Source organism: Phyllobates terribilis, unplaced genomic scaffold, assembly GCF_046119375.1.
Source record: "Phyllobates terribilis strain yellow unplaced genomic scaffold, ASM4611937v1 Scaffold_12__6_contigs__length_324123572, whole genome shotgun sequence".
NCBI lineage: Eukaryota > Metazoa > Chordata > Amphibia > Anura > Dendrobatidae > Phyllobates > Phyllobates terribilis.
In genome coordinates this window covers 162,585,534-162,729,712 of record NW_027362772.1, presented here as the reverse complement: position 1 = coordinate 162,729,712, position 144,179 = coordinate 162,585,534, and the positions used below count along the sequence as shown (strand labels likewise).

General features: G+C 43.5%; 1 protein-coding gene across 3 annotated transcripts; it reads right to left on the bottom strand.

Moving 5' to 3' along the window:
• Positions 1-40,416: 40,416 nt before the first annotated feature.
• On the bottom strand, positions 40,417-123,062 carry LOC141172355 (transcriptional enhancer factor TEF-1-like). Of its 3 annotated transcripts, none has more exons than XM_073656472.1 (12): positions 122,658-123,062; positions 87,750-88,018; positions 66,470-66,534; positions 63,470-63,532; positions 56,207-56,341; positions 51,323-51,381; positions 50,829-50,893; positions 47,654-47,781; positions 47,059-47,232; positions 45,017-45,157; positions 44,552-44,704; positions 40,417-41,750 (listed from the first exon to the last, which is right to left on the bottom strand). In XM_073656472.1, the coding sequence occupies exons 2-12, from the start codon at positions 87,949-87,951 to the stop codon at positions 41,637-41,639; spliced, it is 1,299 nt and encodes a 432-aa protein (XP_073512573.1). In that variant the 5' UTR covers positions 87,952-88,018; positions 122,658-123,062; the 3' UTR covers positions 40,417-41,636. The 3 variants fall into 3 exon arrangements, with proteins under 3 accessions (XP_073512573.1, XP_073512575.1, XP_073512574.1); XM_073656474.1 differs by lacking the exon at positions 122,658-123,062 and adding an exon at positions 122,289-122,519; XM_073656473.1 differs by lacking the exon at positions 122,658-123,062 and adding an exon at positions 122,166-122,287.
• Positions 123,063-144,179: the final 21,117 nt, after the last annotated feature.

Sequence of the window (144,179 nt, the reverse complement as noted above, 5' to 3'; positions counted from 1 at the left end):
GGCTCCTCCGGAAGCGGGGGTTGACAAATTCGGGGGGCCAGATGAAAGGCCGCCCATCCGGAGTGGTGTATTGGGCGAAGAGATCCGCGCCCAGTGGTGGTACTGCAGCAGCAGGGGGCGCAAGTGAGTTGGCGGCGCCCGGGGGCACGTGACCTTGCGACCAGGCCCGTGCTGATCGTTTCCTTGTTGCTCCCAAGGGTGGTACAGCAGGTGCGGGGGGTTCCGTCAGGGCAGCGGCGCCCGGGGGCGCAGAGCCTTGCGGCCGAGGCCTGCGATGGCGGTTGGCTGAGCACACCCGGGGTCAGAGGGTACGGCGTGGGGCGGGGCTCACTGGCAGCGTCTGCGGCCTGGGGGCCGGTTGATGGCGGTGGGGGCACGGTGTCGACGGCGGGTCCCGGTGCATTGGGCTCCGCGACGGGGTGCAGGGGCAGGTCGACGGCCTTAGGATTAGGTGCAGGGGCGTCTCCGTTACCTGCCTCTGCTGTCGCGGCCTCCTCCGCGGCGTCGTCCTTGGTCTCCGCTCTGCCTTCACTGCCCTCGGTGGCTGGTGTGCTGCTCGTCGATGGCGCCTTCGGCTGCAGGATCACAGCCCGCCGGGCCACTTCCTTCTTCCATCCGGCGATCACGTCCTGCTGCGCCCGGACCATCCTCCGGTCCAGCTCTTCCAACGCCGCCCGTGTATATTCGGGGTCCTCCTTGGGGAGATGGGCTAACAGCTCGGTGAGGCTGCATGGTGGTGTAGCTTGCAGCAGGCCCTTTGCCAGGGTACCGGAACTGATTTCCCCCTCCATCTCCGGGTGCGGCCTGGCCAGACTGATCCAGACCGCGCCCTGCCCCACAGTTTTCTTCTCTTTCCGCCCCCATGGGGGGTGGTCCTGGGGCATTCTGCTGACAATCACTTTCAGGGGCGGCCCCCCCATGTTGATGGACATCTCCACTGCTGCATTCATGGCTGGTGGGGGCGGGCTTCTTCTTTGGCGCCATTCTGGGACCTGGCCCACGATGGGAGGTGGCTTCCTGCTGTCTTTTGGCGCGCACATTATGGCGCTCGTTCTTCTGGGGCGGGCGCCATCTTTGGTACAATGAAACAGTCTCTTTTCAGGCGTGCAGTACCCGTTGTTAGCGGGCACGAAATCCTGCCGACTACGCCAAAGCTGACTCGCCCCCTGGGCCGTGGGGCACGCGGATCCGGGCGATAGGGGAACGATGGGGGTAGTAGTGGTGGCGGCCCGGTCCCGCGGCTCAGGGTGGTCAGGCCAATGGTAGACTGCTACGTGCTTCAGATAATGTCCGACTACGCCACCCGTGGATTGCGGTTATTAGGAACCGCCGCTGCATGCAGACCGCTGGGGCTGATGAAGTGTGCAGCTAGGGTAGTGTGACTCCCCACGGGAAGAGTGCTGCCCCAGGGCAGTGTAGTGGATGGTGGGAGTGATGGTGGTGAAGGTCCCAGTACCGATAGTGCCGGAGGAGTGAAGGAGCACACGGACAACAAGTTACAGTCCAGGGTCTTTACTCACAGTTCGTTTGTTCCGGGTCACTTCCGTCGGCAGTGACCGCCCGAGCCGTGCTGCGTCCACCAGGTGAGGGGCTCGGTCAGATGATCACGACGACCGGTCTTTGGCTGAGGGTTGTTTCTCCTCCACCAACTTGGGATCCGGTACCCTTAATCTGCCTGACCCTGCACCCTGGATTCTCGTGGGTTCTTAGGGTCCCTTCCACCTTCTTGTTCCTGAGCCCTTCTGTTTCTCTGTCTCTCCTTCTTTGCAGTTCCTTTCTGTTTCTTTCTGTTCCTTTCTCTTGGAGCTGAGATGAGCCAGAATCTCAGCTCCCCTTCACCTCCTCCTCGGCCTCTCACTAGGCCCTTCTGGAGTAGAGCTCCTACAGAGCCTCTACTCCCTGTCTTCTCCTCTCTGGACAGAACCTAGATCTAAGATGGTGCCCACCTTTTATACCTCCCTCTGACCATGAGCCCAGGTGACCAGCAACCAATGAGCTCCTTCCTACGCTCAGGAACCAACCCCTATCTGCCCCTACAGCACTGGGTGTTCCACCCCCCTCCCCACTCCAGGCAGGGACATAGTCGGTCGTGCCTGCACTTCTGTCTAGTGGGAGCACCGTTGAGCTGTCCCTCGGAAATGGGGTGTGTGTGCTGTATGCAGCTAACTGAGCCCTGGTCCATACTCCATCCTTACCTGGGAGTGGAATATCACACCTCTGGACTGAGGTGCAATACCCCTGTAGCGGCCGAACCCTCGGGGCGCTACACAAACACTGGAAAGGCACATTACCAAGGGTACATCACTAACCAAAGAACTTTTCTTGATCTGTATACTGCAGCCGTGTATTGAAGAATTGCACAGTAAAAGTGAGTTTGTTAACCCGGATCTACGATCTCCTGTCTTGCTTGAAGGCGGCGGCAGTTCCATGAGCGGTGTAACAGTGAGTACAGCAATTCCTCCATTGCAGCACACATTCCGGTCTCAGTCCTTAATAGTAGAGGGAGCATTGGAAGAAAAGAATATATTGTCGGCACACAGCGTGATGGTAACAGCCCTGGGTTCTCCCCTCCACACTAGGGCTATGGATATTAATAACAGCAGCAGACAGAACATGCAATGGACCCTCTTCTGTTCTATACACTGTCCACAAACTCTGTCTGCCTAACAGGATTGATATGCATCTGGATTAGTCCTTAGAAGTACTGTTAGTTGAGATGTACATTGCTGTGGAATACCTCACTAAATGAACCGCCAATTTGCTCCCTCACTCAGCTGCAGCTCTCCCTACTCAGCCTGTCTGAAGGGTAGATTGTGACGAGCATAGGGTCACCGGGTCTCATATAGACCCGATGACGCTATGCGGCCAGCCAATCATTGTAATGAGACAACCAACATGGCTGCGGCATTTCATTGAGTGGCAGGCAATCCCCACATGTTTATTCGCTGTCTAAACAGCGCCAAACATACGGGGCGGGGACTCGAGCTCCCATCCGAGCATCCCGGAAATACTTGCCGAGCATTTCGAACAGTGAGATGCTTGGGCGAGTACCAAGCAGTTGTGAGCACGGTCACTCATTACTATTTGTTACTAAATAGATATTTACATCGATCAAATTTAGGAAGTGCAACCAATCTTTTGTACATGTTTCCTCCTTTTATTTATTGGATTTGCCTTACACGTACTTTGTCTAGCACTCTATTAATATACAGAAGGTGCCTAATCCATTCATACTTTTTTCCTATCCCTAGGATAGGCCATCAATACCTGACTGGCGATAGTTCGATGACCAGCACACGACCGATCAGCTGTTACCGGCGGTTGATGAAGGTTCACAGATGCTGCCAGAACACAGCAGCTCCTTCAAAACTTTAGAGGCTGTAGCTGGGTACTACAGATCCACCCCACAACAGATCATTTAAATTGAGTATGGATCTGCAGTACCTGACCCCGATCACTATAGACATGATGGAGCTGCTGTATTCAGGCATCATCCGAGAACATTCAGCTGGCAGCAGTAACATCTGATCACAAGGGTGCCGGGTGTCGCACCCCCGCCAGTCAGATATTGATGGCCTATCCTAGGGATATGTGACACCCCAGGGGTCTGGTTGCCACAGTAACGTAATGTTATGTCTGAGAGCAGGTGGGAGGTCCTTTAGTCAGGGATCCTGTGCATGCCACACCTCCTGCCCAGTCTTGGGAGGGGAAGAACTTCCCCTATATAAACCTGGGCTGAGGCAGGGTGAGTGAGTAGAAGAAGAGAAGAAGTAGAGACAGCATAGGAAGAAACAGCAGTTACAAGGAGTCAGGGGCTGGCAGCTGCAGAGTTCGCCCTGACTAAGAAGACTTTTTTACCGGACCCGGAGTCCGAGGCTGTGGGGACTAATTCCTGCCCAGCAGCAGAATCCGTCAGGCAGGGGATTTCAGGTCCTCTGGCCCAGAAGCCCGAAGGCACGGTCACACGCGTGGGACCAGCACCGCCATCGTGGAGCGGAAGCCATTAGAAGGCCCCGAGTCACCGGCCATACGGGTGAGCACCACACGGTACACTCAGGGACGTGGGCTACTTACATCAGCTCCTAGCAAGGTAGCCAGAAGAGTACAGTCAGTTTGGGAGGCCTACAACTACGCCTGGCCAGGGGAGATCCCATCTGCTCAAGGACTGACCAGGCCCCATCCGCTAGCAAGTACTCCGGGAGGGTCTTTTGTTGTTACCAGTAAAGACCCTGAACTACACCGTACCGTCTCTGAGTGGTTCCTGCTACCCCCATCATCCACGTCGGCTGCCCTGAGGCCATACCCCTCCCGTTGGGGGTTATACTATCACGCTGCACAATCCCACCATCGGCCTCAGCGGTCTGCCCTGCAGCAGCAGCCCCCTGGCTGCACTCAACGGGTGGCGTAGTCATCAACCATTTACTACTAATGGACTGCCGTCTAGTTTGACTCCCTGGGCACGGACCGGGTCACCGCCACGAGACTACAACCCTCCACAGATCCGGCTCCGGGTAAGCTCCCGCATGCGCAGCGCAGCGCGACACAGGCCCAGGGGCGCGTCAGATAGACTATAAATAAAATACTAGTGGCCAACCCTTGTAATGTATTCTTGAACTACTTTTTCCACTAGACAGCGCTGTTGTACCATAGACCATGGTTATTTAAAAAGCTGCTAGCAGGAAATGAGTCAGTGTGTGGCTCAAGCCACGTGGCAGCCAGAGATACTTTGTCATAAGGAGGAGAAAAGGGTAAATCGGAGGGATAGAAAAAGGACTGTGTTCCAATCATTATGGCGGAAGCCAGCAGGCCAAGGAAAAGAAGCCAGTGATGTAATGCTTGGAAGAAGTGGTGCAGAGGAGAGGTCTGGAGAAAGCCACCATAAAAACAGCGATGCATGCACATCTCCAAGGTGTCACCGACAGAAAGACAATGGGCTGCTACAAAAATAAAAAATCTGAGAGAGACAATGAGAGTGTGGGAGCCAAGTCTAATATATTGTGGGCCAAGGATGTGCTGTCCCAGAGGAAGTAATGGCAGAATAGAGGCCTAATGAAAGGCCAGCCATGTTTAACCCAGGCAGAGTGTGTGTTCTGGTGTTAGAAGAACAAAAGGACACATCTTCATAGCGATTGTGGACACCAGGAAGGGTTCTGGTATGTGTGGTACCATAGCAGAACCGAAAAACTGGGCCAGCATACTTGTTGGTATAGGTGCACATTCACACTGCGGCCATTAACAGACAAAACATAGAAAAAAATATTAAATAGATAACCTACACAATATTGAAGTGCCTGTAAAGACCTGAACATACTGATTTTATACGTTTTTTTATGTGAATATTGCACTTAACTTCACATCTACTTATTATTGCTCATTGTATATCTGTCTGGATTGAGGTTTATTCCTTTTGGATTACTTTATACATACCCCGTTTGTTTGTACATCCTTGTACTTTTTAAATGTTTTTAAGTGCTTGTCAGTATCTTTTCTGTTTCAATAAAATGTCATATATTTATAAATAATTTTCATTATTTGATGTGCACTATGCAATTTTTTTTATATTATACTATTTTTAGAATAGGTCATCAATATTCAATTGGTGGGGGTCCAACACCCAGCACCACCACCAATTAGCTATCATTACCTCCGGCGATGGCAGAATGGAAATTTTATGTCTGGACAGCCCCTTTACTCTGTACATCAGGAGTGAGACAAGTTTTAGGGTAATCTTATGTTTTCCAATAAATGGCTACTAGTAGTGATTTCAGTCATTTGTGTGTATATACAGTTGTGCTCAAAAGTTTACCTACCCCGGCAGAATTTTAGCTTTCTTGGCCTTGTTTCAGAGAATATGAATGATAACAAAAAAACTTTTTCTCCACTCATGGTTATTGGTTGGGTGAAGCCATTTATTGTCAAACTACTGTGTTTTCTCTTTTTAAATCTTAATGACAACCAAAAACATCCAATCAATCCAAAACACAAGGCCAAGTCGACCTGTCATTGGCTACAGCAGAACAAAGTGAAGGTTCAGGAGTGGCCATCTCAGTCTCCTGACCTCAATATCATTGAGCCACTCTGGGGAGATCTCAAGCGCGCAGTTCATGCTAGACAGCCCAGGAATTTACTGGAACTGGAGGCTTTTTCACAAGAAGAATGGGCAGCTTTACCATCTGAGAAATTAAAGAACCTCATCCACAACTACCACAAAAGACTTCAAGCTGTCATTGATGTTAGAGGGGGCAATACACTGTATTAAGAACTGGGGTATGTGAACTTTTGATCAGGGTCATTTGGATGTTTTTGGTTGTCATTAAAATTGAAAAAGAGAAAACACAGTAGTTTGACAATGAATGGCTTCACTCAACCAATAACCATGAGTGGAGAAAAAGTTTTTTTGTTATCATTCATATTCTCTGAAACACGGCCAAGAAAGGAAAAATTCTGCTGGGGTATGTAAACTTTTGAGTACAACTGTAGGTAGATTGATAGCTCTAGATCTAGTTAGTTTAGTCTTTTATACATATAAATAGTTTTTATACATATATAAATAGTTTTTTATACATATAAAAAACTATTAGCTGCATACTGAGAACTCGCCACTAGATGTCACCATAACACAAGCTATGCGTTTCTTTACACCATAATGTTAGATCTAGATGTAATAAAGTTCTTATATTCTAACACTTTGAAATATGAGTTGTGTTTAATGTGAAGTATAACAGGGCAGATTTACCAATTAAAATACGTCAGAAATCTGTATCAAGCTGAGCCAGAATTCTTTTGAACATGACATATGCCACATATGCCACAATTACTGTTTTAGATATTTTTTGCTCCTCACTAGACACTTTTATAAATTCTATAAAAGGAGTGTGTGGCTATGGGGGTTTGTAATAAAAAAGTGCAATTTTTTTATGATACACCAATTTATTTATTTTTTGCCTTAAAGAGTGGTCTAAAAGAAAACCAAACACGAAGTGTCTAAAGATGCATGAGTGACTGTAAAACATTTGGACATTTTAAGACTTTTTTTAAACTGCTTTTTTTGGGAGGGTTGCATTATATATTGCCATTTTTGGTGCCAAATTGGCACGTGTGAGTTCATGAATTTTGTGCAAAATCAAAAAAACTTTCTATGTTCGACTTTTGCGTTTTGCTTTTTTTTTGTGCCTTTTTGGAGCTAAAAGTTGCATGCTCCATGAAAATGTTCCAACAAAGTTTCTGGTGTACAAAACAACCCGACAGCCACTGGAGTACATTTATGCAAAAAATTTTAAAAGTTTAGTGCAGAAACTTTTGGATTCCAGAAAACACGGCTCCACTAGCAAGCAGAGAAATCTGGTGCAAAACAAAAAAAAACAGCTTTAGAGCAAAAAGAAAAACAAAGAATGGGCACAAATGCAACGATTAAATGAGTGTATACACTGTTTATCTGTTACCCAAAATTAATAAATCTTCCCCAATATGTTAGTTCTAAAAAGAAATGATAAACCACAAAGCTTTGAAGATCTGTGTGCACTCCGTAAATTTTCTTACGGCGTAAGGCTGCATTCACACAACCCTTTTATTCATCTGTGTACTGTTTGTCTTTAAAGCTGACAGCACACTGATCTGTTGAGTTTAAAGGAACTATTCACACTTCTTTTTATAAATGGATCCATGTTGAACTCAGCGCATTTCTCTTTTTCAAGTGTTTTTGAAGATCAGACAAATCCATCAAAAACGGATGAAAAACGGAAGATGGTCTTGAATGGAGCGGAGGTGCACATGCTCTACATTTCCTCTGTTCATTGTCAATGGGACTGATGGAAAAAGCAAAGTGCAATGGTTGACTTTCGCCAGCAATCCTATAGTCAATGAATGGAGCTAAAGAACAGTTTCAATTCAGGAGCTCCATGTCTGGATCCCTGGGGGATCCCAGCAGCTTGACCCTCAGCAATCAAGATGTTATTCCCCATGTTATGGAATAGCTTTTTAATAAACTAATTTATTTTATAGTTTCAATTAAAAAATAGTAAATCCAGGGGATATTTCCTTTCGGTAACCACATTGTTGCTTTTTACTTTTTTCTTTTCTTTTTCCTAGTAAACATATTTAGGATTTCACCTCAGTGGTGACACCATGGTCTATGAGGAACCTGCTCTGCTTTCAGCGCCTCATCATTACTCTTTAATGACAGCCGGGAGTCAAGTTACAGGAAAAGTTTAGATTTCAAGAAGCTAATGGTATGCTATACGTCTGTGTGCCCCCAACCAAACAAAACTGGCATATATATTTACGTATATCTATATATATACAGTACTCCTCATGATTGAAATTTCAGCACTGAGGAGGAAAAGTCATGGAATTATGGAAATCACGGATGGATAGACATGTTAATGATCTGCAAATGATGAAAAAATGGAAACAAAATGTAAAAAAATATCTGGATTTCTTAAGTCTGGAGTATGAGCCCCACGTGCAGAAATCCTCGCACTTACATCCTTGGGGTTTTTAATGGTCGTCTGAGAAAGGAATTCACTTGGGCAAATCATCAAGATCCGCTGCTGGCAGCTCCTGTGTAATCACCGACCAATGATGTCGCAGAAATGCTGGATGGGAGACAAGTCGGGAGACTCTGCAGCCATGGGAATACGTTTAGGCTAAGCAGTAGTGTGAGTATATATAGAAGTTCATTGCACACTCCAGAAATGATGTAAAGTGATTTATTCAAATCAAAAGAACGGTGTGTCGTACAAACGTATCTCAAGGATCAGTCAGAAAAATACAGCCATTGTTGCAAGATAACTAGTGATTCTCAATGTTTTTTTCCTCCCAGGTCTTTCTCAAGATCTTGCAGCGCTAAATCGAAGAAATGAAAGGGTATGTATTAGAGATGAATAAATGAATTCAAGTGGAATTGTATCCTACTGAAATGTAGAACGAGCTAAAAAGCTTGTAACAGAACTTCAACATGACGTTTCAAGGATGGAGCGAGACTGCCATCTACTGGCCAGAGACAGTCAAGCGGAACCAAAATACACAAAGGAAGTTGCAGGCAGGGGAGATTCAGAGGCTGGACCCGATCAGGTGACTTCCAGGAAGGAGTTCAGAGAGATAAGAGGCCAGCGCGCCAAACCTGAGGGGTCTTTGGCGCCAAGCAGCAGAGAGGAGCAGACGTGCTCCCTGCGTCCTGAGAAACCACGTGTGACAGGCCAAATCCAGAGGCCTGAGAGGTGCTCCAGCCGGGCACCGGTAAAAGAGCTCCGGATCCCTCACAGTTGTGACTCGAGTGCTGTGCCTGCTGAGGATACTAGGAACCTGATCGCTGTGCTGAGTGAGTTCGCGGAACCCGACGTCGGCCGCCGACAGACGAGGCCTGGACCCCCCTATCCAAGGCTCGAGAGACTGCCCCCAACAGCCAAGCAGAGAGGAGCTGCATACGTGAGCAGGGCCGTCACTTCCACTGCTCACCCACGGTACCGGGGACAATTGGGTTTAAGTACTCAGGTTGGGAGGGGGACGGTTGGGGCTAAAGTAGCACAACGTGATTTAATTGAATTCATCCGGAAAGAGACTCACGGCCTAGCGGGAATAACCGGTGACCCCCGCTAGGGCCAAATTCACGGTTAAAGAACTTGTGTGGTGCTTCTCATGCTTGAGGGCATCACCTTACTTTAAGAGACTGCGCCTTATTTTAAGAGACTGCGCCTTACTTTAAGAGACTGCGCCTTATTTTAAGAGACTACGCCTTATTTTGAGAAATTTCATATTTTTCTGATATTTCAAACCACTGTTCATTACCCTTGTTGCTAATCCCTTGTTTCAGTATACCTGTTGTATAAAACTGTTTACAAACATTTCTGACTGTTCTCGCCTTGTGTCTCTGTGCGTTACATTCCGGCACCTGCATTACATTTGGCGTAGTTGGCAGGATGCAACATTCAGACGCAGAGATGGCGGATCAGTCTATGGCTGGGTCCGGCCGGAGCCATATACCCCTGGGGGCTATGCTCAGCCATCTTCCCAAGTTTACAGGGGATGGCATGTCACTTTGGGACTGGGCAGAAAGACTGAGAAGTATGCTACGTATGTATCCCCTTGACCCTCTAGCCCAGGCGGAGTTGGCCCTCCTAACCCTTGATGGAGAGGCCCGACAGACTGTGATGTACCGCCCACCTGGGGACCGTGACACCGTGGTTAAAGTGATAAAAATTCTAGAGGACATGCACGGTGACACTACAGATTTGGGACACTTGCGCTTACGGTTGTTTCAGCGGGTCCAAGGGGAAAATGAGACAGTAAATCAGTATGTTAATGCATTACAGGAAGTGACGGCCCATATCACTAAGAAAACTCGAGATGGGAACCGAGGACTGGGACCATTGGATGAGGTGTTGCGTGACCAACTGATTGCTGGCTTGAAAGACCCTTCCCTGAGGCAGATCCTGAAGGAGCGGCTGTGACTGAGCCCTGATATGGGCTTCCTGGAGGTAGGGGCTGAAGCTAGAGTCCTGGAGAGAGAAGTTCCTGTTCTCAAAGCCACAGTTAGAAGTCATGAGGCAATTGCTCCTGGATTCACCAACCAAGAGCCTGATTGGGTACGGGAAATACGTCAGGAAATTCGAGACATTCGGGGTGAGCTGAATTCTATTAGGAAGACTCCTACTGCCCCCTTGCCGACGGACCGTACTGCTCAACGCGGACGGAGACCAGAACGAGAAAGACGTTCCTATCCGGCCCCAGCACGACATGTACCCGACCTATCGGCAGAACGAGGACCGGAGTGCTGGACCTGCGGAGGTAGGGGGCATATCTCCAAAGACTGTCCCAACCGAGAAAGGAGGAGGAGGGGACAGCCGTTAAACTAAAATGCCCCACGGTTGTGGAGCATACCGTGGGGTCTCGAGCTTCAGAGAGTAGAAGAGGGAGCTCTGAAGACATTGTCTCCGAGAGGCCCATTATCTGGGCTGAATTCAATGGGCAGCGGATCCGTTGTTTGATGGACACCGGGTCTCAAGTGACCACTATGCCTGAGACGTACTTCCAAAGTCACTTTCCTGAAGTCGCTCGTTCCTGCCGGGAACCCACTGTCAAACTGGTGGCGGCTAATCAACTACCTATCCCAGTAGCGGGAGTAGTATGGATGTCTGTGCGGGCATGTGGAAAGGACCTCGGTCGAAAAGGGATTGTACTGACCACCGGGCCCGGAGGCGATGGGCCCATTGTAACCCTGGGCATGAATGTGCTGAAAGAAGTCGGACAGTTCCTGGCTGAGGGCTGTAGCAAAAACAACTGGACCCGCGCCACTCGAGACCCAGCTAACAAGAGAGTGTTCCAGCACCTCGTGCGGGTCAGTCAGATTCAAAAGTTGCCCACTACCTCCCAGTACCTTGGTAAGGTATCGATACCGCCCGAAGCCACAATAACACTGCCGGTGGGACAGACTGTACTCACTTTGCCGGTGCTGGCACATGTGTCCTTAGAGGGCGTGGACATTCAAGTTGAACCAATGGAGGGAGAAGAAGCGCCCTCTGGACTCCTGATTGCTCGAACTCTGGCCACCGTGCGGCACGGTCGAGTACCCGTGCGCTGCATCAATTTAAGTGGCACCAGTTTACAGTTGTTGCCCCGACAAGAGGTGGCGCGAGTGTGCGTAATGCCGGAGGCCCTTACTAGAGCTGACGCTATAGGGCTGGCACCTGTGGAAGGAAAACCATGGACCCTAGAGGTGTCCCTCAATAGCCAGGAACATGGAAGAGAACCGTTGGCTGGACGCCACCTCCTGGAAGAAATGGAAGCTAACCTGACTGAGTTTTCTGCTGGACAAGTGAGGCAGATCGAACAACTTCTACAGCGATATCAGGGAGTGTTTGCACAGCATGAAGATGATTTCGGGTGCACTCGGGACATTCAGCACGAAATACCCACCGGAAATACTGCTCCCATCCGAGAGAGATATCGGCAGATCCCGCCTCAAATGTACCAGGAGGTGAAAGAGCTATTGGCCCACATGTTGCGGAACGGTGTGATCCGTGAAAGCCAGAGCCCCTGGACGGCTCCGATCGTGCTGGTCCGAAAGAAGGACGGTACCCTGAGATTCTGCGTAGACTATCGGAAGCTGAATGCCTGTACAGTACGGGACTCCTATCCACTCCCCCGAATCGAAGAGTCTCTATCTGCACTAGGGAGCGCCAAATTCTTCTCCTCCCTCGACCTGGCCAGTGGCTATTGGCAGGTCCCAGTAGCTGAGAAGGATCGTCCGAAGACAGCTTTTGTTCTCCCTATGGGCCTGTTTGAGTTCAATCGAATGCCGTTCGGACTAACAAATGCGCCAGAAACCTTCCAACGGCTGATGGAGAGATGCTTGGGGGACCTCAACTTTGAAGCCACTTTAATATATCTGGACGATATAATTATCTATTCCGCAACGTTTGAGGATCATCTCCGCCGATTGGAACAAGTGTTAGAACGGCTACAAAGGCACGGCCTGAAAATTAAGCCTCGTAAGTGTCGTCTCTTCAAACGAGAAATTGAATATCTGGGGCACACTGTGTCCAGTGCAGGGGTGCACCCCACTGCGGAGAAAGTAGCTGCCGTGCAGAAGTGGCCCACGCCCGCCAATCTAAGGGAACTAAGGGCATTCCTGGGGCTCGCTGGATACTACCGCAGATTCATTAAAGACTTCGCTAAGATTGCGAACCCGCTCAATGAATTGCTGAGAGGAACAGCCGGGGGAGCCAAGCGGCAGCCCATTCAGTGGGGCCCACGACAAGAAGAGGCATTCCGAGCATTGAAAATGGCGCTAACAGATGCCCCGATTCTGGCCTACGCTGACTTTTCGCAGCCGTTCATGTTGTACACTGATGGAAGCTTGCATGGGCTGGGAGCAGTGCTGGCTCAAGTACAAGGAGGGAAAGAGCGAGTGATCGCGTATGCCAGCAGGTCACTCCGAGATACGGAGAAGAATCCGGACAACTACAGTTTGTTTAAGCTGGAGCTACTAGCACTGGTGTGGGCCATGACCGAGAAGTTTGCTGAGTACCTGTCAGGGTCAGAAGTGCAAGTGCGGACAGATAACAACCCTTTGGCCCACTTGGAGAACGCCAAACTGGGCGCGTTAGAACAGCGGTGGGTCGCAAGGATGTCCAAATTCCAGTATAAAATCGCCTATCGGTCCAAGGCCCTGAACACACATGCAGATGCCCTGTCCCGGGTCACTCAGGCGGGGCCGAAGAAGGACAGAGATGAGGAGCTCGAAGGCGACGAGATCCCGGATTTCAGCCAGTTCGCCGCTGCTGTGGTCGACGCCCAAGAGACCAGAGGGGAGCCGAGGCCCACTCAGATTCTGGGACGTTCAAGAGACGAATGGATACATCTGCAGCAATCCGACCCGGAGCTAGCAAAGTTGAGAGAATGGGTCGCCCTTAATCAGAGACCCGACCAGGAAACCAGAGCCGCTTCACTTCCAACTACCCTACAAATCCTAGGCCAGTGGGAGAGGCTCCTCCTGAAGGATGGCTTGCTATGCCAAAGAATCCAGCTGCCTCGAGAGTTTGATGTTACCTGGCAAGTGGTAGTTCCAGGAGCACTAGTAACACAGCTAGCCCAAGAAGCTCATAGAAGAGGTGCTCACTTCGGAGTAGAAAAGACCTTCTGGTGGTTGCAACGGCTGGTGTATTGGCCTCAACTGCGACAAGAAGTCGAGGGGGTCTGCCGAACATGTCTCCAGTGTGAGTTGAACAAGCCCCCGGAGCAAAGAGCTCCCATTCAGACCATCCGAACTTCTGCCCCCTTGGAAGTCTTGATGATTGACTACTTGATGGTAGGAACTTCATACAACGGTTATGGACACTGTTTAGTCATGACTGATCACTTCACCAAGTTTGCAGTAGTGACGCCCTCTAAAGATCAGACGGCAGAAGCCGCAGCCAAGGCCATCTGTCAAGATTTCATCCGGATTTATGGGTGCCCGAAGCGAATACATTCTGACCAGGGGGCCTGCTTCCAAGGACGAGTGATGGATGAGCTATACCGCATCTATGGGATCGACCGTTCCCGGACAACGCCCTACCACCCGCAAGGGAACGGGGCTTGCGAGCGCTTTAACCGAACCCTGTTGCAAATGTTGTGAACACTGGAAGCGGACAAAAAGATGAAGTGGCCCGAATTCGTGTCCGAGCTGGTGTGGGTGTATAATAATCGAGTTCATGCAACCACCGGCTACACCCCCTACATGTTGCTGTTTGGAAGAAGTGGCCGAGAAATCACCGAACTGGAGCTAGACTCAGAAGACCCCAGTCCGGGCAGTAGCCCAAGTACCTGGATTCGAGAACACCAGCGTCGACTCCATACCGTGAGAAGACTGGTTGCTCAGAAGTTTCAGGAAGTAGAGCATGCAGTTCGGCCCCCAACCACAGGTGGATCGCTTCAGCCAGGAGACCGAGTGCTGGTGAGGGCTAAACGATTTGGGAGTAAGCTGGACCATCGTTGGGAGGCAATACCATATCGGGTGGTGAAGAAGGTTCACCCAGACAACCCCGTCTACGAGGTTAGGCCCGAAGGGGATGACACCGCGACATCCAGGATGTTGCACCGTAATATGTTGCGACCTTGCTCCTCTGAAGCAGAAGTCTGTAACAGGGCTGGGCCCTCAGACGTGTTGGCTGAAGTGCCACATACAGGAACCTTGGGGGATGAAGAAGGGTGGGCCACAATGCAGTTGGGCCCGTCAGAACCGTTGGTGCCACTCCCGAGTGGAAGTCAGAATGAGTCAGGAAATGATTTGCAATCCCCAGTAGTTGATTCCTCGGATCTCCCGGAGTCTCCTCCGCAAGAAGAGCCCCGCAGAACTGAGCGGGCTAATGCCGGAATTCCTCCTAACCGGTATGCTCAGGAAGAGTTTATCTGGTCTCGAATCCAACAGAAAACGCAGGAGTGTGCCCAACTCCTGTCTGAGCTTGCACTGCCTGGAAGGAGACATCAATTCTGCGAGGAGTCCACTCGCCCGAGGACTGGCGAGCAAAAAGGAGGGAGGAATGTAGAACGAGCTAAAAAGCTTGTAACAGAACTTCAACATGACGCTTCAAGGATGGAGCGAGACTGCCATCTACTGGCCAGAGACAGTCAAGCGGAACCAAAATACACAAAGGAAGTTGCAGGCAGGGGAGATTCAGAGGCTGGACCCGATCAGGTGACTTCCAGGAAGGAGTTCAGAGAGATAAGAGGCCAGCGCGCCAAACCTGAGGGGTCTTTGGCGCCAAGCAGCAGAGAGGAGCAGACGTGCTCCCTGCGTCCTGAGAAACCCCGTGTGACAGGCCAAATCCAGAGGCCTGAGAGGTGCTCCAGCCGGGCACCGGTAAAAGAGCTCCGGATCCCTCACAGTTGTGACTCGAGTGCTGTGCCTGCTGAGGATACTAGGAACCTGATCGCTGTGCTGAGTGAGTTCGCGGAACCCGACGTCGGCCGCCGACAGACGAGGCCTGGACCCCCCTATCCAAGGCTCGAGAGACTGCCCCCAACAGCCAAGCAGAGAGGAGCTGCATACGTGAGCAGGGCCGTCACTTCCACTGCTCACCCACGGTACCGGGGACAATTGGGTTTAAGTACTCAGGTTGGGAGGGGGACGGTTGGGGCTAAAGTAGCACAACGTGATTTAATTGAATTCATCCGGAAAGAGACTCACGGCCTAGCGGGAATAACCGGTGACCCCCGCTAGGGCCAAATTCACGGTTAAAGAACTTGTGTGGTGCTTCTCATGCTTGAGGGCATCACCTTACTTTAAGAGACTGCGCCTTATTTTAAGAGACTGCGCCTTACTTTAAGAGACTGCGCCTTATTTTAAGAGACTACGCCTTATTTTGAGAAATTTCGTATTTTTCTGATATTTCAAACCACTGTTCATTACCCTTGTTGCTAATCCCTTGTTTCAGTATACCTGTTGTATAAAACTGTTTACAAACATTTCTGACTGTTCTCGCCTTGTGTCTCTGTGCGTTGCATTCCGGCACCTGCATTACAGAAATTCGGTGGTTAACATTTTTCTGAACAGCAAAAGGCAATCGAAATATAAAAAAAAAATCCTCACGCTCACCTCACCGCTCTCTTCTTCGGCCCATCCACTCCTCACCATCACCCGTCAAGTCTTTGTCGCATCTTAAGATCACCTCCATTCACGTTGACATCTCTTATGACGGGTTGGGACTTTTGACTTTGATAGGGCCTGGGAAGGTTATACGCATGTACGAGTGAGGTTACGGTGTCTTGACTTCACGCATGCACAGAGCCCTCCACTCTCCCCGTGCCAAATCAAAGCTGGAAGTCTTGTTCCATCTTGAGAGGCCCGGGGATTTCAACGGGAGTGGTGGCACTGGCAATCTGAAGATGCTATGAGGACTGGATTGGGGGTGGTGAGGAGCAGAAGGACCGGAGTGGTGAGTGGTGTGGTGATTACAAGGAGGTGAGCGGTAACATGAATGTAAGGACCTTACAACGCTCTTTTTCATGAAATTCCCCCACCAAGTCATGGCCAAAAGTCCCTGCCTACTGTGAAGATGCCCAGAGATTCAGCGCATGGTGTATGTAGGTAGAGGAACCGAGGATTATATGGGGGACAGCGAGCAGTGGAAGGCGCTGGAGAGGTGGGTGGTGAGGTATTAGTTGCTTTTTTTTCTCTACATCTTACGTTTATTCTTCTCTGGGGTCTACAGACCCCAAACTATAATAACAATTCGCAGAGAATAAATTCACTGATAAATTTACTGTAGATAATGCTGCCACATTGTAGACATAACTAATGCTATCATACAGTACAGTGCCCCACAGCCGGGACCCCCCAGTAACTAGCAATGAGAGTTATGTTTCCCTACAGCAATACCACAGAAGAAGTTGAAGGGGTTGTCCAGAATTAGAAAAACATGATTGCATTAATTTAGAAATAGCGCCACCCCTGACCCTGAGATGTGCTTGGGGTTGCAGCTCAGCTCCATTCACTTCAATGGTGCCGAGTTGCAATGCCAGACTCAACCTATGGTCAGGGGTGGCGCTATTTCTGTAACAAAGCAGATGTGCTTTTTTAATCCTAGACAACCCCTTTAAGCATTCAAATCAGAAAGTCTTCTATATAAAGCAAGACTTGAACAGGACCTCCAGAGACAGATGCACTTTGTTTCTGCTCTATGTTCTGGCCAAACGGAATGTATAAATAAATTGACATCTGGATGTTACCAATTGGGGAAGGGGGGAAAAGCTTTACAGTCTAAAGGCAGAGTCAGACAGCCGCATAAATTGGACCGAGATCGGAAAGCAGTGCTCGGAGTGGCTGGCAGCTCTCCCGAACCGAGCGTTGACAGCTTCAAATATTTCTATGAAACTGTCATGCTCGGGTCAGGAGAACTGCGGACCCATCTATTGGTGTCTAACTGCACTCAAATCAATGCACTGTCACACTGATTTAGGGGTACGCACCTCACTGATCAAGAATGGTAATATTTCTAAGGCCGTGTTCACACATCAGTATTTGGTCAGTATTTTAAATTATTGTTTTTCTGAATGGGTTGTCCCCTTTCAGAAAACATTTTCCGGCCAGCTGAGTTTGTTATTAGAAAAAAAAAGTCTCCCTAATGCCATCTACAGGTGAAAAGCTGTACAGCATCAAATTGTTACAGAAACAGGGGCACTTGAAAGTAACACTCTTTTATAGTATGATATAATACACTGCTCAAAAAAATAAAGGGAACACTTAAACAACAGAATATAACTCCCAAGTAAATCAAACTTCTGTGAAATCAAACTGTCCACTTAGGAAGCAACACTGATTGACAATCAATTTCAAATGCTGTTGTGCAAATGAAATAGACAATAGATAGAAATTATTGGCAATTATCAAGACACACTCAATAAAAGAGTGGTTCTGCAGGTGGGGACCACAGACCACATCTCAGTATCAATGCTTTCTGGCTGATATTTTGATCACTTTTGAGTGTTGGTTGTGCTTTCATACTCGTGGTAGCATGAGACAGACTCTACAACCCACAGAAGTTGCTCAGGTAGTGCAGCTCATCCAGGATGGCACATCAATGTGATATGTGGCAAGAAGGTTTGCTGTGTCTGTCAGCGTTGTGTCCAGAGGCTGGAGGCGCTACCAGGAGACAGGCCAGTACACCAGGAGACGTGGAGGGGGCTGTAGGAGGGCAACAACCCAGCAACAGGACCGCTACCTCTGCCTTTGTGCAAGGAGGAAAAGAGGAGAACTGCCAGAGCCCGGCAAAATGACCTCCAGCAGGCCACAAATGTGCATGTGTCTGCACAAACGGTTAGAAACCGACTCAATGAGGGTGGTATGAGGGCCCGACGTCCACAGATGGGGGTTGTGCTCACAGACCAACAACCGTGCAGGACGCTTGGCATTTGCCATAGAACACCAGGATTGACAAAGTCGCCACTGGCAGCCTGTGCTCTTCACAGATGAAAGCAGGTTCACACTGAGCACATGTGACAGACGTGACAGAGTCTGGAGACGCCGTGGAGAGCGATCTGCTGCCAGCAACATCCTTCAGCATGACCGGTTTGGCAGTGGGTCATTAATGGTGTGGGGTGGCATTTCTTTAGAGGGCCGCACAGCCCTCCATGTGCTCACCAGAGGTAGCCTGACTGCCATTAGGTACCGAGATGAGATCCTCAGACCCCTTGTGAGACCATATGCTGGTGCGTTGGCCCTGGGTTCCTCCTAATGCAGGACAATGCCAGACCTCATGTGGCTGGAGTATGTCAGCAGTTCCTGCAAGATGAAGGCATTGAAACTATGGACTGGCCCGCCCGTTCCCCAGACCTGAATCCGATTGAGCACATCTGGGACATCATGTCTCGCTCCATCCACCAACGTCACGTTGCACCACAGACTGTCCAGAAGTTGGCGGATGTTTTAGTCCAGATCTGGGAGGAGATCCCACAGGAGACCATCCACAACCTCATCAGGAGCATGCCCAGGCATTGTAGGGAGGTCATGCAGGCACGTGGAGGCCACACACAATACTGAGCCTCATTTTGACTTGTTTTAAGGACATTACATCAAAGTTGGATCAGCCTGTAGTGTGTTTTTCCACTTTAATTTTGGGGGTGACTCCAAATCCAGGCCTCCATTGGTTAATAAATTTGATTTCCATTGATGATTTTTGTGTGATTTTGTTGTCAGCACATTCAACTTTGTACAGGTCAAAGTATTCAATGAGAATATTTAATTCATTCAGATCTAGGATGTGTTATTTGAGTGTTCCCTTTATTTTTTTCAGCAGTGTATATTGTGGTAGGTCGACTCACTCGGCTTCTTAAAGAGGTAGACACAGGAATCGTTTCTATTAAAAGTCCGGTTGGTTTATTGCACTCCTCATAAACCACATCACCAGAAAGCTTAAATACAGCCTTTGTCTTGTACAAGGTAACATAAAGTAACAAGTCCATAAAATAGTGCTATTTAGCCCACCTGGCTTAGAGTCCAGCTTCCATGTCCTTTGGAAAAGGACATTCAATCCAGGAGACTTGCACTCTCCATACGTCCAGCAACTGTGAGACAAAACATCTCTCAAATTACCCAGTGAATCCCACCCAGGGGTGGTGATAAGGTGAGTAGCAGTCTCTCTCAACTCATCAGCTGCTCACAATCAAACAGTCATGGCTGATTAACCCCTCTCAGCACTTAGCTTGCTGGAGCATTTTCCTATATATACTGTACTAAAGCATTTCTTCAAGTTTATCTCCCAACCACTAGTTGTCTAACAGCCACCTTACATACCTTCCCCCTCTGCGTAAAGTCGTGGCTTGGCACCTTCTACCACTAGACAAGTGATTCTCGAGAGGGGATTGACATTACCATGTAACTCCCAGCTCTATGTTCTACATGGAGGCGGCCATCCTGCTGGGCTATGGTCTGACACTAATTTAAATTCTCGCCCTAAGAGATAGTATTGAAATGTGTCCACCACCCACTTTATGGCCAGGCATTCCTTTTTTACAATGGAATCATAGAATCATAGAATGGTAGAGTTGGAAGGGACCTCCTGGGTCATCTGGTCCAACCCCCTGCTCAAAGCAGGATTCACTAAATCATCTCAGACAGATGTCTGTCCAGCCTCTGTTTGAAGACGTCCATTGAAGGGGAACTCACCACCTCTCGTGGCAGCCTGTTCCACTCATTGATCACCCTAACTGTCAAATGTTTTTTCTAATATCTAATCTGTGTCTCCCCCCATTCAGTTTCATCCCGTTGCTTCTAGTCTTTCCTTGTGCAAATGAGAATAAAGATGATCCTTCTACAATGTGACAGCCCTTGAGATATTTGAAGACAGCTATTGAGTCTCCTCTCAGTCTTCTTTTTTGCAAGCTAAACATTCCCAAACCCGGAACCGTTCCTCATAGGACATGGTTTGCAGACCGGTCACCATTCTGGTCGCTCTTCTCTGAACTTGCTCCAATTTGTCGATGTCTTTTTTAAAATTTGGTGCCCAAAACTGGACACAGTATTCCAGATGAGGTCTGACCAAAGAGGATTAAAGTACGATAATGACTTCACGTGATCTAGACTGTATGCTTCTATTAATACATCCCAGAATTGTATTTGCCTTTTTTGCTGCTGCATCACACTGTTGACTCATATTCAGTCTATGATCTATTAGTATACCCAAGTCTTTTTCACATGTACTGTTGCTTAGCTCTATTCCTCCCATTCTGTATATGTTTTTTTTTATTTTTATTGCCCAGATGTAGTACTTTGCATTTTTCCCTGTTAAAAACCATTCTGTTAGTTACTGTCCACTGCTCCAGTTTATATATGTCTTTTTGAATCCTCTCTCTCTCTTCTATAGTGTTAGCTATCCCTCCTAGCTTTGTGTCATCAGCAAATTTAATCAGTTTACCCTCAATTCCTTCATCTAAATCATTGATAAAGATGTTGAACAATACAGGTCCCAGGACAGAGCCCTGTGGTACCCCACTTGAGACATTCATCCAACTAGATGTGAAGCCATTTACGACCACTCTATGAGTCCGAATAATTTTTCTCACATGCCAACAGTTTCCTACTCAGGTAGAGAACAGGATGCTCCTCTCTGTGTATCTCTTGAGAAAGGACGGCTCCTAATCCTACTTCTGAGGTGTTCGTTTGGAGTACAAATTCCTTCTTAAAGTTGGGGTTAATCAGGACTGGCTGCTTACACAGTGCCACTTTCAGTTCTTGAAAGGTCGTCTCTGCTTCCGACGTCCATTTAGCTATGACTGATTTTGTCCCCTTAAAGAGGTTGGTCAGGGGTGCGGCCACCATGACAAAGTTTGAAATGAACCGTCTGTAGTACCCCACGATTCCCAGAAAGGCCCTGGCTTGCTTCTTTGAGAGTGCTTTCGGCCAGTTCTGGATTGCGTCCACTTTATTGATCTGGGGTTTGATTTTGCCTCTACCTACTACATATCCAATGTATTTGGCCTCTTCTTTCCCCTTGGAACATTTTTTGGATTTAAAGAAAACCCCACCTTCCTGAGTGCATGATACAATGCCAGGACCTTTCCCAGATGACTTTCCCAATCAGGGCTGAAGATTATGATATCGTACAGGTATGCCGCAGCATAATTCCTGTGGGGTGCGATGACCCGGTCTATTGCCTTCTGAAAGGTGGCAGGAGCTCCCTGAAGTCCAAACGGCACCCGGACATATTGGAAGCAACTGGTGGGCATAGAGAAATCTGTCTTCTTCTTGGCTTCTTGTGACATGGGGGTTTGCCAATATCCCTTTTTTAGATCTAAGGTGGTTATGTACCTTGCTGGCCCAAGTCTCTCAATCAGCTTATTGACACGCTGCATTGGATATGTGCCGAACTTCATTCAGCTTTCAATAGTCAATAACGAATATCCATTCTCCAGTGGGTTTTGGAACACATGACAATTGGATTAGACCACCTGCTCTTAGATTCCTCAATGATCCCGAGATTCAGCATACGCTTCACTTCCTTGGAGATCTGTTCTCGGCGGGTCTCTGGAATTCGGTAGGGCTTTGAATTCACCCGCACATGGGGTTCCTTCAGAATGTCATGTTCTATGACATCAGTACACCCCAGAAAATCTGAGAACATGTCCCTGTTCTACTGCAGCAAATCCCAACATTACTGTTTTTGGGCCTTCAACAGTGTTTCGGCTACTGTGACATCTTCAATATTCCCTTCAGGTTCAACCAGCAAACATGGAGCTTTACTGGGGTCCCTGTCTTGCCATGCCTTGGTGGATAGCGGAACGAGGGGATTTCGGAAGTGAGAGGTGGGAGCGGTTAACTGGCAGGTGGGACAGGACTTGCAATACCTTAGGATTTCCCGGTGACACCTGGGCCAATAGAACCTTTACAGGACCTGTTCTTGAGTTTTGTCCACCCCCAGAGGGGCACCTAAGACATGTGAATGGGCCATGTCCAACACCCTCCATCTATAGGGTCCTGGTACCAACAATTGTCCCACTATATTCTCCCTCACCTTAGTAACCTGGTTCAATAATCCCCACTCAACATGAAATAGGGAAACCTGGAGTCAGCCCACGACTCATGTGCTATGCCATTTCTAACGGTTACCTTATTGAACGCTTCTTTTAGAGTTAGGTCCCTATGTTGGGAGAATCCAAAATTTTCTCTGGTCAGCCCTATCTCATAACTGTGTGCATCAGGGGATGCTACTTCCTCATCTTCCCCCATTACACAGAAGACTCTGGGGTTGGTGAGACTTCTTTAGGGCCAATCCGTTTCTTACCTGAGCAATCAAGGTCTCCGCCACCCCCAAGTCTCGAAAGAACACAAAGTCCCGGCCTGCCCATGATAATTGGGTGCAATTAATCCTGGACCACGCCAATGTAGCACCCCGAGGACTCGGCTGCTACAGGGGTATTACACCTCAATTCAGAGGTGTGGTATTCCACTCCCGGGTAAGGATGGAGTGTGGGACTGAGCTCAGAAAGCTGCATGCACTACATTCATCCCATTTCCGGGGGACAGAACAACGGTACTCCCACCAGATAGATGTGCAGGTACAACAGCGTCTGTCCCTGGCTGGAGTGGGGGGGGGGAGGAACATCCCAGTAGTGTAGGGGCAGATAGGGGAGGGGCTCTGGGCATAGAGGTAGGAGCCCATTGGGTGCTAGTCACCTGGGCTCACACATAGAGGGAGTATATAAGGTGGGCACCATCTAAGACAGGGTGAGTTCAGAGAGAGAGTTCAGCCAGGAGGGCTGACAGGGAGCTGTGGCTCCGGCTGGGCCCAGCTCCAGGGCCAGGCCTGTAGTGGAGAGGAGAAGGAAGAAAGGCCCAGAGACGCAGGACAAGAAGGAGCCCTGAGAACCCATGAGTGACCAAAAAGGGTGAAGGGTTGGCACAGTGCGGTACCGGATCCCAAGCTGGCAGAGGCAAGATATCCTTAACCAGGAACCGGAGGTCGTGGTCAAGATTTGGCACGACCCTCACCACACTCACCAGGAAGGCATACCAAGAATAGGGTCAGGAAAGCCAGAGAAGGTTTTGCCACCAAGAGGCCCGAGGGAGCCGGACAAAGGTGGGTCCCTGGTGGGAACGGCCGGTAGGAAGGAAGAGAGGGGAGCTCAGGACCACGCTCTGGACTTGCCTGGGGGTTGGCCGAGTCCCACACCTGGTGGACGCAGCGCGACTCGGGTGGTCACTCAAGGCCGGAGTGACCGGAGCAACACCTGTGAGTAAAAACCCTGAAACTGCATCACACGTCTCTGTGCCTCCTTACCGCACCATCACTACCACCATCATCTACACTATCTGCCCTGAGGCCGTACCCCTCCCGTTGGGGGTTATACCATCTACGCTGCACAACTATAACACCGGCCTCAGCGGACTGTCCTGCAGCAGCGGCTCTAAAGCTTCATTCAACGGGTGGCGTAGTCGTCCAACATCTACTGCTACTACTCAGCCACTCAGTTTGACTCCCTGGGCACGGACCGGGTCACCGCCACGAGACTACTACCCCCATCTGATCCGGATCCGGGTAAGCTCCCCCGTGCGCGCGATGCCGCGCGAAGCAGCAGGCCCAGGGGCGCGTCAACTTTGGCGTAGTCGGCAGGATTTCGTGCCCGCAACTACCGGGTACTGCGTGCCTGAAGAAAAGTTTACATGTACCGTAAGAAGTCTCCCGCCAATTCCAGAGGGTCCCCGCCATCGCACGCCATCTCGGGTCGTTTCCCGCCGTTTGCCCGCCATCTGCAGCCTTTTCCCGCCATCCACGGAGTTTCCCGCCATTGGGAGGCGATTCCCGCCATCTGAGACGATTTCCCGCCCTGGCAGAGCGGACGCCATTATGGGCGTGCCAGAGGGTGGCAAGAGACCACCTCCCATCGTGGGCCTGGTCCCAGAAGAGCGCCAAAAGCGGAGACCGCCCCCACCAGTAGAGACTGCAAGGATAGAGATGTCCATCAGAGCGAGGGATCTGCCCCTGGAACTGACGATTACCAAGTTGCCCCGGGACCACCCTCAGGATGGGCGGATCAAGAACAAAAGAGAGAGGATGGGTGCAGCCTGGGGGAGTCTGGAGAGATCGCACCCGGAGATGGAGGGAGAGTCAGGCAGCACCGACCCTGTGGTCAGGAGCCTGTTGCAGGCCGCCACCCCAGAAGGCCTGGTAGAGATCCTGGCACAGCTCCCCCGAGATCGGGAGCATGCACAGACCGCGCTGAAGGGCTTGGCTCGGAAGATGGCCCGAGTGCAGCAAGAAGTGCTGGCCGAGTGGAGCAGAGAAATGGCCCTGCAGGCTGGAACCCGCCAGCAAAGAACGCCACCCGGGACGAGGAGCCTGTCTGCCTCTGAGGATAGTGCAGGAGGGACGAAGGCCGGAGACGACGCCGTGGAAGGAGCTGAAGAGACGGAAACAGGTAAAGGGGACGTCACCACCCCAAGCCTAGTAGCCGTAAGCCTGCCCCAGCTCCCCGTCGCAGAGCCCGAAATCCCACCGACCGTGCCCGTTACTGCACCGCCACCGCTCCAAACTAGGCCTCAAGCGGCCGGAGCCGCGGCCGCGCCCCCTGTGACGTCACGCGCCTCAATCCAGAGCGCGGCCAAGCAGGAAACGCCACCGGCCTGGTCGCAAGGCCGAGTACCCCCGGGCGCCGCAGTTCCAACAGCGCCCTCTACCTCCACTAAGCCATCGGCCTGGTCGCAAGATCGAGTACCCCCGGGCGCCGCAGTCTCCACAGCGCCCTTCACCTTCAGGGTGCCGCCGGCCTGGTCGCAAGGCCTGGTGAATCCGGGCGCCGCTGCCACCACCGCGCCCTCGACCTCCAAAGTGCTACCCTTGGGTGAAGACTTGTTCGCCCAGCATACTTGCCCGGATGGGCAGCCCTTTGTGTGGCCTCCGGAGTACACCACTCCCCGACTCCAGAAGGAATGGCCTCTGTGTGAGCCCCTGATTCCGGCTCAGGCGCCCGCCAAGATCACCACACTCCCGTTGGAGGAGGCGCAGTTCGCATGGGACCCCACTGGAGAAAACCTCATCGGGTTCACCCAAGAGGACCCGGACGGGTCTGAAGACTACCCGCGAGAAGGAGCAGGAGGACGCCGTTACTGAATACGGTAAAGTGGAACTGTAAATAGTTACCCGTTAGGGTACAAGGGCTGCTGCTAATTAAAATATGGTCCCCGTTGGGACTAGTGAACTGTTACCCGTGTGTGTCCCCATCCCTAACCAGGCTGAGGACTGTGAGCAGCCATTCCCCTATTCCCCACTGGCCGGGGACTGAGAGCGGCCATACCCTGTAAATAGTTGCGCTTCTTAAAGCGCCCCCTTCTGGTTTTATAAAGAACTGTTTTCTTTTCTACCAGTGACTGTTGCACTTTACCCGGTCACAAGTTGCACCGTGGCCGGAGGAACAAGATGGAAAAGTTTTATATCAAAAGTTTATGCTGCTAAAATAATATATAAGAAGTTACCTGTAATGTTATATCTTTTGATAATGTTTTATATGTTAGTGTATATTTTAAAAAGTTTGTATGTTTTGGTATGTTTTATTCTTTTCCAGCCCGAGGACGTGCTGTGATTTACCAGGGGGGAATGTAGCACCCCGAGGACTAGGCTGCTACAGGGGTATTACACCTCAATCCAGAGGTGTGGTATTCCACTCCCGGGTAAGGATGGAGTGTGGGACTGAGCTCAGAAAGCTGCATGCACTACATTCATCCCATTTCCGGGGGACAGAACAACGGTACTCCCACCAGATAGATGTGCAGGTACAACAGCGTCTGTCCCTGGCTGGAGTGGGAGGGGGGGAGGAACATCCCAGTAGTGTAGGGGCAGATAGGGGAGGGGCTCTGGGCATAGAGGTAGGAGCCCATTGGGTGCTAGTCACCTGGGCTCACACATAGAGGGAGTATATAAGGTGAGCACCATCTAAGACAGGGTGAGTTCAGAGAGAGAGTTCAGCCAGGAGGGCTGACAGGGAGCTGTGGCTCCGGCTGGGCCCAGCTCCAGGGCCAGGCCTGTAGTGGAGAGGAGAAGGAAGAAAGGCCCAGAGACGCAGGACAAGAAGGAGCCCTGAGAACCCATGAGTGACCAAAAAGGGTGAAGGGTTGGCACAGTGCGGTACCGGATCCCAAGCTGGCAGAGGCAAGATATCCTTAACCAGGAACCGGAGGTCGTGGTCAAGATTTGGCACGACCCTCACCACACTCACCAGGAAGGCATACCAAGAATAGGGTCAGGAAAGCCAGAGAAGGTTTTGCCACCAAGAGGCCCGAGGGAGCCGGACAAAGGTGGGTCCCTGGTGGGAACGGCCGGTAGGAAGGAAGAGAGGGGAGCTCAGGACCACGCTCTGGACTTGCCTGGGGGTTGACCGAATCCCACACCTGGTGGACGCAGCGCGACTCGGGTGGTCACTCAAGGCCGGAGTGATCGGAGCAACACCTGTGAGTAAAAACCCTGAAACTGCATCACACGTCTCTGTGCCTCCTTACCGCACCATCACTACCACCATCATCTACACTATCTGCCCTGAGGCCGTACCCCTCCCGTTGGGGGTTATACCATCTACGCTGCACAACTATAACACCGGCCTCAGCGGACTGTCCTGCAGCAGCGTCTCTAAAGCTGCATTCAACGGGTGGCGTAGTCGTCCAACATCTACTGCTACTACTCAGCCACTCAGTTTGACTCCCTGGGCACGGACCGGGTCACCGCCACGAGACTACTACCCCCATCTGATCCGGATCCGGGTAAGCTCCCCCGTGCGCGCGATGCCGCGCGAAGCAGCAGGCCCAGGGGCGCGTCACCAACATCATAGGACTCAGTAACTCAGGCGGTCTCAATGACCACTCTGGCCACCGGATAGTCTTTAGCATCCCTGTGAAGGCAGCGGGCACCCATCTTCTTCCCAGGGATCAATTGGAGAGGGAGTGTGGCCCTCACGATGGTCACCAAACTCCCAGGGTCTAGTAGTCCAGTCATTTGCAGATCATTCACTTTTATAGAACAAGCTTGGGGCCCATTCGCTGGGTGGACAGTCCATACTGCAAGATGGATATGTGTAGAATGAACACGAGCAATTCATGCTACAGTCATTTCCTCAGTGGTCAGGGGATAATGGGCAGCTATATAACCTGGGCCGTGACATCTCCAACAAATTCCATCCCTCGATGAGGCCCTCGGCATGATCTTGGCCGCCCCCTCGGACTTTGGACACCCCACCCGTTTTTAACTTCCGCCCCCCAATTTGCAGTGGGTTGCATCCCCAAGGAACCGTTGACCCCCCTGATACCTTTCGACCAGTCTGACCAAGTCACCGGCGTTCCAGGGATCTACCTGAGCAACCCAAGTCTGCATCGGGCTCTGAAAGGGAGTGCACAAATCTGTCCATTACAACTTGCATTACCATCTGCGCTGGATTAGAGGACTCCGGCTGTAACCACCTTTGGATGCGGTGCAGCAGATCAAACATTTGTGAGCGAGGAGGTTTGTCACGTGATGTGCCCAGCGGTGGACCCGTGGTGCCCTGACAGAAATTCTCACCCCCAAGCATGCTAAAATTTCTGTTTTCAATTTTGTGTATTCTTTGGCGTCCTGTAAGGCTAAATCATAGTAGGCCTTTTGTTGCTCCCCTGTTAAGTATGGCGCTGGCGGGAGTTTCTTACTATCGGCGACCCTTTCAAAAACAGTTAAAAAGGCCTTTATATCGTTACTCGGGATAATTTTCTGCAAGGCTCTCCTCATCGCCTTTTGAATAGAAAAATCATCAGCTGACCTTGAAGTTAGAGCTAGCTCCGTGCCACTAACCGCCTCTGTGAGTGACTCAATCTGCTGCTGCTGTTGTCAGTGCTGTTGCTGGTGCTGCTGCTGTTGGTGCTGCTGGAGCTGCTGCTGCTGACGCTGTTGCATAAGTAGCTTACTTGTCTCCTATTGTGCCAGCTGTTGCTGCTTTTGCTGCAGCTGCTGCTGGCGCTGCTGCTGGACTTGCACCAGTTGTTTAATCAGGTCCTCCATGCTGTCTGATGTTGCTCCTGGCTTATATCTGCCTTCACCCTTGACATGCAATACTTTTGTAGCAGTTACCCATGTTCCCTGAGAAACCTGCCCGCATTCTCTACCAAATGTGGTAGGTCGACTCACTTGGCTTCTTAAAGAGGTAGACACAGGAACCGTTTCTATTTAAAGTCCGGTTGGTTTATTGTACTCCTCATAAACCACATCACCAGAAAACTTAAATGCAGCCTTTTTCCGACACAATGTAAGATAAGGTAACAAGTCCATACAATAGTGCTGTTTATCCCACTTGGCTTAAAAGTCCAGCTTCCATGTCCTTTAACATTCAATCCAGGAGACCTGCAATCTCCATACGTCCAGCATATGTGAGACAAAACAGCTCTCAATTTACCCAGTGAATCCCACCAAGGAGTGGACATAGGGTGAGTAGCAGTCTCTCATATCTCATCAGCTGCTCACAAGCAAACTGTCATGGCCAATTAACCCCTCTCAGCACTTAGTGTGCTGGAGCATTTTCCTATATGTACTAAAGCATTTCTTCAAGTTTATCTCCCAACCACTAGATGTCTAACAGCCACCTTCCAAAATATTTGTATATTGTAAAATAGCCACTGGACACATAATTTAAGGAATATATGTATCACAAAGGTGGTTATCCTTAGTGATCTAAGTCCAGAAGCAGGCTCCAGCATGTATAGTGCGGAGAGTGTTAATAGTGCCTGGCAAGGGTCGGGTTTACAAGCAGTCAGAGAGATAGGTGGGACTGGCTGCTCATATATCTCCACATCAGGGCGTGGTATGGTAGATATAAGTAAGTTCAGCTGTATCATTAGTACACAGTGTGTGGAGGTAAGAAGGCCTCCTGTGTGATGTTTCCAGACTGAGTTTGTGTACTGGATGCTATCCAACATGAGTGTACCAGACCTACAACAAATTGCCGTTATTTGGACAATTTACTTTGTGTGTTTGTTTGCTCTGAAAGGTTGTAAATTTCCTTTATTTGAGGCATGGTGCATGGGCGTACCCACCCTGGGGCAGGGGGGGACAGCTGCCCCCCCCCCTCCCTAGAAGCAGGGACGCGCACCGCACACCAGGACTGGCGTCAGCACCCGGCGCACCCAGGCAAATGTCAGGGCCCTGAGCAGGCGGGGGGCCCCTCACCGTTATCGCCCGCTCCCCACCCCGCTTGCTCAGGGCCCCGCCACAATACTTACCTCTCCCCGTGCCTCCGCAGCAGGTCCTGCATCCTCCGCGGCTGCTGCACTGTGACGTCTCAGGTCAGAGGGCGCGGTGACGTCTTTACACCGCGCTCTCTCCTGAGCAGTCACAGCGCAGAGCGGGATGAGGCCGGCGACGCTGAGGAGACCAGAGCAGCGGCAGCAGGTGAGGAGTGAGGCGAGTATTTGATTTCTTTTTTTGCCCCCCCCCCCCCTAGTTTTGATCCTGGGTACGCCCATGGCATGGTGTATGGAGTCTTAATCGACCAGCCTGGATGTTGTTACTTAAACCGCTTCCTGTGCCTACCTCAAACGTTATAGAGTAGAAAAGCGATAGATATATATATAGATAGATATATATATATAGATATATATATATATATATATATATATATATATATATATATATGTAGCGCCCCGTGGGTTCGGCCGCTACAGTGGTATTGCACCTCTGCCAGAGGTGTGATATTCCACTCCCAGGTAAGGATGGAGTATGGACCAGGGCTCAGTTAGCTGCATACAGCACACACACCCCATTTCCGAGGGACAGCTCAACGGTGCTCCCACTAGACAGAAGTGCAGGCACGACCGACTATGTCCCTGTCTGGAGTGGGGAGGGGGGTGGAACACCCAGTGCTGTAGGGGCAGATAGGGGTTGGTTCCTGAGCATAGGTAGGAGCCCATTGGTTGCTGGTCACCTGGGCTCATGGTCAGAGGGAGGTATAAAAGGTGGGCACCATCTTAGCTCTAGAGAGAGAAGTTCGTTCTGTCCAGTGAGGAGAAGACAGGGAGTAGAGGCTCTGTAGGAGCTCTGCTCCAGAAGGGCCTAGTGAGAGGCCGAGGAGGAGGTGAAAGGGAGCTGAGATTGTGGCTCATCCCAGCTCCAAGAGAAAGGAACAGAAAGGAACAGGAAGGAACAGAAAAGGAGAAGAAGAGACAGAGAAACAGAAGGGCTCAGGAACAAGAAGGTGGAAGGGACCCTAAGAACTCACGAGAATCCAGGATGAAGGGTCAGGCAGATTAAGGGTACCGGACCCCAAGTTGGTGGAGGAGAAACTACCCTCAGCCAAAGACCGGTCGTCATGATCATTTATTGGTGCGACACCTCATCAAACCTGCTAGGAAGGCACCATATAGGACAGCGGAAGATGGGGCCCACGTTTACCCGCATAAGTTCGCGGCAGCTGGACAAAAGTGGGTCACTGGTGAGGCAGGCCAGAGAAAGGACAAAAGGGGGTCCTGAGCCATACTTCTGAACTGCCTGGGAGTTGACCGAGCCCCATACCTGGTGGACGCAGCACGGCTCGGGCGGTCACTACCGGTGCCGAAGTGACCCGGAGCACATGCACTGTGAGTAAAGACCCTGGACTGTAACTTGTTGTCTGTGTGCTCCCTTTGCGCCTCCAGCACTACCGGTACTGGGACTCTCACCACCATCACTCCCACCATCCACTACACTGCCCTGGGGCCGCACTCTTCCCGTGGGGAGTCACACCACCTCAGCTGCACCCACCATCAGCCCTAGCGGTCTGCCCTGCAGCGGCGGTTCCTAATGACCGCAGATCCACGGGTGGCGTAGTCGGACATTATCTAAAACATCTGAAAGACTACCACTGGTCTGACCACCCTGAGCCGCGGGACCGGGCCGCCACTACTACTCCCAGCGTCTCCCTATTGCCCGGTGCCGCGTGCCCCACGGCCCAGGGGGCGAGTCAGCTTTGGCGTAGTCGGCAGGATTTCGTGCCCGCTAACCACGGGTACTGTGCGCCTGAAAAGAGACTGTTTCATTGTACTAAATATGGCGCCCGCCCCAGAAGAACGAGCGCCATAATGTGCGCGCCAAAAGACCACAGGAGGCCGCCTCCCATCGTGGGCCGGGTCCCAGAATGGCGCCAAAGAGGAAGTCCGTCCCCAACAACCATGAGCACGGCTGTAGAAATGTCCGTCAACGTGGGGGGGCTGCCCCTGAGAGTGATTGTCAGCAGAATGCCCCAGGACCACCCCCCATGGGGGCGGAAAGAGAAGAAAACTGCGGGGCAGGGGGTGGTCTGGATCAGTCCAGACAGACCGCACCCGGGGATGGACGCCCTCAGCAGCACCAGCCTCCTGGCCCGAAGCCTGCTGCAGGCCGAACCTCTCTGCAGCCTAGCAGAAGTCCTAGCACAGCTCCCCAGCACTACCGGTACTGGGACTCTCACCACCATCACTCCCACCATCCACTACACTGCCCAGGGGCCGCACTCTTCCCGTGGGGAGTCACACCACCTCAGCTGCACCCACCATCAGCCCCAGCGGTCTGCCTTGCAGCGGCGGTTCCTAATGACCGCAGATCCATGGGTGGCGTAGTCGGACATTATCTAAAACATCTGAAAGACTACCACTGGTCTGACCACCCTGAGCCGCGGGACCGGGCCGCCACTACTACTCCCAGCGTCTCCCTATTGCCCGGTTCCGCGTGCCCCACGGCACAGGGGGCGAGTCATATATATGCAGTCACTTTTGAAATTCTTCCAGGAAAGGAAGTATTTCTCCCAAAAAATTATTGCCATTCCACGTTTTGTCATACACACGTTTATTTCAATTGTGGGTATTGGAACAGCACAAAAAAAGGCAAATTGGACATAACTTCACACAAAACCCCAAACATGTGCCGGACAAAACTGTTGGCCCCCTCAACTTATTATTTGGTTGCACACCCTTTGGAATAAATAACTGCAATCAATAGCTTCCTATAACCATCAACTAGCTTCTTAAACCTATCATCTGGAATTTTGGACTCTCCTTTTGCAGACTGCTCCAGGTCTCTCATATTTCAAGGCTGCCTTCTCCCAACAGAAATTTTAAGATCTCTCCACAAGTGTTCAATGGGATTTAGATCTAGACTCATTGCTGGCCATTGCAGAACTCTCCAGCACTTTGTTTCCATCCATTTCTGGGTTCTTCTTGAAGTATGTTTGGGGTCATTGTCCTGCTGAAAGACCCATGACTTAGGACGCGAACCCAGCTTTCTGACACTGGGCACTACATTGCGACCCAAAATCCTTTGGTAATCTTCAGATTTTATGATGCCTTGCACACAGTCAAGGCACCCAGTGCCAGAGGCAGCAAAACAACCCCAAAACATCTGCGAACCTCCACCACATTTGACTGTATGTACTGTGTTCTTTTCTTTGTAGGCCTCATTCCATTTTCAGTAAACCATAGAATGATCTGCTTTAGCAAAAAGCTCTATCTTGGTCTCATGTGTGCACAAGACAGTTTCCCAGAAGGATTTTGTCTTACTCACATACATTTTGGCAAACTTCATTTTAGCTTTTTTATGTTTCTGTGTCAGCAGTGGGGTCCTCCTGGGTCTTCTGTCATAGCGTTTCATTTCATTCAAATGTTGACGGATAGTTTTGCTCTGACACTGATGCACCCTGAACTTGCAGGACAGCTTGAATTTCTTTGGAACTTAATTGGGGTTGCTTATCCACCATCCGGACTATCCTGCATTGCAACCTTCCATCAATTTTTCTCTGCCGTTCACGTTTAGAGAGATTAGCTACAGTGTCATGGGTTGTAAACTTCTTGATTATGTTGCGCACTTTGGACAAAAGAAAATCTCTGGAGATGGACTTGTAATCTTGAGATTGTTGATATTTTTCAACAATTTTTGTTCTCAAGTCCTCAGTCAGTTCTCTTCTCCTCTTTCTGTTCTCCAAGCTTAGTGTGGCACACACAGACCCACATATGCAAAGACTGAGTCAAGTTCTTCCCTTTTTATCTGGTTTCAGGTGTGATTTTCATATTGCCCACACCGGTTACTTTCCACAGGTGAGTTTGAACGAACATCGTATGCTTGAAACAAAGTTGTTTACCCACAATTTTGGAAAGGTACCAACAATTTTGTCCTGCCCATTTTTGGGGTTTTTGTTTGAAATTATGCCCAAATTGCATTTTTTTCGTGTGTTGTTCCAATACACACAAATCAAATAAACATGTGTACAACAAAACATGTGTAATTGCAATAATTTTCAGGGAGAAATACTTCAATTTCTGGAACAATTTCGGGTGTGATTGTATATATAATGTGTGTAATATACTGTATATGTGTATATATATATATGTGTGTGTGTGTGTGTATGCACTGCAGGCTTGTGTATGCCATTGCCCTGCAGGGGTTAATATCTTGTGCTCACCTTTGGATTAAAGTAAATGAAGCATTTACACAATCTGGGGCGGAAAGGTTTTCCCTCAGCCTTTGTGTTCAGTTATGGCCCATTATCCTGTTATCATCACTTCTAATGTGTGACACTTTGGAGGATTATCCAGTAATCAGAGCATTTGCTGTTTGCCAGTATGTGGCTCTGTTGTGTCTGGGGAGATTAGCAGCTGTGTGTAATCTCCACCCTGCTAATAGGTAAGAGCCGCTCACATCTGCCAAGAAAAATCACAAACGCTTTATATGAAGCAACTTATTAATGCAAGTTTGTATGAAATATTGAATTACCACCCTAAGGTCTGATTAGTTTTGGGAATCATGAATGCTGTGAACTGTACGGAGCTGTTATTACACAACCCATAGTGGGGGGCCAAAATGTAAAGCCACATGCCTACGATTTCCTACAGAAGTAAAACAACGGTTTTCTGTCTATTTAAATAGGAAAAAAATCGTAATATTCTCCATTTAATCACGTGTCTCAGTTTGTTTATCTGTTTTAATTACTTGTATCTGTTATACACATTACTAATAGCTCAATGGTATTTCAAATATTATTTAAAAATAAATAAAATTATAAAACAAAGAACAGGTGTAACATGACGCCTAAGTACTTTTCAACATAGGCTTTCTGTTACTTTCAGAACCCCCAAAAAGATTTTGCCAGATCTGATTGGAAGAATACCGCTGGTTGGGTACATGCACACAACGTCTTTTTCAGGCGGAGTCCGCCTGGAACCTTCCTGAAAAAGATGCAAGACTGCCGCAAAAAATTAACACTGTACAGCAATGTAAAAACAACATTGTTGTGCGCATGTTCCATCATATCTTGCTTATTTTAACTGCTTCAGGACCTGTGAACCAGCTAAAAGAAGTGGCATGTTCATTTTTTTACATGGGCTCACTAGATATACAGGGTGGGCCATTTATATGGATACACCTAAATTAAAAGGGAATGGTTGATGATATTAACTTCCTGTTTGTGGTACATTAGTATATGGGAGGGGGAAAACTTTTCCAGATGGGTGGTGACCATGGCGGCCATTTTGAAGTCAGCCATTTTGGATCCAACTTTATTTTTTTCAACGGCCAGTGCCATGATTATGTAATCGCAAGAATATGATTTGAACACTTCAAGCACATTCAGACTAGATGTGTCCGGCTGTGCATGTCTAGTCAGAACATGACGGCATATATGCAGATACTTTTGGTCACGTGCCCACGGCTCCAAGCGCCAGTGCAGGAAAATTCTTACAGTGGGCACTGTCCAAGATGCGAGGATTCGCAAATCTTCAGTCACATAGACAACCCCTTTAATCCACACAATAAAATGCTTCAAATCAGCTTGCAAGAGTTTTTTTCCACTCTCTGCGTGTAAATTGCAGGTGCAGTTTTTGGAAAGATTTTTGATGTGGATGTATAAAAAAACACACCTTATTGTTACACCCCATATTAAATATAAAAACTTTGTAGAAAAATGCGCCAAAAAGTCATGTCTTAATAAAACCAAATCACTTTTTCGAAGCATTTTTTAAGCATGTATTTTTCTGGCTGAAAAATCCCTAATTTTCATTTGTATCTGACCAAATAGGTGGAGACCAGCTGCTATGATGTCTCCTATGCACAGCATACACAGACACGAGATATTCCTGCTCCTCTTACTCTGTAACGCAAAGACGCAGGATCAGAATGAAAGACATTATACAGCTGTCAGAATATATAGGATGGGCTCACCTGACAGCAAAGTAATGTCTTTATAGCTGACACATTTTGACCGATATGGTCTTAGTTGTAGCTGCATGCAAAATTTTTTACCGCTCTACAAACTGACACCAAACGGAACCCAGATGTTCCTCATAATAATTATTGAGGTTCCTCTCCTTTCATTTGTGTCAATAATGCAAAGGATCAATTTTTCACATGAATTGCACTTGATCCATTTAAAGGAGAAGAAAGACAAATGCAATTGTCAAAATAAAATGTGAACTAAGCTTTCTAAATAATTTTATATTAGAATGTCTGTTCTGTTGACTTGCACAAAATTTGTTGAAACGACAATGACTATATAAAGGCAAATTACATTAGTAGATAATTTGCCCATAATGAGCGCTAATGAGCTATATAGCAAGACAAACATAACTCACTTCCATTTCCCACGTCCCAAGAAGCGACAGCGAAACACGCGTCGGGGTCCTTGCCTGGGCAGCTACAAACTCCAGGTATTTTGCCTCTTTCCTTTTACAGATCTTCTACGCATATGCTTGCTTTAGAAATATTTGCAGCTTGAGTACATTTCACCTCCTTTGGTTCTCATTTAGCTACTATACACAGTATGTGAGGACGAACAGGTGTCTTTTCAGAATAAGCTGTATGTGTGTGCATAAGTAATAACACTATATAAACCCATTCTATGGCTCTTTAGCTTCTAAATGTCAGTTTATTTGGGCTCAGTTCTAGAATGGATGTAGACTCACTGTTAAGATGTCTTTGTAAGCACAGGACCAGGGGAGGGAAGTCTATTAGGGTAGGTTCCCATCAGTGGTGAAACGAGAGTCTGATGGGACCTGGTGCAAAATTTGAACCTGGGCACTCTCCTACATGTTGCTCAAATGTATTAGCCCTTGTAGCATTCTAAATGCTATACAGACATACATGTTGTCTCCCCCTAATGTAATAATGTCTCCCATCCTGTACTAATGTCACTCATTCTGAGCCCCTTCCTGGTATAATGTCCTCCATCCTGGCCCCTTCCAATAATATATGTCCACCATCCAGGACCCCTTCCAGTAATACATATGTCCATGATTCTGGGTCCCTTCTCATGATTCTTCTCACCTTCCACCACTCCCACAACACACCTCGCCCTCTTCTATAGCCGGCACAGAAGCCAGCAGCTGATTTTGGCGTGTCTACTATGGGTGATGCATGACGTTACTGTTGTACGCCGCCTGTGACTAGCATGCAGACATCAGCCGCTGCCCTCTGATTGACCGGCAGCATGTATTGCGATACAAGGACACGAGAGGTCTCTGCGGTGCAATTCAATTCAGCTGAATGTACATCCAGCTGAAATAGGCGCTGGCATCAGCATGCCCCCCTCCTGCAAGGGCTCGGTCCCATCTGAAGGGGTCCCTTTGATGTTGACAGATGGGAAAATGTGCTCCAAGAACTTCAAAATTGCATATATAATATATAGATTGAATATTTGCATATACAACCGCTTGGAGTGCGATTGCATGTGTGCTTGTTTACTATTGCAATGCAGTCACAGCAACCTGCACTTATACCTTATTTTATTTTGCTAAGAGGTACTGATCAATTTAGTTTGTTGCATAATGTCTTCCAAAGACAGAATATACAGATGTGCAGGATCTTCTCTTTCAATCTCACCCACTCAAGACTCAGAGCAAAAGAATGAAAACATTATACTGAGCAGTGTTACTGTGAATCCAGCACTGGATAGTAATTTAACATTGAGTTACCATGTGATACACATACAGTAAAACCCATTGCTCTGTAATAGAGAGAATGTAGAGACTCGTTGCTTAGAGGGTCTGGAAAACTAAATGTGCATGTATGCCGTGTTCTCTCTATAATTCAAATATAATTAAACTCAAATAGTTTGCCTAAGCTGCTGTTAACAGCATTTAATGATATGTTTTACAGCAGCCACAGACAACAATAGTCTGGAGATATTCATTCTTTTCTATAGGAGAGTTTTCTAGGCATGCTCTGTGATCTGCGCAGAGGTCATTGCGCAGGGAGGTGGAGAAGGTGAGCTTTGGCAATCACTTGTTAACAGTGAGCCTCGTGTTATCTGACTATTCGAGATGCCTTTCATGATAATTCTGCCTGTGAAGATAATAAACGTAGCATGAGGCTTAGTGAGCAGTCAGTTTTTTAGATTAACTATGATATGGAAAAATTTAAACTATTATCAAAAGTTAAAAAAAATACATTTAACATAGAAATTTGAGTTAAAGGGGTTGTGTGACTGCAGACTTGTGAATCCTCACATTGCGCACATGGTGCTGTCAACGGGAGTGGGCGATCATGTGACTGCAAGTATGTGATTTGCATAGTTCAGGACACAGTCCGACTAGACGTGTCCGTTCTCTCTCAATACACCTGTAATAAGTGAGGCTGAGCACGTCTAGTCGGCATGTGACCACATGCATGCAAATCACATACTTGCAGTCAAGCGCCCCAAGTACCGGAGAATTCTCACAGTGCAGAGTGCGAACTGTGAGGATTCACAAGTCTGCAGTCACATAGGGAAGCCTAAGGCCGGACAACCCCTTTAAATAATGGGCTGTTTTCTCATAACACAATCCGGTTAAGATACAAAAGGAAAATTTGCTTCCGATGCTGGAAAATGAGGAACATCAACCATGTTTTGTAAAATAATTTTATATACTAAGAAAGTTTTGTTCACAATACAAACATAGGTATACATTAGAGTCCACCATGTTCTTTTCTCCTGTGTACAATGGTTTTTTCCTTAAAAGTTAGAACAAATGAAGGATGATTTTTTGAAAATTCAGATGTACGCCAGTGAAGAAAAAAAATAAGAATCATGCCAAATGGGGGTCATGAAATACCTTCTTCCCGTTACCACTCATGAATTTATGTCATTTAATAGGGTTACACCTATATGGGACCTTCAGTGATTTTTACAGTTCCACTAAGGCGGTAGAACTATGCTTAAAACTTTGTTCCCTCAAACTTCTATTATGAATGTAAAATTCATGGAACTGAAACAACCTACTGAAGGCATGCGCTTCATCAGTGCAGTGCCCTAAGTTTCACCAAACTAACCAGATCATAGACAATGCATGACACACTAAGGGAAACCAGTAACAGCGATAACCATGTATTTTGGTGAATTAGCTTACAAATATGTATGTAAGTTTTTCCAGAACCAGTCAAAACTTAAATGGAATCCATCAGCATATTTTTTCTATTTAATCTGAGATCAGCATAATGTAGGGTCAGAGAGCCTGATTCCAGTGATATATCACTTGCTCAGCAGCTTGCTGTAGTTTCAATACAATCAATCTTTTATCAGCAGGAGATAATCACTGCAGGACTAGGTGACACATGCCAGGCAGTCCAGATATGTATAACCCCGCCCCCAGCACTGATTGGCCACTTGCTGACAGTATACACAGGAAGCTACCAATCAGGTTTGTGGGTGGGGTTATACACAGCTCGCCATTCTTTCAACTGCTAAATCTACAGCAGAGAAAACAGGGATTCTGTCAAAACTACACCAAGCAGCCCAATAAGTGACACATCCCTGGAATCAGGCTTTTTGCTCCTACATCATGCTGCTCTCAGATTACATATCAAAAATCTATTGAAAGATTCCCTTTAAGATACTTGAGGTAGGTTATGATCCAACAGAAGAAATTTGTTTTATCGGCACCCAAAAATTAGGACGCTCCATTGAAGAATTAATAAAGCGCAAACAAGAAGTCCCCCAAGGTTTTCTGAGCACTCGGATTACACAATAGAGCACAATTCAGTTCAAATATATTAAAATTTAGAGGCAATATACGTTTCATACAAATTCTATATTGTGGTTGCAGAATATAGTAGTGGATGCCACAATGGATTTAGATGTTCGACTTCAATTTTTAAGGGCAGTAAATGAAAAAAGATGTCTGGAGGACACATAAGCTTTGGTTTCCACCAACACGATTCCTTGTTAACCTTCTTATAAGTCATATATTCCTTCCTGTAAACGTCCCGCTTGGTTTAAACTCAATAAATATGGGATTTTTTATTTTTTTTAAGGAAACACCATGACCTGTTTCAGAAGAATCAATGGCACAGGATGAAAATAAACTCCATGTCATAACCGTATACAATGGTTGCAAGTGCACATGTCAACACATGTAAGTTTGCACTCGTCAATCCAAACTTAGGTTTTGCTTTTAACCAAACCTCACTGCTAAGAACATAAAAATAGTGCCCACGAAATGTTAAAAAAAAAACGAGAAACAAGAACTGAACAGATGATCAGTAGATACGCATAGTAGGTATATCTTTGGTTTGACCAATTTGCTGCATGGGGTCTTCACATTGCCTTTCAGCATACTCCCAACAGCGAAATAATTGAAGACCTAAGGCTGTTCACATCTTTTTTTACCTACTTTCTGAAAATACTTAAGTCCATGCAGTAGTGGCATACATGAGCACATTCAATTCATTCAATTAGGATGATTTTGAGGTCTCCTAAGCGCCAAAAAAAACAGTCTTTTGGACCGCCAAAAATGCCCCATTTTTCTTTTTTTCATATTGAAGGTATCAAGCACATCCACCATTTTATCACTAGGAAATACTAGAAATCTTGTCGTCATTCCAAATCCATAAAAATTCCAACTATTGCAAAATGTAAAAGTCGAGATCCATCCATTAAAATACTGATCCACCTGACATTCTGGTCTTCTTCGGATGTGGTTTGCCGGTAAAGTACATTTTGGCACAGAAAAAATCCTCTTAGGGGAAAAAAGTTGACTTTTTTTTAATACAAAAATATCTATACGTATCTTTTATCATTTTTGTTTTAGGCACTGAATTTGTGACACCAGTGTGATAGTCACTATACATTTTTTTCAATACTTTACAATAGTTCAACTGGTCGATACAAAACATCTTCGGTAATTTGTCTTCAAAACGGGCAAGTCTCTCCATCTTCGGGTTGACGTGCCATGATGACTCTCAAAGGAATCCACCACCGTAGGTATTTTACACATACGTGAAAATAAAAGTAGAACTATGATTGGTCTTTTAATTCTACTCAACGCGACATCACCGGGGCCTGATCGGCACACCTTGAAAAATATACATGTTCTTGGCAAGTAGAACTGTTTTCCGAGATAAGTCACATTATATACCACCTTCTGACTTCCGTATAACTTCACAAGTCCATGATGGAGATTTAAGGCGCACTCGCTTAGGTCTCGATGGTGCCATCAAACCTCCGACACAGTAGAATTTGCTTTCCGGTACTCCCTGATAAGTTAAATATGTAATTTTATTCTTCGTAGCTGGCCACACAACACAAGGTTGAGACGTGAACCAGATTAAAATACTGTGCAAGCCTACTATTAAAAAAAAAAAATTAGTGGGCTAAAAAAAAAAAATGGTGGCTATTAGCTACAAAGTTTCGACCACGGAAAGTGCAGGAGTTACATTTCAGTGGGGTCAAAGAAGCTGGATTAAAAAATAAAAAAATAAACGTGAGAGGAGGAGGTTTTTATACGAGTCTCCTTTCCCACTAAGTCTTCCACACCTTACTCTTAAACTGGTGCCGTACCGTGAACTGATGCACTTGGCAGCAACACAATGTAAAAAATAAAAATAACATTAAAAATTAAACAAAAAAAAAAAAACACCTTATGACAGCTGCGGTTTTCTACATGGTTTCCCCAGTTTGGAAACTGTTTCACACACAAACATATATTTATATTTATATATATAGATATTTATATATATTCCTTTTGGCTCAAAACATAACACAGAAGGTTTCTGTAAGGGTGAGGTCTTTGTGGTTTTGTGGCCCTTCCCCCTTATGTCCATGCATCCACTTAAGGGTCCCATACCCATTTCATATTTTTAAGTCTCCTTTCCTAGGAAGTTTGAGGAGAATGCGAGATGCCATCAAAATTGCCGATAACAGCCAAGTCCTACATGGCTGAGTCGTGGGGAAGGGTTCTTTATGTCTCAGTCTTTGACCAGCCTGTAGATGTGATGCTGAGCGCCATGTTCACTGGTGGATACTTCAAAAACATATGCTATGCAGAGAAGTAATTCTTGGGTGTCCCGATTTGTAACCACCTAAATATGACAAAAAAAGGCAAAATAAATTTTTTTGACAAGGAGAAGTCACATTGCAAGGTTATTCCCATCTCAAGATCCAATTCCAATATGTAGTAGGTGTAATAATAATATTAGCAAATACCTTCAATTAGAAATGTAGTATAGTTCTTCTGATTAGCTGGGTCACTTACCCCATGTGGAAGGCATAGAAGTAGATTAGTGTTATGACTGCCAAAGCACATTCACAAGGGTAACGTACAAACCAGGAAGACAAATACCTGAACCTGACAGGTCACTGTTCAGACTAGGAAAACCATCCTCTGACCCTGGACTGTCCCTGCCTGACCGCGGAGGTTGGCACCCTAAGATAATGTAATGGCTAGACAGCCGCTTACCCTGAATGTCTTTAGCAGCTCCTAGAATTACTAGAGTATCTAGAATCCAGCAAAGTCTATCAGGAAACACCAGTAGGGGAAGGTAATTAAAGCTGCACCCAAAAGGTGATAGGACAGACAAACAGTAGATTAAAAACATCTGTTACCCAAAACTGACAGAAACAAAGATAATAAAACTAAAACACCCAAAGAAAAGGTGTATCTGGTGTGGCTCAGCGGAAAGAGACGCAGACCAGAGAACACAACATCAAGGGTACACATCCAGAAGCATGACACTTTAGGTATCCATGGTTAAGGCCACTCATATCAAGACAGTTAATTAGTTAGTTGTTAATAGTCATAGCCATGGATAACTAATCTCATACAATGCCCTGCACATAGGGTAAGCAACGTAGCTAAACAGAAGAACCATACTACATTTCTAATTGTAAGTATTTGCTAATAAAATTATTATTATTACACCTACTACATATTGGGATAGGATCTTGGAGTAGGGAATACCTTTTTAATTCATTAATTAATTTACATATTTAAAATTAGATTAGTTATAATTATGGGTTATACAATTTTTTTTTCACTAGGGGAAAAGGGACCACAATTTAACTCCTACAAATTACCCACTTTAATTATTCATTTTTGAAAGGTTATCCAATTTTGAAAGATCATTTTCGAATATTCAAGTAAATTTATAATTTGATGTTTCCGTCATTAAGTATCTTTAACCTAAGCAGTTTTCTTGTGCTTTGATAGTGATGACCTGTCCTTTAGATCATGAATATCCCAGATCAGTAGTAGTCAGGAAGATTCCTGACATTTTCAAAGATCAGCTAATTTAAAGAGTAATTACATTTTTTATTTTCTATTATTTGATTATTGATCAGTTTTTATAAACTTATGAATCTTTGTAATATACTCAATCACCTTATTTTGCTTCCTTCTATCTTTAACATCATGCTGAACATGCTGATTTATCTGCCTAGTTCCTGCTGTCTTAGTAGCTGATTTGAACTGCAGGCCAATACTCCTGTGTGAGGTGAGCTTCTCTGCTCCCCTCCCCCATGCTCAGACATGTGGAGTGTTTCTAAATAGTGGATGACCATAGTGGAGAGGAACAGAGAATTTTTGGAACAGCTGCAGTTCAGATCAGCTACTAAGACAGCAAGAACCAGGCAGATAAATCAGCACTTTCTCGTGGTAAAGGTAAAAGGACACAAAATAAAGTAGAGAGTATATAACAAAGAACTTTAACTTACTAGACAAAAAATGTAATTTAAAAAACACACAAATTACTGAAAAAACTCACATCATGCACACCTATTGTAACACTTGACATGTTCATTAACTGTAGACTGATCAATAATTAAGATGAAAATAAGTTTAGGTACTTTTAAAGAGAATCTGTTAGCAGATTTTTGATATGCAATCTGAGAGCAGCATGATGTAGGGGCTGAGACCCTGATTCCAGCGATGTGTCACTTGCTGGTCTGCATACTGTCATTTTGATATAATCACTGCTTACTCTGCTCTGAATGTTAAGCCCTGTATAACCCCGCCCACATCACTGATTGGCTGCTTTCTGTGTACACTGCATTAACAGAAAGCTGCCAATCAGTGGTGGGGGCGTGGTTGGACTAGGAGGCATGAGACACCTAGTCCGTAGTGATAATCTCCTGTTGATAAAACACTGATTTTATTGAAACAGCAACAAAGATTCTAATAAGTGACACAACACTGACAAAAAAACTGCTGACAGAATTCCATTAAAAGAGACAAATTCCCGTCATTGCTTACATGCACAACTCCATATATTTTCCATATAATCCCATTTATTTAAAAGGGGCTGAGCTTCAGAGAACTGCAGGGCAAGGCAAAGGCACTATGAAATTATGGAGCCTTGCCTAGTGAACAATGAGTTATTCATCCCCATCGATCAACTGATTGATAGAGTGTCAGAAGTCAGACTCCCGTCTGATATTGATGGCATATTCAATGTAAAGTCCTAAAGAAGTTGTCTAGGCTTAGTGTTCAAGTCTGCAGACTTATGAATCCCCACAGCGCATGGTGTGCGTATTATCAGGAATCTCTGGTTCTGGTGCCAGAAGAAGACGGGCGCGTGACCTCAAGTATGTAATTTGTATAAATGTGGTCACATGCCAACTAGACATGCCCAGCCTCACTCAATGCAAGTGTATTGAGCGAGATCGTACATGTCTAGTCGTAATGTGACCGGGAGCATGCAAATCACATACTTGTGATCACATGACCGCCCCGGCTCCAGGCAGTGGCCCTGGAGAATCCTGACAGCACACACTGTGCACTGTGACTATTTACAAGTCTGCAGTCACACAGAGTGACTGTAGACTTATGTGCCAAGCCTGGACAGCCCCTTTCAGAAGATACTCCACATCATGTTCCCCATTGTACCTGTAGTATAGTGAAGTTTTCTAGTACACTATTCATCATGTACTTTTCAGGAAGCTGCTTCAATTTGTGGATGAAGTTGATTAGATATTCACACATTGGCGAACGATGGATGCGATAAAGGAAACGCCCATTTTCAAACCGGGCATATTCTGTCTGTAGACCAAAGAGAACAAGCACACCCCAAATTATACTAGATGATAGACATTCTTAAAACATTATAAATGCCACATATCATTAATATGGCTGAAGATACTATCTCAGTACAAGTGTAACGGGCATTTGCAATGATCTCATTGACTGTGAAAGTAGCGCTCCTCATAGGGATGCTACAACATTCATTATGTGTTAATACACTTCTTTTTTGGAGTATGGGGGCAAGGTTCCTCCCCTACAATACTGGCTAAAGATGCAGCAAAATATGAGTGCTCCATACATAGACCAAGTACAAGTACCACCAATGCTCACCTCTACTTTCTCCACTACTTGTTTCCCAAAGGAGCACACTTTTGAGGAGCAGGTGATGGTCATGTTCTCTGGGCTTTCATACTGGCTACTGACACCATAGAAGACACCTGGCTCATCTTGAAGGCTAGTATTGAGGTCAGCCTGTCCAAAAACAAATTCATAGTCAACACAAGAGACGGCAACAATAAGGCAAATTTACTTCAGCAAATGTGCCAAAAGGTTGAAAAATCTAACAGGTGCAAATTTAAAAACTATCATTCACCAATCTTGGGCTGCCCTTTTTATTTAATAAAACAGTGGTCATCACTAGATTGGTAGGAGTAGCAGAAGTAGCCCTAATGTCCTTCAAAAGGACCCTGACTTTCTAGCACAGTGGTTCCCAAAGTTTCTTACCTTGAGAGCCACATTGAGGTCTAAAATATGGTCGCGAGCTGCATTCATTGCCTCTCCACCCCACCGTAATGTCACTCAAAGGTTCCCTATCACCATTTCCTCACAGAAAGGAACATGCTCTTCGGTGCATGGCTACTCACAAAAGTCATCATCTGGAGACCTTCTCTTCATAGCTGTTTGCTAGACTTGGTGCTACTGCACCCAACTGGCAGATGGCTGAAAGCCACACATCATGGTCCTCCAAGCCATAGGTTGGGGACTCTGTTCTAGCAAAGTCAGGCCCAAACTAGTGGGTTGTGGCATGCAGAGTAGGAACCAACAAATGTTCATGGCAGCTTTAGCAGTAAAAGAGTGAGATCTCTCCACTAATCCAGTGACGCCATGTACTTTCTTAAACGGTTACCGAACGGTAGCATTATTAGAGAGGTTACCTTGAGATGATCGGTAACATCTTAAGTACACAGCGGCAGCGGTGATGGATTAGTGGAAAGAGCGAGATTTTACTCTTGCACTGTGAGGGCAGCTGCAGAAGTTTGTAGGATCCTGTTCTGCCTGCTGGGATCCCACAACCTGGAAGTTCGGGACCAACTTTATTAGAAAGTCAGGCCCTTTTGGGGAACAATATGGCTACTACTGCAAGGATTTGGTACTGGATTATACACTATTAGAAAAAGCACCAATCTGGGGCTGCCTGTTCTATTAAATAAAAAGGGTAGACCTAGATTGATGATAGGTACTCCATAAAGGGTGGCAGTAGCTTCGGAAAATATTGTTTATCTGCAGATATAGGGTTAATCTGCAGGTAAATAGCATTACAGTGCTGCCCGGCTGCCTTACTGAAAGTGCGGCTCCCAGGAAAAAATTAACTTATTTCCTCCCAGGAGTTGCCGGCTTTCAGTCAGATTTTGTGCACGGAGCGGCTACAGTCACAACTCACACAACCGCTCACTATGTTGTGAGTAGTGGCTGTATGCACGCCCTGCTTTGATTGGCAGCTCACTCTGTACAAATGCGCTGCAGAGCTGGCTATCAAAAAGTGTCAGGGCATGATTGCAGTACAGTGAGAGGTGCTGTGAATGGTCACTGTGGCCGCTCAGTGCACTGCCCTATGACTGAAAGCTGGTGGCTCCATGGAAGAAATAAGTTCATTTCTCCCAGTACCCACACTTTCAGCCGGGCAACATTGAAATGCTACTAACCTGCAGAATAACCCCATATCTGCAGGTAAATTGTGTTTTCCAAGGTGACTGGTTCCTTGTAAGCATTGTAGACACTTTTTCACCCAAAAAAACATACTTTTAAGAGTGTGTACAAATAGGGGCCTGGATAAATAAAGTCCTCAAAAATGTGGTAAATGTATTAATGGTGTGCACCACAACTAAGGCGCAAAACAATAGGTATCTAACATGTCAACCAAGATGCTCAAACATCTATCACACTGTCATAAATTTCATGTTTTTATCTGTCTTTGTTGACTTTACACAACTTTCAATTTTAATCAACCAACATAAAAAAAACAATAATGAAGAACACCACAACTTGATTTTTTCAATTGAAACAAAAGTTACATAAAATTTTTACCAAATCCAAAATGCAAAACATCTCAAGTGCAAAAAAAAATTGCCTATGGATTCATTTGCCAATCTTACCCAGAACTTCACCAAAAAGAAGGCATTTGGTGGACCCTTCTCATAAAGTTCTTTAAGTCCTCCCTTCTTCTCCGGAAACTTGTCATAGATTTGACGTACATCCACCGACTCCAATAAAGAATCACTGTAGGAGGGGTTCGACTGGCTGATATGTACGTACAGATGTTTGTTATACTGTTGGGAGAATTCAAGGATACAAAGTGCAGTTAGTAGAAGTCACATCATTGTCCGATACACACAAAATCAACAACTTAATAAGCCGTGTACAGTATGTCAGGTTTTGGCCAATACTGTGACGCTAAAAAGTGATGACAAGCAACAATTTTACTGTAGAATTTTCAAATATAGACATTTGGAGAGCATTGAGAAAAGTTGGCATGGTCTCCAAATGAACCTATTAGATCCCATTGATTGTGTGAAACCAAAGAAAATAACGTAAATTTAGATTTCAAAATTGGTAAAAATCCAACAAATTTAAAGAGGTGTCTTCTTTCACTTAGGTTCGTGTCTTCGCGATGCCAATCTTAGTAAATGCGAACCTACTATTTTTCTTAGGTTCTACCCACCATCATTTCTACCTCTGTCTTATACTTACTGCATCAGGTTCCCCTTGTTGTTCCATAAAAGCCATAAATTCAACAAGGCGCAGTTTCGGTGTCCCGATAGAACGGCCCTGCCATGCGGGCCCTGTTGGGGAGAGGCTGGAGGGACTTACATTGTAACCTATAAAGGAGTGAAAAGGATTAAAAAAAAACGTGTAACCTAAACTATACACCTAAAAGTGTACTTGAATCTAAGACATAACATGGGCTTATATCTATACTATACAAAGCCAATGATGCTCCTAAAAGGATATCATTACCTGGCCTAGCGAGTACAATAGTCTGACGTCTGCTGACAGATGCGCGCAGCAGAATTATAAAGGAAATCTGTTTGTAAGCTAACCCCCCAAAACTGTATATATGGACATAAAGGTCTTTAAAATATAAATACATTGACACCTTTATATCTCTTAAATGTTGCTGCATTCCCAAGTAATTTGTGTTTTCATTGGCCTCTGCCTCCCAAGGCTGTTTCCCCGACTTTGGCCTGTGCATCCCAAGGTTATTTCCTCGACCTTGGTCTCTGTCTCCCAGGGTTGTTTCTCCGACCTTGGCATCTGCCTCCCAAGGTTGTTTCTCTGACCTTGGCCTCTGCCTCCCAAAGTTGTTTCCCTGATCTTGGCCACTGCCTCCCAAGGTTGTTTCCCTGATCTTGGCCTCTGCCTCCCAAGGTTGTAGCCCCGACCAGCACCAACCTCTTTAGCTTGATTGATAACTCACTGTCTGATTTCCTTCTCCGGAGTGAGTGAGCTATCAGTCAAGCTAAAGAGACTGGGTGGGGAAGCAACGTCGGGAGGCAGAAGCCATTTAAGTGCTCTGTCACACCCAGAGCACTTAGTGTTTTCATTCATTTTCAAGACACTAAGTGCTCAGAAATGAAGCAACAGATAGAAGATATAAAGGGGTTGATGGATTTAAATTTCAAATACATGCATTCCCATATATGTCGTTTAGGGCGAAGGTTGATCTTAATGACAGATTCCCTTTAAAGTTTCACTGTAAAAAATAATTTGAATCTAGGGCTCATCTGATAGGTGGGTCAATAAGCCACTGGTGAAGAAAAACTGTACAGCTTGACCTTTTTGATCAATTGATTTTTGACTGAAAATAGGGAGATGAGAGTTACATAATTACATAATTGTAGCAGAGATAAAAATATAGCTGAACTTAAAAGTAAATATAATTTGGGTTTACGGTCCAGATTTCAGACAAACATTGTAAAGCTATGCAATCTAACATAGCAAAATACATTGATGGGGGTTGTCCAGTAAACAAAATTACCAATAACTCAGCATAGGTTGAAAAAAATATATAGGCAACAATATTCACCTCACTGATGCCCACTGCTCCTGTTTCTACTTACTTGTCTCATCTCACACACAGATGTCACTTGGCCAATTACTGGTTGAGGAGTTTCTCAGTTGTTGTCAGTGGTTGGGAAAGCAGGCATTTCTAATGTTTAGAGATGGGACTATGAAGTAGAGACCAGCAAAGGAAACTGTCACGGGTGTGTCAGAGGTGACAGACAGTTGCCCTGCAGTTGGTGCAGGAGATCTCTACGTTTGGCATTACAGACATCTTCATAGAGGCTGGCTGTCTCTAGGACCCAGCGGCTACCTCTCTCTGGCTAATTAGCTCCCTGGCCTGAGTGTATAAATATCTGGTGTGTCTGAGAGGGAGGTGCCGGCGATATTCATTACTACTTGTGAGGCTTTAGCAAGAGCAGTACTTGTCTCTGGAGCTTGAGGCCGTGTGCGCATTTGGCTGGAGTCGTCTAAAGCTAAGCAATCCCCCCCTGTTTTTCTACCCTTGTTGTCTATAGAGTTTTGTGGAGATTGACTAGTGCTCATCTCCTTCCTTCCCTAGCCATAGCCATATGCCAGGGAAAGTCAGAGCGATGCACGCGTGCGGCGATTGGTGAAGAGCCAATATAGGGACGGTAGTTGAGACAGGGTGACACTAGACCAGACTAGAAGGTCTCCCCTCCCACTTTCCTTAGTGTCTGGGCTCCCTTTCCCTCTTCCCTCTGTGTTGCACTAAGTATTTCCCACACCCTGCGTGACAGAAACAATCAGCAATGTAACAGGAGCAGCAGAGAATCGGTAAGATGAAAACTATTACTTTTTTAACCTATTATGACCCCTTTGAAAAACAGTTTTTATCACCTGGCCAACTACCTTAAAGAAGCACTTTTGTCAAAGTTTTTATCCTCTTAATATATTGCAATCATCATATTATATAGCACTGTGTACTTACAATTGCTCATTTTGCCTTTAAACCCAGTTAATTCTTCTCTTTCCATCAGGTATATGATATTGGGTGATTATAAACTGACTAGCTGAATCCTTCTAAGCTCTATGTAGAAACAGGAAGTCTCTTTTCATTGCATGAGTCATCATTAGAACTACAAAACATCACTGCAAAGTCCCTGGCAGGGGGGAGAAGCAGAGCACCTGGGTCTGAAGTTAAATAGGGGGGTGGAGCTGGACTGCCAGGTACTTTGAAGTGATGTATAATTGTAGTTCTAATGATGACTCATGCCTGAAAGAGGAAGACTATTTTCGAAGCATGAGTAATCATTTGAACTACAATTCTACCTTACTGATAAGTCCCTGGCAGCCCATCTCCACCCCCAGCTCCTGATCCAGCTGCTCTGCTCCTCCCCCCTACCAGAGACTTTGCAGTGATGTAGAATTGTAGCTCTAATGATGACTCATGCACAGAAAAAAAGACTTCCTGTTTCTACATAGAGCTTAGAAGGATTCAGCTAGTCAGTTTATAATCATGAGATGTCATATACCTGATGGAAAAGAGACTAATTAGCTGGGTAGAAAGGCGAAATGAGCAATTGTAAGTATACAGTGTTATATGGAATGATGATTGCAATATATTAAGAGGATAAAACATTTGATGGGAGGAGTGCTTCTTTAAGGGGTTGTATGATATTAGAAGACAAAGTTGTGGGTTTTTTTTACTTGAGATTATGATGATGGCCAAACATCGAGCAACCCGAAAAATTGCCATGCACCAGTCTGGGTGTAAGATGCCCAAAAGAAAAAAAAAGATAAAAAACAAACAAAAATATTAAATTATATATTACAAAAGCATAACATTAAACAAAGTAATACACATAAAATATAAAAAAAATCTTATGAAACGGATTGGTACCTGGTACAGGAGGAGGGGGGGCAGCAGGCTGCAGGGGATATGGAGGCTGGGAAAACGGCTTAACGCTAAAGAAAATAATACAAATGATGAAATAAACATGAGTATATGAAGAAGGCGGAAACCAATTCACCTTTGACTCCTTTCTCCATGAAGCAATTCATGTGAAAGAAAGAAAAAAAGCGTGAACAAGAGACTATCGAAAGATACAGACTAGTTACATGAACGCTTACAGACGACAAGTGAGAAGTGACATATGGTGATCAGTTATAAAAAAAAAATTCTATAAGAGTTACTAGATGTGGTCATAAAAAGGCTCCAAGGACACATTACTCCTCCAATTCAGAAATAGGACGGTGTTGGAGAAGATTGCAAAGGGAAAGTCTAAGGATTGGTTGGCAACTTGACTTGTCCTTTGTATGTGCCAACAATGAGTTTGACTGAGAAAAGGTAAAGAAAAAAAGATTCAGAAACATGCAGAAAGGAGGAACACTTACTCCTGTGTTGGCCGGGGCTGGCCACCTCCTCCAGGCCAGAATTGGAAGAAGTCTGGAGACTGGAAAATAAAAATATTGTAAAGAAAATTAAAATATTTTTCCTATTCACATCTGATACAAATACATTCCCATCCTCAGATTTTCATCATCAGAATGGAGTTTGCATTGTCCTCATTCACCATACAGTGCTGGCCAAAAGTATTGGCACCCCTGTAATTCTGTCAGATAATACTCAGTTTCTTCCTGAAAATGATTGCAATCACAAATTCTTTGGTATTATTATCTTCATTTAATTTGTCTTCAATGAAAAAAACACAAAAAGAATTGTCCTAAAGCCAAATTGGATATAATTCCACACCAAACCTAAAAAAGGGGGTGGACAAAAGTATTGGCACCCTTTGAAAAATCATGTGATGCTTCTCTAATTCGTGTAATTAACAGCACCTGTAACTTACCTGTGGCACCTAACAGGTGTTGGCAATAACTAAATCACACTTGCAGCCAGTTAACATGGATTAAAGTTGACTCAACCTCTGTCCTGTGTCCTTGTGTGTACCACATTGAGCATGGAGAAAAGAAAGAAGACCAAAGAACTGTCTGAGGACTTGAGAAACCAAATTGTGAGGAAGCATGAGCAATCTCAAGGCTACAAGTCCTTCTCCAAAGACCTGAATGTTCCTGTGTCTTCCGTGCGCAGTGTCATCAAGAAGTTTAAAGCCCATGGCACTGTGGCTAACCTCCCTAGATGTGGACGGAAAAGAAAAATTGACGAGAGATTTCAACGCAAGATTGTGCGGATGGTGGATAAAGAACCTCGACTAACATCCAAACAAGTTCAAGCTGCCCTGCAGTCCGAGGGTACAACAGTGTCAACCCGTACTATCCGTCGACGTCTGAATGAAAAGGGACTGTATGGTAGGATACCCAGGAAGACCCCACTTCTTACCCGGAGACATAAAAAAGCCAGGCTGGAGTTTGCCAAAACTTACCTGAGAAAGCCTAAAACGTTTTGGAAGAATGTTCTCTGGTCAGATGAGACAAAAGTAGAGCTTTTTGGCAAAAAGCATCAACATAGAGTGTACAGGAAAAAAAAAAGAGGCATTCAAAGAAAAGAACACGGTCCCTATAGTCAAACATGGCGGAGGTTCCCTGATGTTTTGGGGTTGCTTTGCTGCCTCTTGCATTGGACTGCTTGACCTTGTGCATGGCATTATGAAGTCTGAAGACTACCAACAAATTTTGCAGCATAATGTAGGGCCCAGTGTGAGAAAGCTGGGTCTCCCTCAGAGGTCATGGGTCTTCCAGCAGGACAATGACCCAAAACACACTTCCAAAAGCACTATAAAATGGTTTGAGAGAAAGCACTGGAGTCCAGACCTGAATCCCATAGAACACCTGTGGAGAGATCTCAAAATGGCAGTTTGGAGAAGACACCCTTCAAATATCAGGGACCTGGAGCAGTTTGCCAAAGAAGAATGGTCTACAATTCCAGCAGAGCATTGTAAGAAACTCATTGATGGTTACCTGAAGCGGTTGTTCGCAGTTATTTTGGCTAAAGGTTGTGCAACCAAGTATTAGGCTGAGGGTGCCAATACTTTTGTCCGGCCCTTTTTTGGAGTTTTGTGTGAAATGATCAATGATTTGATTTTTGCTTCATTCCCTTTTGTGTTTTTTCCTTGCAAGCAAATTAAATGAAGAGAATAATACCAAAGAATTTGTGATTGCAATCATTTTCAGGAAGAAACTGAGTATTATCTGACAGAATTGCAGGGGTGCCAATACTTTTGGCCAGCACTGTATATGATGCAAGGTGAGTATGATCACAGGATGGATCCTCCTCTCCTGACTGCAGTAGGCATTAAGTTCCTCCTTGCATTTCCCCAAGCATCCAGTTCCTCCTTACAGTTCCCCAAGTATTAAGTTCCTCCTTGCATGTTCTCAGTCATCTTTGCACTTTCCCACTCATCCTTGTACTTCCTCAAGGATTAAGTTCATCCCTACACATCCCCATTCGTCCTTGCACTTTCTCACTCAGCCTCGAACGTCCACACTCAGCCTCGAACGTCCACACTCAGCCTCGAACGTCCACACTCAGCCTCGAACGTCCACACTCAGCCTCGAACGTCCACACTCAGCCTCGAACGTCCACACTCAGCCTCGAACGTCCACACTCAGCCTCGAACGTCCACACTCAGCCTCGAACGTCCACACTCAGCCTCGAACGTCCACACTCAGCCTCGAACGTCCACACTCAGCCTCGAACGTCCACACTCAGCCTCGAACGTCCACACTCATCCTTGCACTTCCCAACTCATCCTTACTCTTCCCCACGCATCCTTGAATGTCCCCATGCATCCTTGCACGTCACCACTCATCCTTGCACATCCCCACTCATCCTTGCACATCCCCACTCATTCTTGCATGTCCCCACTCATCTGTGTACTTCCCGCATATCCTTGCATGTTCCCACTCGTTCTTGCATGTCCCCACTCATCTTTCTACTTCCCACTCATCCTTGCATGTTCCCACTCATCCTTGCACATCCCCATTTATCCTTACATTTCCCCAAGGATTAAGTTCATCCTTGCACTACACCAAGATTTAAGTTCATCCTTGCACTACGCCAAGATTCAAGTTCATCCTCGCACTTCCCCACTCATGTTTGGCCTTCCATCATTTATTATAATTAGGTTCAGACTAAGCTTTTTCAGAGGAAGTAATTCTTGGAAATCCCTGTGCTTATAATTGTACACATAGGACATAAAATAAATGAAGTAAAATAAGTTATTTGTGACTGACTCCATAAGAAGTAGACCATAGAGGCTAGTGGTGGGCTCCAAAATCAGCTCCACATGGAATTGTCTTATTGCGTCACAGTCTAGGTCTACCGGGGAGAACTCCCTGGTAATCAGGTGGCTTGGTCCTCCCTTGGAGGCCATTTACTATTTGCCTCATACACAAACAAAAGTCTAAAGCAGCTATGTCTACCTGTCCTTCATAGGTTTTGAATGAATATGAATAGGTTGCATACTTATTAGAAGATTGGGGGCACTTTTGTGGAAATGGACACAGGGAAAGCGTGAAAGAGTGGATGGATTAGGAAAAGGGTTAGTCCTAATCCTTAGTTCCTCCTCACGGAGGGATTGAAGAGGGTGGCGTAGTCTTATAGTTAGATCTATAGGACTAAGATAGAAGGTCCACCTCTATACTTAGCTATCTCGTTAATGCCATAGACACCAAATCATGCAGCAGTGGTCATGCACCCTCATGCTGCTCCATTCCATTCCAACCTCAGTGAAGAAAAGAAGAGGCATTGGGACGCCTTTTCTAGTGATCGTAGGGGTCTCATCTGTGGGGTTCTCCAGTGATCAGACATATTGGGATGGTGCATTATGATGAGTTATTGGACTGCTAAGGGCCCATATATTGTTCTTACACAGGGGCCCTCTTCTGTCTATGTCCTCCAGTAATTTCATGCTTAGGAATTTCTGACTTTTAGCCAATGTCCTCAACCTTAAATGTTGACTAAAAAGGAATTGCAAAGTCTGTAACATACAGTAGCTTTAGGGGGCAAATGAAAATCTAGTCAAAACTGGGTTTTACACTGAAGCGCACACTGTTAAAGAAAGCAGATTTGCGAGACAGTGGCTCGATGGCTTCCCAATGCATCGCAATGCAATAATATGGAGTAGTTGTCCAACCAATAGGTTCAATGTGTGAAAACTAAGTTGATGAATTACTCATAACTTTCATTTTCGAATTTAGTAAAAATTCCCATCTCCTCAGCCACAGCCTTGAGATCAGAGACCAAAATTTGGCAGAGTATATTAGAAAACATAAATGGTACACAAAATTGAAAATTCCCTTTACAGAGGACCTTTTGACAAAATCATGGGACTTTTTAACATTGTGTAAATTAGGCTTCTCCTGAATCAGGGTTTATATTTTTTTTGTTCCTGAACCTCTCAGGTTTTGAGATTTGGCCCCTTCTTTCTTGTATATATATGTTGTCTTTCTAAAAAAATTGGGTATGGTCCCCAAAAATACACCCACAAAGACGTTTTGAAGACTATGTCCAATTGACTAACAAAACAAGATTGACATATAGAGAAGAAGGGGTGATATCTCCAGAATGGAGAGGCGCAGAAACGGAAGAAAACAAATGCCAGATTCAGGAGAACAGCGCATTATCACAATGCAAATATATATATATAAATATGTATATATATATGTATATATAAAAATTCACATGGCAAGTGACAGGTCCTCTATAAATGGAATTTGTCATATCGGATAATGCTATTAACCTGCTAATATAGGGTTAAACTACAGGTTAACAGTGTCATAAAGGTGCATGGTTCCCGTACTGAAAGTGCGGCACCCAGGAGAAAATGAACTTTATTCCTTCCGGGAGCCGCCGGTTTTCAGTCATGCCGGTGAGGCTTCAGACACCGCTCACAGCACTGAGAGCAGCAGCTTTAAGCACACCCCAGTACTGACTGACAGCCGGCTCTGTACTGTTGCACTGCAGAGCTGACTGTCTGTCAGTACTGGGGTGTGCTTAAAGACGCCGCTCTCAGTGCTGCGAGCAGTGACTGAAGCCTCGCCGGCATGACTGAAAGCCGGCGGCTCCCGGGAGGAATAAAGTTCATTTTCTCCTGGGTGCCACACTTTCAGTACGGGAACCATGCACCTTTATAACACTATTAACCTGTAGTTTAACCCTATATCTGCAGGTTAATAGCATCACTCAGGTTCCCTTTAAGCATGCCTGTCTCAACAGTCCGCTTTTAATGCCAACTGGTTGGTTACATCAGGGAAACTTCCAGTAACAGAAGCAAAAACCTCAATAATAGTTACAAATAACTAGAATATAACACTTACCCCTGCATTGGGGGGGAATGAGGTCTGTGATATACTGGGCACCCCCAGTTTATTCTGAATGGCTGTCGCAGATATAAGTTGTGCTGAAGACATTGCTGCCATACTCTGCAGAGCTTTATCTTTTGCTACCTGATCCTGCAACGTGAGCACAAAGACAACATAAACTACATGATAGCAAACCCTACATATCCAGTAGAGATCATTAAAAAAAATACTTTACATACATAGTTATTTTGAGAAAACCAATATATTTTCCAAAGACATAAATTAAATCTAAAGTCTTTGAAGAAGCTGGAAACTAGATTTATCCTCCACGCTTTACGCTGCAGCTCAGCGTGTTCCAATGTACGGCTTTGTATCAGCACATGGAAAAATTATTATATTAGATATTAAATTAATAAAAAAAAAATCCTTCAAAAATGTTGTATTAAATTGCTATATTGTACAGTATCTACACGGTCAGGATGGTAATGTCTAAATTTGCCAAATTTCTTTTTTTTTTATGTGGTTTATTCAAAAATATTCTCACTTCCTGTTCCGGAATATTCATTCAACCACACGACTCCTGTCTAGAATTTTTTTTTCCATATTCTGTTCAGAAATTCTCATTTGAAAAAAAGGAAAGAAAAATAAAAAATGGTGCTATAACAATTAGCTGATCACAGAGATCAACAGTGATTTGTAAGGGATATTGGCAAAAAGTGTTCAATTTCCCCACAGTGCACCCACAGGAGAACAGAAGCATAGCATGATGCCTATTAAAATGACTACACAAAGGTGCCAGCTAGTCCAGAGTGCTAGAGATGCTCTTTAGATGAGGACTAGTGATGAGCGAGCATGTTCTGTTAACCCTTTTGGCGAGCATGCTCGGGTGCTCGCCGAGTATCTTCAGCGTGCTCGGGTGTTATGTTTGTATCACTCAGTGCGCATGATTTGTGACTGTTTGACAGCTTTATTACATGTGAGGAATGCCTAAGAAATAGGCATTCCTCACATGTATTAAAGCTGTCGCAAATCATGCACACTGGTGTGACTCAAACATAACACCCGAACACGCTGAAGATATTCGGCGAGCACCCGAGCATGCTCGCCAAAAGGGTTAACAGAACATGCTCGCTCATCAATAATGAGGACCCTTCATATAAGGAGTGCCCCCTCTATTAATTCAGAATTCTTAATAGGATATTAGGAATTAATGCTACAAAATATTTACAAATACTTCATATTGTCTATAGAGAATTCATATTATGAAGCAATTAATCAATTTTTGGCAAATGTTTCACTTCTATGGTGACCTTTAGCAAACTTTTTGCAGTTTTTTTTTACCCTTGATCAGGTGATTTAGTGGAAACAATGTGTATTTTATGAAATATGTGCTCTTGGTTTCTTACAACTTTTCTTTCTACCGGTTTTCTTATATTAATGACTTAGTTTTACGTCAATCAGTAGGAGGTTTCCTTCAGGCAGATGCTCGGAGGACTAATATTTTTCAAGTTGACAAGGAGGAAGAACAGAAGGTAAAAAATAAAAACACCACCTCTTAAAACAATATACTTTGCTGTCTGTGAGTTCAGCCGAGGGTAAAATGATCAAAGCTCTAGAAATTTATTTCTTTTTCTTTCACATCGATGCAAAATATACATTCATTTTGCATCCCCAATGGAAGGGTATGGACAGCATGTAACACACAAGCGCAACAAGAGATAAACCAGAAGGTAGGAATATGTAAGACATGCAACTTTCTATAACAGCAGCAAAATCATCCAAACATATAAAGCATGAAAGGGTCAATTATAGGAGATCAAATCCAATAATTACATAAGGACAGGCTTCCAAGACAAGTCATGGTGGCATACAATAAATGTAACATTCAGCTAACAATAGTTGTAGAAGAAGAACTAGTCCGTGTGATGGTGGCACCATCTACCAGACTCTCTAAAGGCTGTTGGTTGGATGATTTGGATACGAGAAGGCTTGGCTCTTGTGTCACCATCTAACAGACTCTCTAAAGGCTGTTGGTTGGATGATTTGGATACGAGAAGGCTTGGCTCTTGTGTCACCATCTAACAGACTCTCTAAAGGCTGTTGGTTGGATGATTTGGATACGAGAAGACTTAGCTCTTGGGGCTTCCATGATGGAGCCTTTGTCAGACTCCTTTGACATGGATTATCCCAGCGCCGATCCAGATACATATTAGACTTTGGCCGATTCTGCAAGTATTGGCGGGTCCGGCTGGCTTTAGTCTAATGTGTATGTTATAGGTCACGTAACAAGATCAAGTTTTTCACGTTCATGTCTTCTGACGTCAAGAACTTGAAAGTTAAATTGTGCCTTTCCTTTTCTATTATGGAAAAGTTTCACCAGTGAGTGGCACTGACATACATCTAGTGAGGCTACCAATAGATGTCTTTTTAACCACAAATGGTCCACTGTAGTTCTTGATACCTCAACATATCAGTTGACATAATTAATCAAGTTATGTATCATCTAAGCTGAAAAGGAATCTATCACTCATATTATTTTTAATAATTAAAACCTGATGCATTGTGTTTTTTTGTTTTTTATTCTAATTTATTTAAATTATTAAGTTGATGGCCATCTTGCCTGAGCTTCTGTTAAGAGCATTTACAGCAGCAACATAGCAACATAGATCATAGACATCAATTGTCTGGAAATACTCATTGACATCTAAGAGAGAGTGTGTTTGACATGCTCCGTCACCTGTGCCGAGGTCACTGTGCAGGGAAGAGGAGAGATGTGACATCAGCTATTGTGAATGGTGGATCCTGTGCTATCGAATATTTAGGAGTTACATTTATGAGCAGCACGGTGGCTCAGTGGTTAGCACTGCAGCCTTGCAGCGCTGGGGTCCTGGGTTCATATCCCACCAAGGACAACATCTGCAAGGAGTTTGTATGTTCTCCCTGTGTTTGTGTGGGTTTCCTCCAGGTTCTCTGGTTTCCTCCCACACTCCAAAGACATACTGATAGGGAATGTAGATTGTGAGCCCCAATGGGGACAGTGGATCTAATGTCTTTAAAGCGCTGTGGAATTAATTGCGCTATATAATTGAGTAAAATAAAAATAAAAAATTGTAATCCTGTCTATGATGATAGCTGATCCTGCTCCTCCTCTTCACAAAGACGTTTGACTGAAGGCTGCCTTATGAAAAACTTTGATTCTGTTCATTGAATAAGTGACAAATGTATGATCTCGGGGGGTGCTCACTGCTCCAGCTAATGTCAGAGGAACTAACGCAAGTGCTTAGCTATCTCCTGTAGTCCTATAGACATTGAATGGATTGATATTGTGCATATGTGACCACAATTCAGTTTTTATCTCCTATGGAATGGGGCTCGAGACCCCATTCAAATAATTGTGGGGGTGACAGCTATGGGAAACCCAGCCATCATACATTTATATATGGATAGGTGGTAAATGCTGTGTGTGGTCCAAATGCTCAAGAGAGTTCATTACTCAACTTACAAGTCTACCCATTCAAGAACGCGAGCAACAGTGTAAAGTGATAAGTGGAACAGATTTTGTCCTTGGTCCAAACATTGAGTGTTTGGAATGGTAGAAAAATCCAAATGGAGCCTTAGTATTCATTAAAAGTGGTCAAATTAGGGATTTACTCAAAAGTTCAAACAAAAAGTCAAGTCTTGCACTTTTTCCCATAAGACCAACACACATGAAGTAGACAAATTTTTTTCACATTGACCAAATAAATGGGAAGATTAAGAGATTATTATATTATAAAACACCAACTTACCATGTTCATAGCCTGGACGCAAAGAGATTGTCATCCAGAGCGGAGAACAGGAAAGTTGCAATCCACAAGGAGGGATGAGGGGGCATTGGTTGGAATGAAGAAGGGCGGGGGTGGGGACCAAAAGGGAAAGGGATATATACAGAAAAAGGAAAACAATAGGAAGAGGGAGGAAAGGTGAATCAAACAATAATACATGTGATTCAATGAACAACTGGATGGTTACAATTGTTGAGAATGCATGATCATGGAGGGAGACAACAGGCAGCTATGTGGTGGTTAGAGATGGAAGAAAATAGGTTTATTTATGTCACTGGTGGATATGGAGATGCAGATGGAGTAAATGTTATGGATGTTATGGATGGATCACAATGTTGGACACAAACAGGCAAAGTCAACATTAATGCATGAGGGTGATGCAAACCGGCCGTTAACGAACAAGGAAGTGATGCTCGCTGATGCCACATGATCAAGTCAAGATAATGCCAAGCAAAGCAATACCGGGGTCTCAGATCAGAGTCCGTAATGTAGCACAGACATTTTATAGCAGGGCAAAATAAAGGGAACATTGATATTGAGAAAAGCCCAATGATGCTGCCCCTACTACAACGCTTTTACTGAACCTCTCCTGCTGGGCTGAGAAGATCATTTGCTGCTCTCACAATAATCTCAGTTCTAAATGTTCTCGAAAACTTTTTATCACCCCAAATCCACTGGATTATTTCAACATTAGCCAAGCATGTTTTGTCTTTCGAAACTAGTGCCCTACCTCTTCATAGTCTAACACAAGCTTTTCCAACATGGTCATGTCTCTGGACACCGGTCATACTGAAGCGATAGCTTCACACTGAAGGCTGGAGCATTGATGAAGAGGAATACTGTTAGTCACTCTTCAGCCTCATGGCACAGGGCATGGTAGTGAGGTTTGGGTTCACATCTGTGCTAATTTTTGTGTTCCAAGAATAGAACAAAAATAATAAGGAAATTGCTGTATCCCGTGAAGGACACCAACCGTGCCCAACAGATCAATTGATTTATAATGGTTGTTGTCAACTTTCCATCATAGTCTTCATCATTTATTAGAAAAAAATAAGGCAGTGTTCGGTTACTTTTCAGATTTTTAGATGGAATTTGTGACTTAGACTTAGGCTCCTAATGGATCCTACAAGCAGATATGAATCTATCCTAACATAGATCAGCTCAATAAGAACACTGAATATTTCAAATTTCCCAAGAATGAGCCTCTTACTATCATTTTATTGAAAAAAAATGGTTCAGTCTGCATTTTTTTCAACTTTCTTGATGGAATCTGTAAGTGATCCACCTAAAGGAGCCTCCTAGCAGATGTGGGTCTACTCCAACTTAGATTGACCCAAAAATGATGTGTATATTGAACATCTTCAAACTTCCCAAGAATGAGCCTCATTTGCTAACTTTAAAGTATAGATTAAACATATAAGAGAAGAATTTTCATCAAGAACTTTTTTTAATCTGATAATTTTTTATTGAGATTTTTATCTTTTTAATAATAAAGCACACCCCCATACACATTAGATAGTGGCCGGCCATACAATGCTTTGGCCGATCGTTTGGCCGACAGCCATCTTGACTGTCTCTCCCACACACAGCAGCGCTCATTTGGCTTCTGTGTTTTCTATTTTCTGTCGGCAAACATCTCTTAACCTAGGGAGACCAAAAGCGATTGGCAGTCTGAAATTGGACATGCGCCATCGTCATTTTCCGCCCACAGTCAGTTGACCAGCACCTCCATACACAATAGAGTGTCAGCTCAACTTGTTGATATCAATGGGTGCACCCGACATTAGTCTGATGGGTATGGAGGGCTTAAGAGGAACTTTTCTACTCGGAGATAGAATTAAAGGCTGAAAATCAGATCAGAATATTCAAAAGGGTCCATCAGTTTTGTCTAAGATAGGAAAAATTAAAGACCAAGTATGATATTAACACATAAGGACACATAATCAGCTGAAATGTATTGCGGCGCAGAGAGCTGCAGGATCTCCGCACTGCAATACACGCTGCCGACCAATCAGAGGATGGCAGCTGACGTCAGCGTGCAAATCACTGGCGGCACAAGGCAGTGATGTCATGCATTGCCCGTTGCTTGCACGCTGAAATCAGCTACCGGCTTCTATGCTGACCGTGGAAGGGGACAAGGCACATTATGGGAGTGGGGAAAGGTGAGTAGAATCATTTATTTTTGTTATTTTTGATGGAGAAGAGGCACAGAACAGGGACATTATTACTGGAAGAAGCCCAGAATGGGGCACATTATACCAGAATGGGGGAAATATGTTACCGGAAGGGGATCTGGATGGAGATATTATTACAGGAAGAAGCTAGGATGAGGGACATTATAACGGGTAAGGGCACATAATGGGGGACATTATTACAGGAAAGGGCCAGGATGAAGGACGTTATTGTGGGAAAGGGGCACAGGATGGGAGACATTATTACAGGAAGGGGCCAGGATGAGGGACATTATTATGGGAAAGGGGCACAGGATGAGGGACATTAATACAGGAAGGGGCACAGGATGGGAGACATTATTACAGGAAAGGGGCACAGGATGGGGGCCATTATTACGGGAAAGGGGCACAGGATGGTGGACATTAATACAGGAAGGGGCCAGGAGTGGGGACATTATTACAGGATGAGGGACATTGTTACATGAGAGGGCAAACACATATGTATTCACAGGATCTAGAACGCTACAAGGGCCCATACATCTGGCGAACAGGCAGGTGGGGTTCCAGGTCCAAATTTTGCACCGTGGCCCATTGGACTTTAGTTATGCCACTGCATAAAACCATCAGTTTACACATGTGATACTACACATCCAAGATTATATAAAATCAACTTGTAGTTTCTGTTAATTTCTTTCTCTGAAGGATTACCCACCCACCGCCTGAAGCATCTCCGATAATGAACCTTGACCTAAAGCCTTCTTAGATAAGTCCAGAAGCTTTCACAGCCAAGAATATTATAGGTAACTATTCTATGTAAAGATTGTTAGATTGGCAAAAGCTCAATTTAAATACTGTCGGACTGGGAACGATCACAAAAAAGTTAGACAAAACAATCATTGACTGTTTTACATTAATATTTGGAACTATCAAAATGATGATGATGTGGTTGGTCGTGGTCTTCCAAAAGAAAATTCAATTCATCCTACAGATGTTTGTATAATTATCGGTTGAACCAACTTCAACTAACTTCTTGTAAGTAACTCATCATTCATTCTCTGCATAATGTAAAATCGAATGTATATGCAACTTCTGTAAAGGGCCCCCTTGATCCATTCCTGCCAAATGGCAATAGCAAACATGCACGTGACCTGTCGAGAGCATAAGCCGACTTATATATGTATATATAAAGCGGGCAAGTCAGGGAGCCAGCCTTGGTGTCATGAAGCAGGCGGAAGAAGAGATGCTAAAGCCAGCAGATATGGGGAGCAGGTGCCTTTACTTACCTTGAGCTTGGACTGGATCTCTCGCGACTTCCTCCTTGCTAGGACTTGTATATGACTTGACACCTAAAAAATAATATATATATGACTATAAAACATTAAAGAGTGAATAAAATACATGTCAATATTTGATTTGAGATTTACAGCAGATATGAATGTGCATATCCACTACTGTCCCCTAGGTGGCGCTGCAAGAGCAGCTTTAGCATAAACAGTAGTGGACGCTTTAAATTCCTAGGTTGACTTTCGATAACACATATGCTGGTTGTCAGATGGGTGCACTGTGTTTGATTTTATTTATTTTTTTCGTATCCCTTGATGTTATTGGAGAACGTTACTTTAGTATCGGAAGATCTGGTTTTCACTTGACTTTCTATCAGACAATCCAGCCGATTCATTATAAAGAGTGGGGTCAAATATCCCAATACTCTTCCAAAGCATTGAATTGGACAGTAATCCGATGTTGTCCCCCCTTTCAATCAATTTGGGTCACTTTAAATTCTGCCATAACGTTGAAGTAAAACACATGGCATGACGCGAGTGATGATACATATTACTCACTGATGAGCACCTGCAATGATTCAGACCCATGAATAAGAAGAACTTCCTACATAGCAGAATGACCTACCATCCCACCAATGACAGACATGCCGAAAGATGGATTTCAAGAGTGTGTCGTCACTCAACACTAGCGTGCTGACTGGGGACCATTAGGAAAAATTATGCACAATGTAATAAGTCCCGGGAAGTTCATGTCCTTCCAGTTGGCCTAAAGGACCTTTACCCAGAGCAATGATCATCAGACTGACCATTACCCAGTGTGAACATTCCCAGTGTTAAAATGACAAAAGGAAAAACAATCGCTTGTCGTTGATTGCATCTTTCACGTGGATAGAAAAATTATTGTTAGACCAATAAATGAGGGAATTGTTGCAGACAATAAATAAAAACGTATGAAAAGTGGAAAAGTCACATTAAGGGCGCAGTCAGACAGCCATATAAATCGGACTGAGATAGGAACGCAAAGGACGGACTGGCCGGTGGCTCTACCCACCTGAGCGTGAAAGCTGCATAGGAATATATGAAGCTGACATGCTCAGGTGGGAAGAGCTGCCGGCCAGTCCATGCACTGCGTTCCGATCTCATCTAACTTCGCCCTAATGGTGTTTCTTACAGATGAGTGATGATGGACTTCCATTATCATTGATTGGTGCTCCTTTTGGGAAATTTATCTTCCTGGAGAAAAAGAACCTAAAGCTGATCATACATATTAGATAGCTGTCTGCCCGAACAATCGTTTATCCTACAGCCCTCGCTGCCGGCTCCTCTGGTCACTTCTGGTGTGAGACTCCTCTGGAAGTGGCTTATCTCCCTGTCAAACTAAAGGATCAGCCGCTAAAATTCAACTAGCCAGATCCTTCTACCCCCCCAACCGAAGAGAGTTGGGAGGCACACCCATACACATTAGATTGTCAACCAATCCCACCAAAATTGGTTTGTTCAGCCAACTCTTTCTGATGTGTATGGGACCTTACTATTAAAAAAATAATAATATACTTCTAAGGGTATGTGCACACAATGTCTTTTTCAGGCGGATCCTGCTCCGAAAACCACCTGAAAAAGCACTAACTAAATTTTCAAAAGAATGAACATATTCAGTTGTGTGTGAAACAGTCTCACTGTTCATATGTTCAATCTTTTGCGAGTAAAATAATTCTAGAGTGGATAAAAAGAACCCGAAAGTTGGTCATATTTATTAACAAGCTGTCGGACAAAGAATCGTTCAGCCAAGAACCATCTCTCCCGGCTCATCTGAGTGCTTCTGCTCCTTTGGAAATGGCTTATCCTATCAAACAAAAGGATCAGCTGCTGAAATTTAACCAGCAGGATCCATCTTCTTCCCCAACAGATGATCAGAGTTGGGAGACCCCCATATACATTAAATTGTCAGCCGATCCCGCCAATATCGATGGGTTCAGCAGACTTTTCCCCATGTGTGTGGGCTTTACTATTAAAAAAACATAGTACTTTTAAGGGTATGTGCACTCTCGTTGTTGAATGACATTAAAAAAAACGCCCGGAAGACAACAGTAAAAAAGACGCCACAAAAACATTGCAAAAATGCTCAATAAAAATGTCAGGGGTCAAAAATGTCTAAAAAACACTAAACCAGATCAACACATTGGACAAAAAAACACCAGCATTTCCTGAAGCCTCTTCCTTTTGAAAAACAGAGAATTTACCCACCTTAATGTGTGAACATACTCCAAAGTAGGTTAAAGAGAGTCTGTCAGGACAGAATGAGTGTTCGAACCAAGTACAGACGCTCGTTGCACCCTTAGCATGCCCAAACAATTAGGTGCACCTTCCCATCTGCTTGTTTCCTCTATCTCCTCCCTCCTCTGGCTCTTTAAAGCCAGAGCTTTCAATCAAAATAGAGGGAGGCCGATATAGAGGGAAAATAAGCAAGTGCACTGAACTGTTTGGCCACACCAAGGGTACACCGAGCACTTGTGCTTGGTTTGAACAGTCATTCTTTGCTGATAGGGTTCCTTTAAATACTTGTGGCTGGAAATACTTTGCAAAGTATGGAAGATGGCCATAGACACTACAACTTTTTGGCGGTTCACATTTTGGTCATATCTAGCTAATTAATGCATAAATGATATTAAACTAGATGTTTTTTTAAGACACCACCTTTATCAATCAATCTCCATAGGTTCGGCCTCCAAAGCTCCAGCCTAACCACAGACGTTACCAGGGAGGGATCGGGTTGGCTATGTTCTTCTGTATGTGGTATTACAAAGGGTTGATTTTACAAGGAACGCCCAGATCTTTATTAGGATGGACAATGCTCTATAATGTCCTAATACAGCATATGGGAATGTGTTGTCTCATTAGGACGACCCCTATAACCGATGTCCAAACCCTCTTTTAGATGGGGCAACCATTACCCTTATAGCCAACCATATGAATTGTATTCTTTGACCCTTCTTTCCTCACCTGCTTTCTTGTGCGCGTCTTTCCCGTTCGAAGTTTTATATATCTGGCTATTAATTCATTTCGACCTGCAAATAAAAAGAGGGGGGGAAGGGACAGTTAAAAAAAAAATTTAATTTATTTATACAATTATATTATACAAATTAAAACTAAAATGTAGAGCATACTATAAAAAAAATAAGAAAATGCAAAAATATAATAAAAATAAAACATTTTAAAAACTAACAATAAAACTTGTTTCTTTAAAATTATTGAAAGCCCAAGTGCTGATAAAAATGTAGCATGCCTGACAAAAATTGCACCAGGATGCAGTATATCACAACCCCCAAACCTGCGAGCAAGAATGCCCTACAAGAGTCAGGTACATGAGCCCTAAACAAAGGTGGACTATTCTCAGGCACCGGCCTGGTTACCAATCAATTATTCCCAAGCTTTGGGGGGTTTTTTTAGACTTATGAACCCCTCTACTGAACGTGTGAAACATATAAACTAAGATGGGTGGAGTTGAGCTTGAGAAGACCCTAACAATATCTTGAATGCAATTAAGTTGGTATGGAAAAAAGGAATGAAAAAGCTCTTCATTAAAGTTTAGCGTAATAATGTATAACTGACAGGTCAATACAATGGGGCATCCTCTATATCTAGAGGCAAGAAGGCTTAATCATAACCACAGACGTAGATTCTTTACTGTAAGAGCAGTGACATTATAGATTCTTTACTGTAAAAGCAGTGAGATTATAGATTATTTGCTGTAAGAGCATTGAGATTTTGGAACTGTCTTCCACATGGCATTGCAATGTTTGATTCACTACAAAAGTACAAGAAGGGCCTAGATGACCTACTTAATAATTATGTTATTAAGGTACTAGATTCTGTGATAGGACATTGATCCAGGGAACGAGTCTGATTGCCGTATGTGGGTTGGGAAGTATTTTCTTCCCCTAATATGGTGCAATTAGTGTCCGCCCCATGCGGTTTTTGCTTTCCTCTGGATCAACATGTTAGGCTATAGGTTGAACTCAATGGACTACCTTCAGCCTTAAAAACTATGAAACTTCTGTCAACAAAAGAAACAAAGAGCTAGTTTATATGAGCTTGCACAGAAGCATATAAAATATTACGCACCCTCTCCAGAAGACCACCTATTTGAGAAGACCAGATTGCTGTTCCACCACTTTTCTTGAGTAGACCACTCCTGTAGAAGACCGCATTTGGATGCACTTTTGGGTGGTCGCCTCAAAGAGGTTTTACTGCCAGGGGCATAACTATAAAAGGTGAAGGGTTGCAATTGCACCCGGGCTCTGGAGCCTAAGAGAGCCCAAAAGGTCCCTTTGGCCTATATGAAATGCCTATTATTGTTATTATTACACAACTGTGATAATTGGAGGCTCTGTTGGACCTTTTGCATTGGGGCCCAAAAGCTTCAAGTTCTGTGGCTAACTTTGCATCCAAAACCACGAATATTTAGCACAGGTATCATTTATTCTGAACAGCAGTTTTGGACATATTGACCCTCATTGGCACGTTGGCTCAGTGGTTAGCACTGTAGCCTTACAGCGTTGGTGTCTTGAGTTAAAATCCCACCAAGGACAACATCTGCAAGGAGTCTGTATGTTCTCCCCATGTTTGCGTTGACTTCCTCTGGTCTCCTCCCTCACTCCAAAGACATACTCATAGGGAATTTAGATTGTGAGCCCCAATGGGTACAGTGATGATGATGTCTGTAAGATGGTGCTAAGCATAAAAAATCAGTTCAAGATAGGGAAACCTATGGAGAATACGATGTGGCTGGTATGAATTTATCATATAATACTATTTTAATATAAAATATGCAAGTTATATAAAATTAGAAAACTAGTTAAAAAACCCAAACATTTTTGGATTATTTTTTTTAGTAATTTAACTTTTATTTCTATTTTTTTATATTTATTTATATTTTTTAGATTTGGTCTTTTTTATTTTTGTTGTATTTGGGTGGAAGCAGGCCAGTCCTGTAATTTCTTTTTCTTTTTTTTTCATGGGAGAGAAATAATAAGTGGGAAACCAGATCTTTAAAAGAAATGGTTGAGTGATCGCTAAACAGCTGAAGAGCATTTCACTCTGTAGGGACCTTTTTTTCTCCATTTGTTAAGTTAATGCAGCGGCCACTTACTGCCCTATGGATACATTCAATTGTTGGGTCAGAGAAGTGGCTTGTTTTGAAAACACCTTCCCTCCCCAGCCTTGGGGGGAAGATAAGGGTTCCTGGGTCTTCAGTATCTTTTGTTAGGTGGCAGGGAGGAGACGTCATGCTCATGGCTGTAGGCTATATGGGTGGAGGTGGCTACACCTGGGGTGCCTTACTGAAAGTAATGTGATGTGAGCTCTGACAGCAGGCAATTGTACAAGATGGTAAATAAATGACCTACAGTGTTCCCATCCAAACAGGTAAAAACGAGTATATAAAAACACGTAATTGACGATGAAGCTCAACAGTAAATTGCTTTTCTACTCAATGGCTATGAGTTAGATGATGAATGCTCTTGATGGATCAAAGAAACAAAGTTGAAACCCATTGTACATCCAAGGGTCAGAATAGATGGTTGATAATCTCAAAAAAACACAGCTAAGTTATCTTTTCTTCCAACATCCAGCCTATAACCTGATCATGCACAACATTAGTAAACGGGGTTGGACTGGCCCATCAGAGAACCGGAGAATCCTCCGGTGGGCCCTGGTTTCTCCTTCAGAAGAGTTCATAGTACAAACCTTGAAACTGCTATGAGGCTCTTGAGTGGGGGAGAAAGGAGAGCCCTCAGAATCAAATCTTCTGGTGGTGGGCCCAATGTTCTTCAGTCTGACACTGTTAGTAAACATTAATGGGCTCATATACAAGTACAGCTCTCGGCCAACTCTCACAGTCCCATAGAGAATAAATGGAGTGAAGGTGAGGATGTTAAGGTCCTCAAACAAAGTAGATTAATGTCAATGAACCTGCCGTTATCGAAAGGATCGGCCAACAATTTAATGTGTATGGGTGCACCAGCCTACTGATGGTTGGGGGAAATGTTGTTCGCGCATGTCTGGTTTCGAACTGATGACACTGTTCTCCCTGAGATAAGTGGTAGGCAAATGTGTCAGTCGGTGACTTTTTTATAGAGAACACTGGAGCGCTCCTGTGGACGGGAGTGTTGACTGAGATGGATGTCGGCTGAACGATCGGCTGACAGGACTTTGCAGAACCCCATTCTTGAGAAGACTGGGATCAGTAAGTCAGCCCATATCTTATCAATAGGGGTTAACGTAAAAGTTTACTATAGCCTTTTGGACATTTTAATTGATCCTACACATTATGTTGTAGGGAAAAAGCAGGTTTCATCTGAGAGATCCCATAGTTGGGTATTAAATGATGGTTCGATCAATCGTTCGACCGGCGGCTATCTTGCCCTACTTCCCCATACACAGGAGCCAAGTTCTAGTGTGTTCTCTATGAGTAAGTCGGCGCCAGACATCTCTGGTAGCACCTTATTTCTTAGGGATCGGCAGTCGAAAACTGAACATGCCGAATCCTTAACTCCCCAGGCAATAATTTATTGGGGGGCACCCATATTCATTAGACTGTCAATCGACACTGGGTGGTTCAGCCTACATTGGTCTAATGTGTATCGGGGCCTAAGAGTGCCAATACATGTTGGATGAATGCAAGCTCGGACTGGCCCATAGGGGAACAGGTGAATCCCCGGTGGGTCTCTGTGCACGAGTAAGCCTCTAATTCCCCATCAAGCAGTAGACTTGATTCACTATGTACAAACAAAAGCAGCATCTCATTCATTCAACAGACTACCTAGCTTATTATTTTATAGAAGCGGAGGTAAATTTGTGAAAGAGGGTAATGTAATATTTGGATGCAGCTGAAAAGTGGGCGCCCAGAGTCAATGAATGAAAGGCAACACAACACGCCAGTTTTGGCAGGATATCTAGGCCACCTAATGTGTATGGAAGTGTCCAGGCTATGTTGGATTCTAACATGCCCAACTCTTTGTTCCCATAGGAGATAAATTGGGTAGAATAGTTGTCAGGCCAAACGCTTGTTCCCCAGCTATCTTGTGTTGGCCATACACATAAGATAACTATCGGCTGAACACAGCTATCTCTACAAACAACCCATACACATAGCCTTCATGTTGCCCAAACATCCATCATTAAGAGAGAAAGGAGACACCTTCTAATCGATGTCTCTGACAGCATCTTATCTCCCCTGAAAAAAAAGGATCGAACAATGAAAATTCAATAATAATATTTATAGGGAGAGTCGGGAGGTCGAGAAACTCATCAGATGCTCTGCCAGTCCTATCAAAATTGGTGGCTTTGGCTGTATTTTATCAAATGTTCTTGGGGGCCTTATGGTGTATGGGCAACTTTAGTTTTCTTTTAACAACACCGAGCATTGTGACCATAAGTATAATTACATGCCATGCCATGAAGAAGAATCATAACTGATCCGAAACGCGTTGCATTTTGTACTTGTGTCTTGCTTCTTACCCATGGATTACCCAATAACGTATTTTCTATTTTTATTAGCTCACAGGAGCCATACTTTTCTCTCGCTTGTTGCACACAGACAGTGTGATCTGTGCACCTGCTGGGGAGTTCGTTGGACTTTTCTTTTTCTAACAAGGGAAATTATAAACCACATTTTCATAAATTCTCTGAGTGACACATAAGCACCCAATGACCCCTTAAGGAGATAGCGGTACTATACTGTAACAGGGCCTGGTACAAATGTAGAATCAAGGAGCAGATGGTACTATTTAGAAAAAAGATTAGCTATTTTTTTCCCACGACACAGCACTACTCCTGTCCATAGACTCATATTGGTATTAAAAAAAATTGGCCCATAAATGCCTCAATACCAGACATGGCCTCTCATCAGAAGTGGTGCTGTTTTTGGAAAACAAAAGTGACCTTTTTCTGATCTCAAAATAAATTACTACTTTAATGAGGGCATACGGGCGCCCGGAGTAAAATTATAATTATAAAGTAGGTCACTGAGCATTCAGCTGCAGATTACAAAAGTAATCGGTGATTTATTCAGAAATCCTTGGTTTGAGACCAAAAACTCCTTTTCACTTTCTTCCTGGGGTTAAATCTGGTTTACTCGACTGTCGGAGAACCATAACACATTGTAACTGCAGACTTAACGGTAGCCGATAGAATACATACAAGGACAGATTAGTTAGATAACAAGGGCTTATTGTGCTTAGTTTTAAGATTTGTGCATGCAACAGGTTGAAAAGTTTAGAGCCAATGTTGTCACAGCTGCCCATGGCCACGTAAAGCCACCATTTGGTCATCTCCCAACACATCTGCTTTACGCCCCCACCCCATCTCATGCTCTAGCACAGCCGTGGGGAAAACACATCCCCCTGAATGAAACAAGTCACAGCACATCAGTGACCAAATATAGCCATGGCGAGACTCGAAGAAACACTAAGTCCCAAGAAATTCTGTAGAAACTCTGAGCTTGAAGACAGAGACCACAACCGTGAACCCAAGAAGACCGACTTATTAACCCACCCAAGATATGAGTCACTCTTGGAAGCAAACCCAGTATAACAAAATGTGCAGAGTTTGATTATCGAGCCACTTGTAGGGATTTCCACCACTTGTTTCTACTTATGACTCAAATCGTCCAGTCAGCAAAACCATAAAATGAGTGGATGGGAGATTCAGACATCTTTGTAGTTCCTTTGCCATCTGCTTATTACTTTGGTCACTTTTTGGATCTCTTCTGCCTTGTTCTTCCATGAAATGAGACTCAATTACCTGGTTGATCATTTACAAATGCTTACTATAAGGCCATGGCCACACTATCAGTATTTGGTCAGTATTTTTTCTCAGGAGTGGGAGCCAAAACCAGGTGAGGAACAATCAGAGAAAAGGTATAATAGAAACAAGTCACCAATTCTGCATTTACCACCCACTCCTGGTTTTGGCTCCCACTCCTGAGAAAAAATACTGACCGAATACTGACCAAATACTGATAGTGGGGCTGTGGCCTAAAGCCCAAAGTATAGTTGGGGGCTGCTTCACCTCAGGTTGGGCCTGACCCTTTTTTTACTTATATTCTATTGAGATTCTCAGGTTCAGAACCAAAAAAAAGACAATTTTGTAACTTATTGATAGCCTCGTTATTTGCCAAAAATTAGCCAGAATATGGTATCGAAATTGCCTCTTCAAAGAGGAGTAGAACTCTACTGCTAACTACTGAAAGTAGCCATTCTAAAAGTCAATATCGACCCTTTAACGAGCTTTGCCACATGACTTAGGATAAAAGCCAAAGCAGAATCTCAATTTGCAAAAAAACATGTTTCAGGGTGTTGCCCCTCCTTAGTGCAAAGCATGAGATCTGATTTGGCTGTATTACAGGCCTCAGATTGGGGTATCTTCTTGGGGAGAGTGACATGCCTGACATCACACTCTGGAAACGTGCTGGTGAGAATCAGTAGGAAGACTGACTTGAGTGTTGTACAATTGTTAGCGCTAAGACCATCAATCCTTAAAGTATTGAAAGTGGAGAGTAATGACTGAGAAAGGCTTTAGGAGCCCATTAGAGAAAGGTCAGCCACCCACACCAGCTGATTATCTAATGTAAATGGGGCCTCGACAGATAATACAGGGGAAACAAAGAATCATGTTGAATTTCCACTCCTGATTTTTTTCTTATCTTAAAGGGAATCTGTAAGCAGGTTTTTGCAAAATAGTCCGAGGACAGCATGAGGTAGGGGCTAAAACACCGAATTCAAGGATATGTAAATTATTAGGCTGTGTGCTGTTGTTTCCATACAATGAATGTTTTATCACCAGGAGATTATTACTGTCTGGACTACAGTGCATGTGAGCCCTGGTCTGACCATGTCCCCTCCTCACTGCCAATGTACAATGTACATAGAAAGCTGTGGTGTGGGCGGGGTTAGCTTTCTGAGCTCTGCTTCATGCTACAGCTGCTGCACCTAGATAGCTAATTAATAGATGGATTCAGGATCTCTGCCCCTACATTATGCTGCTCTCAGATGAGGTAGCAAAAACTTGGTGACAGATTCCCTTTAATGCTGGGTTCAGACATATGTATTTCACTCCCATATACAAACCTCAATCCCCGGACTGACCCAAGCTTTCAACTTTGTCTACAGCTAGGACGTTCCAGAGTTCGGGATTGGAGACCTGCATTGCGTATAAAAGCACTGGCTAAAATCTCATTTATTACATATGTACACTGCTTGGCTGAACAAGGATTGCATATATATGGGGAGTCAGGAAAGATAGAGGTGAGCCGAGCCAGCTCTTAACTGACAGTTATTAAAATATGTATGGGCACCATTAGGATTGACCAAAACTTTGTATGGTGCTGAGCCCATATACCAATGATTCAGCTTCCAATTTATAGGTTTGTTCTAATGTTTTATCTTCAGGAACGTTCCGCTCCTATGAGTGCTGGAGGTAAATTTTGGTAGGAGGTAAATTGCAAAGTTGCTTTTCAATTTGACCTATTTAAGAACTTGAGACAACACTTTTAAAGGGAATCTGTCAGCAGGTATTTTCATATTTAATCTGAGAGTAGCATAATGTAGGCGCAGAGAGCCTGATTCCAGGGATGTGTTACTTGCTCAGCAGCTTACTGTACAATCAGTGTTTTATCAGCAGCAGATTATCAGTACAGGACTAGGTCTCACATGCAGGCCAGTCCAGCTGATCTGTGTAACCACACCCCCATCACTGATAGGCAGATAACTGACAGTGTACACAGGAATCTGCCAATCAGTGGTGTGGGCGGGGTTATACACAGCTCAGAATTCTGACCACTGCTACATCTACAGCAGAGAAAACAGGGATTCTATTAAAACTATATGAAGCAGCCCAGTAAGTGATACATCCCTGGAATCAGGATCTCGGCCCCTACATCATGCTGCTCTCAGATTACATAGCAAAAAAACAGCTGACCGATTCCCTTTAAGTCTAATATACTGTATGTTCCAATATTTAGAATTGTACTCATTAACATGCACACAGAGAAACCATTGGTTATTATACATTACAAATACAAACTATGACTGTGATAGAACAATAGCATTACAATAGCAGTAAAAAGATTCAGGTTTCTGAAATTTAGGCGAAACAGAATAAAAATTCTGACAAAAAAGGACATTCAAGAATGTAAAATAAGAAAAAAAATTGCCATTTTACTAAACTTCTATTCATTATAGAAAAACTATTTAATTTTTTATCTTATCAACCACCATTACGATTTATATATATATATATATATATATATATATATATATATATATATATATATATATATATATATATTATATATACATATACACAGTGAAGGAAATAAGTATTCGATCCCTTGCTGTTTTTGTAAGTTTTCTCACTGACAAAGACATGAACAGTCTATAACATTGAGAGATAGAATATCCAAAAAAAAATCATGAAAATCACATTGTATAAATTAGATAAATTTATTTGCATTTTGCAGTGAGAAATAAGTATTTGATCCCCTACAAACCATTATGAGTTCTGGCTCCTACAGACCATTTAGACGCTCCTAATCAACTCATTACCTGCATTAAAGACCGCTGTCTTACATAGTCACCTGTATAAAAGACTCTTGTCCACAGACTCAATCAGTCAGACTCTAACCTCTACAACATGGGCAAGACCAAAGAGCTTTCTAAGGATGTCAGGGACAAGATCATGCTGAAATCTATGCTGAACAAAAACGCAACGTGTGCACTAAGTCCTAAAGAGGAATGACGAAAAAGACATAGGAAAATATTTGTAAATATTTAAGAAACAACATCAATTCAAAAACTACACACATGTGGGTAACTGTCGTTCTGTGAAAAAGTTTTTAAAAAAAGTTTTGATGTTATTCAACTTTTCAAGTTCAGACTTGCAAGGGGTTAAGTCTTGAGAAAGCAGTTAATAGACGGTGGACTTATAGCTGTTGTTATTCATGGTGCAGAACAGGTTTTGGATAAGAGACTGCCTTCTTTCTCTTTCAATCGGTTTACTGAGCCTGAAGCAAATGTCAGTATAGGGCTTCCCAAGGCTGGATGTGTAATGTCCATCAAAATGGAGACAGGTGGCAATGGCAAGCAAAGACACCTGTTCAGTATTTTTACAGACAGGCAAAAGAGAGAGTTTATCCGGTTGGGCCACTGAGAAAAAGAGCAGATTTGTTTCCCTTTCCTGTTAAGCACATTATAACTTATAACTCCATGCGGAGCGGCACAGTTGGACTTGCAGTATTACAGTTATCCGGGCGTGTTTTCACACGCACGCACACATCAGGTCTGACCAGGTAACCTGTTTCTTCCCCAGAAGTATTAAAACAATCAGATGCATGAGTCATATCTACCTGTATATTAGTGCACAATGTTCTTTTACCTCGACCCACATTTGCAACTTCTAATTACAATTTCTAACAAAGGAAGAACAAAGGACAAGGGTGGAAGTGAAAGACGGTCTTCATTTGCATAGTTTTTCTTAAAGAAAAGGGTTTGTTTGAGAAACAGCGCCTCTACGTTCCACAGGTTGTATGTGGTATTGCAGCTAAGCCTCATTTCAGACACTGAACAAGGAATTTAAAACAGTCTTACTTTGACATGCGTTACATACAGGGTGTTTTGTGGCATTTAGTGTTTAGGTCAGGGCATTTTTTAACGTTTTTATCCCATAGTTATCTCTATAGGGCTTGAAAAATACTAGAAAAATTACATTTAACAAAAATATTTAAAAAATGACAAAAAATAGTTGTAAGAAACAAATTAAAAGTTTCTTGTTGGTTTCATAATGCTGAAAAACAAAAGAAATTTAAGAAAACACTCCACCGAATCTGATGATCATACCATGCTGGGAAGAGGCAATGTTAAAGGGGTTGTCCACTATTAGGACAACCCCTGCTTGATCTAAATGTTTGGCCTTTATAAAATAAAAAAGCTTATACTCCCCTCCCGTGCCGATGCCGTTCCAAGGGTGGTGGCACTCGCGGTTGTTGTAACACGTGAACCCGGCGCCCAATCAGAGCCGGCATCACTGTCCCCGCCTCCATCCGAATTTAACATGAACAGGAAGTCTGGGCTGTAGCTGATCTCTGACCTCCTCTTCATGTTCAATTTGTCCAAAAGCGGGGACAGTGACGCCAGCTCTGATTGGGCACCGGGTTCACGTGTTACAACAACCACACGGGAGCCCTGTGACCGCGAGTGCTGACACCGCTTGAATGGCTCCAGCACAGGAGGTGAGTGAGTATAAGCATTTTTATTTTGTTGTCGTGGTGTATAACAAGGAGTTGTCCAAGTAGTAGACAACATCTTTAAGGTGGCCGAACACCTTCAATAGCTGTTGGCTGAAAACCAGTTTGGCTAACAATTACTTATCCCTTTCTCCATACAAATAATAATATATACAGTATATGTTTCGCACGTCATGCTACATCAGGTGTGATGTTTCGTTCGGCTAAGTATGCATGGGTTCTAAATAGGGTGAAAAGGACCCCCATACATTAGATGAAAATCAGCTGAACCCAAAAATTTCGACAGAACCAGCCAACCATCTTATGTTTATAATTATCTCCCGACTCTTACTCTATAGATGATATTGGGGAAGAGAAGGATCGGGCAGTAGGAATTTTAATGGCTGATACCTTTGTTTTCAGGGAAGATAATCTGCTACTAGCAGTGTCTTGCAGCGGTTTTCTCTTCCCTTCCAATGGAAAACACATGCATGCTGCAGAGCTGGACGCACATGTGTATGAGGGAGTCGTGAGAGATAGCGGTCTACCCAATGATGTTATGTGTATATCTATTTCTTCTTAACTCTCACTTCCCGCAGCGATTCATCTTCCCTGAAAATCGACTTTGGAAATTTAACATGGCTAATTCTTCAATCCCTTGACATAATCTGTTGGGGGAGAGTTGAGAAACTTGAATACACAAAAGCCCCCAAGTCAGATCACCGTTTTTAAATTATCTGATCCGTCCCATTTATTACGGAAAGGACATTAAATTGACTCAACCCCGTGAAGTAACGAGGAAGGGAGAGAGGTGGATCCAACTACCATTGAGGTACACTAGGTAATGACATAATCTGTTGGGGGAGAGTTGAGAAGCCCCAATACACATAAGCCCCCAAGTTTGTATAGGGTCTTTTATTTGCACTATCATATAAACTTTTATCAGATCACCAATTTTTTAATTATCTGATCCATTAAATTGACCTCACCCCGTTGAAGTAACAAGGCTGCGAGAGGGGTGGATACAAAGTAATTCAAAGAATCTACAAGTCTTTGAGAAGCCAGGACTATTTTATTTTTTCTAAGGTCCTAAGAATCATCAGGAAGGTAATTACTACCTACCAGCCTGTTGTACCCAGCGCCGATCTCTGCCGGCTGAGAGAGGTCACAGACCACTCCTGCCGGTGATTCTGGCTTCTGCGGACATCATGTTGACAGAGCAGCTTCTTCTCTTCCACTCTACTCTATTATTGGGGCGTGACTGCCGACATCATGCTGATTGACAGCCGGCTCCCTGCTGACTAACTGCAGGGAGCTGGCTGTCAATCAGCATGATGTAGGCAGCGACGCGACGTCGACAGAGCAGCCCAGAAGAGTAAGAACTGCTCTGTTGACGTGAAGCAGCAGAATCTCCAACAGGAGCGGTCCATAACCGCTCTGTGCCAGCGCCAGGTAGAACAAGCAGATAGTTAGCAAGTACCGGCCTGTCACTTCTTAGGCCCTTATTAAAAAAATAAAATTGTCCCAGATAGTCCCTTTAAATCCATCCTGCATAAGTCCATCCATACTCAAGGAAAATACTTTGTGGTTGTTGAATTTCTGCTGGCAGCTTGACGAGACCAGTATATAATGTATTCTATCGAGATCAGACAGTTTATATTCATAGGCATGGGTGGTGGCGGCCTAAGGTGAACAACCCCTTTTAATTATCTTGACCGGCAGAACAGATCCATTTATGTAGGTCACTAGACTCAACCAATGTTCTTTATGCCAAAATGTCATCATGAATAAGTGTCTTATTGCATAAGACACTCAACATACCAATACATTAAAGTGCTAAATTGCAAAGCACGGGTCCCTGAGAGGAGACAGCTTTGAACCTGACCTTTATTTTACTTTGCAGGTCAACTTACAAAATATGTCTAAATTGTATGGATGAGGCTCTTCAAAAAATAAAATCATGACGATGCTACGAGAAATATCGTCAATATCACGACGACTGTAACCGTTTCAGAGAATTTAAGTTTGAGCGAATGCTGAATCATCCTGAGCGGAAAAAAAAAGTTTATGGAAGAAGTTCATGTGCTGCCGGTCCCAGTGGGGAGAGGAGAGACAGTTGTTGGGAGGAGGGGAGGATATGGGGGTGGGGAGAAAGTAGCGCAAAAGCAAGGCTGAAATTCAAGGAAATAGGCATGTCTTGGTGTTAAAAGGAAACTACAGCAAGGCATGACAGCTGCTTTGGGGGTCAAAGGCCATTACTTGTGCATTCATGGGCTTAACAGTTAGAAGGCAGCACCTGCCAGCTTCAGGGTGTGTCTGGAATATTCACTGTTGACATGTGACCGGGAGCGAGGAGAGGGGAAGGAAAGCAGAAAAAAGGGGGGATTATATAGATAATGAAAACAAAACATAAAATTGCATAGAGAGGTGAGGGTGTGACCCGCCTGGAGTTTATTTAACAGGCACGCAGGAACATTAGTAAGGCACTTGGAGGAAGGGGCATCCAGGAAAAAATAATCATTGTAGGAACATTGACGGGAATGTAAAAGGTCTATGGTGTATGTACCATAAAACTACAGAGTTCACTTATTTTATGCGATGAAGAACTATCATACGTGATCCGAAACGCATTGCAGGTTTTTTTAATGATTTAACTATATTGGATCGCAGAAGCTGGAACTCTTTCGTCTGTTCCCTTATTTTACAGGTATAATTTCTCTGTAGGTCTCACCTGATTATTTTCTGTCTTCTGAACCACATGCAGTTGATAAACCTTCAAGATAGTAGGGACCATGTTAGGGTAAAAATGAAGATAATCCAGCTCAACCAACTGCGAATAGGCTTTTATTCACACAACGTGCATATCAGAGGACAAGATCAGCAGTACAGCTAAAAGAAATGCGACATCAACGCGTTTCGGGTGACAGACCACCCTGAGGACAAGATCAGCAGTACAGCTAAAAGAAATGCGACATCAACGCGTTTCGGGTGACAGACCACCCTGAGGACAAGATCAGCAGTACAGCTAAAAGAAATGCGACATCAATGCGTTTCGGATGACAGTCCATCCTTAATACTTCATAGGACGCCTTAATGTTGCATTTCTCTTATCTGTACTTCTGATCTTGTCCTTTGTTATGCACGTTGTGTGAATAAAAGCCTATTCGCAGTCCGTTGAGCTGGATTATCTTCATTTTAAGATTGTTCCACGCCTTGACGCGGTGTTTCTGGGCTCTGAACACCTCCAAAATTTCTCTCATGGTGAGCTGGATCAAATCTTGCTTCACCATGTTAGGGTCCCATGTACAATATCTCTATCGCTATCGCCCCCAATTCTACCTTATATAGGAATGATCATCCTACCGAGTACCCCTTTGTTCTCTGTCAGACTCCTCTTGCGGTGGACTCCTTGGCAGTCAAGGATCTGGCATGCCCCGATTTCTGTGAGTCAGGAGGTCTCCATACAGATTAGACTGTCAGCTGAATCAGCCAATAATGTAAACGGGGGCCATTAATTTTTGACTAAATTGATGGCACCTTCTTTTCAAAAATCACAGTCCAAGTAGATGATGCCCGTTTGCGTTCTCTATGAATTAATTCCCCCACTAGCTTATGTTTCCAAATGGAAACTGAAAAATCTCACCAATCCTCCAAAATTCATCTTAAACCAGTTTCAGATGTATGTTTTGCACCCATCTTATCGACATAACACCTGGTCCCACAAGGTTTTACCTAACCTAATGCAGCCCCTGATTCTTCGAGACTAGCGTTTGGTAGCTCAAGTCTTGATCAAGGATGCACTGAAGTTAAGAGGTCCTTTCACTGGATTTTTTTTAATTAAGCCGAGTACCTCCTCCAATTGCTGTGGCTCCATTGATTCTGGAACAGTTTTTCTTTTGTGCCCTCCATTGCAAAGATGCAAATTTTCCCTTCAACCAACTGGGCGTATACCATGGAACTTTTCTGTAGGCAATTGTTTTTTCTCCTCTGACGCTGGCCAATGAAAACACAACAATGCCCACAGAGAAGTTCTGTGGCATACGCCCAGTTAGTTGAAGGGAAAATTTTCACTATTATTAATGGGGGAAGGATTAAGTTTACAACAGAGGTACACCGAAAAAGAAAAACTGTTCTAGAATCAGTGGGGAAGAACTAAAAAATCCAGTGAAAGCTCCCATTTAAGTGGCATATTCCTCTTAATGAATTTGGATGCTCTTACAGTTGCCATGTCGAAGACTAGAGTACATATCTGTTGTAATATATGCCACCTTTGTGACGTAAATTATGATTAATTTGTCTGCCGTGCTCAACTACGTCCCCTACTGGCTAATCTCTGCCTACTTTTCAAAGCCTTGGAGGAGATGACCGGAACTGGCTTAAAAGCCAAATCTATACATACTATTTAACCCTACTCTAGAAATAATACTCAGTTATAGCTTTATTTTTTAAGATTTTTGGTGCGTGGGCCCATAATTGTCCCGTTAGGACAACAATTAACTCATCATGATAAACATTCCTATATGCATGTACTTTTCTTATTTGCTTTTTATATTTTTTTTTGGGTGATGGTGGGGGGGGGGGGGGTTGGAGCTATTTACACACGTAAAAGGTCTTAAAGAAGCATGTACCAGACCAACATTCTCTGCTTACAGTTTCCCCCCCTGTCCCCATCAATCTTCTTGTATTCCACATGTAATTTCACAGAGCTGTCCCATCTGGAAGACACATGTGCCTCAGTGCAAAGCAATTCTGCAAATCTGAGCAAATGTGGCTGAGGGCACTGGAATTCCGGGCACGTAAACCAGTTGTGGAAGGCTATGGTAGAACAATGATCATTGTAGACATGCACAAGAGATCCCATCTTGGTCACATGTCCTAATCCTCCAATTGCTGCTGCTCCACTGATTCTGGAACAGTTTTTCTTTTTATTCTGTGCCCCTTGGTTCCAAAGGTTATGCCCACTAGTAATAAAGCTGTAATTTTTCTCTTCATCAGACTGGGTGTATACCACAGTACTACTCTGTGGGCGTGGCCGTGTTTTGATTGGCCAGCGTCAGAGGAGAAAAATCACACGCCCACAGTGAAGTTCTGTGGTAAACGCCCAGGTTAGTTAAAGGAACAACTTGCATCCGTATTTCTTGGGGGCATAACTTTGGAACGGAGGGGCATAGAAAAAAAAGAAAAAAAATTCCAGAATCAGAAAAGCAGCACCAATTGGAGGAGTGGCTCAGTTTAAATTAAAAATCCAGTGAAAGGTCCCCTTTAAAATGTAGGAAAAAAACAGGGAATTTTCTAATGTACACTTTGTACATTTCTCCTTATATTGCATTCATGCATCAGTAAAGATATCAGGATAACAGAATAATTCTTCAATAAATGGACTTCCTGTCATGTGATCTCTAAACTCAAAATGTGTTTTTAAGATTGGTGATCATCTGATAGGAAACATACAAAAGTGGAAACATCTCCATATCAAAATCAGTGCAAGCAACATATTTTTTTTAGAAGTTCAGAGAGAAGAAAAATAAAAAGATAAAGTATATAATATAGAATGTGTCATTGTTTTCATTATTTCATTACTTTCTGAGTTTAATTCAATATCTATTGAGCTATATTTTATATACGATAGCGCTTTAAGATTGCTTAATATGTTAATCTGGATGATACAAGTTCCCCCATATACATTGGATTAATGTTGACTAAACCAAACCATCTAATATATATATGGACCCCCGCATGAAATATGATGTTTTGAGAAAGAAGAATCCAGTATATTGAATTAAAGTCAAATTATTTGTGTTCCCACAGTAGATTAGCCATTACCAGCGGTGCCTGGCAGTGACTTACTCCACTTTCCCTTAAAAAAATAAACACAGGTACACTTGGCTTAAAAGAGGTTTTCAGTTTCAGAAATTCCCTCTCCCCCACCCGTAGCTTGTTTAAAAAATAAATAAATAAATAAATAATAACAATAAATAATGGTGCTTTACTCACCCTCCCTAGGTCCAGTTCAGAATTTGCTCCCAGTGTCTGCAAGTGTCTGCAGTTCTGATGTGACGTCAACAGCACTGTAGCCAATCAGTGAGCTTAAAAGCTCTGTCAGAGTTGACAGCATGAACTGCTGAGCTCACTGATTGGCTGCCGCACTGTCAACATGATGTCAGCACTTCAAACAATAACAGACACTTACAGCAGTGGTGGAAACTCAGTCCTGGACCCAGGAGGGGTGAGTAATGCACATTTTGTTTAATGAAAACAAACTGCAGCTGTGGTACAGGGGTTTTACGTTTTGGAAACTGAGCATGCATACAGGGTAGGAGTAGCTGGTGACCTAACAAGCATTATCCTGACAGCTGTTGGGACACTTTTGGTCCGTTTTTACACATTCAACACATATATCAGGTAGTTGAGTGAGGCATATGAGGCTGAAGACCCGCAGCCGGTCCATACATGACAGTCCGTAGTCAGACCGTAAGTATCGAATGTATGAAACCGGCCTCAGTCTGATATCTTCACATCTATAGTGCTGATACAAGTTTTTGGAAGTGACCAAATAATTCCCTTCACTTCACCGATCCATAAAAGAATTGGTTCTTCCAAATGTGTCAAAATGGAAGCAGAGTTCCAGTTCAATATCCATTTCCCCGTTGATACCTCTATTTATTGAGGACCAGTCACCAGATCAAAAGTGGCCATTTTTTTTTAAATCCGCAATACCGTTCCAGAGATATTAGCTTTTTTATTTAGCGTTAGCTGTTATCTTTTCCTAGAGGGCGTGGCTCACATGGTAATTATGCAGATCGGCCTAAAGACACGCCCCTGAGGATCCTATGAGCCACACCCCCTTAATGAAAACCATATAACCTATCAATAAAAGTCCTCATACCTCTGGAACCGTACAGCCGATTTAAAAAAATCAAGAACCGGAATACTCATGGGAGCAGCGGGAATAATATAAGAGCAAAAACTGGTTACTTTAGCTCTGATGACAGGTTCCCTTTAAATGCATTATCTTATAATATACCTTCTTAGGTTGTTAAAAGTTTATGAGAGAGCCGAGGATAATTCTCAAGTAAGCTGTTGTATTTAGGATAAAAGTTGTACACATTACTTGCAAGTGGTGGAATTTTACGTAAAGATGAAGGAAACAAGGTATTTATGTCATGGATCACAACAGACCTAACATTCTCTGGATCAGGCCATCTAAGAGTTAATTGTACAAAGTAAACCTTCATTACAGGGCTGTCTTGTAATAGATTAGGTCTGTAGGCGCTACTCCCCCACCAACCCCTCCAAACACACTAGAGCTTGTCCTGCCAGGCAGAGACCTGGATCAGATTTCATCTACCACCTCCTCCCTCTTCTCCTCCAGCCTGACTCCCCTCCCCCTCCCCACCCGCTGGTGTCTTCTTTCCATGTGACCTTGCAAAGGCTTGATTTACTGGAATCACAGACCCCCTAGAAAGGCAGGGAGAGGAAGAGTGGGAGGGGAGACACAGGGTATTACACAACAAAAGCTAACTCCAGGTCTCTCCCAGCCAGACACCAATAAACAGCAGCTCCAGCTCAGGGGTACACCTATGCCTGGTGGCGGGGAGGGCGGACTACATGTACTGGAGACCGGGCAGCATTTTTTTCCAGTGCATACAAATGTTCACACACACAGATAAAGAGTCTTGTAAATGAACCAGCAGATACAGGATGAACCAATGAATGTAGTCAGAAACCAGATAAAGAAAGCGTACAGAGATCGCCAAGTGTAAAAAATACAATAATATACATCTGACACATCAATGAGGTTTATGATCTTTGCCGTCTAGATATTACCCCAAAAAAATCAAGAAAAAAAAAGATGGAAATCTGTTCTTCTTATTGTAATGTTTATTAGATGAGGTTTCAAAGAAGTCGCAACTACATCTAAGCCAGGGTTCCCAATCAAAAGGCTCCAATTTGATCTTCGATGATACTTGGAATAGGGTTGACACAACTTTCTAAAAGTTTGAGCTGGAATTGGGTGGACAAAACTTTTTAAAAGTTTGAGTTGGGATTGTGTGGACACAACTTTCTAAAAGTTTGAGCTGGAATTGGGCAGACACAACTTTCTAAAAGTTTGAGCTGGAATTGGGTGGACACAACTTTCTAAAAGTTTGAGCTGTTTCAAATTTTCTGTGCTTGCTTTTAGAGCCAAATTTACCAAAGTTATGACCTAAGACCCCGTTACACATTAGACTAATGTCCGCTGTACCTGCTGATATTGACAAGTTTGGCTGACAAGTCGAATGTATATGGGGGCCCTGGACAGTAAACTGTCAGGGGGGAAGGGAGGTTAAGGATCCAGCAGGTCTGATTTCGGACTGCTAATCCTTTTGTTCTTCCAAAGATAAGCTGTCAGCAGAGATGTGTCAGAGCAAGCCCTTTTGTGTATGGGAGAGCCAAGCAGATCTGGTGAACCATCGCTTGGCCGATAGACATTTAAGGTGTATGGGGAGCTTTATAGCAGTGTAAGTGGATGTCCATGTGCATGTTTTCCATACAAAAGATATTTGTGTATGATAGTAGGGATTCCTCACAATGGCAAAAAGTAATGTAAGCTCTATGATGAGCCTAAAATGTCTCAAAAGAATGCTAATTTCATAAAAGTGGTCAAAAGAATACCTATTCCGCTGACAGTTATTTTTCCTGTCCCCTGACAATACCCATGCCTGCTGTATTCAGTTGAGCGTACATGTGTTTTCAATGAGGACATGGGAAATTTCATTGCAAAATACCTCTGACAGCAACTCGTCTCCTTAAAAAAGGGATCAGACATGTTGGAATTCAACAAGCACAATCCTTCTCCCTCTCCAAGATAATTCAGGAGCCCCACTATACACATAAGATAGTCGGGTGACGTGCATATATTTTTAGTATGAGAAGAGGATCAGGGGACCGCTCCAGGAAGAGGGGTAAAACATTTCCTAAGGATCTCCGAACAATTTCTTATAGATCTCCCATACATAAAGCAATTTAATGCTTAAAGGGGTTGTTCACTATACAGACAACCCATTCTCAAGTACTCTATTGCCCATTGTAAAATAAAAATAACACATACCTTCCACACTGGCACTGTTCCAGCATTCCCGATGCTCGTGTGACACTGTTATGCCATGTGAGCACTGCAGCCAATCAAAGGTCACTAATGGTCTGTAGTTCTTTACTTCCTTCAGATGTCGAATGTTCATCAGACGGAAATAAAAGAGCTGCAGCCCATAAGTGGCCACTGATTGGCTGCAGCACTCACATGGCATAACAATGTTATGCGAGTACCAAAAGACCCGAAGTGGGAGGAGGGAGTCTGTTATTTTTATTTTACATTAGGGAATACAATATTTAAGAATGAATTGTTCAAGCAGTGGACAACCACTTTACATCTGGCCATAGACATGAGATAACTATGTTTTGATAGAAAGCTATCTCTTCTATACACATGAGCAGTCGGCTTGGCTGACCTTTCACATGTTTTCAACAAGAAGAAAAGAGAAAGCAGCTGCCAGAGACCTTTCTCTAACCAATAAAAGTATTGAAGGTCGAAATTCCATTTGTGACGCCATATACATTGAATGGACAGCCAATTGACGGGTCCACCCAACTTTCATCTAGAGTATTGGGACTTTATTCAACCAAATCAACCTCCAACCAAGTTCCCCATACAGTACATGTAATACAATATTGTTTTCCTAAACTGATTATCCAGGAATAAATGCCAAAGAACAGTCTCTTGATTCTCAAAAACCATAATACCCAATGATAAAGAGACACATCTGTCCATGTGTTGTCATTCAACTACTGAGCTCCATGATCTTTGTGTTCATAATCCCATGCAAGTGGTCGTTTATAACTGATTTGCACTACGACAATTAGTTGTCGTCAGAAATTGAATATAAAGGGGCAGATTAATTATTGTGGTCTAAAAACTTAGACATCCTAAAACTGAACCAGGGAGGCAGAAGATGCACCAATGGGGCAATATGGCACATCTTGCAAGTCATGTTAGATGTGTTTATGACACTTTAGTTGGATTACATTAGAACGATATTTTCCATCAAAATTTTGGTTCAGTTTGGCACAGTTCGCTGCCTTTTAAATCATGTCCTCTTTTAAGCTTCACCTAATGAAAGAGGACTCAGCTATGCCTTATATAAGATATTTGGGGCAAGACATGTAAGCCAGGTTTTTGCCACAAATCGAAAAAGAATTTTGGTGCATTTTGGTTTTTTTTATTCTTTCCTACAGTGTTTGTTCGGAGGCCACAAATACACAATTGAGTAGGCCAGTTGCCTCAAATTTGTATAAATCACTGGTAAGCAATCAAAAGCTCTCCAACCAGAAAACTCCAAGGATACCTTCCCAGAAGCAATAAAGGAGAACGAAAATATGGGCAAAATACAAGCACACTGCTGGTTTTTATGACCAGCCAAATGTCATAAAACCATCCCCAATAAGACCTTGGTTTGTCACCTCCAAGGCAATTCAGAGAAAAGCTACTTTGAAGAGGATGAGGGACATACTCTAGTCTCCGATGATTAGTCCAAGGCTGATCTCTGGTGGCTTCGCATGGGGAGAGACCTGTCATTCAAGGGAGTGAGGTGGGGACATGCCACCGGGGACCTCCCTCAAACTTGTTATCTGAGAAGATACTTCAAAGTAGGTTTTCTTTGAAGCAGAAAATATGCACAGGCACAAAAACACAACCAGTGCCAGATTCATGATGCCCACACAGATGGCAGAATATATTAATTATGAGTATGGTGTGAAAGATCCTGAAGAATCAACCTAAGCCGCCAGCCATATATCAACCAACTGGTGCTCAAGACCTTCTAAAAGTGGCCAAAACATGCAGATATGATTTCAGGATTATTAAAAGTTTAATACAAAACTACAAAAAGTGACAAAATGTTAATTTTTGGTCATTAAATACAAGATCGTTATATAATTGGGTGTTTCTAAAACAATCCAACTCACCATACATCTTGCCTTCATCAGATAAGATAATCTTGCGCCTCCCGCATGGCGGGTATATTGCCAGTGCCTCCTGGAAGCTCTGTTCTATGTCTGGACTCCACACACCTTCTGCATCATTGTCTAGACTCTTTTCCATGGAATCTCCCAAATCCCCTGTGCTTTCTGGACTGCCAGCTTCACTCCACCCATTGTTGGGGTCCATGTTTGGAATAGGAGGGAAAGGAGAGGCTCCTCCAGGCCTCAAGTTATGAAAGACGACTCAGCAAAAGCTGCAAAATAAAAAAGATAGGTATATTAATACTTGACCTAATAACCATAAAACGTTCATATGGTGGACAACACTTATGCACATTTTGAGATACAGTTCCATTTCATAATCTATATAAAAAAAAATAGAACTTTTGCAATTTTGGGGATTTTTAGACTGACTTCCTGTTGTTTCAGGAAATAGCACATGTACATTAGCAGCATTGAGTAAACTCTGATCCTATATTTTTTATTGAAGCATCTAATGAGCGTGTGCAAAACACATTCTGAAGGGAGGGGGAGCTGTGAGATCACCTGTTGTGATTGATGTATCCTGTGCTATTGGCTGTGTATAGAGCAGTTATCAGTCATTGTAATCCTGTCTGTGATAAGGAGCCTGCTGAAAAAGCTTCCTGAAAGGACAGGAAGTATGACTCTGTTACTATAGATCTGACATTGCTCTTATATACAAACTTCTCGATCAAATATGAAGCAATAGACAAGAAGATTGTTGCAACATCAAGCAGTCTTCAAGTTCATTTACAACTGATTAATCTGGTCGAGCTCTTCCAATGTGATGTTAATTTTTAACCTGGATTTAATGAGAAGTCTGGGCTGTCTGACAACTTTGGTTAAAGAGTTTATTTAGCCTAACTGCTTTGAAACCAGTCCCGGATAAAATATTGTAAATGGATCTCCCTTGTTAAAAGTCCTCTGACGTTTTGAGATTTGATCAAGTGGATGTATTGTTGTTCATGTTTTAATGAAATAGTTGGAAACATATTGAAAACAAAAAATAATCCAAGAGGGAAATACCATCCAAGTCCAAGATTGGCAAGATGAAAAAATGATAAATGAAAAATAAATAAATAATAATAATAAAAAAAACACATGCAAAATGTGTAATTATGTAATAAAATTTACATATATGTAACACTTCACATTCAATGACAAAATCGGCATATAACACCTTTAACAGTAATGTATCAAAATATTGATTTTGATTATCAGCCAATTAATCCTAGAAGACAATTTTCCCCAGCCAGTTGTTCAGGAGCCACATGTGGCTTCCAAGCAGGTGGTAACTGTAAAAAACTTTTGCGCCCTAGTGGCACTAGAGATGATCAAAACAGTCAGTGCTATATGACTTGATCAAATCTTTCATTTTTTTCCTTTTAATACCTAGTTTTGCTCAAGATTTCATGTTCTCAAGATAGCCCCTGATGAAGGTGGTTCTACCAGCGAAACATGTCATGGAAGCAGAACTGATATTTTAATAGCCAGGGTCTAAGACATTTCGTAATAATGATTTATAGTGTTTGGCAATCTGCAGACCCCTACATATAAGGCTGATGATTATAGTCTACTATTGTGAATGGTTACATAATGCAACTATCAATTTATATCAGATCGAGATGTAAGTCCTTTTCCTTTTTATTTTTAAGTTTTTCAAACCTTATGATGGATATCCAATAAAGGTTACATTTTATAAAATAATTAATATAGTGGTGAGGGAAATGAGATTCTAGTTTGCCAAAAATAAAAACATACGTGAAGAGGGTTTGCAAATAAGAAAAGTTGGAGGACCTCTTCTTAAGGAATCAATACAATGACACCATATATACCATAGACAAAAAAAACATAGGTCACATTACAAGGGCAAGGGGGATGATAGATTTTTACAGACTAGAAAAATAAATGTTTTGTGGAAATTTTTCCAAGGATCTCATTTGATTATTTAAAAACGGGCAAAGGGGCAAACAGTCCGTGGGACAACGCACAGTGAAAGGGTTTTATAGTTGGTGAAGACATCTGTTCACTTACATGGAGGTGTTTAGAATCCATTGATATTGCATGTACCTTTGTTTTTTGAGGACAAGCTAAAGCTTTGTAGTGTTTGGGTGGACCAGACCCCATACTGTTTGAATAAAAAGGCCACAAGTGGGGTAATTCTACCATTGACCAGTAGGACCATTGTACAAGTAGACCACACAGGTCACAAGATCCAACCAGTAAATATTTGGCTTAAACCACTAGAGCTGGCTATGTACATCAGATGGCCATTAGAAGGCTACTGGCCGAAAGATCACTCGGGTGACAGCCATCTCCCCCGAACACAGAAGCTCTCATTTGGCCGAGTGATGCTGTGTTCTCCGTGAGAAAGCCGCCAACTGACACATCGGCCAATGGCTTATCTCATGGGGAACAATGCTATCGGCAGTCTAAAATCAGACATGCCTGATCGACATCACTCCCGACCATCATTTGACCAGTGCCCCCATACACATTAGACCATCGGATGAACCTGTCTATAGGTGGGTTTGGCCAACATAAGTCTAATGTATGGCCAGCTTAAGGATCTGATGATGTATTTTTTGGTTTGTTAATACAATTGTTGAGCGATTTTCAGTACCTTTATGACTACATTGCTTTCTTATAAGTGCTGACATTTAAGTGCTCAAATAAATCTAAGGAGAATATTGCAAACACCCAGGTGAGACATTCTAAGCGCACGTGAAGAATTTCATCTGGCCGAGAGGATGAGTTCAACCTCTGTTTAACTCATACAACATCTCATATAGGATATACATATGCAATGTGGATTGGCATGAAAATAAATAGTACATTATTGGATCTGACTGATTTATTCTTGGATCACATTTCACAATATTGGATCTTGCAGGGGCATATACTTTATACAGTAGCAGAAATCTTAGGCTGGGTTCACACCTTCATCAAAAATGTGATGGCAAAAAAATAATAGTGCCGATTGCATTTTAAAACCAGCACAACATATTAAAAGCAAAAATTCTTTATTGTGACTCCATTAAATAGTAGCATAGACGTTTTAAAAATACCTAGTCTAGTTGACTCTTAATAGTAGACCATCTTACTTTTAAGAGTCAGCTAGACTCGAAATGTGTCTGATATTTTCCAGGTCTAGCTACTATTTTAATGGAGTCACAATAAAGATTTTTTGCTTTCAATTCGCTGGGCTGGATTGAAAAACATTTGTCATCACTTTGAATAGAGCTGCTTCATATTTCACAAGCCTTATCCCTCCACTGAGGAGTGGATTGCACCAGGAACAAGATTATGCAAGATTTTGTTTTTTTGCCTTCCTCTGGATCAACATGTTAGGCTATGGGTTGAACTAGATGGACTTAGTCTTCCTTCAACCTTAAAAACTATGTTACTATGTATTCAGCGCACATATATTGGATGGGGTGAGCTCTATTCACAAATGTTCGAAACACCAAAGAAATGAGCTGGAACACATGTTGATCTAACTAATTTTGTTTTTAACCTAGGTTATGTACCCACAAACTTTCTTATACGACCACAACATTAACCCAAGAGTTCACCGAGCACCATTGTTGGTCATCATGTAACATATCGGGTTCTGAATTTATGAGAACTTGCCTAAATCTTGCTCTTCTCAGCAGTAAAAAACACTACAAATCTGCCTCCTTCATAATATATAGGACAGCCCGAAGCTTGTTTGCCCATCTCTCCAGGTTTGCAAGTGGAAAAAGGGGTAAACCCTGGGATTTCGAGTCATGACCATCTCCAATCCCCCTTGATTTTCTAAATTATTGAGATGTTTGGGAGTGTATCAATTTTGTATCTGCCCTCTTCTTGTAAATGCATACTAGGCTTGGATGAGCATGCATGTGCTACTAAAGGGTAGTGGTGTCTTATATTCCCTGAGAATAAAAGGATTCAAGCATAGTAAAATCCAAGAGTCTCGGGAGACTTAGGACACCACCATACACAATAATTTTGCTCCATTGAAAGTGACGTTCTTGGCCAACATTAATCTGGTATGTAAGGCCACCTTAAAAACACCTTTATTTTTACAACTTTAAGAATCATAGCTTTACTTAAAAAAAGCAATAAATACACCTTAAAAGAAAATAAAATATCCTTAAATTCCACAAAAAAACAAGATGCAGCTGGTGATGCCTGTAGCAACCATTTTAGAAGAGGTCATGGGTCTATCACAAGTGTGAACGGTAATCCTATTGGTCACTTACTATGGAATTTTTTTTTTTTACAAAAGTAGTTACATTTTTCTACTTGACCTCTACTAGCTCTTTAGGTGACATTTAGAATCACTGCCCATTGTCATTGTTAATTTTCTTACACCCATGTACTATGGAAAGAATTAAGACCAATGAGAAAAAGTAGGAAAAGAAAAAAAAAAGTTTAATTGACAGCAATGTCCTACACTCACAATATCACAGAACAAGCAGTCTTCTTCCTGTTGGTGGGCAGTTCTTGGAATACAAGGACAGATTGACCTCAGCCACATTGAGTGGGTCTGTCAGTCTGCCAGACTGCAGCAGGTGTGAATTGAGCCCATGTCATTGGAGCCGCTGGCAGGGATGGGGCACAGCAACCAACAGAGCACACATACAGTTTTAAGAGCTGTTAAAAGTGCTACTGATACCAAGGAGAGGGGTAAATTCATTTCATATATTAAAACTTGTGAAAAAAAAAAGTTTTTGAAGTCTGACTGCTGTCCACTTGGCCCTCAATGAAAGCATTTTTTTTTAGTTTTGACATTCAGATTTAAGAGAGGGAGGAAAGTTCACATCATGGGCACCCGATCAACCATTTTTTTTTTTTTTTGTGGCCATGATATACAATTGAAAGAGCCATTGGTTGATGTCTAGGAACGACCATCACAAGTTCCCACAAGTCACCGTGAAGGTGATAAATACAACTGAAAACATTTGTGACATTGGAAACCTTTGAAGAACCCATAGAACAAAAAAAAAATCTAAATAATAGTAGTAGTAAAACTAATTTAGCAAATCTACATTTGGTGGTCATTTAATGGCCAAGGTCGACAAGTATGAATGTACATTGAGGTGAATAAAACAAAAATGGAGAAGTTCTTTGACTGGCATAATTTAGCTTTTAGGTTCATGTTCCAAACTGCCTTCAGAAAAAGCAACATCATTAATTACGCCTGAGCTCTAAAGCTGCTACAAATTTCCCGTGATCCATGGTTAAATCATGACATTATTGAGCTCCACCAAGAGGCAAAAGTACACAGATTTCTTGCAATTTTTGCAATTTATGTCGGAATTCTTGGGATAAATGTTCAACTGTTTCTCCCATAGGGAAACAATACAGTTAGGCACTAGTAATGGTAAAGTTGCATTTTATTGGTGACCAACCAGAAGTTTCCTCTAAGATTTTTGTACTTTTACCCCACAATAGGTGATATGTAGAATAATAGTACAAAGGACCATGTGGAACTGACCACAATCATCAGGTCAATCTTTATTTCCCATTGTTGCGGAATTTGGTACACCTTTTTTTTTTTTAGAATAGTAAAAGTTGGAGAGCATCAGTTTGAAGCCATTGCTTTTAAGCTCACCATACACTTTAGATCGTTGTTGGCTGAATTATGTCAAGGCCAATTATTTAGTCCCCCCCCTCCCCCCCGACTCAGGAGCACTTGCTCTACTTGGCACTCATTTGTTCTCTATGAAAAAGCCACTACCAGAAATCTCTAGTGGCAGATTATCTCTTAAAGAACAGTAGAATCTGTAGACCGAAATCGGACAAGTCGGATCCTTGTCTTCCCCGACATCATCTGTAATGGTAGAGTAAGGGGCACCCATATACATTAGACTATAGGCCAAGACTGTCATCATAAATTTCTATTACCCGGATCATGAAGATGGATGGGGGGACTGTTAGTAAATGCTGGAAGTTGTAGTTTTGCAAAGGTTAGGGTACACTGCAGTAAAGCAATAGTCTTTGAGCTTCACTGTTGACACTAGAACAAAGTATCAGGCTGCCGTAATCATGATGACTGCGGGAAACAAGCCAACCATTTTCCCAACTAACTGAAAGAGAAAGCATTCAGAGGAGGTATGCAGAAGAAATATCTGGAATTCTGTAGGGGACAGGTAACTCGCACTGTTAGATCATTGTGACATCGCTATCCTGCAGGTTACCAGACACTTATTTACCAAAATAAAGCCCTGAACTTCAGCCAAACCTCCAGGAACGAGGACAACATCCAGGGTTTGCTCTTACTCGTCTGAGTATAAAGCAACGCCATTGTCTAAATTCACTGTAAGCAGGCATTATGTAGTGTGAACAAGAAGGCCTCAGACACATCAATGCTCCAAGGATACTGCTGCACCACCTTCACAGCCACCTTGGTATATCAAGGAAAGTTGAGTAATTAACAATATTATAACTAACACAACTGTCATCAAGATTTTCTAAGTCAAATCAAAACAAAAATATGCATTATCCCATTGTTCTACAGGCTTGAATAATGAGACAACTTTGTTCAAGACTGTTAGAAAGGTAGACCAAAACCATCTCATTGGTGATCACCTCCACAAAAGACATTGACTTTATGAGCAATTTTAGACACCATTTTGGAATTTTAAAGGAATTGTTCCACAATACCAACTCAACACCTATCCTAAGAATAGGAGATAAGTGGTTGATCAGTAGGGGTCTGACTGGATGGAGATGCTGAACCATCACTCCAATTAAATAGAGGACTCCAGAGCCACGTTCTTAGGATTAGACCCCCAGTCATCAGTGACTTATCAACCATTCTATGGACAGATGATAGATGGGTCAACCCCTCTACTAAAGCCCCAACAATCCCTATTATAAGTTAAAGGAATTCATCAGAATTTAGGTGGGAACCATCGTAGAGGTCATGGCTTCTTCTTAACACTTTGTTACTATTTGACATGTTTCTTGTAAATGTACCCTGCTTGCAAGCAACAGTTAAATAAATGATGTGGGTAAAATTATCCATATATCATGTCAAGCCAAGGAAACATTACAGGAACACTCCGATCAAAACTTTTGTGCCTTGTCCAGAAACTAAGGGAATAGAGAAACACAAAAGGCTACTCGAACACTCGCACTTGGCTTGCCATAAGTTTTCCTTTAAGTTACTATTCAATAATATTAGTTACAGGAACAAGTTTATAACAGCCTTTAGGATGGGGCTACACAATATACAGTATGTGAAAGGCAAATCTCAGACAATTTGACAACCAAAAACATTTGAGCAACAGGAAATTGAACACATTTGAAATCATTTACATCTTTTCCACGGTAGGTCACAATGTGACACCATAGCGCTCCAGTCTTATCTATGAGAGATGCTGCCAGACTCCTATGGAGAATATGACGAGCACACAGTTCATTCTCCCACCCCAAGACATCATTTGGGTGCGGCCCAACTTTGTCTAAAGGATATGGGGGGCTTAAGTTTTAGAGTTGTCCCCTATACATGGGATAGGGGATAAATTCCAGATTGCTGGGGTCAAACCACTGGAGCCCTTACCGATCCTGAGAACCCGGGCACTGAAGAGCCTTGTGTGAATGGGGTGGTGGTCAAAAAAGCAAATTGACAATTTTCTGTTCTCCCCGTGATTGTCTGTGTTTCCTCTGGGTGCACTGGTTTTCTTCCACACTCCAAAGACATACCGATAGGGAATTTAGATGGTGAGAGAGATGCTGATGTCTGTAAAATGCTGTGGAATTAATGGTGCCATATAAGCAAGTAAAATAAATAAGAATAACAAAGAATGGAGCTGCAATGCACATGATTGGTTCTCGGGATTGGTAGGGGCCCCAGTGGTTGAACTCCCCACAATCAGGATGTTCGAGATTGGTGGGGGCCCGAGTGGTTGGACTCCCAGCAATCAAGATGTTTTCGGGATTGGTAGGGGCCCCAGTGGTTGAACTCCCTGCAATCAGGATGTCCGAGATTGCTGTGAGCCCCAGTGGTGGGACTCTCAGCAATCAGGATGTTCTCGAGATTGGTTTGGGCCCTAGTGCTGCGACTCCCGGAAATCAGGATGTTCTCGAGATTGGTGGGGACCCTAGTGGCGAGACTCCCAGCAATCAGGATGTTCTCGAGATTGGTGGGGACCCCAGTGGTCAGACTCCTATTAATCAGGAAGTTGTCTGTTACCCAATGGATTGGGCATTACTTTCAAACTCTAGAATACCCCTTTAAATGGCACATTGTTGGTGAAGGGGGAGCTTCAAGCTACACCTATGAATATATATGCAACTACCCTTGTGAGCTATGTAGTTTGATAAACAATGTTGTTACTATGAAGGCTATATCCTAAAGTGGATGATCGAAAACATTATGTAAGTAACTCAATAAAAAGAAAAAATGAATTATAAAATGCAAGTACAAAGTATTTGCCACACCTCAGGCTCCCCCAGCTTTCCATCCCCCACTTCCACCCACACCATGGGCAGCCTGTCAAACAGCACTGACACGCCAGACCTCCTGCTCTCCAATCTTAGCTGCAGAACAGGTGGACTTGCCCAGGGCAGCTGCTCCACACAGGATCTGGAGATACAGGACAGAGATTACAGTGGATAGAGTGCACCAAGGGCGAAGGGGAGGACACTGAAATCTGTAAAAGGGGAATCAAAGTTTAACACAATATTACTGTATTTCTTCTAATTAGAAAGAAAAAAAATAGAATAAAAAAATAATAAAAATAATAAAATATGGGTAATAGGTAATAAAAAAAAATTAGGAAGAAGAGGAAAAAAAACGTAAACTTGACATCAAGTCATAAAAAGTACAAATAAGCAAATGTATGAAATTCAGATCTCCACTGGATTTGTGTCATGGTCAACATTTCGACAACTCATAAGTTGAGTTTTAATCCGGCAAGGCTCCACGTGGCCTTAGACATGTTAATTCCTTGATTGAGTTGATGAAGACTTGCATCACAGCATGTAAAGTATGGCAGGCACCCAGTTCTATCCTGCTGGACCACTTCTGATGCACCTGGATTGGAATGTGTCCAGTCAATCAGCTGCACATGCTACTATATCTTGGCATGAAACATGAAGAATTCCCACAGATGAGATAAATAGATATTTGTTTACAGTTTTTGGAATATCTTTTTCCGATTATCACATCTACAAAGGATATTTGGTTACCCCCAGTAAGTATTTCCCATGTCATTCTCGGCAGAGGAAAAACAAACTATAGAGGATAATTCCACTATTCCATTAAACATTGCAAACAATTAGCAAACACTTGTTGTAAAAATAGCCAGTCAAAAAAAACCTTAATAGACACATGTAGGCGTTGTGCACATGGCAGAGGTAGAGTCCTTAAGGCCCATGGAGACGAGTCAATAATAGGGGAAAAGTGTTTGTAGGAACGGTCGTTCCCGACTATCGGCCCATCTAAACAGGTTGACAAACACGACGGTGGCTTAAAAATCATCGTTATCGGCAGCATATCGTCCAATGTAAACGTGCTGGCGATAGGATATCCTTCATGCACAGAATAATTGTATGAATTATTGATCTGCGCAACAATTCTGATCAACCGGCATAAAGTAGATGAGTGCCATTCTCTGAGGTAACTACCCATCACTAGCGCAGTGCTTTACCCTGTTTCTCCCCTGCATTATGGCTATCCATCTGATGAAGGTCTGAAGTTTAAGACCGAAATATTATGTTTGGATTGCACTACAAATAAAACTTTAATTTTGTGTTCTTCACTTGGAGTGCCGAATTCCCATTTCTTTGCATTATTGCCATAGAGTGGTATCCTATCCGAGTACCCATCAACACGGAGTGATGTATATCTTGATCTAAGCTCTAGATCGGTGGGAAAAGTTGACCGTTAAGACCGCCAATGATGGCCATAATGGGGCACTTTATCCCTACTAGAATGAAATGTCAGTGCGCATGCTCATTCCCTTTGTACAGCACTCTGACAGTCCTATAGAGAATGAATGGAGCTGCGGTTGAGCATGAGCACTGCCGCAACATTCTAACTGGAATAAAAATGCTAATTTCTGGAGATCGTTGATCTAGATCTAGAAGTTATTGCCTATCCTGTGGATCGGTAATAACTTCCTTCCTTTTGGCCCTTTAGGAGGCATATTTTGCTTAAAATAATAGGATCTTATGAAATACATTAATTCAAAGTGATGCCTCCAATGTTTTTAAGGTTACACCATTAAAAAACTTGGGTGACGCAATACCCTCTTAGCAAGTTCAGCTAAGAAGTCGTAATATAGGCATGTGTTTCAGTGAGATAAGGTGAATTTCTATAACTAATGTGATAATACTCAAGAAAGAAAAAAAACAATAAAACCCTACAAGAACTGATATAAAAGGCTGAATTTTTTTTTCATTCAATGTATATTTTTTATTATACCGATACATTATACTTGACGGAAGCAGCTCAATGTCTATTTGTCACATGTTTCCGGCTTTCTGGTTTCTCATCTGTTCTTTCCTGCCAAACCTTTGTTTTATTCTCCCATTTAAACATTCTGGTCTCCACTCTCCTTTGTGCAAAGAACTGTCAAACATTCTAAACAATAAAGTTTCCATGCCAAATATATACAAAGTTCAGATGGTCTCAACATTGTTCCCCTCCAGTCATGGGACTTGGGAGCATCACCAGCTAATATGTGACAATTATGGTAATATATAGCCCCCCACTGTGCTCCCATTTACTTCACCAAACACACATGGTTCAATTACAATGTGCCGTCTTGTAAAAAGAAGATACTTATTGAGAATTCACTCTTTAAACAAGAAAAGAAGACCAGTAATGCAAACATACTAGAGTGGTATCTCTCCTTTAAGTACTAAAAAGTTGAAAACAGTATTGTACTGGAGCAGCGGGCCAATTGGGAAAATCTAGGCAAAAAAGGAACAAAGCAAAAAGTAAAAATATATAGACCCCAACGCATAATAAAGGTAAAATATAAAAAATAAGAAAAAAAAAATACTTATACTCATCTCACCACTCACCTCTCTGACCACCATCATCATCATCACTCATCCGGTCCTTGTCGCATATTCTGCTCCCTGCTTTTCCCCGGACCTCTCACATTGAGGTGGGATTTCCGGCTCTGATGTGGTATGGGAGGGTTTTGTGCAAAAACATGAAAGGCTGTGACATCATGACCTGGCGTGCGCATGCGCAAAACCGCGCCAGGCCTAATCAGAGCCGGAAGTCCTGGGTCACTGATAGAGGCCTGGGGATTTCAGTGCTAGTGGCGGGATCAGGAGATGCAAAGAGGACTGAATGGGTGATGGTGAGGAGCAGAAGGGCCCGAGGTGAGAATTAACATTTTTTGTTTACCTTTTGACCCATCTTTTACCTTCTGACCCCTTTGCTCCTCATCTTCTGATCAACACTACTAGCGCTGAAATTCCCGGGCCTCTGACAGTGACAAGACGTTTGCGACCCTGATCAGGTCCTGGACGCTTCAGCGCATGCTCGCACAAGGTCACGGTGCATGTCATAATATTGTGACCTTTCACGTGCTTGCGCAGAACCTTGATAGGCTTAATTACAGACGGAAGTGCCAGGTCACTGAGATAGGCTCGGGAATTTCAGCACTAGCGGCAGGGATTTGAAGATGTGAGGAGCAGAGGGACCATAAAGGTAGATAGTAAGGTGAGTATAAGGATTTTTTTTTTACCTTTTGATGGCCCTCTATGGTTCATAAAAATGGCGGCCACCACCTTGTTGAATCCGCCCGGAAGCGAATTACTAAAAATACTCAGTTTAGCGAATGCAAATTTTTGAACAATTAAATTCCACTCAAACTTTTTCACTCATGTCTATTGCTAATTATGTATAATAAAAAATATATTCTAAAAATAACAATTAAGCCATAACCATACTGAACAGATGGCCCTACACTATTCAGAAGGTTACGATGTATGAATTTTTCTGCTCAATATCTTTCACATTTTTCTATATCTTATTATGTCAATCACCTTGCTTCCATTTTCATTTCTCATTTTGCCTTGCATTGATTTATAAGATTTTAAATTACAATAAAAAAAACAATCCTAAATTAAATTTAATGAAAATTCTTTTGGAAAACTTTTTTATAATATTATTTATATGTTCATATTATTTTTTTTATATGTCCAGAAATAGATCCAACATAGTGGAAAACACTTGATAACACTCCCCAATTTTATTTTATGGAATCCATCCATCACATAATTTTTTATTTAATTAGTAGAAATTAATATCTAGTCCAGGTCTGGAAGGAGATCCCACAGGAGACCATCCACAACCTCATCAGGAGCATGCCCGGGCATGTAGGGAGGTCATACAGGCACGTGGAGGCCACACACAATACTGAGCCTCATTTTGACTTGTTTTAAGGACATTACATCAAAGTTGGATCAGCCTGTAGTGTGTTTTTCCACTTTAATTTTGGGGTTGACTCCAAATCCAGGCCTCCATTAGTAAATAAATTTGATTTCCATTGATGATTTTTGTGTGATTTTGTTGTCAGCACATTCACCTTTGTACAGAACAAAGTATTCAATGAGAATATTTCATTCATTCAGATCTAGGATCTGTTATTTGAGTGTTCCCTTTATTGTTTTGAGCAGTGTATATACATACATATATATATATATATATATATATATATTTTATTATTTTTTTTTTATTATTTATTTATTTTTCACACTATAAATGTGAAAAAAAAAGATAAGCGCTGAAAATTAGAAATTCGAAGTGAATTCTGTATGTAAGAGGTAAAGGGCAAACATACTTTTTTTTTATATAGAATATCATAAAAAGTAAGGGGCAAAGTATGTCGGTTTTAATTGAGCACAAAGATCATTTTCATTATATTCTACAAGTGACAATATAATGAATACAAGGACGACTAATTATCACCGAAATCGAAAAAAGTTTTTAAAATATATAGACTCAAATAATCATTTTAGTAAAAAAAAGTGTACAATTCTTTACATATCAGATCTTTCGGCATATAAACACGAGCGTTATCCTCGGTGCAGATTGCTCGGCTCAGTGGTGTAAACTACAATGTTTAACTAGTGAGACAAGCAGATTTTCTGGCAGTGTAGTAACTTGTACACAAAGAGGCAGCGGAGAACAAATCACAGACCAGGAAAGGGTAGTGGGACTGTGGAAAGATCTAGAAGCTCAGAGCCAGACCTTCCCACTAGAACTTTTTTTTTCCTTGCTCTCAGAGGCAGGAAGTGGTTACAGATAGAAATCTCAGCTTCTCTCCCAGCGAGGCAGAAACATGGCTCTTCTGGCTCCACTTTTATTCACCAGGAGTTGGTTTTGGAAAACAATGACGTTTCCTGTTCTGATGAGACATGCAGATTCACAGCAAAAGTCAATTTTGGATATTCTCAACCATAAATGTACTGCCTCGTTTATGGCTACTACCAGGGTTTGGGCTGAGGCTTCATTCCATTTTAGAAATGAAGAAACTCGCCCGCAAAATGTGCCCAAAATCATCCGTCAGCACTATTTTTTGATTTCTTTGTATCTTGAAGGTGTGTTCCCGTTCCTATCAGTAAAGGCCCCCATACACATTAGGCTAATGTTGGTCGAACCCTCCGTAATGCATATGGAGGCCCTGGACAACTGATTGTTGGTGGACATTTTGATTTCACCGATTGGTTTGTTCTCCTGGAGGTAAGCCATGATCAAACATGTCTGGCTTTCTCATAGAGAACACAGGAGCGCCCGGCCAAACGAGAACTCCAATGAAGCTTCGTTCGGCCAACAGCCATCTAGTCTCCATGCCAATCAATGTCTATGTACGGTCCCAATGTACATTGAAGGGGTTGTTCTACACCTTCTGAACCAGCATTTAGCAATGTTGGCGATGTGTTTCCAGGTGGTCCCATGAAGTTGTCTGCTCTGAAGGATTACTGCAGCTAGTCCACGCCAACTGACTGTTATTTCACTTGATCGCTACAGCCAAAATCCATGACTTTTGATAAAGAGAGTGCTGGCATCGTTCTGGGAGTTGAGTTTTTGTGTTTTTTTAAATTATATCTGGGGTGCTTATTAGCTAAGTATGGGTTGTCCTGTAGTGGAAACCACCTTTAAACTGATAATACACATTAGACTAATGTCAGCCAAACTGGCCAATATCAACGGGTTTGGCCAATGGTCAGGTGTGTATGGGCCGAAAGTGATGTAAATCAGGAATGTACGATTTTCTACAGCCGATCACATTGTTCTCTGTGAGATAAGCCACCAGACAACGTGTCAGTCGGTGGTTTTCTCATGGAGAACACAGGAGTGCTTGGCCGAATGAGCTCTGCTCTGTATGGGATAGGGTGAGATGGCTGCCAGTCGAACAATCTTTCAGCAGACAGCCATCTGCTGCTGGCTGGCCTTAAAGTACCTGATCTGCAGGATTGGTAGACAATCTAATGTCTATGGGGGACTCCTGACTCTTTCCCAACACATGATCTCAGGGAAGAGAATAAGCGGTACAGAGGCATTCCAATGCCTAATCCTTGGGTTCTGCGCGAAAATAAGCGACTAATCAGACATTGACTCTCTCATGGAGAACACATGAAAGCTCAGTTGAGCCAAGCGTTGATGTGTATGGAGGAGTCTGGAAAGAGATACTGTAGCTTTCAGCTGAATGATCGTTTTAATGTGTATGTGCGCCTTAACTTAAAAATAAATTAGACACATGGTGTTTGTATGAATTCCAAACATTAATAGGGAATACAAAACATTTCTGAAAAGAATAAAACATCAGAACCAACTTAGTAAGTAAATTGATAGTTTTAGTTGCTTTAAAGCCCTATATTCATTTATAGAGATGTGACTGTAGTGGCACAAAAGAATTGCCATCAGTCAATCACTGGAACAATCACTGATCTTGTGCTGTCTGCCTGAACCCAGTGATTGATGCAGCGGTCAAGTGCTGTCAACGATGCATCCGGGTCAACAGAGACCGGCGGAGCAGCAGTCGGCAAGTAATAACAGTTTTTCCATTTTCATTAAAGGTCGAATCATTGGGCTCTTAAAGTTCAAATTGAACAACCCCTTCTCAATCCCAATGTCTCCCCCTTGTTAAATAATAACACCCATACCTACCTCCAGTGCTAGCGTCGTTCAAGTGATGTTGGTACTGGCTCTCTCAGGGATCACTTGACATTGTTGTGTCACGCAATCTCTGCGGCCAATCAGCACTGACTTCACTCTCCCTGACTTTGGACGAATCACATACATCTGGAGGAATGCCATGCGATCCCCGGGAGAGCCAGAGCCAACACCGCTGGAACGGCGTTGGCCCTGGAGGGGAGTATAGTTGTTAGCATTTTACAAGGGGGAGACATAGTAATTGAGAAGGGGTTTAAATTAAGAATCTGCAAAAAAAAATGAAAAAATGTTATTATTGCTAGAAAGATTAAGCAAAAGGACCTTTAGTGCTTAGAAAAGCAGACGATTGAGGAACTAAAGTTATGGGCCACGAGTTGCCCAATTTACCGTTCTCGGATTTTCTATAACAAGGCATCTGAGGTCTATGATGTCCCCGAAAAATGTGCTTCTAAGTTTGAGAAATTCTTTATTTGTGAGGTTGCCATAGAGCAGAGAATATTAGCCCGAGGTAAAGAACACAACAAGTTACATAAAGGATGAAGTGTTGCCTGGAAAGATATCGTGTCACTTCCTAAGTGACTCAGTCATAGTGGAAGAACAATGAGAGGATGTGAGGAGATGTGTCCAGTGCACATGATCTGGAATTAAGGACTTCTTAAGAATAAATCCTGGGTTCATTTGTTCATTTACAGAAGAAACAGTTATCTACAGTACTCCATAGAAAAACAAGAAATAAGAAGTCCTCGACTGTCTTCAAACAAATGCCACCTCGTATTATTTTAATTGCACCCTTATCCTCAATTCAAAATAAAGAAAGCAAAAAAAAAAAATTGGTAACCCCCATCGGTAAAAGTCTGGCCTATCAAAATTATCAAAGTATACAATTAACTAAACCATACAGTAAAAGCAGTAAAAAAAAAAATCACAAATTTTGAATTGCGCTTTGTTTTGTCACCACATCTCCGTAAAAAAAAATTGCAATAAAAACGATCAGATTTACCCAAATTGGTACCAATAAAAACATCAGGTATCCAAGCAATAAACAAATGGGGTCACAAACCATTTTTTTTTTACTTTTCAAAATTTTTCACCACTAAAGTAAAAAAGAAATAAAGCCTGTTTGATATCGCCGTAATCGCACAAGCCTGGAAAATAATGTTGACAAGTAATTTTTACTACACAATGAATGCTTTAAAAGCCAATGGTGGAATTGGCTTTATTTGCTGCAGGTTTATACTGCACTGCAGGGAGGGCGCCACATTCAATTTTCAATTCGGGCAGCAGGAAATCTAGAATCGGCCCTGGCGCTAACATATTCCGCGGTACTTTACAAATCAGAGAAGTGTTTCCATCAGAACATCATTCTTTCAAAGTGTTGCAATAACATACAATCAGAGTTGTGAGAAAGTTCAGATTCCAGTCTATCGGCCTGCAGATCCCTGTAGTAAGGACAGAGCACAGGGTGCTATAAACATGTCCTGCAGGCTGCTGATTGCCCATAATTTACCATAGTTGTTCTTCTAGGTCATTATGGGAACACAGTAACTAATAAAAGTAGTGATTTCAACAATAAACAAGCCAATAATGGCCCAAAGTTCATTCCATTGTTACCAAAATTAGTTTGCCACTTTATGGACACATGTTTTGCCCTCAGTCCCAGGACCAACCCAACCCCATTCAAAATTGCCCATTTGTGGGCCCAGCACTTTTTGACATGAGACATGCTATATGCCAGGTCTGTTTTAGGACTGTCATATCAAATGCAGGTCAAGTAGCATGTATGTCCTTCAGGACAAACAAGAAATATGCTGTCTTCAATATCCAAATGATACGAGGGGCAAACGATCATATTCATAGTGTCTTGTCCTCATACAATTTGCATTGTCCCATGTAAAAGGACCGGTAAATGAGTGCCGATTGATGACCATTAGGGCAGGTTTGAAACATTTGTGGGTGTGGACTCACCGCGCCCTGGGCCGGGCTTACCCTGGAGCGGTGTGACTAAGTGTGTACCGGGTCTTCACTAGGGTCTCTGATGGTGATAGGCTGGTCTGCCAATAGACACCAGGTACTACTCCAGTGCAGTCATCGGTTGGGACTCTAGTAGCTGACCGGAGGCAAGGGGAACGAGATACAGGAGGGCTAGTCAAAAGTATAGTCAGACGTTCCGAGGTCAGGGCAGGCAACACAGGTTCACAAAACAGAGATGGAGGCGTCAAATTGAGCGGCTAAACAGGTCGGGTCGATAACAGGAGACAGAATACTGGGAAATGCGTAAACAGGTGTTAGCAGGCTAGGAACCAATGTTCGGGAGAGGAATGGAGGGTGGAGTTGCCCGATATATAACCTGCTAACAAGTGATGGGCCGGGGAAGCAGATCTCTGCAGGACAGAGTGGATCCAAATTCCTGCAGAGTTCGGTCGCACCCCCTATGACTCATAGCCAGCACTAGGCAAATCAGGGCGATCGTCAGGTACTGGGTGGAGCAGAGCGACACACACAGTAAGTAGGGCAGTGCTTAGAAGGCGTACGAGTGGCATAACAAGGTGCAGACGAGTGCATTTGCTGTTCAAGTGCTATCCAACAAAACATTGGACCACACTTGGACCGATGTTAGTTTATGGGGCCGTGCACAAGTCCAATTTTTCCCTCAGACAGAAACTCTCCTAGAAAAAAATTGCTGCATTCCCGAGTTTGATCCGCACTTGGCTACTCAAGTCAATGAGTCCGTGGAAAACATTGGACTGCACTCGGATGACATCTGAGTGCTGTCCCATTTCGACAGCCTCATGGAATATAGAAGATGGAGAATTTTTTTTCTCCATCTTCTCCTCATCAGAGAGAATCGGAGCACACTATTCTGACACTCTGATCAAACTCTCGGATGAGAGGATCTACGACCGTCTGCTCCTGCCGTTATGGCTAGAAATCTCACCTTGTAAACCTGTAACACTACAGTGCTTAACTTCATGCGGGCTAGACTGCTTTCGAAAGGAAAAGTTGCGGTAAAACCTAAATTATCAATATTAAAATTTGCACACATTTTACCATCCACTTTTCTCTTGATTCAGCTGATTATGTAACGATATGGTAACATATTACGGCATGTAAGGGCAACATTGCTTCTCAAGAGTGTGGAAAAGGCGAATGACAAGCCATGAAAGTTTTCCAATTGCATATTCCGATATAAAGAGATAAAATCTACATATGGGCGTAAACAAAAAAACATTTGCATTGCAACCCAGTACCTAAAGACCTAAAGACTCACTCAGCCTACAGCCAGGCAGACTGATTGTTATCTTACAGATGACAGAAACCTAAACACCCCATACCTTCTGGGAGAGGCCCTGCTGCACATCTGGACTTGCCCAGTCTTCCTGACCCCCTGGGGGTAGGTGAATAGATGGGGGGATGGAAAGAGATGTTATCAGACTTGTGAAAGATCGCCTTGGGACAGAAGAAGTATGATAAGACTGGCCAGAAGTTTTACAAGGTTGGTCTGGAAAAACTTTGCTGTTTACCAGAAAACAACAAAAAAAAAAAGTTTGTTAAAAAGTAAAAAAAATAAATAAATTCAATGTCACATTGCACTGGAGATAGGTCTGAGTTACAATGTAACCGTGTGTTGGTACAAAAGTAGCCAGGCAACGCCAACACTTCCTGAAATAAGTTACCTGTGCATGCAAAGTACCAGCCAGAGGTCTCCTTGTAAAAGTGGCCAAACATGACTCATACAGAGATCGGGAGCGGAATGACTATATATTGGATCTATAACCAAAAGGGCAAAATTGTGGAACCAACAAGGAATGATGGTGGTTGTCTTGACAGTCACAACCTGGTGCCCAAAGGAACCCAATAAAAGCAGTACTAGACATACCATGAGATGGAAAAGATCTCAATGCACATTAGATGTAAGCCTGTTCAGTGTCGGACTGGGGTGCCAAAAGCCCACCAGTAAAATTCACTCTGGGGGTCCACAGCTACATGTAAATATTACATTACTCTCATTCGCAAATTTACCTGTTATAAGAAACTGGGTAGTTTGGTAAATGAGATGCTGCCATTGTCTGTACATAGAGAATCAAGTGTATTGTACCAACTATTGTTTACATATGTGAGTGAGGGGCCCACCGGGGAATTTACCTGTTCTCCTACTGGCCAGTCCAAGCCTGAGTCTATTTTATAGTGGTGTCCTGACTCTCCCCTAACAGCAGATGTCAGGGGGAAAGAAGAATTGGGCATTTGCATTTCAGCATGCCCAATCCTTTGCTCTAGGTGAAGACAGTCTACTGCCAAAGTCTGGCCAAGACTATTTCCTCTCTTCCATTGAAAACGTATCATCTTTAAGTACACATAACGTTTCTTTCAGGCAGGTCGACGCCTTGACCTGCCAGAAAAAGTGTATTTCTATGTAACAACCACTCACTGTTCATATGTTCAGGCCTTTGAGCATATTTTAACCGCTTCAGGTTTCCAACTACGCCAAGCGGCTAAAAGAAGAGATCTGACCATCCTCCAAGCTAATTCCTCTCTGAAGATGCTCTATACTTTACAATACAAGTCAGCGGGAAGACTGAAAAGATGTTCGGGCGTCATTTTGAGTTGTTTTGCAATCATTTGTGTTTCTTCATTGTTGAATGGAGATAAAAATAAAAAAAAACCTTTGGAAAAAGCCAGTAAAAAAGGCCTCCTAAAAACGCTCCAAAAAAAAATCACAGGTAGCAAAAAACGAAGAAAAAGTGCTCGGGAAAAGAACAAAAAAATAACAAAAAAGTCGCTTCGGGGAAACAATTGGCAATGTTTCCTGAAATTTATCCCCCTTGAAAAAAATGTTGGGTAGTTGAGTTTATGCTCAGTATGTATGGGATGGTTGGTTAGGATAGCGATCTATAAAAAATTGCACTCAATCGTCCATTATTGTGCGTTTTTAGCAGCTTAATTTGTAGGATTTGTTATAGATTTTGAGTCAAAGTCCAAGCGTTTCATATGCGAAACTGCCGATCTATTTGAATGGGGGCACAAGACGCACATTTTGGCAATCGCTGATTAGTCCCGGTGTTTGAAGCCCCCCGAGATAACATTCAAATCCACATGTTGGATAACACTTGAATAAAGTTAAAAATTAAAAAAAAAAACACATTTCTGATCAACCACTGCATAGCTAATTTTACAATGAAAACTTAGAAGAAAAATAATTTTTAAAAATGCAAAAAAATATAAAGGTTTAAGCTGCATTATGATTTCAGCAAAAGGGAATAGTTAAAAAAGTTGCTGAATGTGGATATGAAAAGCGTGCATGTACAAGAACTTTACACAGCTCACTTCCAGCATCTGAATTTTCCGCCTTTTTTTTTCTGGAATGTTAAACATTTGGAATGTAACCAATTTCCTAAACAAGAAAGGATCCTCTGCCACGGAAAGCCAGCATTATGTCATATACTCCGCAGACGAAAAAAAAGGTCACTTAAAGAATGTAGCCATGAAAAAAGCCGGAATTGTAGAGTGGAACTAAAAAAAAAAAAAATGAAATCTTCGCTCTGTGACCGAACAAAACAATAACAGCGGAGACAGCCATTTTATAGACCATGTTCAGCTTGGAAGTGACACAAAGTCGGGTTTCAGATACATCTATAGTGAAACATTCTATGCAGTGCACACGAAGAGTTTTTGTTTGCAATGTTAAAAATGCAGCACTATCTGGACTTGTTTTGTTTGGGTTTTTTTTTTGGGAGGGGGGATTTAACCATAGGCATTTCCATAAGACGTAAAAAAATGAGAAATTCTGTGTTTTTTGAAGCCATAATTACTTCCAAAATAGTGCCCTTATTTTCTTTGGCCCATGTGGGCAATTTTTTACACAAGTTCCAGCACGTCAGGTACAACATTATTACCCCTTCGGAAACCATAGAGCTCATTTTGATGAATGCATACTTTCCACTATGCTCGTTTTGGATGTATAAGCTCTTCTTCTACAGCTTCTAGAGGATCAATCAGAAAAATTGCCCTCCGACTTTCAATTCATTACGCATTTTGTAATTTCTAAGAAAGCAGGAGCCATCTTGACATTGTGCACACAAAATCATGTTTTGTTACCATTTTTCTAGGGAAAAAAAAAAACAGAACCCTCTAGAGACTCCTTAAGTCTCTAGAGGGTAAGTGTGTTATACCATACAGAAGACATAACTACTTCCGAAATAGTGCTCCATTTTCTTTGGCCCATTTGGGCAATTTTTTACCTTGCGGTAAACAAGTTCCACCACATAAGGTACAACATTATTACCCCTTCGGGAACCAGAGAGCTAATTTTGATGTATTATTTACTTTCCACTATGCACTTTTTGGATGTATAAGCCCCTCTTCTACAGCTTCTAAAGGATCAATCATAAAAATTGCCCCCCCGACTTGCAATTTGCCTCCCATTAAGCATTTTGTAATCTCTAAGAGAGCCGGAGCCATCTTGACATTGTGCACACAAAATCATGTTTTGTTACCATTTTTCTAGGAAAAAAAAACTGAATATGTACAGTAAATATTATAACCCTCTAGAGACTCCTTTGATCTCATGACTTTCATCACCAGTTTTTGGTCTCACCCTGAAGACATGGTGTCTTCCCTCAGGCAACTCTACAGTGCCTGCCTATCACAACCTCATAGATTAGGCTCTCTCCCCCACTCCACCCACACAGGTTACAGACAACATGTCACCAGGGGGAAAGGTTTTTGTTTAATTAAACAGATCACTGGGAACTTTGCTGAAAAAGCAGAACATGACATTTTTAATTAGACACCGGCAGTCATGGGAAAAAAAGAGAAAAGACCCCTGACCTTATCCTTGAAAAATGGGTGCTGCTGTGCAATTCACGTAGCTAGATATGTATTATTATAAGGCCTCCTTCACAGTTTTTGCTCTTCAGCTTGTAAAAAAACGCTTTCAACAATCTTTTTTTTAGATATTTTTACATGCATTTTCTGTATTTTTTTTTTATAAGTCTATGGGAAAATACATGGAATAGAGACCAAACCTAGACCATGTTGTTGTTTTTTTTTTTGCTCAAAGCCACCAACCCCATAAAAGTCACCAAAACTGAGTAAAAACATAATATAAAGCACTGTTTGTAGTGTGTTTTTTGAAAAAAAAAAAAAAAGAAGAAAGGCAATGAAAAACTGTGAAAAAAATGTTGTGTTGTTCCTAACAATGTTATAATATGTGAAAAAAGAAAAAACAGTCAATGTGTCAAGGTAAAATGTTAAATGTTGTCTCAAAGTCCATCTTCTATGTAAATCAAGATTGTCAAAAAAAAAAACTCTATCTTAACCACCCCCCATACACATTAAACTAACGTTGGTTAAACATGCCAATATCGATGGGTTTGGCCAATAGTTCAGTGTGTTTGAGGGCCCCGAACACATGAATGTCTGGGGAGTTAAGAATCCGGCATGTTCGATTTCAAGATTGCCGATCCTTTGATCTCTCGGAGATAAGTCACCGACAGAGATGTTTGGCAGTGGCTCCCTCTTAAAAAATACAGGAGCACTCAGCAGAGCGAGCGCTCAGGTGCACAGGTGAGAAAGAGAGATGCCGACAGAACCATCTTTTAACCGACAGCCATCTAATATGTGTAGGGGTTTGTGATGTTTTAGGTAGATCGATTTCTTCAAGTATGTGATTTGCATACTTTCTGCCACATTCAGACTAGACGTGTCCGGCCTCACGTGAGGGAGGCAAGGTATGTCTAGTCGGCATGTGACCGTATGTATGCAAATCACATACTTGCAGTTATGCAACCGCCAGTACCGGAGAATCCTGACAGCGTGCAGTTCATGCGATGTGAGGATTTAAAAGTCTGAAGTTACATAGAGTTACCCCAAACCTGGTGAATATCTTCCAAAAAATGTGCCACGCTTGTGTGCATTATTGCAGCTCAACGCCACTCAATTCATTGACGGTGAGCGTCCGTACAACACACATACCATCCGAGTTCAATTTCTAAAAATTTTTCAATACATTTTTGCTCTGTTGCTTTAAAAGACGTGAGTTACATAGTAATGGGAAATGTTGGCAGCCCTTCTGCCAAAAAAGGTGTTATGTTAATACTGCACTTAGTGCCAGTACCTCACTGATTGAAGCTCCAGGCTGTGCTGCATTTTCAGACGCCAAGTTCTGGCCTAAGGCGCTGCTAAGTAAACCGCTCAAAGGTTTTATATTGTTTAATTCTTTCTACGTGCAAAGTAACCATGATAGTGAAGAAGGCAAATCATTTGTCCTGATGTTTACCTAAGAAAATGTTTGAACAAGACCTAAAAATGTTTTGGTTTTTGGCCCTTGAACAAATATGGTGAATTTATCTGTACGAAAGCCACAACATTGGGACTGGCAAAGGTTCTGCTAGAGCCCTACGTCTTAACGTTCAGCTGAGTGCTCATGTGCTTTCAATGGAAATCACACATCCGTAAAACATGGTCCAAGTATGGGCAATGATGTCTACATTGGCAGCTCATCTCCTGACCCAAACTCAACAGCCTCATAGGCATGTATAAGGCGGTTGAGTTTGGGTCAGGAGACCAGCAGCAAGTCCGGACATCATGGTCCATCACTGGCCAAAGCAGCTTTTCTAGTGAGGAAACATAAGGATCTGGTGGTTAAATTCAGACTGACAGATCCTCCTCTTCGAAAGGCCTCCATAGACATTGAATGATATCAAACTGATATCTGTGGGTTTGGTGGACCAGCCAAGTTGTAAGGTGCCATACTACTGCACCTATAGAGGTCTACTGGAGGTGCATTGCGTTGAGACCTACTTTATCAGTAAAGAAATATTGGTTTTAGCAGAGAAAATCTCTAAATGTCCTCATTCAGATGTCCATTTTTTCTCACATATGAAAAAAAATGAAGTATTTCCATTAGTTTTTTGCATCAGTTTCATCAGTGTTTGGTCAGTGTCAGTTTTTACCATCAAGGTTTTATCAGTTTTTCTCGTACGCTAAAAACAATTAAAAAATAAAAATAAAAATATGGAGGTTTCTGAAGCTTCTTCTAGAAAACAGTCTGTAAAACGGGCTGGGCATCGATGATATCCAAGTGCGGCGTGAATTTTTCACCGACCCATAAACTTGCATTGGCCAGTTTGGTACGTGACTGGGATCTAAAAACCAACTTATTTCTATGATTTTTCTTTTTCTTTTTGCATACACTCAGTCTGCCAAATTACACATACATGTTCTTTGGGCGCCTTTATTTGTAAGCAGAGTTTAGCCACTGCTCCTGGTGTCTGTTATTGCCTGCAGTGCTGATGTCATGTCAACAGCGCTGCAGCCAATCAGTGAGTTCGGCATCTCTGATCAGCTCGTGCCGTCAACTTCGGTATTGCCACTAACTGGCTAAGTGCTGGACCTGGGGAATGTGAGTAAAGCACAGTTTGTTTGCAGCCAAGGGACAGGGGTTTTCCAAAGTTAGAAAACTCCGGTATCCTAACACATAGGGGAAAGTCATATGGGACCAAAGGGATCAAGAGGTCAAAGGGACCTCTCTTCTGTCTGGTGAATGGCGGCCTATGGAAATTTTAATCTATACTCTGTGAATGTATATGTTGGGCTAGGTGGACCTGCTCAGTGCTCGCACTAGTTTGGCAGAACTCAGTGGTCCACGGAAAGACTTAAAAATAAGACACGGCCATTTCCAAGACATCAAGACTGTCCCATAATTGACATAATACATAAGATACATGAGAATAGGCCAATAATCTAAGGCGAGACGTCGAGGAGATGCAAATCCGTCAGCTGCCCGGGGAATCTCTCCTGAATCGGTGAATGTGCAGGTTGCTGTCGCTGGCACTGAAGGGGTTACGCCGGCTAATCGCCTCTCATTGTGTTGGACACAGGTTTAGGCAACACAGTGTATTTATGTAATAGGGTTAAGTTCCCTCAAAGAAAAGGCTTTTATTCACTCTAGAGGGTCATATTTGCACCATCTGCATAGAATAGAGCACACATAGGTCGCAGCCTGGCAAGGCTCACCAGGAGTCAGGCCTGTCATTGTCATAGCTTAGCTTTTTTTTAATTGCTTTCCAATGGTTTATAATAAAGAATATTAACTTTTCTTTTAAAGTGCAACCCGAACATAAGAACCACAATGCACACTCTAACAACATAAGGAATCCTCTATTTCTAGAGAAAAGGAGGTTTAACCATCATCACTGTGATTCTTTACTGTAAGAGCAGTGAGATTATGGATTCTTTTCTGTAAGAACAGTGAGACTATAGATTCCTTACTGTAAGAGCACTGAGGCTATGGATTCCTTACTGTAAGAACAGTGAGACTACGGATTCCTTACTGTAAGAGCAGTGAGACTATGGATTCTTTACTGTAAGAGCAATGAGACTATGGATTCCTTACTGTAAGAGCAGTGAGACTATGGATTCTTTTCTGTAAGAGCAGTGAGATTATGAATTATTTTATGTAAGAGCAGTGAGATTATGGATTCTTTTCTGTAACTGTAAGAGCAGTGAGATTATGGATTCCTTCTGTAAGAGCAGTGAGATTATGAATTCTTTTCTGTAAGAGCAGTGAGACTATGGATTCTTTTCTGTAAGAGCAGTGAGATTTTGGATTCTTTTCTGTAAGAGCAGTGAGATTATGGATTCTTTTCTGTAAGAGCAGTGAGACTATGGATTCTTTACTGTAAGAGCAGTGAGACTATGGATTCTTTACTGTAAGAGCAGTGAGACTATGGATTCTTTACTGTAAGAGCAGTGAGATTATGGATTATTTTCTGTAAGAGCAGTGAGACTATGGATTCCTTACTGTAAGAGCAGTGAGACTATGGATTCTTTACTGTAAGAGCAGTGAGACTATGGATTCTTTACTGTAAGAGCAGTGAGACTATGGATTATTTTCTGTAAGAGCAGTGAGATTATGGATTCTTTACTGTAAGAGCAGTGAGACTATGGATTCTTTACTGTAAGAGCAGTGAGACTATGGATTCTTTACTGTAAGAGCAGTGAGACTATGGAACTCTTTTTCACATCATTTTATAATGGTCGATTTCCTAAAAAAAAGTCCATGAAGGACCTTTCCTGATAAATATATTTGTACAGATTCTCGATCATAGTGAACACAAGAGCGTTCAACAGAGTGCATGGGTGAGCCAATCCATTGGTCAAACCATTATTCGGGTGAATGCTATCAAAAGTATATGGGGGGCTTTAGACTGACCCTCTGTATTTTGCTGTGGACTTGCACTTTGACCTGTCAAGGATTCACTAGTAGATTAGCCCTATTTAATGGGCCTAATCCGTTTGTGGCCAGGAATCTGCTTTAATAAGTCACATGTCATTTTTCCCCATGATGATGATTTCAGATGGTGCAGATTTCTCATTGATGTTAATGGGAGGGGGTAGACTTTGGAGAGTTGGGTATGCAACAAAATCAGCATGAGAACACTTCTGTATGCGTATATCCATTCTTTATAATGGTTAAAGGGCTTTTATTTTAAATGTACAAGAAAACTGACCCAGGAGTGGATGATGCCACTATGTAGCTTGCTGTAGACATGAGTGAACATGTTTATGTAAGTGTATATATGAAAATATACACTGCGCCCCATCCCCATGAACATACTGCGGCCATTATTTCCAAGGTCAGAAATGTATCAAGAGAAAGAGCTTAGAGAAATGATACTCAACCTGGGAATCTCCAGCAGTGGTGGAACTTCAACCAGATCATTACATCGGCTTGATTAGTCTACCATTATATGGAAAGCACAAAAAACTAAGTAATACACCAACGATGAAAAAGAGAAAAAGCAAGAAAATTCTAGATGTAATTATGGATTTTGGGATTCCATCTTATATACACATTAGATCTTCAATTTATATACAGAAGCTATTTTCAGGTAGGCCGGACTTGCTGAAAAAGAAGAAGGAATCAGAATTGCCGGACGAATCATCAACAATCTTAAATGTGCAGATGATACAACATTGATAGCAACAAGGGTAGGTGGGATGAAGAATTTACTATGGAGTGTCAAGATGGAAAGCTTGAACATGGGACTGCTACTCAAGACAAAGAAGACAAAGGTATTGACTACTGCAATGTACAACCGGGACACATGTTAAATGGATGTCTACAAACTGGAAGTTGTACAGGACTTCAACCTACTCGGATCAATGATCACTCAAGATGCAGCAGAAGTCAATAGGAGAATAGCTATGGGCAAATCAAAAATTAAATCACTGGACAAAGTCTTCAAATCGAGAAACATTTCACTGGTGACAAAGACATGACTTGTACATAGTTTGGTCTTTTCTGTGGTAACATACGTATGCGAAACCTGGACGATAAAGAAACAAGACAGACGAATAATAGACAGACGCCTTTAAAATGTGGTGCTGGAGAAGCATGTTATCAATAACATGATGGCAAGAAGAACAAACAAATCCATCTTGGAACAAATCAAGCCAGATCACTGGAAGCAAGGATCACCAAGCTACGACTTGCCTACTCTGGACATATTATACGAAGAGAGCAATTACTGGAGAAGGACATCATGGTCAGAAAAATAGAAGGAACAAGGCAAAGAGGAAGACCAGCAATCCGATGGCTTGATACTATCAAGATAAAGGCAGAGAAGACCCTGGTGGACCTATCTAGGCTTGCACAAGAAAGATCTTCCTACATATCCATCAAGTCACCATGGCTCGAGATCAAGCCGAAGGCCTTTTAAAAGACTGAGCCGAAGGCCTTTAAAAAGAAAAATGCACATTACATAGGGTTTAGCCATGATCCTTGGGAGATCTGAGGGCTTTTTAAGTTACTATAACTTATTTAGAAATAACAGGATAAGAGTAAGGGCGTTTAGATATTTACTGTATATTCAAAAAGCATACAGTATATGATCCACACTTTACCCCTATATATCTACAAAAAAAAAAAAATCACTGTAGAAAATTTGGTCAGTATTTTGCATCAATATCAATATTTTGGAGACAAAATTAGAAGAGAATATGTGACGCTCACAGACCTACCCTGGGAGATGGGGGAACTGGGAGACGGGTCAGATGTTAGGGGAGCAGTCGTGGCCTGGACCAGCTCCGTGCCCAGGGCCGTCACATGAAAGGAATGGGCTTACAGGGTTGAGTGGTTCTTATCGACTACGCCACCTGTGGTACCTGGTGAAGGCCACCAGCGCCGCTGCAGTCCTCTGAGGCGTGTTGTTGTGGTGGCCAAAGTTGACACTACTCCCCACAGGTGGAGCAGGGCCTCAGGGCAGAGATGAGGATGAAGGGGGTTGTAGTGTAGATCTGGTGCTACGTGATGCAGTGCAGTGCAGAAATAAAGAGTCAGGAGGCCATAGGGGTTGACTTCCAGGGTTTTTACTCACGACAACCTCGAAGTAATTCAAGTGTTCAATCAGGACCCCGCACCAGAGTGTTCCTAGACTTCAGACCGAATCCTTTCCTGTCTATATGTGTAGATAGGCCGGGTCTCCCTCTGGACTACGCTCAGAAAAAGGGTACGGGTGGCAGCTCCGCTCCTTCCTTTACCCGGTGGGATCCTCTGGGCCTGCCGGGCTTTCCTGACTAGGACGTAGAGTAGCAAAGTCAGGTGTCGGGGGCCGGTAACCCTCTTGCAGCCGGAATCCCTCTGATTAGGCCAGAATAGCGAGGACAGGTGGCGTATACCGCTCCGTCTGCATCCCCCTGGGATCCTTTTGCGGTGGAGCTACACTCCTAAGCTCCAGGCCTTCTTGGGTATGGTCCTTGACCGGGTTGAGACATCCGTTAACTCCAACCTGCCCCTCGACCCAAGGCCAGGGTATGAGGGCCGTGTCTCCATCCGCTCCAGGTTCTCACAGAAACTACGTTCAGGGATGGAGATCACAATCAAAGAACCCAGTGCCCAAGATGGCTGTTTATTAAATATGAAATATTAAGTGTAACTAAATGTGCGTCCTCCACCCTCACCCACTAAATGGTTCCCCCTATCTCTTGGTTCCCCAATTTCCCATTTTACCAGTAGGGGCAGTACACTGGTGTGTGGTGTTGGATGTGGAGGTGGGGTTCTGACCATTGCACCCTTCTTACCTCGAAGGAGGAACACCACACCCCATTGAAGAGGTGCAGCATCCCTGTGGCGGTCGAACCCTCAGGGGCGCCACAAATACATAGAATAAAATAAATAATTCTACACGTGTCCATTATTTCTTGGGCTTAGGCTCAACCTCTAGTTTTAGCTTTGAAATGCTGACCAAATCTGCAAGGCGTGAATAAGGTCTAAGATTTGACCCTAAGAATCGTTTCCCTCCTCCCATTTGAAAATTAAGATGTGAATCAAGTTTAAAGGTTTCAAAACAGGAACCAGTTTTACAAGTTCAACGCAAAAACAAACAGAAGAAGGCGACCGATGGAGGTGGTGACTAAAGGAGATCGAGAGAAACCAGTGTCTTGGATTTAGAAGTAGTCAGTGGTCCTAGAAGGATTGAGAATCATAGAAAACTCTGATGAAACCTGTAAATGTTCTCATGCAGAGGTCATATCCTGAATAGTAATATGGGATCTTTAGGCTAAGATAAGTCAACAGCTCTCCTGTGGAGGCTTCTTGTTCCGGTTGTTCTTGACCACCTGATCAGATACCACACCAGCCATCATCCAAGATATAAGATAAGTAGCTGTCATACAAATATGTACGATTCTTCATGTCTCAAAAACATCCATCCTTTTGGATCTCTGTTTACACAAACAGCCCTTAGCCAACAAATTATTAGAGAGGCTCCCATCAAAAATCAGAAAAGTGGTAGGGTATGGCTGACTGTAAAGGCCTGCCATAGAAATTAGGCTAAAATCGGCCAAACCTGTCAATATTGACAGGATTGGACGACACGCTAATACCTCCTGACTTTCCCTCGACATATGATGTTTGGGGAGAGAAGTATTAGCACTGATTTCCAATGGTCGGTTCTTTTGTTACCCCCAGAGATAAGCCGCTGTCAGAGGAGCCAGGTAATCAATCAATCACTGAAATGTGGGGCAGCAGAATTTAGCCGAGTGCAGCTCTCCTTGGGTAGATGGAATCAGCTGAAGACTAACTGATAAACTTTAGGCCCCCATAAACATTAGATATTATCAAAATAATTGTTTGGCCAACAGCTATCTCCCTCAACTCTTCCATACACAGGAATGCCAAGAGTTCCTGTGTTGTCTATGAGCACTCTGTGTTCTCTACCACAGCCAGATCTTTCTTGCAGTAGCATATCTTGCCGAGTCAGAACGATCAGCAGTCAGAAATCGGACTTATTAGATCCTTATGAGTAGCGAGGCCTCCTTGTCTTGGCCGAACTCTCTGGTGTTATCTATGAGAGAGCCGCAGGCATACATCTCTGGTGGTGGCTTATCTCCCAGAGAATAAAAGAATGAGAATTTGGAAGTCCAAAGTGCCAGCTCTTTCTCTCTCCAGACATCATCTGTCTGGGACAGTCAGGAGACCTCCATACATGCTAAGACTGTTGGCCGATCTCGATTGAACGCACTGATGTTGGTGGACTCGGCTGAGCTTAGTCTAATGTCTGTTGGGTTCTTTTCTTATTTTTCCCAGGAGCATTTTCTGTCCTTCTCTTTTTTAGCAATCGGTGTAAGACTAAGCACCTTAGACGTCCATCAATCAAACTTTCTAAAATTTCTATTACATGTTAAAAGTTTTATAAAAGTTCAGATACGCTTTACATCTGCCCAGAACTTTTTTTTTATCTAACCAATTACTAACTGAAAAGGGATCAAAAGCATTTCCTTAAGATTGGCTTGATTTGGGTTCAAGATGTGGTTCTCTCTTAATTCTACGGTGACCAATTTTCACTAGAACATTAGATGGAAGCATCAATTGGCACCCCATCACATGTACTTTACACTTTTATACATCTCATTTGGTAAACTTCAGATCCATACCAAGGATATCTCCCCCAACTTCCCATGGTAGGACAATGTATGTTCAGGATTATTTGTTGACAGCTCACTGACAGTCCATTGACTCATAAACAATGCAAAGTTCCCTTCACCCACCATCCCCCAACTCAAGCTTTGGTACAAGTTAATGCAGTGGTCATTAAACGGAAAGTTTTAACCACCAGTGAATTGCTTTTCCTCATGGATGTGGGCAAGGATGACTAAATATCAATATGACCTAGGAAAAAACTTTTGGACCTTTTCAAAATGCACAAAAGCCCTTTACATGGCTCACTAAACAGAATCTCAGAGTTGTGCAATGTGACATAACATGTTCTTCAAAGCCTGCAGCACTTCTGATAGAATTAGAAACAAAATACTAAAACACAGTATGTACATAAAACAATCTGTTGGCTGCATAGGGCCAAAACCAATAAGTATAAGGATTAGTATCAGCCAAATCATGAGGGAAAATAATACATTTGAATGAACAAATTCCAAGCTACGTTGGGCACTACAAAAATAGTGGGCTTTCTTGCAGCCTACAGACATTAGGTGGTTGGTCTATTTTCTTAAAACAAATCTAATATCTATAGTTTTATCCTGCCTTGACACAAATAACATGTTGACAAGCCCCCCACAACCATCTGAAAAAAATATTTAAAAATATGCTGACAAAAAGTTAAGGGTCACATACAACCCTTCGAGGGTTGCATTTGGTTGGGCAGCAGCTTTCTAAAAATATTTAACCTACTTACAATGTGTCAAGTCTTGTTAATAAAGTAACACAAAGGCTTAAAATGTTTGTCAGAATGAAGAAATCAATTCACTAAAATAGGAAAAAAAAAGATGAGAAAAATCCCACTGCAAGGACTTTTCATGTTACAACATCCAACATGTAGTTGTGCTGGAATCTGTAACAGAAATATGAAGCCGACCTTCAGATTTGTGCGGATACACATGCAACTTAGCAGCCAAACTTGCAACTCATAAAAAAGTCATGCAACGCAAGTTGTACACATTTTTGGAGCCGGTGACTTTTTTGTGTTCAAGTTGACTTGATGGCCAACATTTTGGAATTTTTCTTAGACAACGTCTGCAGACCCCTTGCAGAAGAAAATGATTGGTAACTAGGGATGAGCGGACTGGTGGAAGTTTGGGTTCTGGTACCTGACTCGAAATTTATTCCAAAGTTTAGTTTGGGTACCAGAACAGTGCCCGAACCAGAACCCAAACCCTATTGACAATAATGGAGACCCGAACTGGAAAAAGGAATTCTCTCTCTCTCCCTCAGCCCGGAACTCCGAACATTGCATCTCTCACCCCATAACTCCGAACTTCCGGGGAAAGTCTGTGTTCGGCGTTTAGCACCGGACACTAACTGTTCAGTACGAACGGCGAACTTGCAAGTTCGGGTTCTCTCATCTCTATTGGTAACACTTCCATATAAACAGAACATTACTAAAAAAGTTTAAAGGACTCATTGGAATTCTTTAAATCCACTTTAGGGTTTGTGTTGCGCAGCAAAGAATCGCGCGGCATAAACCGTAAACTCTTTACACTTCCTGACGCGGCATACACACATAATGTTCATGGCTTTCGACCCCAAAATTATGTAAAATAAAAAAAAAATTATGCAAAAATATCAGTAAATAAATAAAATGCTTACATTTTCCCTCTTTTGTCAATTCTGTACATCCCTTTTCTTAGTAAAGTCTAATTTTGGGAAGATGTAACATTTGATGTTGAGTATTTAAAGTGTGATCTGAAAATATATCATAGCATTACTAGACTAGATTTGCCATGCAGGAGCCTGGGAAAGTAATACAAACGCCCTGGCGAGTATTTAGTTGGTAGACATAACTAACAAAGAGCTGAATGATATTATCAATTGATGTTTTTCGTTATTTTTCATTTTAAAAAATGTTGCTCTTTAATTTTCATGACTTTTTACGACATGAGGAAATGCAAAGAAGACTTTACGACTTCTTGTCATTGTTCAGTAATATATGCAAATGTTACCAAACCATTCCCATTTCAACTTAAGTAGATAAAGGACTTCTTTTCTTCTTTTATTTCGAGTAGAAAATGCAAAGGTAATCTGAGATCAAGAATTTAATCAAACGAGAGCAAATTAACTAAATTTTACAGAATGACGTTTAAAAATATGTAATAATTAAAAATATATATATATTTCAAGAATACAAACTGTAACGCTTGCGCCTGTCGGCTTCAGCAATGATCTAGTTAAACTAGTAGCAGTGATTGTGATCACTATTCTTTGTGCAGTGATTTCATCGCCTCCCCACCCCCCCTCTACAGTTACACCATAAAAGACTTGTTTGCTGCTGTCCACAGAGTAAAAAAAAAAGAAAAAGAGGGGAAAAGTGTTTCCTGCTTTTATTTACATGCTGGATACTACAAAACAAATACAGAACAAGGGAATCCAGCCAGCATGGCAGATCTGCAGTGCCCAAGCAGCTGAACAAAGAGAGCAAACTTTGAAAGGCAGCTCTGTTCCCTCCTTATCTATCCTTCTCCCTCTTTTTTTTTTTTTTTTCAACCCCCCCCCCCCCCTTCCTCCAGCGTTTTCCATGTCGGCTCCCATTTCCTACAAGCTGCTCAGCAACAGTTGGGCAATAGTCAAGCCAGCAATATGGCAAATACAAGATCCAAATCCCCTCCAAACCTCAACGCTCCCTCCCTTTCCTTAGTTTTACTCCAAGACAAAGAGCCTTTAACGTCTTGGGACTCAAAGGGTCAATCCATAAGTGACTGATTGACTGCTGGGCTTTGTGTCAGAACTGTAAACAGGCGTATAAAGAATTAATTTCGGGGAGGTAGATGATTCCTTTAACTTTTGGACCCTCTCACAACTTTCAATCACATAAAGTTTTCAAAAAGTTTGAATAGTTTTTGAAATATGGAAAAGGGGTTCAGAAAAAGGGATTAGATTCATATCTTTAAAGTTAGGGGCTCGGTATTTAAATCAGGGGTTGTCGGGAATCAAGTCAAACAAAAGAGGAGAAAGCGTTGAACTTGATGGACCTAAGTCTTTTTTTCAATCTTTGTAACTATGAAAAGTAAACATAAAGCATTTGAGGAAGATTGTGCTAAACGCTTTACCCTGTGCTGGGGATTTGTACTTAGATCAGCAGAAAGATGGAAAAACAAAGGATCAGGACATAAATGGCTAGGGAACCGGCGCAGATCACAGTCTGGGGTGGGGGGGGGAGGCTACAGAGACCAGTCACTAAAACAAAGAAGTTCTAAAAAGTATCCTACAATTGACAATAAGTTGTACTTACAGATCAGAGAACTCTTGGTATAATGGAAGTAGGGAAAAATGAGAAAAGAGAGGGTTGGTTTTGGGTGGGGGGGGGGTCTTTACTTTTAAACTTTGCATATATTCCAGTAAGTTGTATAGATACCCCTGGGTTGATTATTCGTCCGATCCCAGGCGACAGCAACGAGAACAACCTAAGTAATGTCAGATCCATTATCCAACTTCAATATCCAAATCACAGCAGCAGCTAAAAAGTAGAGAAAAAAGAGCAAATGGACCCCCCCCCGCCTATGTTCTTGGAAAGGACAAAACTTAAAAAAAAAGAAAAAGCTTCTCAGTTATCCTCCTCTCCAGCCTGATCCAGGCTCAAAGTGATCAGGAAGAGAGAAAGGAACCCAAAAAATGCCAAACATGCGAAAAACGACAAGGATTTCAAGCTCCCAATCCTGTGATAGACAGACCGGGAAAGAGAGAGAGGGAAAAATACACAGATCTGGAAACTTTTTCTGCTTACCTTGCCAGTAGTGGGAAGGTGCGGGGCTTTTACTGAGGAACTTGGTGGCAACTAGGCAGCTATTGTGGGGTATCTGGAAGCCAAGAGAAAGAACTGAATGGGGGGCAGAGAAAGGCAATCCTGGTCAGCACTTTGTAGGGGAAAGACTTGTATTTTTTTTTTCCTTTTGGGCAGCACTGAGAGGGATTGTCTCTGCCCCCTCCTCTGTGTATGATGAAGGTCAGGTGAGGATGAGGAGGGCTCTCTGGCTAGCCTGGCCGCTGCTGTTGTTGTTGGTGCTGGTGCTGGTGGTTGGAAGCAGGCTTGGTATTTTGGAAAGGTGACAGCTTTTCAGAGGAATCTCTGGAATGAAAGAGAGGAATGAAATTAGCTCAATGAGTCAGTTGCAGTTCAGAGGAGGGGCTCATACAGGGATGGGCGGTGGTCACCCAGGTCTCCTCCTCCACTCCTCTGATACTCATGTAACACTGCAGGCAGCTGCCCTGAGAACTAGTGTTACAACTTTACAAGGCAAGTTAGTTATTCTTCAACCATCCGGCTAGCTACAGTATGGAAACCTTTATTGGAAGTATTACGTCGAGATAGAAAAAAAAGTAAACAAAGCAAAGGGAAACGCGTATAGATCCCTTGTTCGAGAGTTTAATCTAATAGAAGAAATGTACAGTCATTTCTAAATAATACGTTTTACCAATGAGGCATAAACGGGGGACAAGATCCTGGTGAGACTGAAAAGAAAAAAAGACAAAAACACAATAATAAAGAAAAACAGGGTAACACGGTGGCTCAGTGGTTAGCACAGTTGCTCAGTGGTTAACACGGTGGCTAAGAGGTTAGAACAGTGACTCAGGGAGGCTCACTAGTTATTATGATGGCTCAGTGGTTAGCACTGTTGCTTTGGTGCGTTGGGGTCCTTTGTTCAAATCCCACCAAGGACAACATCTGCAAGGAGTTTGTATGTTCTCCCCCTGAGTTTTCTTTGGATTCTCCAGTTTCCTCTCACACTTCAAAGACCAGTGGCGTAACTAGAGTACGATGGGTCCTGGTTCAAAATTTGGACCTGGGCCCCCACCTGTATGATTGTCAGATGCATGGGCCCTTGTAGCATTCCCCATCATGTGAAGGCATATGTGTTCACCCTCTCATGTGACAAGGTCCACCTTCCTGAAATAATGTCCCCCATCCTAAACTTTTCCTGTAATAATGTACCCCATCCTGGCCCCTTCCTGTAATAATGTCCCCCATCCTGTGCCTCTTTCCTGTAATAATGTACCCCATCCTGGCCCTTTCTTGTAATGTGCCCCATCCTGGCCCTTTATTGTAATAATGTCCCCCATCCTGTGCCCCTTTCCTGTAATAATGTACCCCATCCTGACTCCATCCTGTAATAATGTCCCCCATCCTTGCCCTTTCCTGTAATAATGTCCCCCATCCTGTGCCTCTTTTCTGTAATAATATGCCCCATCCTGGCCCCTTACTGTAATAATGTCCCCCATCTTGTGCCTCTTTCCTGTAATAATGTACCCCATTCTGACCCCTTACTGTAATAATGTGCCCATCCTGTGCCTCTTTCCTGTAATAATGTATCCCATCCTAGCCCCTTACTGTAATAATGTCCCCCATACTGTGACCCTTTCCTGTAATAATGTACCTCATCCTGGCCCCTTCCTGTAATAATGTACCCCATCCTGGCCCCTTCCTGTAATAATGTCCCCCATCCTGTGTCCTTTTCCTGTAATAATGTACCCCCTCCTGGCCCTTTCTTGTAATAATGTGCCCCATCCTAGCCCCTTACTGTAATAATGTCCCCCATACTGTGCCACTTTCCTGTAATAATGTACCCCATCCTGACCCCTTCCTGTAATAATGTACCCCATCCTGGCCCTTTCCTGTAATAATGTGCCCCATCCTGACCCCATACTGTAATAATGTACCCCATCCTGTGCCCCTTTCCTCTAATAATGTGCCCCATCCTGGCCCCTTACTGTAATAATGTCCCCCATCCTGTGCCTTTTTTGTGTAATAATGTACCTCATCCTGGCCCCTCACTGTAAAAATTTCCCCCATTCTGTGACCCTTTCCTGTAATAATGTACCCCATCCTGGCCCCTTCCTGCAATAATGTCCCCCATCCTGTGCTTTTTTCCTGTTATAATGTGCCCCATCCTAGCCCCTTACTGTAATAATGTCCCCCAACCTTTGTCCCTTTCCTGTAAAAATGTACCCCAACCTGGCCCCTTCCTGTAAAAATGTACCACATCCTGGCCCTTTCCTGTAATAATGTGCCCCATCCTGGCCCCTTCCTGTAACAATGTTCCCCATCCTGTGCCTCTTTCCTGTAATAATGTCCCCCATCCTGGTCCCTTACTGTAAAAATATCCCCCATCCTGTGCCCCTTTCCTGTAATAATGTAATACTGTGTCCCATCCTGGCCCCTTACTGTAATAATGCCCCTCATCCTGTGCCCCTTTACTGTAATAATGTCCCCCATCCTGTGCCACCTTCCGGTAATAATGTGCCCCATCCTGGTCCCTTACTGTAATAATGTTCTACATCCTGTGCCTCCTTTCTGTAATAATGTACCACATCCTAGCCCCTTACTGTAATAATGTCCCCCATCCTGGCCTCTTCCTGTAATAATGTCCCCCATCCTGTGCCTCTTTCCTGTAGTAATGTACCCCATCCTGTGCCTCTTTCCTGTAATAATGTGCTCCATCCTGGCCCCTTACTGTAATAATGTCCTCCATCCTGTGCCTCTTTCCTGTAATAAGGTGCCTCATCCTGGCTGCTTACTGTAATAATTTCCCCCATCCCATGCCTCTTTCCTGTAATAATGTACCCCATCCTGTGCCCCTTTCCTGTAATAATGTGTCCCATCCTGGCCCCTTACTGTAATAATGCCCCTCATCCTGTGCCCCTTTACTGTAATAATGTCCCCCATCCTGTGCCACCATCCGGTAATAATGCGCCCAATCCTGGTCCCTTACTGTAATAATGTTCTGCATCCTGTGCCTCCTTTCTGTAATAATGAACCAATGTACCACATCCTAGCCCCTTACTGTAATAATGTCCCCCATCCTGGCCCCTTCCTGTAATAATGTCCCCCATCCTGTGCCCTTTTCCTGTAATAATGTACCCCCTCCTGGCCCTTTCTTGTAATAATGTTCCCCATCCTAGCCCCTTACTGTAATAATGTCCCCCATACTGTGCCACTTTCCTGTAATAATGTACCCCATCCTGACCCCTTCCTGTAATAATGTAACCCATCCTGGCCCTTTCCTGTAATAATGTGCCCCATCCTGACCCCTTCCTGTAATAATGTCCCCATCCTGTGCCTCTTTCCTGTAATAATGTGCCCCATCCTGTCCCCTTACTGTAATAATATCGCCCATCCTATGCCTCTTTCCTGTAATTATGTACCCCATCCTAGCCCCTTACTGTCATAATGTCCCCCATCCTGCCCCTTCCTGTAAGAATGTCCCCCATCCTGTGCCTCTTTACTGTAATAATGTGCCTAATCCTGGCCCATTACTGTAATAATGTCCCTCATCCTGTGCCTCTTTCCTATAACAATGTGCCCCATCCTGGCCCCTTGCTATAATAATGTCCCCCATCCTGTACCTCTTTCCTGTAATAATGTACCCCATCCTGGCCCCTTACTGTAATAATGTCCCTCATCCTGTGCCCCTTTCCTGTAATAATGTACCCCATCCTGGCCCCTTACTATAATGTTTTTCCCATCCTGTGCCCCTTTTCGGTAATAATGTGCCCCATCCTAGCACCTTACTGCAATAATGTCCCCCATCCTGTGCCCCTTTCTTGTAATAATGTACCCCATCCTGGCCCCTTACTGTAACATTGTGCCCCATCCTGTGCCTCTTTCCTGTAATAATGTTCCCCATCCTGGCCCCTTATTATAATAATGTCCCCCATCATGTGCCTCTTTCCTGTAATAATGTCCCCTGTCCTGGCCCCTTACTGTCATAATGTCCCCCATCCTGCCCCTTCCTGTAAGAATGTCCCCCATCCTGTGCCCTTTTCCTGTAATAATGTACCCCCTCCTGGCCCTTTCTTGTAATAATGTTCCCCATCCTAGCCCCTTACTGTAATAATGTCCCCCATACTGTGCCACTTTCCTGTAATAAAGTACCCCATCCTGACCCCTTCCTGTAATAATGTACCCCATCCTGGCCCTTTCCTGTAATAATGTGCCCCATCCTGACCCCTTCCTGTAATAATGTCCCCATCCTGTGCCTCTTTCCTGTAATAATGTGCCCCATCCTGTCCCCTTACTGTAATAATATCGCCCATCCTATGCCTCTTTCCTGTAATTATGTACCCCATCCTAGCCCCTTACTGTCATAATGTCCCCCATCCTGCCCCTTCCTGTAAGAATGTCCCCCATCCGGTGCCTCTTTCCTGTAATAATGTGCCTAATCCTGGCCCCTTACTGTAATAATGTCCCTCATCCTGTGCCTCTTTCCTATAACAATGTGCCCCATCCTGGCCCCTTGCTATAATAATGTCCCCCATCCTGTACCTCTTTCCTGTAATAATGTACCCCATCCTGGCCCCTTACTGTAATAATGTCCCTCATCCTGTGCCCCTTTCCTGTAATAATGTACCCCATCCTGGCCCCTTACTATAATGTTTTCCCCATCCTGTGCCCCTTTTCGGTAATAATGTGCCCCATCCTAGCACCTTACTGTAATAATGTCCCCCATCCTGTGCCCCTTTCTTGTAATAATGTACCGCATCCTGGCCCCTTAGTGTAACAATGTGCCCCATCTTGTGCCTCTTTCCTGTAATAATGTTCCCCATCCTGGCCCCTTATTATAATAATGTCCCCCATCATGTGCCTCTTTCCTGTAATAATGTCCCCTGTCCTGGCCCCTTACTGTTATAATGTCCCCCATCCTGCCCCTTCCTGTAAGAATGTCCCCCATCCTGTGCCCTTTTCCTGTAATAATGTACCCCCTCCTGGCCCTTTCTTGTAATAATGTTCCCCATCCTAGCCCCTTACTGTAATAATGTCCCCCATACTGTGCCACTTTCCTGTAATAATGTACCCCACCCTGGCCCTTTCCTGTAATAATGTGCCCCATCCTGACCCCTTCCTGTAATAATGTCCCCATCCTGTGCCTCTTTCCTGTAATAATGTGCCCCATTCTGTCCCCTTACTGTAATAATATCGCCCATCCTATGCCTCTTTCCTGTAATTATGTACCCTATCCTAGCCCCTTACTGTCATAATGTCCCCCATCCTGCCCCTTCCTGTAAGAATGTCCCCCATCCTGTGCCTCTTTCCTGTAATAATGTGCCTAATCCTGGCCCCTTACTGTAATAATGTCCCTCATCCTGTGCCTCTTTCCTATAACAATGTGCCCCATCCTGGCCCCTTGCTATAATAATGTCCCCCATCCTGTACCTCTTTCCTGTAATAATGTACCCCATCCTGGCCCCTTACTGTAATAATGTCCCTCATCCTGTGCCCCTTTCCTGTAATAATGTACCCCATCCTGGCCCCTTACTATAATGTTTTCCCCATCCTGTGCCCCTTTTCGGTAATAATGTGCCGCATCCTAGCACCTTACTGTAATAATGTCCCCCATCCTGTGCCCCTTTCTTGTAATAATGTACCCCATCGTGGCCCCTTACTGTAACAATGTGCCCCATCCTGTGCCTCTTTCCTGTAATAATGTTCCCCATCCTGGCCACTTATTATAATAATGTCCCCCATCATGTGCCTCTTTCCTGTAATAATGTCCCCTGTCCTGGCCCCTTACTGTCATAATGTCCCCCATCCTGCCCCTTCCTGTAAGAATGTCCCCCATCCTGTGCCTCTTTCCTGTAATAATGTGCCTAATCCTGGCCCCTTACTGTAATAATGTCCCTCATCCTGTGCCTCTTTCCTGTAACAATGTGCCCCATCCTGGCCCCTTACTATAATAATGTCCCCCATCCTGTACCTCTTTCCTGTAATAATGTACCCCATCCTGGCCCCTTACTGTAAAAATGTGCCCCATCCTGTGCCCCTTTCCTGTAATAATGTCCCCCATCCTGTGCCCCTTTCTTGTAATAATGTACCCCATCCTGGCCCCTTACTGTAACAATGTGCCCCATCCTGTGCCTCTTTCCTGTAATAATGTTTCCCATCCTGGCCCCTTATTATAATAATGTCCCCCATCATGTGCCTCTTTCCTGTAATAATGTCCCCTGTCCTGGCCCCTTACTGTAATAATGTCCCCCATCCTGTGTACCTTCCCTGTAATGATGTCCCTCATCCTGGCCCCTTCCTTTCCCTCATGCATTAATCTGCATCTGATGTTTAATTATCTTTGATACATGTTTGACATGACATCTTATGTCAGCAAAGGCAGACAGAGACAGAAGAGGGCCCCTGTACCAGAAGAGTATTTGGGCCCTTTGCAGTCCAATAGCTCACCATAATGTAACACTTTGTGTGTCTGTGATAAAACCTGCTTGCTGCTTTGGAGGTGGATGTGTCCCCCTTAACTCTTGGGGCCCTGTTTGACTGCACCAGTTGCACCAATAGTATGCCCACCCCTGTGTGTCAACATAAGAGTGCCGATCGGGCACTGTCCAGCTGAAGCTGGCACATTTTGGAGAAATTGTTCTCTTTTGGGCAATTTTTCTACTTTGGCCAATTTTGCTACTTATCCTGTTCACCCAAGGTAATGATGTGCTGTAGCGCTTTCTAAAATCTCATTCAAAATTTCAATTGTTCCACGTACGAGAAAAACTGACTGATTATTTTCAGACTTTGATCAGAGTTTGATCGGTCCGAGTGTCATCCGTTTTTCTCGTACGTGGAGAAATAAAAAAAGGTTTTTGCCACGTTCTCTATTCTGTCAGTCTGTGAAAATCGGACCGCATTCGGATGTCATCAGAGTGTGGTCCGATTTTTTCACGGACCCGTTGAAAAAAAATCAAGTGTGAAAAAAAAACCTCTAAGTGAGGATTTTAAACTGACCACCTTTCCTTTTTATTCTGGGGTTGTGGCAAAATAACTCGACTGGAATCAATTTTTTGGTGCAGTTTTTTTAGATAGAAGTAGAGCAGGAAAGAGAAGTCGTTCCTTAATATTCTTATTGCTTTTGAATTTATTTTTGGCATTGGTTCAAAAAAATACATGTGTGATTCCAGCCTTAAGAGAACTTAAAGGGAAGATTTTCACATTTATGCTGAAGAGAGTGGTGCATGTAGATTAGGACTGATACAAACAATGTGTATATAGTAGAGACCAGACGGTAATGATGTCCAGACATGATGTATCACATAGTTATTTAACCTCACACAACTGTGTCCAAATACTGGAGCATAGCAGTTGTTGCATTATTGGACATGATGCCCCCACACTGGCGCCCACGCAAAATTTTATCTCAGTCCAGTCATGCCCAACTTGTAACTTGAAGCTCCTGGGCACCAATGCAAAATTTAAAGGTAACCTGTCATATCCAAAAATAATATTTACCTCTAGATATGGGGTTAATTTTCAGGTAAATGACAATAAAATTGTTCCTGGCTGCCTTACTGGAAGAGCAGCTACAGGGAGAAAAGGAAGTTATCTTCTCCCTGTAGCCGCTCACTCCTAGTCATTGGGACGGTCAAAGGAATGGTTACTGTTATCGCTCATTATATACAGTGAGAGGATGTAATCATTCCCCTGCACATTGATTGACAGCCTGTAAAGTTAATGCCAGTGCCCCACAATGGTTCCCTCCATGCAGGGATGCCGACATACCTCCCCGGCCGTGTGGCATGTCCCTTGGTGTTATCCCTGCTTCCTGACTCTCTGAGCTCCCAGCGGCGCGCCTAGTGCTCACGCTGTCCTGTTCTTAAAGGGCCAGCTGGTGCACCTGCTAAGATGCCCCCAGCCAATAGCTGGGAGGCATCTTCCATAAAAGGCACCCTCCCTAATAGGGAGATGCCAAAGCAACATTGTACCATTAGTGTGAAGTGAAACTAGTGAGTTGTTAGGTTCCCTGGTCCTTGTGTGGCCAGTGTCCTGAACTTGAAGTCCCTGTTCCTTGTGTGGCTAGTCCAGAACCCGTTGTCCCTGGTCCTTGTGTGGCCAGTCCAGAACCGTAGTCCCTGGTCCTTGTGTGACCAGTCCTGAACCCGTAGTCCCTGGTCCTTGTTTGGCCAGTCCTGAACCCTGAAGCCTCTTTTGTGGTACATGAATCTATATCCAAGACCCATGTGTCTGAACGTATGCCTATCCATGCATTCTGTATATCCTGATTGCTAAAACCAGTCTCTGAATCAGGGCTGTCTGAAACTGCGTGTCAGTAACCGCTCTGCAGAGGATCCTGAACCTAGTTGTCTGAACGGAACCTGAGTCCATGTCCTATCCGGACTGTTAAAACCAGTCTCCGAATCAGCCCTGTCTGAGACTGCATGTCAGTAATCGCTCTACAGAGGATCCAAAATCTAGTAGTCTGAATGAAGCCCAAGTACATTTCCGTGTCAGCGAACCTGACTTTTGGGGTCAGCAGCTCCAATACCGGGGACTGCCAAGGAGTGGTACTTGACACCTACCTGCAGCTCAAGCCTGACTCCACCATCAGGAGCTCCAGTGAACACCAGGTAGCCGCTTAGCTACACCCCTTCCTAGGTAAGCCAGGCCCTGTGGCACAGTGGATCCACGAACCACGTGCACCACCTGCCGATGAGACACAGCCACTCTCTGCACATAAACACAGCACACATATGCTGCAGAGCACGCTGTGAATCATAGTGCCAGGGAGTGAGAGATAACTATAACTGGATGACTGAAAGTGAGCGGCTGCAGGGAAGATATAAGTTCATTTTCTCCCTGGAGCCGCTACTCCATTAAGGCAGCCAGGCTGGGTTTTAACACTATTTACCTGCAGAATAACCATATATCTGCAGGTAAATAGTATTTGTGGCCATGCCAAGTTACCTTTAAAAGCAGAGTTTCACTTTCCAAGTGCAATGTATAATAGTGTATTTTTTCTAGGTGGCAAAGGGGTCCTTAGTTTTTCCTTAGGAACCTGGAACTGTCATCATTGCACCTATGCCAGCTGCTCGCCCAGCAATAGAACTCCAACCTCCTAATGAAACAATGCCAACCCACGTCATAGCAAATTGTCCCATTCACATTTGTCCCTGGCGGACATTAACCCTCCTCCAGGCTCGGACTTGCCCACAGGGTAACAGGTGATCCCTCCGGTGGGCCCCTCTTCAGGAGTAAGTCACTTACCCCCAAACATGAGCAGTTTTTGGCCCAATACATTTGATTCACTATCTACAGAAAATAGCATCATCTCATCATTCATTCAGCAAACTACCAAGTTTAATACTGTATAGGGGCATACGTACGTTTGTGAATGAATGTAATTTAATGTTTGCATGTAGCTTAACAGTGGGCCCCTAGAGTCAATGAAACCGGTGGGCCCTTGCCACCTCAATCCGATACTGCCCTCCTCTATAGCATTATCTTAATTCTTTTTTTCTATAAGGTATAATACCTTACATAACAGTCCACGTACACAGAGCTTCAGGACACTAATGTAACCCATATGTTGTTATGTTAAATACGTCTGGCTCTATTCACATGTCAGCTTCTGATGACCTAAGGCAATCCCAGTTATCTCCCTACATTTCTGGAACCAACATTTACTTGTAAATTTGGAGATGGGGGATGGTGGGCGAACATATACACCATTAAATAAGCTTTTACTACATATACAGTGGGTACGGAAAGTATTCAGACCCCTTTAAATGTTTCACTCTTTGCTTCATTGCAGCCATTTGGTAAATTCTAAAAAGTTCATTTTTTCTCATTAAAGTCCACTCTGCACCCCATCTTGACTGAAAAAAAAACAGAAATGTAGAAATGTTTGCAAATTTATTAAAAAAGAAAAACTGAAATATCACATGGTCATAAGTATTCAGACCCTTTGCTCAGACACTCATATTTAAGTCACATGCTGTCCATTTCCTTGTGATCCTCCTTGAGATGGTTCTACTCTTTCATTGGAGACCAGCTGTGCTTAATTAAACTAATAGGACTTGATTTGGAAAGGCACACACCTGTATATATAAGACCTCACAGCTCACAGTGCATGTCACCAAATGAGAATCATGGGCTCAAAGGATCAGCCCAAGGAGCTCAGAGACAGAATTGTGGCAAGGCACAGATCTGGTGAAGGTTACAAAAGAATTTCTGCATTACTCAAGGTTCCTAAGAGCACAGTGGCCTCCATAATCTTTAAATGGAAGAAGTTTGGGACCACCAGAAGTCTTCTTAGACCTGACCGTCCAGCCAAACTGAGCAATCGTGGGAGAAGATCCTTGGTGAGAGAGGTAAAGAAGAACCCCAAGATCACTGTGGCTGAGCTCCAGAGATGCAGTAGGGAGATGGGAGAAAGTTCCACAAAGTCAACTATCACTGCAGCCCTCCACCAGTCGGGCATTTATGTCAGAGTGGCCCAACAGAAGCCTCTCCTCAGTGCAAGACATTTGAAAGCCCCCATAGAGTTTGCTCAAAAACACATGAAGGACACCCAGACTATGAGAAATAAGATTCTTTGGTCTTATGAGATGAAGATAGAACTTTTTGGTGATAATTCTAAGCGGCATGTGTGGAGAAAACCAGGCACTGCTCATCACCTGCCCAATACAATCCCAACAGTGAAACATGGTGGTGGCAGCATCATGTTATTGGGGTGTTTTTCAGCTACAGGGACAGGACGACTGGTTGCAATTGAAGGAAACATGAATACAGCCAAGTACAGAGATATCCTGGATGAAAACCTTTTCCAGAGTGCTCTGGACCTCAGACTTGGCCGATGGTTCACCTTCCAACAAGGCAATGACCCTAATCACACAGCTAAAATAACAAAGGAGTGGCTTCAGAACAACTCTATGACCATTCTTGACTGGCCCAGCCAGACCACAGACCTAAACCCAATTGAGCATCTCTGGATAGACCTGAAAATGGCTGTCCACCAACGTTCACCATCCAACCTGACGGAACTGGAGAGGATCTGCAAGGAAGAATGGCAGAGGATCCCCAAATCCAGGTGTGAAAAACTTGTTGCATCATTCTCAAGAAGATTCACTGTCTGTACTCAAAAGAGGGCTTCTCCTCAATACTGAGCAAAGGGTTTGAATACTTATGACCATGTGATATTTCAGTTTTTCTTTTTTAATAAATTTGCAAAAATTTCTACATTTCTGTTTTTTTTCAGTTAAGATGGTGTGCAGAGTGTACTTTAATGAGAAAAAAAATAACTTTTTGGAATTTACCAAATGTCTGCAATGAAACAAAGAGTGAAAAATTTAAAGGGGTCTGAATACTTTCCGTACCCACTGTATACACTAAAAGTCTAAAAAAGTAAGATACAAAGACTAGAAGAAGATCACATATGGAAACTATTAAATGGCTTTGCGCATTTTCAAGTTTTCTGTAAGCAATCGATTAGGACTCCATCAGATGTCAGGATTTTTTTACATACGAAAAAAAAATGGAGCATTTTATATCAGTGTGCCAGTTCTTATTTTCATCCATTTTTGTTCCGCATATCCATTTTTACCATGCAAAAAAAAATTAAAAAACATTCAAGTCATTAACAGTAAAGAATGAACGACACTCGGATGACACGTGGGAGGATGATATCCAAGTGCTGTCTGCTTTTTTGTTAGAACCTTTCACTTGGGCTTGATCTATAAATTGGATCATAAATAAGGATGTTTTCATTTTGTTTGTTTTTTTTGCTGTCTCCATTTTGTTTGTTTTTTTGCAGACCATCGGTTCTTAAAAAAAGGACTCATGAACATGCCCATAGACTATAATGGGTTTATGTCCTATTCTTGAAAAGAGGACATCTGAAAGAGGCTCTAGGAAAAGCCTGACTATACTTATTAGATAGCTGTTGACGGAGCCTGAATACGCATTTGGCCAATGCCTGTATCTTTCAATCATTCAAGCATCCATTTGTTCTCAGTAGGAAAAGGAGGGAAAACTTCTGCCGGATACCTCTTAACTCCCCAAGAACAATCTACTGGCCTGATCCTTATCTCTTCCAACATCTGCTGTTGTAAGAAAAAAGGCAGGAGGCCACCATAGACGTTGGATGGTTGGCCGGTCCAATCAGGTTCAGCCAGTGTCCAATCATTCTGATTCAAAAATTAATTATATACCGTACTATTTGTAGTATTCAAGGTGACTTCATGACATCATGTTTGGGTTGATCCATAGTTATTATTATAACTTATTAATATTATACCACCATTTATTCCATGGCATTTTACATGTGAAAAAGAGGGTATACATAATAAAAAACAAGTACAATAATCTTGAACAAAACGAGTCAGCGACTGGTACAGGAGGAGCGAGGACCCTGCCAGCGAGGGCTCATAGTCTACAAGGGATGGGTGAGGACACAGTAGGTGGAGGGTAGAGCTGATCGTGGAGCGGTGGAGTGGAGCGGTGGTTACTACAGGTTGTAGGCTTGTCGGAAGAGGTGGGTCTTCAGGTTCCTTTTGAAGGCTTCCATGGTAGGCGAGAGTCTGGTATGTCGGGGTAGAGAGTTCCAGAGTAGGGGGATGCACGGGAGAAATCTTGTATGCGATTGTGGGAAGAGGAGATAAGAGGGGAGTAGAGAAGGAGATCTTGTGAGGATCGGAGGTTGCCTGCAGGTATGTACCGAGAGACTAGGTCACAGATATATGGAGGAGATGGCTTTGTATGCCAAGGTTAGGGTCTTGAACTTGATTCTCTGGGTAATGGGGAGCCAGTGAAGGGATTGACAAAGAGGAGAGGCCGGAGAGTAGTGGGGGACAGGTGGATTAGTCGGGCAGCAGAGTTTAGGATAGATTGAAGGGGTGCAAGAGTGATAGAAGGGAGGCCACAGAGCAGGAGGTTGCAGTAGTCGAGGTGGGAGATGATGAGGGCACGCACTAGTGCTTTGGCAAAAACTTTACAAATTGAACCAAATTTATGAAAGTGGCCCATGTGGCATAAACTATTAACCATCCATTAGGCATAATATACATATCTCTTATATCAACTCATGGTTGGCATACGTCTACACCAACTAATTTTACCAAAATATGGTAGAATTCTGGAACATTTCACTCCTTATATATTCCCCTATTGGGCAGATTAATAAAATGTACTGTCACCAGTTTACAAAGCACAATCAGACATCGGTGTTTTTTCTCGAAACGGCCAGACCGAGTTTCATCAATACTTGGGATCCGATTTTTAGTAGTTTGGTCAGTGTTTAAGTTTTTACTCTCAGAGTTTCGTTTTTGTTTTTTGGGCTTTTTTTCTGTGTGTGCAATAAGTATTCTCAAATTTCTCCCATCCAATTTAGACTTGCATTGACTCGGATCAAATGGGGATGTGTCACCCCAGGCCTGGATGCCACAAATATTAAAGGCTGTGTCTGAGAGCAGGAGGGAGGTTCCCTGGTCAGGGACCATTAGCATGCAGCACCTCCTGTCCCAGGCCAGTAGGGGGAGCAGGCTGCCCCTATAAAAAGCTGGAACTGAGAGCAGGGTTAGAGAGACCAGGACCCACTTCTGAAGCATCCAGAAGGGTTCCCAGAGGAAAGGGACAGGTCAGCAGCAGCTGAGGAGTCCGGGAGGCAGAGGAGGAACAGAAAGCCAGGGACAGAGGCGACGAGAGCCGGTCCTGGCTGAGAGAGGATTACACAACCGGACACTGGGGTCCGAGGCTGTCAGGGTTGCAAGCCCGGGAGCAGATAACCGACCTGCGAGGGATTTCAGGTTCCTTGGCCTGAGAAGCCTGGAGGCTCCGCCACGCAGAGGGACCGGTACAGCACGGAGAAGCAACAGGAACCTAAGGCCCGAGTCGCAAGCCATACAGGCGTAGTACACGGCCAGCTCAGGGACGTGGGCTATCACACCACGAAAAGGGGGATAGTCAGCAAGGGCAGAGAGAGTACGGTAGGCCTACCCACTCACCCTGACTAGTGGGGCTCGCCCGAATGTTCTCAGACACCCAGGCCCATTCCTACCCTGTACTCCTGTTGGGTCATTAGTACTAACTACAATAAAGACCCTGGACATTTTGAAGCAGACTCTGAACCCTTATTAGTGCAGCTTGCACCATCACCCCCAGCATCCTATTACACTGCCCTGAGGCTACTCTCTTCCCGTGGGGAGTTATCCTATCCCTGTGCTGCGCACCAACATCAGCCTCGGCGGTCTGCCTTGCAGCGGCGGTCATCCCTGACCGCAATCCACGGGTGGCATAGTCGGACATTCATAACTCTACAAATAGACTGCCACAGCATTTGGTCTGACCACCCTGAGCCACGGGATCGGGTTGCCACTACTACCCCCAACATTGCACCGAAGCCCGGTTCCGGGTGCCCCACGGCCCAGGGGGCGAGTCAGGGACATGACACCGCGTCTTGGTGCAACTCAGTCTGAAAAAACACAGACATGTGAACGAGCCCAAAGACTATAATAGATGCAAGTTCTATTTGGGAAAAAGTCGTACGTGAAAAACTGACGTCAGAATGAGCCCCCAAGTCCTGAAAAGTGTATAAAACTTTAGAGCGCAACTAAGTGGTTGTAAGGACATGTGTGCCATCCTCCAAAAAAAACCCCACTTGTGTACATTTTTTTTGAAGAAGGCAGTCATGTTTTTCTAATTCTGGACAACCCCCTTAAATATTTATAACCACTCAGTTTTAGGGTGCTGTCAGACGGCCATATAAATCGGGCCGAGATCGGAACCTAATGCTTGGACTGGCCGGTGGCTCTCCTAACCTGAACATGACAGCTTGATATATCTAAGCAGCTGTCTCGCTCGGGTGGGTAGAGCCATCGGCCAGTCCGTCTTCTGTGTTCCGATCTCCGATACAGCGGTTTGACTGCGCTGCTTTTTAAGCTTACACCATATTAAAGTATATAGAGCCCCACTGGATAGGGAGCAATATTGGTTGTCTGTACTCATTACCCCATGCTTTGTAGTTCTCTCATGGATCCTGTACCTGGAGGTGTCTGAAACGAGCAGATACGGTCTAGTAACATATGTGAATAGGACATGTGAAGTCATACTTGGCAGATATTCCCCATATCATAAATAGGACATCTCCCCATGGAATTAATAGGCCGCCTGACCTGTTTGGTTCTACATCCAGATGACGATGACACAACTATGTGGGTGGATTTTTTAAGGACACATTAAACAAACATAATTAAATATAGATTTTGTCTTCGAGTTTCAGCCATGTTTAGTTGCATTAGTCTATGTTGTTTTTCATCTTTCCATAACAGAGGTTGCCAACCAGTATGGTAATGGGTATCACCCACTGGCACGCTTGCTAGTTACATCTGTAACCCAATAAATGTAATATATCAACACAAATATTATACAGAAAAATCACAACTTAAAGGGAAGGTGCCGCAATTTTTTATTTTGTATTAATAATTATTGATGATATAATCAATTATTTTTAATACAAAATTAAAGGTACAACTTATTTATTCATTTTTACATTAGCCACTGGAGGCTGCCATTTTCACTTGGGGGGTGAGTAAGTGTCCGAGCACGACATTTACACACCTCACATATGGCAGCCCTGGGCATAAGAGACTGCGATCGTATGTCCCTATCCTATTCTATGGGGCCGTGCACGCATCCGATTTTTACATGCACGATTTTCCTCCGAGAATCGGATCGCACTCGGCCATTTAACTTTATGGATCCGTGGAAAAAATTGCTCTGCACTCGGATGACATCCGAGTGTGATGGGATTTTCACGGACTGACAATACAGAGAAAGTGGAGAAACTTTTCTGATCAGAGTGTGATTAGAATAATCAGACCGATTTTCTTGGATTAGAGAAAAATGGTCGTGTGACCCTGACCTTAGAGTTATCAGCCTGAAGAAGGACTTAAAAGGGATTTCTCACGTTCTGCCTTCAGGAGTAGAGAAAAGCGAGGTTCGTTCCGGACAGTTAGCGTTCGGTGTTAAACGCCGAACACGGACTTCTCTCGGAAGTCTGATGCAATATTTGGAGTTCCGGGGGAAGAGAGAGAGAGAATATTTTCCAGCTCAAAAGTTCGAGTCTCCATTGTTTTCAATGGGGTTCGAGTTCTAGCTCAAGTTTGGGTATAGTCTGGTACTCGAACCGAACTTTGTAGTAAAGTTCCGGTAGGGTACCGGAAACCGAACTTCCACTTGTCCGCTCATCCCTATTCAGGACCACACCACTCCCTTGCCTCCTAGCTTCCTGCTTGCCCGTGGGTGATTCACTCCTAATGACTGACAGTTCAAACCAGTGGCATGGCTGTATGCCTAAACTGTGTGCCCTCCGATGCTGCGAGCAAAACATCAGAGGAGCACAGAGGCACTGAAGCTTGCCAGATCTACCGATCCCACCAGCTACACAGCAGCGCTTTCAAGCTCTAGAGCAAAGAGCTAGTAAGCGCTGCACGCTGTGCCTAGGCGAATGGTCACCACTAAGAGACTGCAGAGGTGGCCGATAACCTAAGCAATGAGCAGTAATCTGTTGAATTAAAAATTCCTCTATTTTTGAGAACAGAAATCATTTTTAAAGATAGGTAAATAGTAAAGTAGATTGTTTTTACAAGCACTTAGCAATTTTATCCATTTAAGAAGCTGGGACAACTCCTTTAAGGCGTCCACACATTATAAATGCTCAATCAGCCAACAGCTATCTTTCCGAAGTCCCCCATACACTTAAAGTTCTGTCCGTCCGAGCATTCAATGTTTTTGCATTAACAGAGAGGAGAAACTCGCCGGAAGGCTCCTCTGACCGCAGCTTGTCTCCAGCGGAAACAAAAGATCAACTATTTGATCAGATGGTAGACAGCTAGGTTGAGATAACTATAATCAAAAGATTATGGGGGCCTTTAAAGATCTATATACTCTGACTTGGACTGGCCCAAGGGAGAACAGGGGAATCCTCCGGTGGGCCATCACCCTCTTATATGAGCAGTACTTGGCACAATATACTTGAATCACTATGTACAGACAATGGCAGCATCTTATTCATTTAACAATCTCCCCAGTTCATTATTATATAAATTTGTGATTGAGGAGAATGTCACATTTACATGTAGCTGAAAAGGGGGGCCCTGGAGTTGGTTACTGGTGGGTCCTTGGCACCCAAGTCCGACACTGTGTAACACACAGCGGCATTGCGTCATGTATGGTTTCAGCTTTTGGATGTAAAAGTTAGTAAAAATAACGAGTAAGTTCTCATCCAGTAAGCAGGATTGATATATAAAGTATATTGCACAGTTTTTTAACTTTTGATAATACATGGATTTTTCCAGAAGAGATAAAAGCCACTTTAAAGCTTGTGTAGTCAAGAAGGTTCCTAGGTTTTTGCCATATTAGAAAGCTCGGTGGAAAGGAACATATATATATATATATATATATATATATATATATATATATATATATATATATATATATATAAAGATGGGAGCAACGAATATTTTCCTTGGGAATCAAAATGAATAAGATCCACCAAAATATATAGGGACATTGCAATTGTTCCGAAAAACAGACAATTTGCATTTTAATCAGTCCAATCATTTGCTTTGCCATGAGATGATAAGAAGCAGCATAACTGCCTAAAATACACATATCTGTGCGCTACTATTGCAATAAGGCCACGTTCACACGTTCAGTATTCAGTCAGTATTTTACATCAGTATTTATAAGGCAAAACCAGGAGTGGAACAATCAGAGGAAAGGTATAATAGAAACTCGTCACCACTTCTGTATTTATCACCCACTCCTGGTTTTGGGTTACAAATACTGATGTAAAATACTGACCAAATACTGGATATTACAGTAACCTATTCACGCCTCCTTATTTTTTAGGTCTGCTGAACAATGTGGGTTTTCATTATCCAGGTGTTTTTTTTTAGCCAATTAATCAACCGTACCCCTGTGCCCAAGTGGAGTACCAAATCATATTTTTATTTTTGCGCATTCGAACAGTAACAAACGACATTTTAAAACTTAGTGAAAAGTTGTGCAAAACTTTACTAGTGAAAAAAAAAACATTTTTGCGTTCATCACACATTATTTTTTTGATGAATTCAATATCCACAAGTGCAAAAAGAAACAAAAAACTGACTTACAAAAAAAATTGCAGATGATGACACGGGGCCTTTTACACCTCCCAATGTTTGGTTTACTTGTTTGGTGCCCAAATTTTCACTTTGCTTTTCCAGTAATGCTTCTTCCAGCTAAGCCATCCCCAGAATCCATTGTCGAATGTGCTGCAAATGGATGTGCCCCTTTACACCAAAATTTGGCCCCGTTTCTTACAAATTAGAAATGATTGAGAATAGTAAAACTGCTCCAGTCTGTACAGGAGTAAAGGACAACTTTTATGTAATGTGTATGGGGGGTAGTATAAACAGCCAATCAGTGGTGTGGGCGGGGTTATACAAAGCTCAGCACTCTGAGCACTGCTAGATCTGCAACAGATAACAGGGATTTTATCAAAACCGAAGCAAGCAGCCCAGTTAGTGATACATTGCTGGAATCAGGGTCTCAGCCCCAACATCCAGCTGCCCTTAGATCGGGTAGTAAAAACTTGGTAACAGGCATAATCATCCCACATAGATTGTGCTGGATTGCGGGGAGGTGTGGAAGATATAAAACTTGAGCTTAAACAGACATAAAAGCAAAATATTGGAAGTTACCTGACTTTTATGTCAAACTGAAACTTCTAGACAAGCGACTTAATGTCTCAAAATAATATATATTTTTTATCTTTAGAGACAGAGCAATAAAAGAGGATTTGTGTTACAAGGTTATAAAAAGTGTGACGAAAAGAACTACAGCCTGGACGGGTAAACACAATAGTTATGTCATAACCGGCAATAGAGTTTGTTATGGATGACCTTCTCCTTCTGAAATGGCAGGAACTTTACTGAAAGAAGAGGCTGCTGCCAAAACACAACAACAGATCAATGACACCTAAATGTAGGATTTACACCTCTCACTGACATAATAGGTTACTACTATATGAATAAGGGACAAAAGGGACGTAATAAAGTGTGGCATATACACTATAAAGGTAAGTTCTAGGGCATAGTTATAGGAAGACGCAGAGGAAGCATCCAAGCCCTGGTACCTGAGGAGACCCCTCTGCCACATTACATTAGACAACACTGGTATATGGCACATAGTAGATGGGGGGTCTTGTTACAACTTTTGTTTTGGGGCCAAGGAATCTTAAGATACTCCTCTGACAGGTTATGTGGATGTTATAGGGGCCCGGGCCATGGAGAGAAAGATGAAGCAGCTCAAGGTTATACACACTCCTCAACAATGTAATTGCTACGCCAAGAAGGAAAAGTCGTGGATGATGGAAATCACAGGGTGGATAGACAAGTTACTGATCTGCAAATGATGAAAAAATGGAAACAAATTAATGGTCAACTGAGGAATGTTCTGCCACTGAATGCACTTGGGTAAATCATCAAGATCCGCTGCTGGCAGCTGACCAATGATGTCCCAGATTTGCTCGATGGCAGACAAGTTTGGAGACGCTGCAGCCATGGGAGTATATTTAGGCATCACAAACTGCTCATAGTAGAACAAGTAACAGGTGGTTTGGTGTTGTGGTGATGAAATATGGCTCCTGGGACACTTTGGAGAAATGGCCTTACTACTGGTTCCACGATTAACTCAATGTAACGCCAAGCTGTTAGTGGACCTGGAATGAAGACTAAGTTGTCCAGCTACTGTACATTATGCCACCCCGCACCATAATCCCGGAAGTAGGACCTTTGTGACGTTTCCTAATGAAAGCCTCTTCATGGTGTTGCCCACTTGGTCTCCAGACCTATTTCTGGCAATCATTGCGTCCAAGACAAGATTTTGATTTATAGCTGACTCCATTGCCTTCTTGATTTGCACCATGATAGCCTTTGAGAGCGGTGGCGTGAGGTCAAAAGAACACGTGCACCACCCACAGCTGGACGTATGGCTTTTAACTCAATGCAAATGCCTCCTGATGGTTTGTGTAAACATTGCTTTAGGCTTGGTATGTGCCATCTAAATTAAAATTGGGTAATCAGTGGTACATCCTTTTCTCCAAAATGTCCCAGGAGCCTTTGTTAACACAAAAACTCCAAGCCGCATGTTGCTTGTGCTACTGTGAGCAGGTTACGTGGCCTGAACGAGATACCATGGCTGCAGCATCTCAGGACTTGTCTCCCATCGAGCACATCTGGGTTGTCATTGGTGGGTGATTACATAGGAGCTGCCAGCAGCGGATCTTGATGGTTTGCCCAAGTGAATTCAGCGCGGTTGAACATTCCTCAGGCAACTATTAATAACCTCATTGATAGTAACCAAGGCTGTAAGTGCGGGGATTTCTGCATGTGGCCCTCATAATTCAGACTGAATAAATCAAGATTTTTGGAAAAATTTTTTTCCAGTTGTTCATTATTTACTTATCATTAGCATGTCTCCATCCTGTGATATCCATCATTCCAAGACATTTCCTTCTTGGTGCACTTTCAAGTTGAGGACTTCTCTTCTCCTCTATGAGAACTCCTGAGGAATTCTCAGAATTCCTCTTGCCCTTGAACTGTAGGAATCTACATACTTTGACATAAGGTAGTCCTCTAATCCAGCTTTACCTACACCACAGTAGAGCCCCATTTTTCTGAATTACTGTTAATCTCATATAATAACTCTGTTATTCATGATATAAGGCTAGAATTGGGTATATTGTTGTTCCCTACTCTGATCGATTACATAACTTGCCAAATATTTGCCTTTCAGGAGTTTGGAAATCTAGATGACATGTATGCATTATTATATCATGTAACTCCCCCTCCCCCTTAAAGGGAACTTCTGCTCATGTTTAAAACTTGACATTGTGAAGCTTTGCTTATAGAAGAATAAATTAAAGTCAGGAGACCACCTTCTGCTCCAGCGCTGCCACTCCAATGGTTCCTGTCAACTGGAAGAGATAACTTCTTGACCACAAGCCTGCAGCCAAGAAGTGACGTCATCCCTTCCACGGAGACTATCAGAATGGGATCGCTGGAGTGGGGTAAGTATGTTTTCTTTTATAAGCATGGCTTCGGAAAACCAGTTTGAATTGTCCATTAAGAAGATCTAATATTTACAGAATAATTGGAGGTGGGTGACGGTGGCTTAACTTGAGGCTCATGGGCCCCAATGCAAAAGCTCCAATATGGCCCCCAATTATTGCAAGTCTTCTATAGTATTGGTCTTGTGATATAGGCTAAAGGGACATTTTAGGCCTCTTAGGCGCCAGAGCCGGGATGCGATTGCAACCTCTGTACCTTTGTACTTACGCCCCTGGTGGGTGGGTTCAGATCAATAACGTCTGGGTCATCATGTCCTACAATGAGTGGGAGTTAAAGCCACCCTATACATTAGTATAAAGGCGACTTATTCCCCTAAATTTCCAAGGACAATTCGGTCATGTAATGTGTTACGGGTCCTTCACCCTGACAGATG

What these genes read in the sequence shown, in the direction of transcription:
- LOC141172355 (XM_073656472.1), bottom strand. Translation starts at nt 87,951, where the DNA reads ATGGACCCCAACAATGGGTGGAGTGAAGCTGGCAGTCCAGAAAGCACA. An exon ending in CAGCCCCGGCCAACACAGGA is followed by an intron (nt 50,894 to 51,322) that starts GTAAGTGTTCCT and finishes TATTTTCTTTAG; the next exon opens with CGTTAAGCCGTTTTCCCAGC. An exon ending in TCTTTTTGGTGAAGTTCTGG is followed by an intron (nt 45,158 to 47,058) that starts GTAAGATTGGCA and finishes GTTTTTGGACAG; the next exon opens with GCTGACCTCAATACTAGCCT.